The sequence below is a fragment of the Cottoperca gobio genome, chromosome 4 (genome assembly GCF_900634415.1).
Source record: "Cottoperca gobio chromosome 4, fCotGob3.1, whole genome shotgun sequence".
NCBI lineage: Eukaryota > Metazoa > Chordata > Actinopteri > Perciformes > Bovichtidae > Cottoperca > Cottoperca gobio.
The window spans coordinates 9,462,697-9,588,094 of record NC_041358.1 but is presented as its reverse complement, the minus strand read 5'-3'; the positions used below and the strand labels follow the sequence as shown (position 1 = coordinate 9,588,094).

General features: G+C 39.6%; 1 protein-coding gene across 1 annotated transcript; it reads left to right on the top strand.

The window, feature by feature from the left end:
• Positions 1 to 32,971: 32,971 nt before the first annotated feature.
• LOC115006945 (thiamine transporter 1-like) lies at positions 32,972 to 120,498 on the top strand. Its single transcript, XM_029429578.1, has 6 exons — positions 32,972 to 33,093; positions 108,734 to 108,956; positions 112,572 to 113,322; positions 117,898 to 118,090; positions 119,856 to 119,997; positions 120,354 to 120,498. Exons 1-6 carry the CDS (start codon positions 32,972 to 32,974, stop codon positions 120,495 to 120,497), a joined length of 1,575 nt encoding a protein of 524 aa, XP_029285438.1. The 3' UTR covers position 120,498.
• Positions 120,499 to 125,398: the final 4,900 nt, after the last annotated feature.

Genomic DNA, 125,398 nt, shown 5'->3' with positions numbered 1-125,398 from the left:
GGGTTGACACCTCAGACAGCTGTGACTAATCAAGCCAAAAGGTTTTGCATCACCACTGTTTTTATACTGTTACATACTTAATACATATGTTGTTATTAAAATATATAAACTGAGTAATAGAAAAAAGTATTCTAAGAGCTTTGAACAATTTTAGATGCACGCTGCATTCAAGATCCATTTCATCCGGGGGAAAAAAGGAAAGAAAATCAGTGGTTTGTTAATATCATTAAGAGTTAATCCGCAAGAAGCTCCGAATGACACTTTTAACCTTTCTGAAACCTTTCTGTCGTTTTCCTGGATGGCTTGGTAAGAAGTCAGCTAATCTAACCATCACAGAACTGATCTACAGAAAAAGAGCCGGTAGCTGGAGCTTTACATATATCATGTTTCTCTGGATCATTAAATACTAATTTATTCCTTTGGACATCAATCCAAGATATGAGACCTCTAAAGGACAAAATGTGTTCTCTATTGTGATATGATCGCTATATACAATTACATTTTTGTGTTTTGTACATTTGTACGTTTTGTGATTAAAGCAACAACTGACCACATTTGGCTGATTTGTAAGATATGCAGGAATGTATTTGATGTTATGTAGTAACAGGAAGATAATTTCTGCGCTTTTGGATTTGTGCTGATGGATGGCTGCTGGAGGCAGTGGGGAAGACACAGCATCAAAGCCCATTATCTCAGGTGAGTCTTAAACTGGTTTGGAGCAGTCTGTTGTAATTTGCGGGGGTTTATGTCTTACCCCGAGCCTGAAATAAAGCATCACATCCTGTGTCCCCCAAGAGCTTTGAGCTGTACACTGTATAGTATGCAGCTGCTTCACACACTCTTATTCTCTTACGACTCTCTGATCTTTAACCATTTCATATGATGAAAACGCAGAGTGCGGAAATACAGGTTCAAAGACTCAAATCGCCCAGAGTATTCCCCATCACACGCTAAGACGGCAGTAATGCTTTATGTCAGAGATGTCAGAAAAATGCAAATCTTTCCTTCCTGCTAGCATTGCACAATGAAAGGAAAGATCAAGTGGAAATAACAGGTGGAATTTGAAAGATTTCTCAACCACAAGTTATCCAACATTGTATTAACTGGCATTAAATGAAAAAAAATGCTTTTTTCCCCATAAAATCAAACCAGAATCAGCGTGATGAATTCATAATCATATAAATCTGCACTATGAAGTTGGACTTTAGTAATGAAGCACGGTGTATGCTGGGATATATTGCATCGCTCCTAACCAGGAGAGTATAGAGAATGGATTATTCGAGGGAAGAATGGAATTTGCATTTGCAATTGTCTCGCATTGACATACTGTAACACCAGCGGTTGGTTTGCGTGGAAAACATACATTTCTGCTGCTTAAATCAAATCTCACAAGCATCAATTTTTTATTCATTTATTTTCCCGCATGTGAACGAGATCGCTGTAGCATACTAATACTGTAATTACACCCTACCAGCATTCTCCAGCTTCCAACATTTAATGGAACAGAGCGTTACTCCCATCATGCACCAGAGTGTCGGGTGTTTTGCTTTTGTCATTATTTTTTCTGCATAAACTGAATCACTATTCAGTTTATAATTATCCATGCATTTCAAAAATAAAAACCAACATCTGTGCGTAATCGTTTACTCAATGGCTCTATGTAACTCAGAGCTAGCAATGTGATATGTGAGGGGGAAACAATGAGGAAAACTTGAATCGGATTTCTTCAAGCTGAGGCAGCCATCTTAATTCCTCCATTATTACAAAGAAGAAGTCGAAGTGCAAGACCAGTGTAGACAACAGGTCTTAAAAAAATGGGACATTTAAGTATTTATGCAAGTTGTAATGTGACATTAAGCTCAGCACATGCGGTAACTAAAACAAAGTAATTCCCATTAGAGTGTCTTTTGAGTCGGTTATTATAAAGCCAATGTGTTTTGTGTTACAAAAAAATTAAAAAGATAAGATTACCTTTTTGCTGCTTTGGTGATAAGGACCGTTTCCGACTTCTTATACCGATCATCTGACACTCAGACAGGAGCTTACTGATGGCAGATCTGTGATTATTTGGGACAGGGCTTAATGATGTGATGTTTCTGTCTGTGCTTTGTGGAGTTAGATCTTGGCCTTTAGATGAAAACAGTAATCAGAACCATTTAGCTCTACAGCCAATACACAGTCCATCTATTTTATTTTAATTAAAATAAATTTAATTCAAAGCAAATTCTGGTTAATGAGGCTTTAATATGTGAAAAGATTTTTCTATGACTGTTCAAGGTTTTATTACCAAGGGTGCAAGGTTTTATTAAATTTATTTAATTAATATTAGATTTATTAAAGCGCTTGTCTTCTCAAAGACATAACCATGACACAGACAAAGTATGCCCATAAAGAAATTACATAATGTCCCTATCATTACATATACCATCAAATCATTAAGTTCAAATACATAAAAACATATCAATGACAGACAAATGATGCCATTCCAAATATGACCTTAGAGCTAAACTAATCCCAAGATCACCTGAAATGACCTTGTGCAGCTCCACTCCAGATGAGTGAGCAATTAAAGTATCTTTTCAGCTTAACTTCAAGAGGATGGCAGAGCCGTGGTGGAATTTAATGAGAAAAGTTTGTGTTTTATGTCGTGGTAAAAGCATGGTGCTTCCAAGGTTCTGGTCTTTTCGAATGTGTTCATTTCAATCAACTCACTAGCTTAAAAGCATTGAAAGCAATACAAATATATTTTTAATTGATCAAATATGAATGCAAGATTCTATCGCTGAAAACTAAGTTTCATAGTGTTTAAATGTCCATGGCTCAGTTTAAATGCACCTCTTTTGCAAATAAAAACCAAGAAATGACTCACTTTGGTTTTCAGAAACCAAGATGGCGACGGCCAAAACATCGGCTTAAAAATTGAAGTTAAACCAATGGGTGACGTCATGGTGACCACACCCACCTCTTATATACAGTCTATGACGTTTCAGGCTCGACTTCGCTGAAGCTGAGTTTGGGTATACACATCGAAAATAAAATATATAAATAAATACAGAAGCACATCATTGAGAACAAGGTGGAAAAAAGACAAACAAAAGCTTCATGTCCTTCCGAATATAACTATCATATGTATTGTCCATGAGTTACAATAGATTTATTTATTCCTCAGAACAAATTAATCCACTGTTTTTCATTTTTGGAGATACAGGACTCTTCCAGTTTACAGTCATCCCTCAGCTGTTGGGTCAGAGTACTGATGAACATTAGGTTTCACACTTTAACGTAGCAAAGTATATTTGATATCAGACACCGACCTCCGTGTATAAAGTATCTGTTGCAAGTAACACCAAGCAAATATTTAGATACAGCTCAGTATAAAACAAACATCATCATAGTTCAATTCTAATGCTAAAAATTAAACAACAAAATATATTTCAACGTGTGGTATCCATGTTTTGACATGTACAGTTATAAAAAACAAATCTCTTTTGGCCTTAAAGTCGCATTTATTTTGAATATGATTGTCATTAGTTATTCGTAGCAATAATTTAAAGAATCTAACTATCTTTTGTTTTAAAAATGTTTAATTTATAGCTACTTAGTCAGGCAAGCAAAGATTTATGTCTATATCTTAGTACATCTCAAAAAGTGTTTACATTTTGTATTAAAATGATGGTAGAACCATTTGCCTCCTCAAGAGACAGATGTTCTGCGATTTGAGAGTTGAAATATTTCAGCAATCAGCATTTGTTGCTTTACTTTTATTGTTCAGCATTATGTTGTTTCTCCTCAGCATAGTCCTAGCTGCAGTTCCCCACAGAGCAATCTACACGGCTCTTTGAAAATGTAATTCATAGTTCACCACACAAACTGCAATCAGACACAATTCCCAAAGTGACCCCGAGTGTCGCAGCCCTTTCTCTAAAAGAAAGAAAACACTCATGCAAACTCATAATGCCTTAATAGTGGCACTAAAGCATAATGTGAAAGGGTGAGAGTGAAAGAGTGCCGTCTGTACAGAATGTGGTGGGTGAAGGTGATAATATTATCATCATCTCAAAGCCAGATCCTCGGAGAAAACATTCCCTCAGAGACTTGAAGTAGGCGGTGAGACACTGTGTTCTAGCCTGGCAGAGGCAGCATGTGACTTTTAGAACTCAAATGAAAGGGTAGAGAGAGAGAGAGAGAGAGAGAGAGAGCAATTCAGTTCATTTCACAATAAACGTCTGAAACATGAAGGAGTTGTGAAGGTTATTGACATGCATGTGGCCTACCTTCAGTGTACTTGAGCTGAATATTGTTTAGGGGTATAAGCTATTTTTATGCACAATGTGCTTCTTTGCTAGAGGGGGTAAGTGAATCTAATTTAGCGGCAATAAAACTAAATTAATGGACTACAAGCATCGGAGCACATAAAGAACTAATTCCATCGGAAAGTAACATTAACACAGAGAATATGTAATTGCAAAAGGGGTCTATAAAAATAGTGATTTCGTCGGCCAAATGCAAATTTGTCCCTCAATCATCTGCCAAGTTCTGTTCAAGCGTGAGGTAGGCTAAAAACTGGATCAAAGGAAAGTATATTATCCTGAATTCATCAGATTTCCGAGAAGCCCTGAAGTGAATAAAATATTTGGGATAATGGAGTGGAAAGATTAGAAAGATTTAAGGATTACCTACTGCAAATGTCCCTACAGTTACATCTATGATGTGTGTATCCTGTTCTGTTAGAAGCCTTTAAAGCTGCACCTAAGTGAAAGTTGTCGCTCGCTGTGATGGACCCACGTCAAGTTTTAACTGACTCCAAAGAACGTTTTAGCCTCTTTTAGGTCATAGCTTTGATTTTTCGTCAAACGCTTTCTTTCAGCAAACACATTTCCAGTCGCAGCAAGCAGTTTTTAGCCAACAAGCTCTGATAAATCGATCACGCCTTGCATCAAATGGCAGACGGAAGTCAGCAAGCCAATCTTGGAACCCATCTGCAAATGGTGTGACGACAATGAGCCTCTGGTAGCAGGGGGCTATAGCTCTGGTTTTCCTGTAGCCAGTGGATATCCAGGCCAAGACTTCCTTATCCGTGCGACCATCATTTGTTAAGACTCCGATTAGCAAATTGAGGTGCGTGAATAGATTTGGGGTTGAGAGACGATGTAAACGACTTGTTTTACAAGTAACCAGTTTCAAAGCTAGTTTTAGGCTGATTAAAAACTAAATCATCATCAGTCAATAGCCAGTGGTTTCCACGACTGTTCTGTTTATAGAGATTAAACAGAACAGGTGAATCAAGTCAAACAAGTAGCAATTAAATAGCCAACTAGTAAAAGGAGAGTACATATTGAACTTAAATCCATAATTTGACTGAAAACATGATGGCCTCAAAATGTCTTTTCAACTCATTGCTTTGGTTTCATAGCTGACACTTCACTGTTTTGGTTTACAGTTACTCAAATCACTCAAAAGCTCTGGCAATGCTTGTAGCACCTAGCAAAGTAGTATACTCGACGATTTAGCCACTAAAGAGCTAGATATTTGGGGAATTGGAGGAGGCCAAAAAAGAGCTAAAAGGTGAAAGAACACTGTGTGACTTCCCTCCCACTAGTTTTATCATGGCCTGGAATTGTGTATTCGGAAATAAATTGGCAGAAACTTTTTACTTTAACTTCCAAGTGCTGCAGTCTTTGTAATAATTTCTCTATATTTTTTCCTTTCGTATAAGCCATCAAATCGCTCAAGAATTTGATCCCACCTGAAATGATATTCACATTTTCTGTCTTCAAAATGTATAATGCTAGGCATGTTAAAGAATAATCTGCCATTTCACTGCATCTTTAAATATTAAAGGCCCTGTTACACATATCCGTATGGCAGAAACGTATGCTGGCGTATACGAAATATCGGCAATACGTTGGGTAAGTTGTGATCGTTCGAAGGACGCAGACGACATACGCCAGAAATACGGCCCTGTCACACAGCTCCGTATGGCAGAAACATGGCGCCGTATATGAAAAGTAGCTCAAAATTTGTCCAAATATGTCCAACTTTTCCACAGCAGTGTTGTAGCTGACGTATACATAACAAATACATAACAAATTATTATAATTTATGTCAAACCTATTGATAGCATATCATTTACTTATATAAAACGTATCAGAGCGTCTGGCCAACAGAGTTGGAAAAGTGCCATTTGGTTCACGTCATTCTGATGCTGGAGAACGGCTAGAATGTACTCTCGTCGCAGCTTCTCAGCATCCTCCATGCTCTCTGATGCTGGGTTGATGATGGGTTGATGTATTCATCAAGACGTGCTGTGAAGAACTCAGGATGAGCTACTCACAGGGACCCTATATAGCTTAACATAAGTTACGAAAAGGTTATCCACTTGTTATCAATAAGTTGGCTGTAGGGTTCACCGTCAGCCGACGTAGCCTATATCTAACGTACCTCTAACATAGGTCACGTAGGTATTTACGTACTATATTTATGTAGGTATTTACGTACTTACTTATATTTACATAGGTAAGTAGGTAGGTAGGTAGGTATTCCGTATTCACGTATGTCTAACGTAACGTAACTTACGTGTAACGTCTGCATATCTTATGAAGCACACGTCGGGTACGTCCGGTAATTTTGAACATGCTCAAAACATCAGCGTTCAACAACGCACCCCAGCGTAACACAGTGAACTCTTAACGAATACTACTTATACCTTACCTTATATCAACGTAAACCAGCGTATATGTTATGCATTCGTTGGGTGTTCGTCTGATACATTTTGTATAAGTAAGTGATACGCTATCAATAGGTTAGACATGTGTATCTATATATGTTCACTTTTCCGATCCGATGAAAAGTTGGACGTATTTGGACAAATTTTCAGATACGCCAGCATATGTTTCTGCCAAACGGATATGTGTGACAGGGCCTTAAGCTGCATATGCAACTGTAAAACAAAATGCAGACCCTTGTGTTATTATAGCTCCTTTGGATTAAAGAGAGCTGATAGCAAAGATGTCTAGAAAAACATTTATCAAACCTTTAAAATAGGTTTTGAAGCATTGATGTGAAAATTTAGCTATTTCTGCTCTGGGCTTTCAAAGCTCTGTCAGTGGGAGCAGGACGCACCACACAGCCCTTACAGTTCTTATTAGGTATCAAAGACCATTTCTCTGATCTCTTTTTATTCTTTAAAGAACAGGAAAAGGAAATGTGAAGCTTAAAAGAAAAACTACAGTAACAAAAATATACTAACCTCATTTCTTTAGAAAATGAAACATGTCCTGTTCTCTTGTCAGCCACCCTTATGAACATCACAGCTTGCCCTCTTGCCCAACCTACTTATGCATGCCAGAAAAAAAATATTTTGTGTCCATTTCTATTCCAATTGCTTATGATAGCAGGAGCGCCATGGTCTCCTCTGGGGCCGAGAAATGCTCATTTGAAAAATCGCCCAGACGTGCATGGAGGTTGCCAACCTCAATTTTTGATGCAGTAGCTCATTTTGTGTGTCTTCCTCAGGAGTCTCAGCCTTGCCCCACCGGAGGCCCAGCCACACTAGCCAGCCAATTATCTAGGCCTTTTCCTGCACCTGCCCACTGCCGCCATGTATGGATCTGCAGCTCCACTGTAGGCCAGGGAGCAATCAAAGCTGATGCCCCACTACAGCCCAACTCTGAGAGGCTGTGGTGGCATTTAATGAAAAAAAGTTCAAGTGTTTTTGGAAGTGGTAAAAGTCTGCATCGTGTTCAGAGGTTTTGGTGTTCAGAATTTGTCAGTTTCAATGAACTCACTAGCTTTAGAGCATTGAGTTCAGCGTTTTAAAACTGCTCAAAGAAAATAATTTCAATGCATCCACTGTCTTGGAATATTAGAGGAGAGTGGGGGGTCAAGCTTCATAGACTTTCTAAACACTTTTTGTAATATGTGTAGTGTTTGAATTTGAATATTCACATGCAGAAAATAATCCCTTCCTAATTTAAAATCTAACAAGTTAACTAGTCGTATGTGTTAATCTTGTAATACAGTATCTTCTAATGCTAAAGCAGCACTGCTAGTGCAATTATTGTATTAATAGCAACAATCCACTTTATCACGTGTGTTTCAGGTTTTACCTTCATCAGAGTTTAACTTTCTTTCCTAAACTGCCTGATATATATTTAGGCATATTCTAACAATGGGAAATCATGTTTTTAGGTATATGATGTTCTGGCATTTAAAAAAGAAAATCCATCGAAATATGTAACAATTTCCGCTGTCAGCTATCCCTAACCAGTAATTACCCCTCTCTTAAAACACATATTTCTTGCTTACGCTCCGCCTCTACACTCTCTCCTTCACCATATCCATCATTTGTTGTTACGAAACACTTGTATTTTTGTCAATAACGTTTTGAAACTTCCACATGTTCAGTCTGACTGCAGCTAATGGGGTGAGAAATGTGGCGGATGCTGCCTGACTTGCAGTCGCATTATTGGGCATCTATCCGTGGGATGGAACGATTTTGGAGCAATAGAGAAAACAGTCACTGTGACTTTCCAAAGATATGTTCCTTCTCCATGTAAAATTACACAACACATGCTCATATACACGGAAACACACAGTGTCAGGGCAATACATATGGGAATCAGTTAATATATCAGCAAATCTGAAATGTTTCCAAAGCCCCAAAAATCTTATGTTTCACGTTTACTGGAAGCCACTTCCTCTGCAAATCTCAATAATTCAGCACGGTAATCAAAACAAGCCAACTGATTGAGCGCTGTCCTGGATGTAAATTAGTGTAAGTCTTTTTGCTCCAGCCTCCTGAGACACAGGAGATTGAGTGTCGAGGAGATAAGAGGAACAAGTTGTCAGCGTGAGGAGATAAACTGATTGAAGTCTAGATTGGATATAAAAATGGTCTGCATAAGTAGACGCTGTCATTCCCAATCAGTTGGACCACATGAACAGGAACCCAAACATACTTTGTTTGTACACACTCCAGTCTTCTCATCACGTTCTTTTTATGCAATGTGCGATGTATTTTATCAATTCTCCTGGATAGAAGTCCGCTGACAGCCTTAATGGATGACCACAAGTCTTGGTCAGTAAAGACGACATCATATCATCACCTTTATATTTTGTCTAGGAGATTAAGATTTAACTCATTTCAGATTTTTACTCTAGTGAATCATATTGATTATGTATTTGAATAAAAATATCTAAGATTATTAGTTTTCTAATTGTGCCTTCACACAGAACAGAAATTTATGATACAATAAAGTTGATCAGACATTCATTTTAACAATAAAAACACATTTCCAAAAATAATTCCCAATCATAATCTGGGTTACAGATATCTAGTCACACCTTAAACTGAACATCATGCACTTCCTTGAAACAATGCAGATCACCATGGTATCAGCATTAAGAAACATTTTTTATAATTTTCTACATGGTCTACGTGTCAGAATACATGTAAAATGTTCCTAAAATTATTTATTTTTACAAAGTTTTCATGGAAATCAGTTTTTCATATTCTTATCATACGACAACAGAAATGTGCTGTTTTCATGAATTTGCCCCATAAACATAAAAGAAGAAAGGAAAAAAGAGAGGGATTGGAAGGAAAATAAAATAAATAAGTGGAGTTCCTGGTTCGTTCTGAAATCATTCAGCGGCTGAGCTGAACACAGACACTAAAGGACGTTCTCCTTTCCCAGTTTGTACATCCTTGATTCCTTTCCTCGCCTCCTCTCCTTGGATTTGTGCCGCCCACGGGATATCCGAGCGAAGGAGGAAGAGACTCGAAGAGAAAGCAGTCGAAGCAATGAGACATCATTCCCTCAGAGTTCTAAAGCTATCAAATAAATATGATGCCTGGCATCAGCTATACATTATTTTGTTATTTGTTTTTATGATTTCTGTCAGATGAGCATGACAGTGTTTATGACAATTTATATATCTATTTCTAATTCAATTCACAACGTTGCACACTGTGAAAAGAATGTGGGCTACGGACTGTCATACTTTATTTTTAACACACACAATATATGGTCAGGAAAAGACATGGGACATATCTTTATTAATATTTGACCACAGCCCCAATCCGTATTGTTTTGATTTCCGGCAGACTAGGCACGGGAAGTGCATTGCTGCCTCTTAAAAACAACAACACACTTGGGTTTTGCAAAAAGAAAGGATGTACGTGTTTATTTGTATATAGACCAGGGAAGTGAGATCCAATCACAAGTGGTCACTTGAGGCGCATGTGGAGACGCATTCTAATGTTGGAATTGTCGTATTTAGAGCTGTTCACTTGTGATCTGATTAAACAAGACGCATGTAAATATCACTGTTAAATTTGGTGTTAGGAGAGGAGTGCCCCAAGGTTCGATACTTGGATCGCTCTACATCAGTGGTTCTCAAACTTTTTTGAGCCAGAGCCCCTCTATCCATTGTCCTTGGGCAAAATACTGAACCTCAAATTGCTCCCGATGGCAAACGCTGTGTAAGTGTGTGTGAATGGTTATCACTACTGACGAGCTGATGTGCACCTTGTATGGTAGTGAATGGGTGAATGCTGACATGTGTTGTAAAGTGCTTTGAGTGATCGTAAAGATTGGAAAAGCACTATATAATTTGCAGTCCATTTACCATTTACATTTCAGATCATCTCAGATCAAAAGTAAAGCTAGAAATCTGGGTGTAATCTCAGGCAGCGATCTAAATTTCAAGATCCTTATTAATCATTTCAAAAACATGTCAGAACGTAAGTGTAAGTGTCTTGTATTTTCTGGCACTTTTATATTCTGCAATTGTTTTACTCTTATGTGCCATTTTTTATTTAAGGTTCAGTGTGTTGCATGTTATTATTTAAGAAATGTGCTCTATAAATAAAGTTTGATATAATTGAATCTTATTTCCAGTCGGCGAGATTACTGTAACATGCTGCTCATAGGATTATGAAAAACAAATCTCAATCGTCTGCTGCTACTCCAGACCGCAGCTGCTAGAGTTTTAACTAGGAAAAGGAACTACAACCATGTGACACATTACCTGTGCTGAGGTCGTTACACTGGTTTTTAGGCCCAGCATGGTTTGGCACCACGATATATCTCTGACATGCTTGCGAGCTATGAACCAGCTAGTCCCCTCGGGTCATCTGGATCAGGCCATCTGGTTATTCCCCGGGTCTCCACAAAAATTGGTGGAACTGCCTTTTACCTTTTATGGTCCAAGCTGCTGGAACATCCTACCCAATCATGTTAGATGTGCTCCAACACTATGGAGCACATGGAGCACTAAAGGCCCTTTTAAAACTAAACTGAAAACATTACTTTTTAGCTGTGCCTTTAAGTATTGTGGTTTGCAGTTCATAATTATTATTAATTTATGCATACTTATTTTATTGATTTTAACTTTTTTTTACTGGTCAACTGTTGGTCAACTGTTGGTCTTAATTATTTTATTTCTACCTTGTAATGGTTTCAACACACATGTATTATTCATGAGTCTGTTTTAATTGTGTTTACTTACTGTATATCATATATTCTATCTCTAAAGTATTCATATAGTGTTTGTGGCTGCAACTTCCATGATGGCTTCTGCGTTGTGCAGCACATTGTACTTCCACCTGGAATGAAATGTTCTATATAAAAAACTTTTGCTTACTGAATAAAGCAATTATTCAGTATGTTTTTTTTGGTATACAGCACAAACATTAATATTGTAACAGGGCACGGAAATACAGTTGTATACATTTTAGTTTTCTTATTTTCTGGAAAACAACTGCATGAAACCTTTAAGCGTCTACAGCTGAATGTTACGTATTTTATTTACAAACACTTGTTCTGTATAAAAGGAGTCTTTATTATAGGCTACGTTTTGTTTCACGACATATTGAGTAGTACATCCTTATGATTATGTTTCTGGCACTAAAATAAGAAGCTGTCAACGTCTCTAAACAAAATGAATTCATGCTGTTTGTCATCCAAGCCGGAGCCATTTCTCCGGGGTATTTTCCCATTTATGACTCTCTCTCTGTCTCTCTCTGTCTCTCTCTCTGTCTCTGTCTCTCTCTCTCTCTCTCTCTCTCTCTCTCTCTTTATTATATGTCCTGACTTGCGGCCACTTTCTCATCATTCCTATCTTGATATCTGCCACTGTTAATGAGTGGAGGGACTCGAGTTGCAGAGTTTGAACATTTGGATTAATGTGGGCGCTGCAGCGGGGAAGTTTGGGAATAGTGCGTGCTCTCACAGTTCATTACTGTGGATATATGACATTTTAAGGCTGTGAGACGCCTGGCTAATGATGCTCCTTGGTAAACACTGGAGACCGCCAGCCACTGCACCTGAGAATGTTCCTCTAATAGTAGGGATGTCAACATGGTGACAGGTCCACCTCCTCTGTACCCACTGTACTGCTGCATACAATTTTGTACAGCAAGTCTTACTCATTCTGTTAATTGATATCAGACACATTTTTAGAATGAATGGGGTGGACACAATAACAAGAACACCTGTTCGGCATAATAACATCCAAGTTTATAATGTCCACAGTTACGGTGTCAAAATCTGAGGTAATTGTTGAGAATAGTTTGTGGTTTTCTTTCCGTATATAAACACCTTTATGTAGCACGACTAAGTCACTTTTGTTTAGCGCCCCCTATGGACACACAGGACTGACAGAATGGGTTTCTCTTGGGTCAGCTGCTTTAAGATGTCATCATTAGGTCACCTGACTGACGTGGAGGAGGACCACAAGGGGACCAAGTTGCTCACTGTGGCCCTATTCTGAAAATGTTCTTCAGGCATCAATGCGTTTGTGCCCATAGAGCATGAACGTGAGAATTCTCTGGCTGGTTTCTCACAAATGCATTGCACAAAAATTATTTTTTTAATTGTTATTGGACCTAATTGGATCTATGACTCTTGCATTGTGTTTGTATTTTATGTTTTGCCTTTGTCTTTGATCTAGAAAGGTGCTATATTTGCTTACTTACTAAAGACTCACATTAAGATAAAACAGTAATTTTGAAGTGTTTGTAATTCTTTGTACTGATTATGAATGGGGGAAAAAAGTATTTTTGGACCAATTGGGATTGTGGCCACTACACCAAAATGACTGCTTCAAGAGAATAGTGTTTACTTAACTTTTGTGCTGAAATTTTGATCTATCACATGCAAAATATACAATTGTAAAAGTCACTAGGTCATCAAAATGACCCAGTAATATCAGTTACACAACAGTATCTAAAGTTTGCTAACATTGGCAAGCATACCACCATAAGTCATGATGCAGTCTGACAAATGTTGAGCAACGTTTTTTGCCTCTGTTTTTTGCCTCTGCGTTGGCACCACTACTGAGTCGATGGACTGGCTTCATTCAAATAAATGATGAGGCTGTGTTTTTTAATGAAGAGCGAATGTCCGTCTGCATTTTATTACTTATACATTCAACTTTTAATTTGTTCAGGTGTTAGTGTTCACCCCTTGAACACAAAGAATAGATCCATAAAAAGCTAGACAAGAAATTGTCGTGTAGATTAAGGCCTAAAAGTATTGTCATTCCCCTCAGAATAAAAGACTCATAGCTAACAGGCAAATGAAACTAACTAGTTTTGATTTGGCCTGCAAACATAAAATGTGCAATGAGGTATTTGTTGAAAGGCATTGATCACCTCAGAGGCTTGACAGCAACTTTTGTTTAAATTTGAATTAATGCCACTGTGCAAATGGAGGTCATATTTCAACTGTATCGTGTCTTGCCCCATCAGCATGGTAGCAATATTGAGTCAGCATAAAAAAATGCCTTCGGGTAACAAACCCAACCTCTCTTTTGGGAATAAGATAAGCCATCTGAACTCTTGAAGTATTTATCAAGCCTCAAATTGATAATGTCAACAGCCCGGCAGAGCCATCAGCACAACCCAACCACTTCACATGTGTAGCTGACCTAATATAACTCCAGCCTGTCTCACACAAAGGCTGGGGACAAATTATCTTTTGATTTGAAATGGACCATTTCCTTAAATACCTGTATTCCTAATGAGTCCACCCCGCCCCCTTGCCCCCCCCTGCTTTCGCACTCTGCTTGTCTTGCTATTAGTGTCCAGGGAGCTAGAAGCGAGCTGCCCGACTGCCTGAGTGATTAACTAAGGCTTGGGGCTGACAGGCTAGCCCTAATAGAAGCAGGAGAGGGATAATGTGAGGCTCTGTTAAGGCAAAGAGAACAGGAGAAAATAGTGAATGGGTTAGAAAAGAAGCAGGGAGGAGGGGGATACCGGGGAGGCAGATATGATAGACAGGAGAACAAATGGACAGGGGGAATGCGGTGTGAGTGGAGTAGAAAGAGAAGGTATAAGAGTGGAAAGTTGGTGGAGAATTGAGGATAAAAATATAGGAAAACAAAGCTGATGAGGAAACTAAAAGAGAAAAGAGTGGAGATGGAATGGAGATGAAGAGAGGATGCAGCACTAAAGTAAAGGATGATCCGGCAACACAGGGAGAAGGACTGTAAGAACGCGTGGGATGCACACAGTGGGAGAAGCAATGCACAGGACTGCAGGTGAGAGTCCCTTGTGAGATAACAGTTAAGTCTATGTAGTGATAGGGGCACAAGCTAAACTAATGATCTTGTCCAATTGAGAATAGGCCATCTGAGACTAGCTTATATCTAATGGATGGAGCAGTGGGCTGTGCAGGTGTTTCGGATAGCCTTTAGAGATGGTCTCCCTTAAGACTTCCTATGTGTAGCACATCTATTAGTATCCAGCTCGTCTGAATGATACATTTATGGGTAGTCAACTGCAATCGCTAATACAAACAGTACAATACCAATAGAGATGAAATAAGTAAACAAGAAATGAACATTACATAAATTGTATCAAACTGAAATAGAAAAAAACCCAGATAATTAAGAGAATAATAATAAATCCTAATCCAACTAAACAATAAAATAAAAGGAAACATACAAAACATCACATTGGCCGTAGACGTACATCCAAATCTCACAATCAGGTAAATCAAAGATGGTCCAAGTTCTGGGAGTTTGGGGTTAAGTTTATGGCCTTAAATATTTTCCATTCACAAAGTGAAGGTATTTTCTACATTTCTAAGCATAATCTTCCACCTGGTTAATGAGACAGATAGATAATTTCTCAGATGCTGCTCCAGTCCCCAGTTGTCTGAACCATATTGTACGTTCACTGGAGGCCAATCAGCAGACTTCCAAACACAAATGATGATAAGATCTTACCCACCATATGAGCTGTATGAAGCCAATCTGCATCTACAGTGGTAGGGGATCACACAAGATGTACCAACTAGGAGAAAATAGAACATCCTCACCAATAATACATTTAATATTTCCTTGAATGGCTGTCCAATAAGTTTACTCTTTTGGGCAGGGCCACGGAAGGTGCACCTGTGCGCCATCATACAGCACTCTGGACTGTCCCTCAGTTTATCTCTGAATAACTTTAATTTGAGTCCAGTAAATGTTATCATGTTTTCATCTGCCTCGATATTTTCTTAAAATTCCTTCAAAGTTCAGCTCCTTAGAAAATGACATATTTAAATCAGTTTCTCACCCTGCTTTAAAATTAGATGACTTAGTATCTGAGCGATTCAGAAGCATGGAGTAGTACTTTGAAGATTCATGTCCCCTTACAAATAAACTTAGAATAGAGCAGGAAGCGTTCCAGTCCGTGGGTTTTGAAGAAGTTGAGACAAATTTGTGAACTAATTGAAGATTCCTTACAAAAATGATTATGTTGTTTTAGAGTTGTGAATGACTTAACTAATTATCGCCCTCATAGAGGTCCCGCAAGACAAGGACCCAGATCTTCCAAAAAAATAGTTTCTTATCTATATCAAGCTTAGGATGCAGCCAAATATTCAAAGACAGATTCAAGAGTAGATTAAACATGAGGATTCATTGCATTTGTTGGAGTATAGTGGGAGTCTGAGCCTCCTTCAGCAGTTGTGTTAATATATAATAAATAAAGGGAAGATCCTCACATCTTGGTTTTCAATAGAAAACACATTACAGAGCCTATTAAACTGCTTAATGTTGATGAGTGCCTCAAACCAAACGCCTGATGGAATAAAAGGAGGATTGGAAGGTTTATCCCACCTTGGTCCACTGGCCTTTGCAACCAAGTTAATCCTATGGCGTTTGTTATTTCAAATAAATATATTACAGGGCCTATCAAACTGCTTAGTGTTTATGTTTTATATGCCAAGCTGAATCAAACTGACAGCTGCGGGTTGAAGTCCATGAAGCGCTGATGAGAGGGTGCAGTTTTAGAAATGATTCTCCTGTGGATACGGAGTAGACAGAGAAAACAGGTTCATTAGCACAATGGAAAGAGACAAAAAAAAGACCTGCTAGTTGTATCCGTTGGCCCACGTCATTTCTGTTTCAATGAACACGTTTCAAAACAACTGTGTCTCTCGGGGTATCTTAATTGACATCAACTATCAAGATGCAGCAATTAAAAATTTCCATTTATAACTTCAGCTTTAACATTGTCTGGGAGAATTGAGACTTTATAGTTACTGTCACACGTTTCTCATGATATGTTTGCACGTTTAAGTCACCTATATGAATCCAATTTTCATTTACAATGAGTTTCTCGGATATTTGTGTACGTATATTAGCAGTCACTTAGTTATTTTGTACAGCTGAGTGTCCTAATTCTCCATCACTTTCCTGAAATAAACCATTGCAAAAAGCCATTGGTCATGAAAAGATGAATATTACTGTGCCAGCATTTCTCTGAATCATTATGCATTAGCCGCAAATAGAGAGCATATCACATCGGTTTTTTTTTTTTCTTCTTAAAAGCCTGGAGAAATCCAAGAATTTTGGTGGCAATAACTATTGAAAAATTCTGAGGGGACAGATAAGATTCAGGATTGGAGTTGTGTGGCACATTCATTTTCTTTTCTATATGAAATCATGGTGGCAGCAATCTCCCCCTAGAAAATGCTTGGCTCTGTATTTTGTCACCTTATTAGTGTCTTCCTGTCCTGCTGCTGCTGTGGGTACTTTCCATATATGACAATCTGACAAGCTGTAGAAAGCCACTGGGCACTTTAAGATGAGGAAATGTCACTGAGGAGCGATGAGAACTATGTTGAAAAATAATAAATTCTGTACTTAGTGAAGCTTATGGGGGCATATCTTCATTTATGCTTAAATACCCCAGGCCATTGTAATTTGCATCATTATCGTGTAGGTGGATCAAGACGGTATCTACTGACTATTTGCCAGGCAAAAGGAGAAGGCTGGTTAAATTCATATTACAAGTTGCTGTGAATAAGAGAGAAAAAAGTAACATTTTTGAAAACTAATGTGCGCTCTACAATGCATTTGTCTTTTCTCTTTATTAAAGCAAAAACAGAGCCAGAAGCTTACACAGAATGTACACATTCAGTCACACACTCATACATTTCCTGTTCTGCTTTTATTAAAAATGTTATCAGCCATTCTCCTTCTTTTCTCCCCTGGAAGCATGAAACGACTTCAGAGGAAGCGCAGGAGGAAAACTCTAAAATAGAGTGATTCACCAACTGGTATGAAAATACTGCAATTTATCATTTTCTGGCATTGTTATTTTTAAGTCCTCTCAGAGTCACTGAATCACATTTAATTAACGTAATATAAACGTTAATGGCAGAAATGCAAATCACAACACTGAGCAACCATTAGTAGGAACAGATAAACAAGGACAGGCGTTGATGAAAAGGAAAAGTTTTGGAGTTGCGGCGTAACAAAGTAGAAAAGTAGCTCTTTGATTGTGGACTTTCATTTAAAGGGGTTATTTGTTGCACATAAACACACATCTAAACAGAGCCACTGTTGAAAGATGCACAATTCATAGGCAATATCACATCCATGCCTTCAACGAGGAAGACTGACATGTATGCCTTTGCACAGTGCAGCCAATTATTTCCCTCTCCAAGAGAGTACTGCTGTGCTGACTCTCAAACACTGACACATTTAGCAACAGCGTTTGAAGAATACTTTCCCCCCTTCACCTTCACACTCTCTGGAAAAAAAACAGCTACTTCAACTGTGTTCCTTTGAAATTAACTTATTTCAATCTGTATTGCATTGAGTTCTCTCAAGGTTTTATTACAAATACCTTAAAAGCTGCAATTATGATATTTATTCTTTTGCCTGTGTTGTTGCCGTTGCTGCAAAAGCCCCGAGGTGAAACGGAGAAGGTGCAGGCTGCACAGATGCAAAGTTCAGGGATCAGAGATGAAAGCTGACAAAAAGGAATCAAGCCTAAAGCCCAATCCCGCTTTTTGTTTGTGCATCACATAAACCTATTGAAGCGTGAATTCATAACCACATAAACACCCTCAAATCAACCTTTAGCACTTTTCATTGTAAACAATTTAAAACAGGGCCTGATGGGAAAAGGCATGCAGGCATCTGTCACCGTGGTGCTTCGCTACCTCTCAAGCATATTCAAAGAGGCTCTAAATCTGCCTGACTAATCATCAGAACGATGACAGTTTCTGAAAAAGCGATGATCATTCACTGGTTTTGCCTGTGTAGACGTTTTTTTTTCTGTTTTGCCTGAGGGGGACCCGGAAAGATCTGAGAAAACCTATCTCCATACCCCTTCACCTTTTAACGTATTTTTGTTCCTTGTTAATAATAATAATAATACGAACCTACTTACATTACCACACTGACATATGTAAACACATGTGCCTCATGTCTTTAGAAGAAATGGTTGCTTTTGGTGAAAACACTTTTTTTCCATGGAGTTCAAAACCATTGTGCTACTTCCAAATTACTTCTTTCTTTTTTCCATTAAGAGACTTTGAACAGCCTTTTACTGACAACTGATTGATAGAGCTACATCCACAGCACTGATTCACCTTCTTGAAAAACAAAAGCAAGGCCATGCAAGAGATGCCTATTCGACATATCCTTCAGCATAACACAATTAAGAAGGATATAAACAATGACAAGCTGTCGCTGTGCTGCCTTCATCCACCTACAACAACGCACAGCGAGATCCGCTCGATGGCTGCTTTCTTCTCACTAAATGCTGAATTTATGAGTCTTTAAATTAATACTTTAAGGAGGGTGGATTTACACCCTGCTGTGGTGACTTAAAGTGTTTTTGTTTAGCATGTCTGAACAGACATGATGACACTAAATCTTTAAGATTTGTATTAATTTGTAGAGAATTATTCCAACTTTATGAATCACACTGTAAAACTGTACAAGCGACAACAATATAAGTATGTAAGCAGTGTGTACATTGACTGATGTAGTGATGGAGGCTTTACTTTATCAGGTCTCACAAAAAAAAAAGCTTTCCAACAGCAGCAAATCATTAAGAGAACACTTCTGCTCAAGACGTAACAAAGACGAATGCTAGGAACATTAATGTCTTTCCAGGTTGTGACAATGTCAGCTTTGGTATCATAGTTCTGCCAAGACTTAGTTGATACAGGTCAGACTACACATTGAACCCTGACCAATTACATTTGAAGTCTCAACCCAGTATTCCTACTAATTACATCTATATTAAGCAATTTGGCATGTCGATTTATGTCTAATACCAACGTTTATTGCTAGTGCAGAAAATAGTGTGCCCTTTTATGAAATGAGGCGGAAAGTAAGAGTGTGGAGTTGGGGGTGGTTAAGGTGGGGGTGGTGGATGGGCAGTACAGTATAGTGCTTCAGACGTATGTAGGACACCAGTGTTCACGTCCTGTTACAGACCTGCAATGAAAGTTTGCCTTTTTGAAAATGTAACTTACAATTGTGTTTTAAGGCCCTGTCACACATATCCGTATGACAGAAACGTATGCCAGCGCATACGAAAGTTTGTCAGAGTCCAAATACATCCAACTTTTCATCGGATTGGAAAAGTGAACATATACAGATACACATGTCTAACCTATTGATATCGTATCACTTACTTATACAAAATGTATCAGACGAATGCCCAACAAATGCATAAGATATACAAAAATATGGTGTATACAAAATATCGGCAACACGCTGGTTTACGTAGATATAAGGTAAGGTATAAGTAGTATTCGTTAAGAGCTCACTGTGTTACCCTGGGGTGCAGTTGTTGAACGCTGATGTTTTGAGCATGTTGAAAATTACCGGACGTACCGGACGTGTGCTTCATAAGATATGCAGACGTTACGTGACGTTAGACATACGTGAATACGGAATACGTAGTTGAATATTTACCTACGTGCATACCTACATGAATACCTACGTGACTACGTTAGAATAACGTTAGATATAGGCTACGTCGGCTGACGGTGAGTCCTACAGCCAATTTATTGATAACGAGTGGATAACCTATTCATACCCTATGTTAAGATTATGCCTGATGACGGAGTAATTTATTAAACGTGTTTCTACAGTACAGCTAGCGTTCAGCATTCTAGCGGTTCTTCATCATCAGCATGACGTGAACCAGATGGCACTTTTCCAGCTCCGTTGTCCAGACGCTCTGATACGTTTTAAATAGGTAAGTGATAAGCTATCAATGTTTGACATGCGTATAATAATTTGTTATGTATGCGTCAGCTACAACACCGCTGTGGAAAAGTTGGACATATTTGGACTCTGACACATTTTTAGCTAATTTTCATATACGCCGGCATGTTTCTGTCATGAGCCCTCTCCCTGCCTGGTAACACCACTAATTGTTTTCAATTATGTGCCTCCCTGCTCTCTCTACTCTGTCTGATTACCTCCACCTGTCTCTGCTCTGCTCCACCCTCGTTAACCTACCAGCTGCACTGCATTTACCGCCTGCCTGCCTGCCTTCCTTCCTTCCTTCCTGCACTCTGACTCCTGATCTGTGATCCCGGACCTGTACTACTACTCTGATCTCCAGCCCCGGTAAACCCGACTTGCCTTCTGCCTTACGACTACGAGTTTTGAATATCCCTGAACTGTACTACTGCCGTGCCTCATTCGGTCCTGTTGTGTGTGTGTGTTTCAATAAATCCTTGATCTCGAAATTGCGCTCCTGGGTCCTCCTCTGTCTGTCCTGACAGAACGATCTGACCATCATGGACCCAGCGCACGCCCAGACCAGCATGCAGGTAGAGACTGAGATGTCTGCCCTACAGCGACTGGAACGCACTGAGGGAGACATCAATCGGATGACCGGCGATATCGCTTCCCTGCTCCAACTCAGCCACCAACAACAACAATTTAACCAGCAGCAACAACACATTCAACAACAGCAGCAACAGCAGCAACAACTACTAGCCCAAGCCCTGCTGCTACTCACCAATGCGGCCACTCCTGCTTTGTCTGTTCCAGTACCGTCTGCCCTACTCCATCCCGCTGTTGTGTCTTCTCCAGCTGCTTCAGGGTCCAACGCTGCAGTTCCGGCAGCACCGCCTCCAGAACCGAAGATTGGCCATCCGGAACGCTTTGACGGTGACCCGAAGGAGATCCGAGCCTTCCTGACCAGCTGCCGAGTGCAGTTCGCATTACAGCCCAGGACCTTCTCGACGGAGGGAGCCAGGGTGGGTTACGTCATTACCCATCTCACCGGCCGAGCTCGGTTGTGGGGAGCGGCAGAGTTCGACCGGCAGACCCCAGCCTGTGCCTCCTTCAGTGCCTTCGAAGAGGAGATGTTAAAGGTCTTTGACTTAGGTTCAACAACAACCGAAGCATCACAAGCACTGCTGACCACCCGCCAGGGCAATCGGACGGTGGCAGACTTCTCTATAGACTTTCGTACCCTGGCAAGTCGCAGCTCGTGGGACGCCGAGGCACTGGTGCACGCCTTCCTCCACAGCCTGGCGGACTACATTAAAGACGAGCTCGTCTCTCATGAGCAGCCCAAGACACTTGATGACGCCATTGCCCTTGCCGTTCGCATTGATCGGCGTATCCAGACCAGAAGCAGAAGAGAGAGAGGGCGCCTGAGTCAACCAGCCATCTGCATTCGGGGGGAGTCCTCCACGTTCCACCCCCCGCCTATCAAGCCCCAAAGCCAACTCAATAAACCTGAGCCCATGGAGATTGGTCGCGTCTCCCTCACCCCCGAGGAGCGACGGCGCCGTCTAGCCTCAAACCTTTGTCTCTGCTGCGGTGGCGAGGGTCATCGTGTCACCACCTGCCCGTCAAAAGCCGCAGCTCACCAGGTGTAGGGGAGATCCGGGTGAGCTCAATACATCTTCAGTCTCCCCCCATCCGAAAACCCCTGCTTCAGCTCCGCCTTCGACTTTCCGACACAACTCACACCCTGGCCGCCCTAGTGGATTCCGGAGCCGAAACAAACATAATGGACACAGAGCTCGCGCGGCAACTGGGCGTGAACCGTCAACAACTCACTCCACCCGTTCCTGCACGAGCCCTGGATGGACACCGTCTCGGCACCGTCACTCACATCACGGCCCCTGTGACAATTCTGCTGTCAGGAAACCACCAGGAGTCCATCCAGTTCCACCTCCTACCCTCACCCGGCCAACCACTCATCCTTGGATTTCCGTGGCTCCGTCTTCAAAACCCCCAACTTGACTGGGAAACAGGCACAATACGCGAGTGGGGGAGGGGCTGCCATCGGACCTGCTTAAAGGGAGCCATCTTGCCAATCGACCGGGGAGCTTCCAGCACTGCCCCCGACATATCCAATGTTCCTGCCTGTTATCACAACTTGAGAGAGGTGTTCAACAAATCCAAGGCCACGTCTCTGCCACCACACAGACCATATGACTGCGCCATCGACCTTCTGCCTGGCACCACACCCCCGAAGGGCCGTCTCTACTCGCTGTCAGCCCCAGAAAGAAAAGCCATGGAGGACTACATAAACGACTCACTGGCCACCGGCATAATCCGTCCATCATCTTCCCCCGCGGGAGCGGGATTCTTCTTTGTCGGAAAAAAGGATGGCTCTCTCCGTCCGTGCATCGATTACCGGGGCTTGAACGACATTACAGTCAAGAATCGTTATCCTCTACCCCTACGCTCCTCTGCCTTTGAACTGCTGCAAGGGGCCACAGTGTTCACCAAGCTAGACCTGCGGAATGCCTACCATCTGGTGCGGATGAGAGAGGGTGACGGGTGGAAGACTGCGTTCAACACTCCAACAGGACACTACGAATATCTCGTCATACCGTTCGGTCTCACCAATGCCCCAGGAGTGTTCCAGGCGCTGGTAAACGACATCCTCAGAGACATGCTCAAGAAGTTTGTTTTCGTTTAACTTGACGACATTTTGATCTTTTCAAAGACTCAGACAGAACACACTCACCATGTCCAGTTGGTTCTACGCCGGTTGCTGGAGAACTCTCTCTTCGTGACGGCAGAGAAGTGCGAGTTCCACGCCAAGTCTGTCTCATTCCTGGGTTATGTGGTGACCGAAGGCAGCGTTCAAATGGATCCTGCAAAGGTGTCTGCTGTGATGTCGTGGCCGGCTCCAGAGACCCTGTAAAAAACTGCAGCAGTTCCTGGGGTTCGCCGACTTTTATAGGAGATTCATCCGGGGTTACAGCACAGTGGCAGCACCACTCACTGCGCTGTCCACTGAAACAAGCCGTTTCAGTGGACAGCAGCTGCTGACAAAGCCTTCAAGACCCTCAAAGCTCGTTTCACCTCAGGCCCTATTCTCCAAATGCCTGACGCTGAACGGCAGTTTGTGGTGGAGGTGGATGCTTCGGATGTAGGAGTTGGAGCGGTGCTTTCCCAATGGGCAGCAGAGGATGGCAAGATGCACCCCTGTGCCTTTTACTCCCGTAGACTGACTCCAGCAGAATGCAACTACGACATCGGCAACCGCGAGCTACTGGCCGTCAAGCTCGCCCTCGAGGAGTGGCGCCACTGGTTGGAGGGGTCTAAAGTTCCGTTTGTGGTCTGGACAGACCATAAAAACCTGGAGTATATCCAGACAGCCAGGAGGCTGAACTCCCGCCAGCGTCGGTGGTCATTATTCTTCACCCGTTTTAAGTTCACGCTCTCCTACCGTCCTGGCTCCCGCAATATCAAGCCCGACGCATTCTCCAGGATGTTTCAGAAGGATGAGGCATCCAATGAGGAGCCGACAACCATCCTCCCAAGCCCCTGTGTTGTTGCTGCCTTGACCTGGGACATTGAGGAGCAGGTCAGAGAAGCCATCCGGAACCAGCCGAGCCCCAGTGCATGCCCCTCTAACCGTCTCTTTGTCTCAGGTGATTCAGTGGGGGCACGACTCTCGCCTCTCGTCCATGGTCTGCACAGGGATATTGTGTCAGACCGAGGCCCTCAATTCTCTGCGGCCTTCTGGAAGGAATTCTGCAACCTTCTCAGGGCCACCGCCAGTCTGTCATCGGGATTCCACCCACAGTCGAATGGTCAAACGGAGCGCATGAACCAGGAGCTGGAGAAGGCACTGAGGTGTGTGACCTCACGCAACCCCCGTGCTTGGGCCCAACATTTTCTCTGGGTAGAATATGCCCACAACTCACTCACCAGTTCTGCCACCGGACTCTCCCCCTTTCAATGTGTTTATGGATATCAACCACCTCTGTTTACCAGTCAGGAGGGAGATGCTACCTATCCCTCTGCGCTCGCCTATGCCCACCGCTGCCGCCGCACATGGGTCCAGGCTTGCGCCACACTCCTGAAGTCCAGTGCAAGCTATGCTATCGGAGCCAACCGGAGGAGGACCCCAGCACCAGTTTACCATGTGGGACAGAAGGTCTGGTTGTCTGCTCGAGATATACCACTGCGGGTGGAGTCGCGGAAACTGGCGCCTCGCTTCATTGGACCCTTTCCCATACAGAGGGTCATCAACCCTACTGCGGTCCGACTACTGCTACCCAAGACCATGAAGGTACATCCCACCTTCCACGTCTCCAAGCTCAGACCTGTACATGAGAGCCCACTGGTCCCAGCAGCACCACCGCCTCCTCCTCCGCGCTTCCTCGACGGTGGCCCCGTCTACACGGTCCGGCGACTGCTCCGCTCTCGACGAAGGGGTAGGGGCATCCAATATCTGGTGGACTGGGAGGGTTATGGTCCTGAAGAGAGGGCTTGGGTTCCCGCTGGAAGAATTGTGGATCTGGCCCTCATCACTGAATTCCATCGCCAACACCCTGACCAGCCATCTCTCCGACGGGGTCGGCGCAGGGCTTCTTGCCATGTAGATCCACTTCCAGGCCCTGCTGCCCCTGCTCCGGTGTCTAATCCTGGTGTCTAATCTCCCTGCCTGGTAACACCACTAATTGTTTTCAATTATGTGCCTCCCTGCTCTCTCTACTCTGTCTGATTACCTCCACCTGTCTCTGCTCTGCTCTGCTCTGCTCCACCCTCGTTAACCTACCAGCTGCACTGCATTTACCACTCATCATGCCCTGTATAGAAAGCCCTGTTTTTCAGTCCACACTTGTCAGATCGTCTGCAAGCCTGCATCGGAACCCTGCCTGCCTGCCTGCCTGCCTGTCTGCTTTCAACTCTGACTCCTGATCTGTGATCCCGGACCTGTCACTACTACTCTGATCTCCAGCCCCGGTAAACCCGACTTGCCTTCTGCCTTACGACTACGAGTTTTGAATATCCCTGAACTGTACTACTGCCGTGGCTCATTCGGTCCTGTTGTGTGTGTGTGTGTGTGTGTTTCAATAAATCCTTGATCTCGAAATTGCGCTCCTGGGTCCTCGTCTGTCTGTCCTGACAGTTGCCATACGGAACTGTGTATGTCTGGCGTGTTTGGCGTATCGTCTGCGTCCTTCAAACGATCACAACTTACCCTTAATTTATATCAACCTATTGCCGATATTTCGTAAGCGCCGGCATACGTTTCTGTCATACGGATATGTGTGACAGGGCCTTTAGATGCCGAACAGTAACCATAGTTGATTTGTTGACATCCTAGAGAACAAAGGAAAATGTTCATTCCATGCAAAAGAGATTAGGTAAGAGGCCCCATAGAAATACTTGTTTTCTGTCAACAAACATGGCGTTCGAAGTAGCATGTCATGTCAAACTTGGCGAGAGAAGCTGTCCTAAACACATAATTGGTCATCCTTTCAAAACAACATGATTCACAGAATAACACTACAAGTTGTTGTGGCTGGCCACCCCATGGCTATTTGGTCATTTTTTTGGCTGATACTGTGTCCTCTGACCTCCACTTGAGGAGGTTGAGCACATAATGTAAGTTCTAATATCCAGCCAGTGGCTGCCAGTCTGTCAGAAAATAGATTTTGAAATGCAGCTACTAAATTATTAAACACTAAAAGGGTCACCCAGCAATGCTTGCTGGATGTTCCCAAAATGAAATCCAAGTAGCAGTAGCTTTTGTCTACAACGCTGCACAGATCTGCACTAAATGTACAAACGATATAACACTTGTCTCAACAACTTTTAACTTGGAACTCAAAGCTAAAACATATTTGGTTGTCATTGATCCTTCGCTATTTTAATTTCTTGACTTCGTTTGTTTTTTTCCATTACTCATTATTTTAATTCATTTCATGCCATTCATTCTGTTGTTCTAGTGTTAATCTAAAATGCATCTATATTACCCTGTATATAAAATGTGTAAAAGCTTCCCTTTACCTTCCTAGGTTTCATAAGTTCATAGTATCATGTGACCTCAAGGTCCTTCAGCATGAGTGACTACAACTGACAAAGGGTATGCAATCAGAAGAAACACTTATATTATCTACCCTCTCAGGGTCACCGTCACCTTACATTAAACACTCAAGATTGCAAGCGTTCTACTGCGTATCAGCAGCAGCACACCTCTACCTACTGGTGCCAAGGACAGCATACAGGACAGGGTTAATAGGGTTCAGGTGCTACTCCTTTGGTGGGTCAAGCTGATACCTGTGGTCTTGTGGACAATGAACCCCACAAGTTGTCATGAGAGCAAACATCTCAAGAACATGACAATGTAACGTAAGTCATGCGGGTGTTCAATCTACCAGCTCGCATACAAATGTTGTATTCTTAAGATTTCTGGAAGGATCTAATATTGTTTATGGTCTGGTTAAATACATTTTGTGTGACTGTTAAAATGTTTGTTAAAAAAGGGGGAGAACAAGGGGAAATGTTTAAGTTGACCTGTAAATTAAGCTGTGTATCACTTCAGCCATAAATACTTTAATCATAAGTCTGAGTTAAAGGAAAAGTGTTTTAAAATGTGTACTGCTATTATTTGTTGAGATCTTGGAACGTCGTGACATTGCCTAAATGGGTCCAATGATCAGACTATACGAGAAGTTTTAAACAAAACCCTGACTTAGTCAAACTGATTTTGAAGAGAAAATGAAGGCAAACAATTAAATGATTCCACAAACTCAGTTGGAAACAACTACCACATTTTACAGACTGACTTTCTGGTTCAACGTTGACGTATGTTGTTGCACCCATCCAGCATTCTTTGTTTAGGATGTCCCTCTTTCATCTACGCCAAATGAATACAGCCAGATGACTGAAATATACCCTCCTGCATATGATAATTTCAGTTTGCCAAGGCCGTGTCACCAAGCCGAGGTTGAGGTCTTGCTGCTATTTAGGAAAAAAGCATTTTTAAAGCAGTTTACACTCCATTAACAATTTTTCAAGCTTTGAGGTATTAATGTTAGAAATGTGTGGTATAGATCCAGTCGTCCTTGGTGTTATTTATCAACCTTTCTAACCCAATCCATGCTGTTTATGCATCACCTACATTAGCTATCAGCAGAACAACCAGAGCAACGCTAACTGTGGAAGCTCTGTTGAAAGAGGAGGCAAAGAAGGCGAAGAGGGAAAGTGATTCAAAAATGTTCTTTCTATAATGCTAGATCTTTAAGTAACAAAACCTTCCTACTTATTATTATTACAGGGTGTTTTACTCTTCCTTTATGATAGTAATAAGATCGAGTTTCTAGTTTAAATTGGGATGCTTACAGTCGTTTCGTGCTTTGGACAGAAGCGTTAGCCAGGTTGCTAGCGGTAGCCAGGATAATAGCAATATACAGTATGAACAAGAAGACCGATCTTCTTGTTTAAATGAAAATCAACGGACAGAAAATATATTTGTTATATATATTATGTTTGTTTGGAGACAAATGCAGTGTATGCAGGAAAACGATCCGACAGCTGCGCTAACAATAACACACTTAGAAAATCTAGGGGTAAAGGAGAGGTTATCTGTTTCCCCTTTAATGATTATCAATACAGACTTCAGAGCATATCTATGATTGAGGGATTGCCTCCATGTGACTCTCAACATGGAATGCTGATGTTAGCATGTATATCAAAGCACCACTGTGCCTGCTGTAAGTACAGCCTCACAGAGCTGCGCACATAGCTGTAGCCTTGTTCTGGTTTTGCTTCCGGGCAGCCAGATCTCATCTCTGAAACATCACGGAGAATAAAAGCATCACATAGAAACAGGCTTTTTTAGATAAAATGTAATATAGCTATAGGCTTCAGGATACAAAGGCACTGACTTGGTCCTTGAACATTATTATCAGTGAGGGAGAACACAATGATGTGCTAGACATCACTGGAATGAGGGAGTTAAACATAAAACAGATGCTCCGTCACATCAATAACCACTTATGCTCATGGAACGTGCTTCTGACCATAGATACTCATTTGAAAATATCAGTTGTTCTACTGTTTGACTTTAGCCAAGTAATTTTCACTGACGACAAAACATTATTTAGGTCAACTGTCAGCACTACCTTGACCCCACACACACACACACACACAGACACACACTATCCTCTTTGCGACAGGAAGGAATTATCATTTTTGGAAAAGATTTAATTTTGAGAAAAACTGAGCATCAACAAAGTTACCACTAGCATAATAAACATGCCATATCAATTCACACACGCTTTTTTAAACATTTAAATATGATTGAGAGACATTTAAATATTTAATTAACTTAATTTATAAATGAACCAGCACTGAACATAGTGTCAACCGTGGTTAATATATGAATTTGTCAGGACTACAATAGTTCAGATGATCATTTTGGTATGAATGAGGAACATGCTAGATTAGCTTTAGTTTAATTTAAGAGTAATAAGCAATTTTTCTAGCACTTAAGCAAAATGTAGTATGATATAGTTCGCTCTCAGTAAACCTGTTTCACATCATTTCCACCTTTTCCTTCTGCCCAGTACAAATGCCTCTCCTACCTATTCATACCAAGTCATATTAGAGCACAGAGCAAGCCAATCACTCACAACTGTACTGCAGTGACCCATTATCAGGCAAGGAGAATGACTTGAAGAGCAGCACAGATTATTTCATGAGACTGCACAGTCCACTCACCTTTAACTAATGACTTGGAAGTAATGGCCTCCAACAATTTTATATTTTCCATTGACAGTCCATATTATAGCCGGCAGCATTATAGAGAAACTAGGCTGTGATAGGGATAGGAAGAGACGGATAGAGAGAAGTCATTTGCAATATAAAGTTGTTTAGTTGGAAACTTAATGATGTCCAGATTATCTGTCATTAACTATCAACATAAAATAAATTTCCCTATAGTATCAGCATGGTTTAAGTTTTTCATCACTATGTTTAAGAAACTAAAAGCACTTGGTAAAGGTTAGGGAAAGATCGCAGTGCTGGCTTGCCTTGAAGACTGAATATACTGACTTTCTTCAATATTCAACCAAAAGATACTGTTCTCACCAGAAACATGACAGAATTGGCCACTTGCTCAGGCCTGTAAAGGTATATTCGGATAGACTGATTTTAGGACTTACCTCATGTTCTTTTTGTTATGTTCCTCCAGTCTCTCCTTTTTTCTTACATCTCTGTATGTCCATAAAGTGGATTCATGAAGTTGCAGAATCCTTGTACATTTTTCAAGTTGAAACATTTTCAGATTGCACGGACACGTCTTTACCCCAATCTGAGCCCCTCGGAGCAAATTTGCATTTGTTTGCCAGCAGCTTTCCATTTACTTTGTATGCGATTGCACACATCTACATTTTGCTTCATGAAGAATTCGGATGAAGAATCAAGCATATGAATTTGACCCCAGAGGACATTGATTGCATTACATGTCCTACATTGGTTTCTTTTTACCATGACCCCAATCTTTACCAAACCATAACAAAACCACAAGTTAAAGTGCTTGTATAAATCTCCATTGAAGTGATAATTAGATATGGTGATGGAGTATGTGTTATGACTGGGAGAAGAGGTGGACCCAAATGCAGAACGCCAGATGAGATTTAACAAAAGGAGAGCTTTATTTAACAAAGCTAATGGAATACAAAACAAAGTAAATCAAATCAAATCAAATGTATTTGTATAGCGCAATATCACAAATTATAGATTTGTCTCAGTGTGCTTTACAGACTGTACAGGTTACGACACCCTCTGTTGTTAGAACCTCGCATCGCACAAGGAAAAACTTCCTAAAAGAAACCCCATAATTAAAGGGGGAAGAATGGAAGAAACCTCAGGGAGAGCAACTGAGGAAGAACCCTCTCCCAGGATGGACAGACGTGCAATAGATGTTGTGTGTACAGGATAAACAACATAGTACAAATACAACATTTGACAGAAAATGATGTTGTGTTGAAAAAGAGAAAGTTTGGATGAATCCAGGAAAATGTCAAAAAGGCTTCCTGGTGTCCAGCAGGACCAGGGCAGCAGGCGCAGCCACGATTCCTGATCCTGACGTAAACTTTATCAGTGGCAACCTGCCACATGAGACACAGAAACTCCGGGGATGATACACCGGATGATGAGTTAGTAACATACATTTACATAAATGCATACAGATAGAGAGGGAGAAGAAGAGAGGGAGGGGAGGAGAAAGGAAGAGAAGGAAGAGAGCAGGGAGGTCCCCCCCGGCAGTCTAAGCCTATAGCAGCATAACTAGGGGCTGATCCAGGGCAAACCTGAGCAAGCCCTAACTATAAGCTTTATCAAAAAGGAAAGTCTTTAGCCTACTCTTAAATGTGGAGAGGGTGTCTGCCTCCCGAACACAAACTGGAAGCTGGTTCCACTGGAGAGGAGCTTGATAGCTGAAGGCTCTGGCTCCCATTGTACTCTTAGAGACTCTAGGAACTGCAAGTAACCCTGCAGTCTGGGAGTGCAATGCTCTAGTTGGTTTATAAGGTACTATGAGATCTTTAAGATATGCTGGAGCCTGACCATTAATTTATTGCTTTGTAAGTCGGGAGAAGGATTTTGAATTCTATTCTGTATTTTACCGGGAGCCAGTGCAGAGCAGCTAATACAGGAGTAATATGATCGCGTTTCCTTGTTCTTGTCAATACATGTGCCGCTGCATTTTGGATCAACTGAAGAGTCTTAATTGACTTTTTGGGACAACCTGATAACAATGAGTTGCAGTAATCCAGCCTTGAAGTAACAAATGCATGAACCAGTTTTTCTGCATCATTTTGAGACAGGATGTGTCTTATTTTTGCAATGTTACGTAAATGAAAGAAGGCAGTCCTTGAGATTTGTTTTATGTGGGAGTTAAGAGACAGATCCTGATCAAAGATGACGCCAAGATTCTTTACAGTGGTGCTGGAGGCCAAATTAATGCCATCCAGAGCTTCTATGTCATTAGAAAATGCGTTTCAGAGGCGCTTAGGGCCAAGTATAATAACTTCAGTTTTGTCTGTGTTTAACATCAAAAAGTTGCTAGACATCCACGTTTTTATGTCCTTAAGGCATGCTTGAAGTTTAGCTAATTGATTGGTTTCATCGGGTTTAATTGATAGATATAATTGGGTATTATCCGCATAACAATGAAAGTTTTTAGAGTGGTTCCTTATAATATTGCCCAAAGGAAGCATATATAAGATGAATAGAATCGGTCCAAGTACAGAACCCTGCGGAACTCCAAAACTGACTTTGGCTGTCATGGAGGATTTATCGTTAACACATACAAATTGAGATCGCTCGGATAAATAGGACTTGAACCAGCTCAGTGCGGTTCCTTTTATGCCAACACAATGTTCCAGTCTCTGTAGTAGAATGTCATGATCAACAGTGTCGAAAGCAGCACTGAGGTCTAACAAGACAAGAACAGAGACAAGTCCTTTGTCTGATGCCAATAGAAGGTCATTTGTAACTTTCACCAGTGCCGTCTCTGTGCTTTGATGAACTCTAAATCCAGATTGAAAAACCTCAAATAAACTATTATTACGTAAAAAATCACATAACTGTTTTGCGACTGCTTTCTCAAGGATCTTAGCGAGAAAGGGAAGGTTAGATATCGATTTATAGTTGGCTAAAACCTCTGGATCAAGACTAGGGTTTTTAATAAGTGGTTTTATTACAGCTACTTTAAAGGATTGTGGTACGTAGCCAGATAATGGAGACAGGTTGATCATATTTAATAACGAGGTGTTAATTAAGGGTAAAACTTCTTCTAGTTTAGTTTAGTTGGAATCGTGTCTAAAAGACAGGTTGATGGCTTAGACGATGAGATTGTTGAAGTTAGTTGGTTAAAGTTGATTGGAGTAAAACAGTCTAGATATATTTCAGGAGTTACTAATGTTTTTAAAATTCCGAAGGTTGAAGTTAAGTCATAACCAATTGAGGGCAGGAGGAGATTAATTTTGTCTCTAATAATTATAATTTTATCGTTAAAGAAGCTCATGAAGTCGTCACTACTGAGAGATATAGGAATAGAAGGCTCTGTAGTTTATTGTTTTAACAAGTAAAACAATAAACCAACAGCGGAAACAGGGGGCTGTTGCGGCCCGGCAGCGGAAACAGGGGGCTGTCGCAGCCCAACAGCGGAAACAGGGGGCTGTCGCAGCCCAACAGCGGAAACAGGGGGCTGTCGCGGCCCAACAGCGGAAACAGGGGGCTGTCGCAGCCCAACACCAGAAACTGGAGGCTGTGGCGGACCAGCAGCAGAAACAGGAGGCTGTCCCGGCCCGGCAGTGGAAACAGGGGGCTGTGGCCGCCCGGCAGCGGAAACAGGGGGCTGTCGCGGCCCGGCAGCAGGAACTGGAGGCTGTGGCGCACCGGCAGCAGGAACGGTGAACTGAGAGCCGGAATGACGGTGGCTAGCATGGCCAAAACTCCTCCTCAGAGATCTGGAAGTCTTTTGCGCACAGAGGTCCTCCCTGGGCCAGGCGAGTACCCAGGAATGGGTCAGGTGCTGGAGCAGGAGGAACGGTGAGCTGGCGAGCTGACTGGAAGGCAGACCGATCTGCTAGGTCAGGGGTCGGGAACCTTTTTGGCTGGGAGAGCCATAAAAGCCAAATATTTTTTTTATGTATTTCCCTGAGAGCCATATAAATTTGAATGCAACTTTATGCGTGCATTTTTTAAGAATAACACGTCTCCGAGTACTAATAGAGGTATCAGTGTTGCATTGAACAGGAGCTCTTTTATTAAATAAACTAAACGCTTACGTTATTTATCTCATTTATGTGCACGTTTCAGTGTTTACTGCACGGGTGTCAAACTCAAGGCAATTATATCCGGCCCGTGAGAAAATGTCATATGTCCGTCATAACTGGCCCGCCGGTTTTGGTAATTAAATCAATGCATGGCACAACCACGGGAAAAGACATTTGAGGAATAATCTAAATATGTGAATGAAATGAAAGTTTTTGGAAAGCAAAGGGAAAGACACCACAGATCTCTGGGACGAAAGTGACGATGTGAGCTGGACTGTTTGTGCGACATAACGAAGCATCTCACTGTTAAACCTGCAGCTTCAGGGCAGTATGATCACGGACATGTGTGTTGCAGTGAGAGCGTTCCAAGCCGAGCTGCCTGTGGGAGACTCAGATGCAGAAGGAAACTTTGGTCACTGCGTGTTTCCAAACACTGACAAACATCTCCACCGCTGTGTTCCCGAAAGCATTCTGCTGATCAACTGAGAGCATTTGCCGACTTTGCAGCTCAGATATTTTAATTGAACTGCTCAGCAACCCGTCTGCAGTTGACTTAAATATGTTCCATATCTTTTTGCACTTTATGTGTACCCTGTTCAATAAATGTGGACCGTGTTTGGCCCTCGACGTAGTCCCAGTTTTTAATGTTGGCCCTCTGTGAATGAGTTTGAACCCCCCCCCCCCCCCCCCGGTCTACTGCTTGCTTTGCGGAGTCTCACGATGGGCGGGGCTCCGCCCCCTACACACACACACACAGCGGAGGAAAGGAGAGGGGAGAACTAAAAACAAATCCGCTGCTAAATGTTTTACTTTAAAATGGCACAGTATAATTATTTATTACTTGTTAAGTTAAAAAATGTCAGCTCAAAATTGTCTGCGAGCCATATCGCGTTATCGAAAGAGCCATATATGGCTCGGTTCCCGACCCCTGTGCTAGGTTGAGGAAATTCAACCAAGGCTTTTCAGTCACCTCCCTGCGGGCCTGTCAAAGAAGGACCTGTTGGTCCTTTCTACAGGTGGCTTCCTTCTATTCACGCATTAGACATATTAACTCGACATACAGACAAGGAAAATCCTCATCTTCAAGCAATGCTGGGTCCATTTATTGTCGGTTCGTACTGTTACGACTGAGAGAAGAGGTGGACCCAAATGCAGAACGCCAGATGAGGTTTAACAAAAGGAGAGCTTTATTTAACAAAGCTAATCGAATACAAAACAAAGTCACAAGTAAAACAAAAAAACACAAACTAGGGAAGACATGAGGTGGCACTAGGTGGCACTAGGTGACACTAGGTGACACGAGCGAACATGAGTGTAACAAGAATGACGAACCGACAAAGAACACCGAGACAGACAGGGATATATACACAGACACTAAATGAGGGAACGAGACACATCTGAGAGAGACAGGCAAACACACAGGAGGAAACTTATGAAGGTAACAAGACACACCTGGGTGAGAAAGGCAAAAACACAAGGGCAGGAAGTAATACATGACATGACACAAGGGGAAGAGAACATTTCAAAATAAAACAGGAAACGCAAATCCAGCGTTGTGACAGTATGATACATAAGTAAAGTCGATATAGTGATAGAGGCATCAGATCAGGTTGTTTTGGAACTGTTTTTTGTCTATTACTGTAGGTATGACAACATGTTGAACCAAAATAACAAACCTCACCTAACCCTTACCGGATGATTGTGTGATGCAGGACACAAAGCATAATCTTGTGTGTGCAGTGTGTTGTACACCACACTCACCTTGACCTCCTCCCTACAACTTCTCTGCAGTACAGGAATGCCACATGTTGTAAAAAACATTGCCAGAAAATAATGTAAGTATGTTTCCTGTAAAAAATTTTGCAAAAAAAAAAGCAACGTATAGGTGATTGGGAATAGACACCAAATGACCAACCCTGAGTGATGCTTTTGGGCAATGGCCAGCCGCTGAGGTAAACATTGATTCAGAATAATTAAAAAAAATAATAATCTTGCCTCTGTCAAGAAGATCTTGTGCCAGTAAATTTACATTACTGGCATCATCATCAGGCTTGAGGGTATGAAGTTATTTTGTCTACAGTATGTACTTTTTCCCTAGCATTACATTGAGAAAATGTGGTATGCTGTATGAATAAAACATGCTCACTATTTCTTAACACATTCATGCAGAGCCACAGTTCAGTACAGTGCTCTAGTACCTCTGCCTCAGGAATATAAACATACTTTTAGAGTGTGTTTCTCACTTAATGTATTTCACAGATATTTTGCTCAGATCCTCACTCTCATTGGCTCTTGCTATGTTCCAATCGTTTTTTTTCAACACTCTGTGGGAAGAATGTAAGTTCCATTTTTCATGCAGTTAAATTGCTTCGATTTTCTACACATTGTGTTTACTGTCAGTGTCTGCCGTTAAGATTTTATAAATATTCAGACATACGAGGGAAAGTTTTTAGGGGTGGAAACTTTCCTTCAGACGGAAGGAAAGACATATTTGGATCTGTTATTCAACTCAAAATTACAAGGTCAAATGCTGCACTAAGACTGTTACTTAAAGCTGCACTAATCAATATTTTTATATTAGCAATGGATTAAATGACTGTGTAATGTGAAAGATGTCGCTCATAGTAATGAACACAGAGACTTTACAACTAACTCTGCAGTTCCCTTCAGCTCTACAGCAGGGTTGCCAACTCTCACGTGTCTGGTGTGAGATACTTGCTGCGTTTCTATTTGGATACTTCCCTTAGAGCACTGCCATGTCGTACACTCTGAACACTTGTGTAGTGCATGAATTTCAACTAGGTAGTGTTGTCTCGAATCACTTGAGCGCTATGTTAGCTAGCTAGCCAACAAACTGCTCAATTAACCCAACAAAATTAATGATAGCTTCTTTCTGACATCAGTATCAGTAGTGAAAATGTTTTACTGCTTCTATTTGTACAGTGCTGTGTTTAACTCAGCAACAACAACAACGGCTGCTAGTCCTGCCACTAGCCAAGAAGGCGATTGTTGAGGGTGGGAAGTGTCCAGCGTTCCACACTCGTACACATGAGTGTACCATCAAGGGAATTACAGTACACTGCATTTTGCCATACTTCTCGGTGTGAACGCACTTATGCACTCAATAGCAAGACACAGCAACACACTTTTACTCTCACGCCACCATTGCACATTTGCACCAGATCATTCAGAGAACACAGAAAGAAGGAGACTGCAAACAGAAGGACAGGCAGGAACTAAGTAAAAGTCTGCTGCTGCCGCAAATAGTAGAGAAGACTCAAAATAGGCTGTATTGCTGTATAAGATATACTGTATTTGGGCACCTAGTATGTTTGTGACACCCACCTAGTATTTAATTGTATGCTTTTTTTACTACCTCTAGCCAAATATGTGAGACTTTAGTATGGAAACACTGTAATGGCTAATAAATTGTAGCGTGCGGTCTCTTGGTCTCATTGTTACGTCATTCCTGCACAACTTCTAAGTGGGTATTAATGATTTATTAATTGCAAACTGTTATGAATAAAGATTGTTTTTGTAATTCATCAGCTTCCATATGTTTCACTTAATTGACCAGTGTGGGAGTCTTCCTCTGCTTTCTTTAAGAACAAGAGTTATGTTATCCGTCATTGTGAGAAAAGTATCTGTATTACATACAATGTATCTGACAAAATGATAATTTAGTGTCTTTCAGCTCATCATTTTGGTTTCAAGACTTTATTGTTTTTGGTATTGAGTTGTAGAGACCAAACCAGTATATATAGCTCTGTATGTATGTCAGTATGTATAGCGAATAAATAAAGTATATAATATATTTATCAGGGGGCCAGAAATGACTTGAAATTAATGACACTTGCCATGTATTACAAGCAAAATGTACTTACATATAAAAATGTAAAATAGATTCCATTTATTAGCTTAGCTTTAGGTGGCTAAGATGGAGCTAAATGTAATTATTTTTTATACTGTTGGTCAGCTTAAATTATGTTTTGTATGCAGCAACTTAATTTAGAAATAAACTAGTTGTAAGCTACTTGAGCTTCAAATGAATTTAGTGAGAGTGAAATAAAATACCACAATTGCTTTTAAACCATACTCTAAGAATAAAGCAGATGTAGAAAGAAAGAGAGGGCCGATTGACGAAATGTAATACATGTTTAATCACTCGTAAAGGCAGGCTCTGAACACGGTTTACCATTTCCATCATGATTTACCTTGCACAAGAAGATTAAGAGGCCTTCTCAGTTACCTCAAATTGGTCCTGCGGGGTCTAATTATTGCACAGAATTTACTGTTCTGAAATATGTTTTCTTTTAACTTTTCTTTTTGAAGATCTGTTGTCTTGTCTCTGGAAAGTTTTGCATACAACAAAGATTTATTTTTATTTTCTAATTTGTCGTTCTTGTTCTTGCATTATTTACAGAATGTATATGAGTCCCCATCTGATTATTTATTTTATTTATGAGCTGGAGTAATATATCTCTTTTGTTTAACTGGGGCAGAGGAGACCACTTCTAACACCAACGTGTTTCATCTGCTTCTCTAAAGCAAGTGGTTTATGTTTTTAACACTGAGTAGAAAGTAGCAGAGTAAGCTTAAAGAAAAAAAAACTTAATTGCTTTTTAGAAAGTGTTTGCCAACAATAAGTCAATTTCTCATTTCAGATGGGGAATAAACTGAGAGGACCATTATTTAGAAGACAGATGAGAAGGTACGTTGATAAATGGGAGTGAAACAAGGAAAAAAAGCACATTATAAAAGCACATTATAGCTATTTTACTTGTCTGTCATGTGTTTGACAGCTATAAAAAGGGGGAAATGGTGTTTTCTATTTTTGAAGCCAAAACATTTCCATAAATTAAATTTAGTTATTATCACTGGGTACATTTGAGCAAAGTGGTATGGCGGTCATACATTTCAAGACAACAGAAATCATTTACACTCACACAAATATTCCAAGGCTGTGAATACAGACTACAGAAGCACATTTTAAGACTTTAAAGATTTAAGAATAACCAAAAGAAATGCAGTTACATCATTTTCTGTGAAGCCATTATATTTGTTCTCACATGTTCCTTTAGTCACAGTGTAATATTAGCCTTTCAATATTCATAAGAGCCTTCTGCCAGTGTCCTCGTCAGCTAAAGAAAGCACAGCTGACGGTGAGTGCACAACCGACTGCAAATAATTCATAATGAGTTTTTACTACAATAATCTTATTGTAGTAAAAACTCATTATGAATTATTTCACCATAGATTTTCTCTACTAATGTCACAGTATTTTCCGTGTCCATCTGCCCTCAGTCCTTTTGTTAAAACTTGACTGAGTTGTTGACTTTCTTTTCTTTTCTTTTTTTTCCTCCTGTGTTCCTGTACCGCCTTTCCCACCTTCGCCCATCTAAACACCTGCTCTGAACCAGCCTTGTTAGTCCTTCCCTACCTTCCAGAGTTCTTCCCATTCAATCAGCTCCCTGCATATTCTCCTGCTTAATCCACTCATTCCCCTCACCTGAGCTGCACTTCATTCTCTCATCAGAATAGTTTGTATTTAAAGGGCCTACGAAATGATAAACATAAAATTCTACTGATGATAGTAAATGTTATTTGTGGTGTAAAAGTATGTGTTGTTTATGACACTATGCCCGCAGTATTTAATAAATCACGATTTAGTATGTCGACAACCAATGTTGACATCGCCGCTACTGGAAACAGCCGATGCCGTGTTCTGACATCACAAGTAGAACACAGTCCACCAGTTGAATACACAGACAGCACGGCAGACGTGGCGATGTCGGACTCTGGACAGAATCAAGTGACAGTGAGTCGTCAATAGACTCGTTGCACTTTGAAGAAGAGGAGTTTATTGAAGAGGATGCCGGTGTCGTGGATTTAGATCATGCGGGCGAGTTTAACGTGGTGGAAACAGACCATCTCGAGACACAGTATTCAAGATGGAGACACAGACGGGAGCAAACATGCGGATGATGGTGACGGTGATCCTGGATTTGGCGGAGATCCTCTGTGGCAACAGAACACAGACAGGTAATATATACATTTGACTATAGTTCATAGAACTTCCCAATATATAGTAAATACATCATAATAAAACGTAACATTATCCTCAATCGTAAATAGATCACAAGCTATCCTATATCGAGTTGATAGCTTGGTTTCCTTGAATTGTTATGAACCCGACTAGTTGTCCGCACATTGCTCGATAGCTAAATATTAAATTATTTCTCAACTTAGAAACATCGACGTCTGTAAATCTTGATAACTTGATTATTTCTCGAAGTTTCTGCGGTTGAGGTTCTATCGTTGTGTCTGATGTTAAACATCATATATTACGAGCTGTATATAAAGCATTAGCTATTAGCTAACAACCAGACCGGAGGACAGCGCTGTTTTATAAAGTATAGTCTGCCTACTGACCGTCTTACGGCTGCCTATAGTAGCCGGAACCCTTACCACATTTTCATGGAAGTTACGATGTCGTAACTTTACGAGAATTACGTGAAACGGGTAAACAGTTGCTACTAGATAGATCCGACCTCCGTACGACCATAACAGGCTGGTGAGCTGCTTACGAGCCTGTTTTCAAACACAGGCATATAAATAGTATGAAATTAAGATGACGTTAATATTGGTCTTTTTTCGGGATATTGCATATTGTGTACATGTCCTTACCACTCTTCTTTTGTACATTTAGGTGTACATGTGAAAACTGTACAATTATGGAAGCAATTGAAGAGCTGCTGTCAAGAAAAGGATGTCATGGAGGAATTTAATGAATATGAGGGACATGGTGCAAACATAACCTGCATAACAGATCACCCAGGATTCAAATCAAAGTGTCTGGATGTTTGGGTGTTGCAGACTACCAAAGGTATTCGAAGAGGGACAGACAACAAGCAGGTGATCAGCCACGTAATGAGTAAGTTACTTGTGTGCACAAATGTGTAGAGCTCAGAAACTTTGATGTATTTATGGGAAGTCAAATGGTCACTCTGGAAAGTTACAGAATACATAGATAAATAAGCAAATAAGGTTGAAGTGATTACCATTGACATGTATTATCTTGTATTTTACTGCCAGCTAGTGAGATTTTGTTTGGGAATACTTGGTAAGAGTCACATAATGCCATCATGTGCCATTCAAAAGATCTGTGCTACGTTTCCATCTCACAACTACACGTCGTTGAAGTATCAGCACTTCATTAGAGTCAATAACAAAACACAATGTCAGTTCAGTGATTGAATCTGCTTCTATACAGCACACATACCTGTCAACCCTAACGTTTTTCCCGGGATTATCCCGTATTTTTCCTTCTATCTTGTTTTCCTCCCGTTTAAATATTTTCCCGTAATTATCCCGTATTTTTAACATTTCAACACAAAAAAATTTAAAAGTGTACAGTGGCCTCCGATAGAGCAGGTGGCAGTATTATCACATGAGCTAAAAAACATCATCCGCCAGAAAACAAAGGAACAATAACACAGGAGAAGACGAAAAGAGATGGATGAGTCACAGTGAATGGGAGATAGATGGAGAAGCAGTTGTACCTTCCAAAAAAGTTAAAACTTTATGCAAGTACCAGGCCAAATGAGAGGAGACCTTCCCTTATTTAATAAAAAGCAGAGTCGGGCAAACTCATGCTCAAAAAGTGTACCATTCAGATGTTAGCATCGCACACAGCGGAAAAAAGCGATGTTCGCCAGCATGAAGAATCATCCAAGCACAAGCACGCCAAGAGGCACAAAAGCATTCACTGTCAATGACTTCATTTGTGACAAGAACTGTGTCGGAGGCAGACCAAGTGACCAAAGCTGAGGGAAAGATGTCGATGTTTTGCATCAAAAATAATGTAGCCTTCAGCTTCTGCGATGATTTCAGTCACAGTGTAGCGGACATGTTTCCTGACTCTGCCATCGCAAGGAAGTACTCGTCGGGGGGAAACAAAAGCCACACAACTCATCAATCATCAAATAAATTGATGATATTAACTAATAAATAAAATACATACAATTTATAAACATGTCTGTACAAGTAAAACATACTTTAAATAAACATGTATTTCCTGAATGTATATACCTGTCCCTTATGTGTTGACATTTACATTACATGGGTAAAATATGAGCGGAGTCCGCCAAAAAATGTCCTTTATTTTGAAATTCCAATGTTGACAGGTATGACAGCACAACAGCATCCCCCTGTTTGGTTCTTCCACTGACTGCTGAATGGATCTGGGACTTCGAAAGGTTCCTCATCAACATTGTTTTGGCACAAAGCATTGAGCCTCGGTCAAGAGTTCAGTAACATACTCAGCAAAAAAGATGTTTTATAATCAAGAATTATATATAATATATATGTTTGTGTATATGTATGTATATATATATATATATATATATATATATATAATTTATTAATTATTAATTATGATGTTGACCTTTGGAACAACCAACATGGATTGGAGCTTGCAGTCCAGCTGACCTGACGCGTGGTCGAGCCTGCATGGACTTGTGGTGTGTCCGTGAAGGGGATCCGTCTGCACAGCAATTTCATTCTGACATGTCTGAAATGTACAAAACACAACTTTACTAATAAATCTTTCAAACCAGCTTGAAATTGTATTGCATGTTTATACATGTCTGTGTAAAGATAATATCTAATAACATTCATAATAAAATATGTGGTTGAAGTGATTGAGAGAGCAATGATATCAAATTAAACAAATATATGAATTATGTACATGCATGTGGTGATTGTATTTTTAACACGTCATGTGCAGGTCTACTGGTAATACAACTGTTATGTACAGATGACGTACAGTCTGTATACTTACTGGTGTACACACAGCATCCTCCCCAGTGTGGATGTCCAATAGATGGTCGCTGATCATACAGGTATCCTCAGTTCTGTCAGTGGCTTCATTCACCAATGTTTCAATACCTCTGTAATAATAGGGTGATAGTTAAAAGTTAAATAGACTCACGCTTTTACTCAAACTACAGAATAAAATGGGGAAGCCTGTTATAAACATTGAATCTATACTTAATTGAGCTAATGAAGTGTAATTAGCTAAAGTTATTAATACTACAAACATAACACACAGATATTGGCTAGGGCCTGGGGTAAGTAGGTCCTAGACCGATTATGACTTTATGCTTGTAACAATAAATAAATTAAACAGTAGCACGGCTTACCTTCGCTCTCTCCCTTTTGGTGAATGCATTTCGTCGTCTCTTTGAAACACGATCTCTCAAAGTGCTGCCCACAAATCGTCGGTTTCATCGATGCACTTGTCTTGTCCATAAACACGACATTTTATTATCTTTTGGCCACACAAAGCTAGATTTGGAGACGGCCCCACATCCCCATACAACACATCGCTTCACAATTATCCTTGACGATCGATTGTTGTCTATTCTTTCTCATGATAATTGACATCATTCCACTTCAACGCAGACGAACACTGGCGGCGGCTGTATTCTACTTGTGACGTCATCGCCCGAACATTGCCGAAGTGGATGTTCCCGACGCAGCGACCAATTGTTGTTAGCGGAAGTCATTTTTATGCTGTTGTGATCATGATTTATTAAGAATACATCAATAATAAAAATATATATGGCACATTTCACAATAGGAATGCAACCTCTATCCCGGACGACATATAATTCCGTTGGCTCTTTAAGTCCTGGTGTTCTAATCACTCTTTGTTCTATGATTATCACTTGACTTTTGCCCGTACAAACTGTGCCTGTTGCCTTCAATCACCTGCATTTGGTTCAAGTGATCCACTCTACATAGGACATAGTCAGTAGTAAAAGATCCACTCAGATTTTTTACAAAAGTAGCAATACCACAATGAATAGAACATCTGTGCATGTTAAAGCAATGCAGTCAAAATACACTTATCAATATTTTAAAGCACAACGTCCCAAATTACTTCATGTAATGTGAAAGGGGTTGCTTGGAGTGAAACCCCATAGAGACGTATCACTAGATTCTATTTCCATCTGTTCTGTGTCTTTCAACTTATTGTTAGATATTTCTCTCTGGAGTTGGTGGAGACCTGACCAGAGGTTAGCAAGAGTGTATATTGAACTTTCATGTATATCAGGTGACCAGAAACAACTCCAAATTAATTCTTAAGTTGCCCTGTGTCTGTTGGATATGTAAATAAGCAACTGCTAACAAGTCATTATATGTCAATGTTGTTTTTACAGCTTATTGTACAGCCCCCATGTTACCAAAACAATCAATTAATACTGCTATAGAGTATGGAAAGTTGCAGTATTCATAATACAGAATAACTCCTTTCAGAGAGTTTGCAACCAACGTAGTTGAGTTTGACAAAGAAACCCTAAACAACGATTCTGGGAAGCTTTGTTTGAATTTAAGTGTTCTGAACATACAGTATGGACAGGCAGACGAGAAGTGTTTTCAGAAGTTTCTTTGGACATTTTGATATCATTTCATTGTGAAATTGGGTCGCTATTGAAATCCATTATACCTGCAATGAATCCCGACTATAAAGCTATACACTTTCCAGAGACACCTTTTAAGTCTACAGGGGTTGAGTGTTTGAAGATTGTATTCCTTTAATCTGCAAAACTCAATAGAAGATATAGCTGTCAAATAATTGTAGCATAGTAAAAACAGGCTTATTTCCCCCTTCAAGTAAAAGTATAAGTTGGCAAAATAATAGAATTAATAGAACAATTGAGTAAGTGTATTGAGTCAAATCGGTGCAAAACTCTCTCTGAGCAGCTGCCCACACTGCAGCCATGTTTAAACTGACTGTGACATATAATTCTGGGCTTTGCCATCACTGTTGTATTGCACTTTATTTTCTCATATCACAATTAATGGGCTAAAACAACTTAGGCACGTGGAGACACGTTTGTCAACTCAGTGAGCAACATAAATTAAACGGCATCCTCATCTAAATGACCAAAAAAGTCATTTATTGCTGCGGCTCCTCCGGAGCTCCCTTCAGGAGATCTGATATGACAGGAAAATGAAAGCTCTGACAGCGTGTCTGTACTTATTTGCTGTGTTGTAGTGCATCTTATGATGATAAAATCCTGGAAAGGGCCTAAATTGAAGAAAAGTAATTAATTTTGCTTTTCTAGTTGATGAAGCATCATACTTCATCAAGGTCATCCAGCTGATGGCTGATGAAATTGATCTGAAGGCAATAACATCTTTCCTTCTGAAAAGAAACAAGCCACTCAAAATCAAGCTCATACACTATGCAAATGCTACACATTAGGTATATGGCAATTCAAGTATATCAGGGAGGCAGAGGCAAAGCCGCATAACAATAAAAATGATATCTTCATTGTTTCATGTTGAAACATATTAGTTATTAATGTGTTTGTACTTGTCGGGTTGGCTACTTAGGAGTCCGCTATTGAATTCACATCAGCTATGCTACACAGAATTATAGAATGGGTCAACTTTGCATAATTAGTAACCCAGGTGGAAGTTGTGAAAGATCAAGCACATAAAAAGAGTTGCTCATAGTAAATTAGTCATTGTGCTTTCACGGATCACTTATGTACTGCGTTCTAGAGAAATAAAAAAAACGAAAGACCAACAAAACAGCATTGGAGTTTTAGTCAGTCTATAAAACATTTATACTAAACCTCTTAAAGCAACATAGCCCAATGTAAGAACCGGTACTTCCGTGATTTAGCGCCCCTTCAGTCTCAGAGTGAAATTCCCTTATAGACCCCTGTCGTAAATATGGACAGCTGTACAGCTAAAAGTGCATTTGTTGTAATTAGGTTAACTATTAATGATAAGAAAAAAGTCTAAAGCTCCTGTGCTAGCGGTGTAAACACCCCCCTGTGCTCTGAGCTCCCAGTCCTATCAGCACGGCCAACTGAACTAACAGCCAATTAGCTGACAGCAGCTACAGTTAGCAGCAGTTAGCAGTTAGCGTTACTTGAGAAATAAAGCTTTCTGTCCATCAGGAAAATACGTAAATCACAGAGTGTGAGCAGACAGAGCAAACACAAAAATATTTTCATTATACAATATGATCCAGTTTCACCAAAATCAACTTAGTACCATAAAGTCTTACGCTGTTATGGCTCATCAAACTTACATAGTGCAAAAATACGCCTATGGAGCCCAGAGTGAGACTGACAGAGACACCATTCTTCCTATTACTAGTCAGTGTAGCATCAAAATGATTTTCTGTTATTTCAAGGGAAAGTAGTTACATAATGTTGTTTTAACCATTGAACCTCAGTACGAAGTGACAAACGTTTAGTTAGATGCTCATTTGGGCGTGCTCTCTTGTATCTCAATAAAAAAATGCAATGTACTAGTGTAATTATACAAATATTGTAAGTTAGCTTATTAGCATAGCTGACCTTCTAGGTTCAAAGTAGCCTGTACCTACAGTTTCTAGATAAGCTAATTAACTGCCCTGCTCATACCTTCCACAATCACTGGATTCAGTAGCTGTAAGTTTAGCGTTCTATGCACTCAAATCATTTCTTTCATTATAACGAGTGATATAAAAAATATTTATCACTGTCTGATCAAAGGACAGGTAGATATTCTAGAATGTCGTTATTGTCTACAAATCCTATTAAAAGGTCAAAACAAACAATGCGTTATTACAGTCTCTCAATACTTTCCTTCTTTTGCACCCAGCGAAAACAACTCAGTTCTGTTGCCCGCTTGCCTGGCACCGATTCTGGCACGACACCGGCACAGCTACACGACAGCACAAACCTCACATCCCCTATCCCTTCTCCCAGCTGTCCAAAGCTCCTGTGCTAGCAGGATAACAGCTAACTAGCTAACATCAGCTCCTGTTACAGTTAAACAAGTAAAGCTTTCTGTCTATAAGGAAACTCCGTAAATCACCAAGAGTCGAGGCAGAACAGACAGAGGACATCAGAGGGAAAACTAGAAAAAATGTTCTCCATAAAATATGATCTATTATGACTATCTCCAGTGGTGGATTAATCCACATTTGGTACTCTACTGAGTATTTAGGGCAGCAGGGTGGTGTATGTGGGATTGAATCAAAAATAAACTCCAGGCTCACTTATGTGTTTTTATAGTTTTTTGGACAACAATGGGGCTCTAGGCACCCTGTGGAGTTTTTGACATGACCTTAAAATTGTTTTTTTCCCACATTAATTTGGATATAGTGTGCAGTGCAAATGTACTAAAGCCTCTGCCATTTGTGATATTTGTGATAACATGATTTCCTCTGAAGCATCCCAGGTGTTTTACAGATCACAGGCTGGCTTTATACGCTGGCAGCCAAACAGCGGGCTTAAACACCAGATGGAGAAAGAACTAGATAAAGAGATTGAGATAAAACACGAGAAAGAGAGAGAATGTTCTCTGCCTACAAGTGGGCTAGAATTATTTTCAAATGTAACAATTTTGAAGGCTGTTTTGAAAGTCCAGTACACATAAAAGTTAATACTCAGTCAGAATTATAGGGGTTACATAAAAACCCCATTGAAGGAGCAACCTTTTAGCACATAAAGTACATATATTTGGCCGTGCTCACAGCTTTGTTTCTTATCATTAATCCCTCTCTTGTTGGTTCAAACCATGACAAGGATTTCCATTTATCTGCTCTTCCTGCATTGATGTGATCAAGAAGTATTTTGGGCTGGATTTGCAGTATTGGAATTGAAAGTCTCTGCATGACACAATAACTGAAATAATACTGACCGAAGGGAACCTAAAACTGTACAAATGCAACATTTCATGTTGTCAAGCATCACATTTGTGTAATTGAAACAGAATAAGAACTCTCCATCACAGAAAACTCTGTGCATTTAATCCTATTTTGACAGACAGCATAATGTTTATTCTCAAAGTCATTGCTTGTTAATGGAATCCAGGATGTTATATGGAGCATTGGCCATTTCTCCAAATGTCTATATCCTGTATGAGAAAAGAGGAAAGAGGAAAGAAGAAAGACATGTCAAGTGATTTGTGTCTGTTTGAAAGTCCCTAGACGGTAGAGCTGTACTGTTGAAGAGCCTGTAAAACACCTCCCAGCTAGAGAAATCTGTCTCCAGAGGATACACATGCAAAAACCCTGTCAGCATGTGAGCTAGAAGAAAGCAAAAGCCAACCTTACTTTAAAACTTTTTTTTTTTATAAGAGAGTGGCTGAACGCAACAAAAGAAAGTGCTGACAAAGGTGAAGCGCTGAAATGTGTTTGCTCCTGTCTTGTGCTGTGTTTTAAAACACATGGGAATTTATGAGTGAGTGCAGACATTCATTTTGTGTTCTTTTCTTCACTCCAATGCTCATCTCCGAGCCCACTGGATGTAGTCATGATGAAAGCATGACGCATGAAACTAATATGCAGAATGTTTCCTCTTGTGTTTGAGCACTGTTGATGCAAATCAGCACTAATGATCAGTCAAGACTGTATGCTTGAATTTGATCATTGCAACTTTTCTTGCACAAGCTGAAAGTCTGTTTTCCTTTTGAAAATTCAAAGAACATAATCCAGTGGAGCAGACCTTAAAACAATTGAAGCTGCAATGCCCCGAACATGGTTTGGGGCCACTGATCGTCTTGGATCCACAATTCAAACATTGTGGCGTGGAAACTACAATAGAAATTGCATAGAAGAACCTAACCTAAGTTTAGGTTATGAAAAGTCTCTGTTCATGGGTCATTAACAGCTTGTAATGAAAATCGGCTAAAGGATGACAAACATCAGGTGCCAGGATACCTTGACTTGAGGTCTTAAACTGAGGCAAATTACCCGACATCAGAATTCTCAATGCCTTTCAGTATCTTTTTACAGCATGTGACCTTTTCAAGAGCAATGAAAAGGGCCTCTGCTTTTACATGTATGGTCACTGAGCTGTCAGCTCCATGTAACAAGCACATGCCAGATCATGTCAGTATGATGGATTACAGACTTCAGGGAACGGGCTGGTCTCACTACTAAAAGAATGATGGAATTGTGTATATTTCATTCATACATTTCATACATGCAGTAATTACCAACCATTCCTGAGTCGTTTAGGAAAAAGGTCAGAGCATCATGGGATTTGTGCAGGAAATGGCTACAGGCACATCCTGTAATTAAGATTACATTTGAAATGAACAGCTATTTATTTATGAATGCCACCATAAAGTGAGCAGAATTCTTATAATATGACATGTTTTGTGAGTTGTCTGAAGTGCTCGATGTTGTTAAGGTTAACAAGGCTAATGATTTAGCGGGGCGTGGAGATTTTGTTTTCTAAATATTGAGCTCCCATCTTCTGCATTTAAATCACTCGTGACCATGTAGACATTACTAAGAGGTAATAACATTGCAACATTCTATTGGATAAAACTAATTTACACACAAATATCAACATAAATTAGCATACATATTTTCTATAGATGTAAATTGTTATTCCATTGCAATACGTTATGTGTTGATTCTTGTGATCATAGATCTGTTGGCTGGTCACAGAGTAGTAACATGGATCCTTGCCTCAGGTGATGATTCTGGCCTTGTAGACAACACTGTTTCCGTGAAACATTTAGCGCTTTGTGGATGTTTTGCTATGAAAAGGAATATGTTTAAATATGAGTACTGCATACTTTTGCATGATTTCCTAAAAGAAGCCAGACTCAACACATTAGCGTTATTTTCCCATCAGGAATCTGTAATTTGACAGACGCCTGACTGACATCAAGGTTTATTCAGGCACATGCAGATTAGTTCACAAGAATGAACACTGAACATCAATACATCACTACATCTTTGCCGGGTGTGAAGCTGCATCAGCTTATAATTAAATTTGTTTCAGTTGCTCTCAAAATGGCTTATATCAGGTAAAAAGAAGTTGGATGTAGGTGTGTAACAAAACATGATAAAAAATGTTTTATTGTACATAAAGTTAATCTATATAATAGCACCAATGAATAAGGTTGTTAGCACCTATCATGTGAAAAAGAATGACAAGTTTCAAACTCTTCAGCAATCAGCTGGCTTGCATTTACAATTGTTAATGCTTGCAGCAGCAGAAAAGATTTACTTGACAGTGTGATCAATATTTTTCTAAGAATGGAAAGTTAGCAGAGGGTTTCTGTGCCAAGGATATATCAGCAGTGACTGACGTTCTTAAAGTGGTTGTTCATCAAAGGATGTCAACATGGATTATTTTATTTCTTTTGTAAATGTAAACAAGGCACAAGCAAACACATTGTCCCCTACAAATCATGCTCTCCATTAGTGACAATATGTCTTGCTGTATTGACCTGTGATTTAAGCATCCCCTGTAGACCCATTTTGAAAATGGCATTATACACTAGCCAAATGCACCATTTCATATATAAGCAATACTTAAAACTTATGTGCATAAAAATGTCACTTATATTTGCAACTAAGTGTGGGCAACACAAGGCCAAGGTAAAATAACAAGCTGATTTTTTTGGTAAAAAAGATATTACTCAGTAGCATTAGCCACTAACTTAGGCTATCAACAGACACGGTAACAAACACTCAACCTGGTAAAGGTTAACCTGAATGTTAGTAGTGTAATTAAAGTTAGTTACTAATGTTGACACGTACAACTTTAGGTTAAATCACAGCTATACTAGATATTTCATTTTATAACAATATATTTCAATGTGACAATTGAAAAAGGGTCAATTGTTGCAATAAACCTCCGGAGAATTAGCAGCTTGAATCTCCCTCTGCGTTACGGAAGCTTTATTGAGTTTCAGCTCATTGTTTCGCCGTCCAGCCCACAACTTATCTGTGTAGATAAGGAAATGTTTGCTAGCGAGTTCGCCATATCAAATTAAATGTGATAATACTGTTTGTCAGTGTTGTGTTTACAACTTTTTTACACTGACCCCAAATGACAAACTAAAAACAAACTAATAAACTAATGCAGATTAAAGCTGAGACTTGTTGTGGTTAAAGTTAGAAGCCAATATTGTTAACCCTGTATCAATTTACTTTAAAAATAGCTTTGTTATAGCCACAGTTAGCTGCTTAGTCAGCACCAATACCCATAGCAACAGGGTCCTGGCAGGTAGAGGAGTAAGATGTCATTATATGTATCTGTTCAACAATCAAAATGACCTGTCTCTCTATCTGTATTCAGACTTGCGACCAGATGTGGGCACAGTTTATGCCAAGTCAGGTAAATCAGTAAATTGTTGTTTTTCCAACCTAATGTCTTATGATGCCTAATGAGTTCCTCCGGATGCTTCAGTTGCTTTAAATCAATCTTATAAATTGCCCTTTAGGCATGCATGTGAGTGAGTTTGTAGATTTGTGTTGTTGTGATAGACCTGTCCAGGAAGTATCTTGCTTTCTGCCTTACATGTTTGTATTAACCCACAGGGATTCTGAGGGTAGAAATGAGCTGTCAGCCCCTATTGAACCATATTCCTTCAATTTTCTGTACATTGTGTGTATACCACGTCACCTTCAGGTAGTCATCAAGTACGACTCACACAACATACTACACAGGAAAGCTTCATTATGTTTTACCTACAGACGTAGAAACCAACCAGCACTCTTGTGTTGGAATATTAATGCCCCCCGGGTTTGCTGTGTATAAATTAGTTTGTGGTAATTTGATTTAACACAAATGTATTTGGCAAGGTGCATGTAACCATGTAAACACAATATAAACTGAACTGACAACCTTTCTCTCTACAAGACAGGCATTCATATAAATGCAGATGTCCCCTAAAACCACCTTTGAGTTTTATATTATTTAATCTATTTCCAAACAAATTTGTATCACATTACCACATACTGATTGATAAACAGTAGATATATGGCTTTAGCCCTGAGGGTCCGTGGCTCCATGGAACTCTCTCTTGTCGATAATCCGGCCTGATGTCCTAAGAATTCAAATTAATCGTATCATTATGAATAAGCATTGTCATGCCATTACTGGGTTTACAAGGTTATTTTAATCTAAAATGCTCTAAAAAGTCTCTAATCCACTTTCATGTATCTTGAAATGACATCAAGTCAACTTTAATTAGTTTGACACATTTCATATAAAAGGAACATCAGGGTGATTTTATTTAAAGAAATAAAAGTCAAGTATTTGTATAGGGCAACATCAAAGGCTAACAGTTTCTAACCCAGCCCAACCTTTCAAATACCCTTTATTATTTTCAATGTGATATATTTAAAAATGCTTAAGCTGTGTAGTTGCATAAGGTACATCTGAGGGAAAAATGCTTTATTTTTGAATAGTGCCACTATCACAATTATATTTTAATAGCAATAACAGGAGTATTTCATGAGGTATTTCAAATTCCAAAAAGGTATCCTGCAATTCTTGTTATGGCTACTTCAGCCCATACCAACGTCTTCACAGGGCATGTGTTCGAACAGCTAAACACAATCTGTCTAGATTTATAAGCAGCACAACAGCAATGATTTTAAAAAGAACTGGAAATATGAGGGTGAAGAGATGAATTCAAACAACAAAAGGGGGACCAGGAACCCTTGATTAAAAAAATAATAAAAAGATAGCGTGAATGGATAGGAGCTTTTCTTCTCAAAAAGAAAATCTAAACTTTGAAGTTGAGTCATTCACTCATGATATATACAAATCAGGTATAATTGTATTTGATGATGCCAGCTGTACATCATTATAAAAATGAGAATATTAAGATTATATCAGTTTTATTTGTGTCAGGCAAATGATGATTAAAAACAAGATGTGAACACTAATGCACTGCAAAGACAAGACAGATTAAGGAGATGAGCAACTCACTGAAACTGATGTCGTGTCAACAGATTTACGGGAGGGGGAATGTTGCTAATTTACTATCTGACACATCTGAAGTGATATTTGGTCCTATTTCCTGGAGAACCTTTAGCTTGTCAACTAGATGACATTGTCATGCATCAACTGAGGCTGCAGTTTGAAGAAGCTGAGCTAATTATCACATTTGTCAACTTCTACAAACATAGCGCTCATTACTTGAGACACGGCATATGGTGGTGATGAAGCTAACAGCAGAACTTCTTCACATGATGTAAGTATCACCATAAAACTTCTCAGGTTCAGTCTTCCGGATGATTTCCCATTTCAAGGATTCATCAAGGAGCATACAGGGATGAATGAAAAATAATGTCTGTTCTGTAAGTGACACATCTCCTTAAAATAGCCACCGAAATCTTGCAGGAACATTGTTCTACAACACCTGGTTTGAATTGTTGTTTGTTGTTGTAAAAGCTCTAATTAAAGTTAATGTAGTACCACAGAAATAGAATGAGGGTGGGCAGGACATTCTCGCTCAAATCATGGTGGTCAGAGTGGCGGACATTTCTATGTGTACCGTTTCTATTGCAAAGACCTACAACCACTGTAGGGGGCTAATTTAAGTATAAAGCGACTTCAGTCAAGTCGCATACTCACTGAGGTGAGGTTTCACGGTAAGGACCAAACAATCAGTGGAGAGGTAAGAGTTTCGTTAACGTTCGGTAACGCAGCAGGAAACACAGATGATGTTACAGATGTTATAATGAATGTGATTATAGGCCCAGTCTACATGATGAGCATCAACAAGAGACGGAGAAAAGAAAAAACTCTGACTTAGTGTGGACAGAGAACTCAAACTGGTGAATGTGACACACTTTATGACCTCACTGACATGTGTTATCACTATAACAGCTAACAACAATCTAGTCAAATGACCATGACAAACAGTTCAATGTCCGTTCAATGTACTCTCATTCTATTTCTATGTGTAGTACTGATCAGGCTAATATATGTCTTACAAGAAGTGACAGAGAGTCTAGAGAAGACACAGGTGGATGCACTTATCTCTTTTTTAACTGTGTCTGTTGTCCTGTTTCAGGTTTCTGGTTGGGTGGAGCTGAGTGCGATTATTGAACTAGAACAGCTGGCCACTTTTATAGATATAGAGACTCTGTCTTCCTTGTGTTCCTTTGGCATGTTTGGCTTCTTTATAGTTGTATTTATCACAATTTCACGAAGATTGGTGTGCTTTTAACTTTTAAATTTAAATAAAAATACCTTTCTTTTTCGTAACCCTTGCATGTGTTTCTTCTTGAATTGGGTCATAACACTAAGACAGTAATTGGTGACTGAAAATGGTAATTAGGAACGTGGGGAGCGCTTTGTTCTAATTTAACAGCTTTCATAGATATCCAATGATGTAGTTTGAGAATGGGTTGCCTGTGTTTGTGGGGATGTCAGTGACTTGAGATTTGCGTTTTGCTGCTATTTCCGTGGGAGGCAGATGTTGGGGTTTATTTCTTTTGGTGGTGCTATTAGATGAGGGAATCACTGTGTGTCTTTGCAGCTTTTCTCTTGGGTTGCAAAGCAAGTCTAATCTACGCAGGGTTGGCATCTCGCTGGCCGCTTTCCCACACCAGCACATAAAACCAGGGTTGAGTTGACTGGTTAGGTAGATGGAGGGGAAGTTTGAATTAGGAAGTTGCTGGTAAGAATGACTAAAAACTTCTCGTATAAACTCAAAAGTCAAGCTTGCATACATGTTTTAAGTGTAAATAAAAGGAAAATCCCACATACAGAAAGAAGGAAGGAGCTACTGTAAAATACTGTTGTGGGATAGAAGCATAAATCTAGACCATCAAGCCAATATACATTTTTATGGCTGTAAAAACAGCAGAGAAATAGGTAATTTATTTACAACAGATTAAATCAATATCTTTTTATTTTTTATTCATTACTTACTCTAGGGATACAATTTAATTATTTGCTTTATGGTATTTGTTCTACTTTGCTTTGCTGTTGTATGAAAACTAGATGTGGGGGTTATGAGAAGTTAAAACAGGATCAGGAAGAAGTTGATTGGTAGATAAAAAGAGAAAAATGTGTTTGTGGCCAAACAAATTGATATATCAAAACTTAACTTAACAGAATCCAAAAGTTACAAATTCCTCACACTGCTCATTCCAATCTATTTCCCAAACTGCCAATGTCCTGTCGTCTTTTTGTTTGAACAAACTTAACTGCTGGACTCCTATGGCTGCAGGGGCTACTCGAAAGAATTACAGCAACTTTATGGCTCCAGAACAATTGAAGAACTCAACCAGTGACGACCATGAAAGATGATACTTACAGCAGTATATTTCTTCCAGACATTATAAGGGTGATGATGAATGAAGAGGGACACTGGACAGGGAGCCTTGTCAAGGTATAGATGCCTGAACCCGCCTAGCCTTCAGGGCCAGAAGAGACACATGGGAGTCCATTCTTCTATTCGAAAGATCGAGAGACACTCACCTCTCTCTAACCTCTGTTGTCAAGCTGAAGAAGTGGGGGGCTAACCCTCGAGAGAAAGAGTTTATGATTTTGATGAAATGCTTGCAAACGGCTGCTCTTTTCCAATATGGCTGCCATTATTATGTTTTGAGGGCATGAAAGGCTGCGTAGTTGTTTGACATTCGCCAAAATGTATAAACCTTTAATGGACTTTTTCCATCAAAATAAAAGACTCTGAATCATCCACATCCTCATTTTACATTTATATCATGACAAAGTCTTAAATCAGTTGTGACCCCATGTCTCTGAAAGGCCACTTACTAGACCTCAATGCCAAAAAATGTCTGGAATGACTCATTGTCTGAACATTAAAGTTTTACGGGTAATTGCTAAATTTAAAGGGTTCCTTCTACGGTTTCATTAAAAAGCCATTAAAGCGGATATAGGAAGCAAAACATGGGAGTTGAGGTTAATTTCCATGGGGATTCAAAGACAATCTCTCTTTGCAGCAGAAGTCATTCACTCATGTTGTAATGCCAGTTGGTAAAGGTCGATGTAGAAAGGCTCGGGGACGCCCAGTGCCAGAAAAAGAAAGATTAAGATCCAGGGTATTGATAAACTATCACTGACAATACAAACAACCTGCTGGGATCTTGTGAGATGTTTTCACTAACTGAAGACTATTTCACCATCCACAAGGGATGGCAGAGTTTAATTATAGCAAACAATGTGATAGTTGTGTGTCACGGAGATATCTACTGTTCTATCCTTTTTTCTTTGACATGTAAGAGGGCAAGAGAGCCATTGTTGTTTTAAATTCTCTCCTCCTAATCAGTGTGTAACAGCTATACTGTATTGTCAACTAATCTTGGTCTGTGTTCACCCTGAAGAATAAAATGACAATAAGTAGCCGTGTGTGTTTGTCAGTATAAAGATAGTGCTTCTCCCCAGTAAGATAAAAACAGTTAGGGGTGTAACGACACATTCGGCTCACAGTTGGATTTGATTTGTATAAGGTTTGGATACAGACGATATTTTGTCTCAAAATAAACTATATTTTCTTTTTCTTTCTATATCTTGTCAGTATAAATGCCACACTATTTCCAAAAGATGTTTTTAATTTATTTTCAAGATTCAAAAGTAAACTCCATAAATTCCACAGAAAATGGTCAGTTTAATAGTCGAGGCGATTGCTACTCATCTGGTATTATTTCCTCTGTGGCTCTGGAGAGAGCTTTCTGGAGTCTGAGAAAATAGTCCTTGATGATGTCATCGGGGGTTTATCTCGCCTTGGGCCTGGAGACCACACATCATAACAGAAAGCCTGTGTTACAAACTGGAAGCAAGATGGTAAATCATTTGTTATCACAAATTCCCCAGTGTTTTGAAAATAAAGCCAAATGGTGGTTTGAGAACGATATAGTGATTTTTGTTGTCAACTCATTTTATTCATCTAGTCCTCAGTCAGCATATTTACCCTTAGACCTTCAGTATGTATAAGGAAAAACCCTCAAAAACTTTAACAGGGGAATAAAAGGAAGAAACCTCATGAATAACAATAGAGAATCTCAACCAGCAAGATGTCGAGCAACTCTCAGGTGTTACCAAAATAATGTGAGCAAGACCACACAACCTTCTCTCTACAAAGGCCTGGAAAGAGAACGGACTACACATAACAACAGATGCAGAACTCAAGGAAACTATTCACACAGGGAGAAGAGACAATAGGTGAGGCTGTCTACTGCAGGATGAAGATACAGTTATAAGACGCCTGGAATAAGGCACTGACAGCGAAAAGAGAGAAAGAGACAGCTAATGGTCCGGCACAGTAATGCCTTGATACTGAAAAGAGAAGACAAGGGAGGAGAAAACAGAGAGGGAGGGAGAGGAGGAGAAAAAGAGTTGTCATATACCACTTTTACATGTACTTATATATTCAACTTCAACTTTATTGTCCCTGAGGGGAAATTCGTCTTGCTGCCAGGTAAAACACAGAACACACAAAAACGTAGGCACACAGACCAGGAACAAAAAGAATAATACAATACATGAGTGAGAAATAATGTAAATATTATAAACTGCCTAGTGTCTACACATTTTTATATTACACTAGCTAGCCTCTACTCACTTATTTGTTATGTGACAAGTTAGAAATTCTTTATTAATAATAACCAAGTGAGATGCAGCAACAACAATAATAAAATGTAAGCACAATCAGACAAAACATGTTGTTATAATAATAATAATAATTAGACGATACAAAGGTGTGTATATGTGCTAAAACAAACAACAAAAAACAAACAAAAGAAATCAATATAAAATAATAAGACATACATAATGAGGAGATTATATGTTATGATTGTTGGTTGCTATGCAACTGCCTGTCTGATAGGTGTAATGCTCGTTATCTTAAATGGATGCACTTGTGCTTCTATGCTACTGAATTGCTGTCTATACTGCATAATTATGACCCTGATGAAGGTTAAGAAAGCTTTTTCAGCTGCAAATTAAGTGACTTCTCATCATTGAGTTCAACCCTTAAGCAGAAAAACAACCATATATATTACATTTGAGGATGATCATGTTGCCTCATTCTCTCTACCCCCATCTCAATCCCACATTCCTGGTCCTTGGTCTTGCATGTATTCTCTTCTGTCCCAGAAGTACAGTTGGCCCCTCACAGTCCAAACATGTATTTGCAAGAACAACTTCATTACGCTCCTGTTAGCATGACAACACATAAATCACAGTGAAGTTTGGCAAACGTTCCTAACACAAATGCCTGTGCACAAAGACAAAGACACGTACCACCGCCAGCATGCAACAACTGTGGCAGTGGGGGAGAGCTGTGCTTCTAAAGCTGGCTTGGCTGTAATATAAAGGGGGGGGGGGTGAATTCTTGGGTCAGCTCTTTATGTCTTTGGGGACAATCAGGAGAGCAACAAAGCAGATTGCTGCGGACAATTTGATCATCTGCTCTTGGGCATGGGCTCTCTGACTGATTAGGCTGAAATAGGCTTTTCCCGGGAGGCCTCAGTCCTCATTGAACAAGAGAGGTGGGGAAGGTAATTATATCTTGGGCCAACCCCAAATCGCTTACCATTAGTCTGTTTCCAATACGTAGCCGCAATATCCCCGATATGTTGCTCGCGGCCCCCACCCTGGGCCATGTTGATATGCTGTTGCTGTTAACTGTGTCCTAATTTATTAGGGCTTTAATTGTGTGTTGCCGTGTTGGCTTTGGCTCGGGCTCACAAAAAACATCAGCCCGTTGTTTGTTTAAATAGAAAGACGGAGCCAAGAGGGATTCTTCTCATTCTCCCCATTGAAATCTCTGTCCTTGTTTCCAGACCCACACCTGTCACTCACAACTTGTCCAAATGTGTCTTGCTTTTGTACTTGCATACTTTATAGAAACATACAAAGAAAATATTTCTCTAAATCCAGGGAAATTAACTGTAAAAATCATTAATGAAACTTAGATAAAATGAAGAAAAGCAGACTCAAGGCCAATCTACAGCTTTCTTTGTCAAAGACACAATGATATTGCAGGGGAGACTGGCCAATCAGAGAGGCTGCAGCACAAATGAGGTCGAGGAAGCTCGGCTCCAGGTGTCGCACAAAATCCCAGGTTGTGTTCCTAACGGCCTCCTGGGGGTGGAAGCATACATATACACAGGCCCACACATATATGTACACACATGCTTTATCTTTCTCTTTCACACACACACACACACACACACACACACACACACACACACACACACACACACACACACACACACACACACACTCACAAAGTGTTGCTCCCCACTGAAAGAGAGACACCTGCTTTCCCAGGGCAGTTGACCTGCATGACAACAGGGTGTTGACTGAAACTCATCAGCTCAGCCAACCAGAAACACCATGCTCTCAGGGCAGCAGTGCATGTTGGTACTTGGGAGGATTGGCTTTATTCATTTATTCAATTGGCTACCTTGTAGCCTCAGCACGGGATGACATTTGCGGAAGTGATTGGCCTGAGAGCTGACCACAATGAGCCTGGTCAGTTTGTTTTATTCTGGGGTTTTTTCGCTTTGTTTTCTTTTAATGAATAGTTTGACATTTTGGGAAATACTCTTATTAGCTTTCTTGATGATTGTTCAATGAGAAGATGTCCAGTGAATGTATGGATACAGCTAGCAGCGTGTTTGCTTAGCTTAGTATAAAGACTGTAGACAGTGGGCAACAGGTGCGCCTCCGTATAATACACTGACGCGACGCGACACATCTGCAATGTCATGTCACCAACAGAGCCATGCGGGCCTCGTGCAGCTCATTTCTCTATGCGAGGCTACGTTGCACTACAACAGGTAAAAACTACATAGAACTGTGTAAAAAATGTTTGTTTAAAAATGATTTAAATAAATTCCTCATTGTAGAAGGAATGCAATGCAGCTGAGCAACATTGTGAGTGTTTTTACATTTTCACATTAAAATAAATGAATCGAATCAATGTGTATCCAATGATCCTGAACTTAAAACGATCCAGTTAATTAATTCAGTACCAGTTAATATAGCCTAGGCTTTCAAATCCTGCATAACCAACTACATTATCACTTAACTCAATATGCACATAGTGAAGCTGGTCCGCAACCACACGCTGCAGAGACAGAGTCTGTAGCAGTTACAAAAGCCCGCTCCACCCGGCCTACGTGACCCCCTGTACTTAGTTTGTGTAATCTATGCAAAAACAAGTCTTTAAATAATAACAAGTTGTTTACATGGGGTTTTGTACAAGACTATTTAGTCTTTATGCTAAGCTAACCAACTGCTATCCGTAGCCTTATATTTACTGGACAAATATGACAGTGGTAACAATCATCTCATCGAACTCCCATCAAGAAAAGCAAAGTGTGTTTCCTAAAATATATCCATTTATATACAAATTCAGTTATTCATTTATTTAGATTATTTCAATGAGTTTTATTAAATGTTGTATTTGTGTAATTGTGTTTACCAGCCTGTTTCTACATTCAAATAATCACAAAGAGAGATTATAATATATTATATATTATATAATATCAAAAAGTCAGACCTTATTCAATTAAAGACTGGAAGATACTGAGTTCCCTCTTCCTCTGCAGTAACACATGCCACATCACATTCAATTTGATTGAGGGACACTGAGTTAATGGCAGAACAGCGAAACACAGGTGATACTGTAGTTGTGTGTCCCTTGTCTTCTGGCAGTAGAAGTATGTTGGAGCGCAGACTGACAGCTCCCGCACTGTAGAGAGATATAACTCATCCAGTATTGATGAGTCGGGCTCTGCACTGCTCCAATGCAGAATGCCAGAATCCTGAAGTGAAGAAATATTCTAAAGTGGGACACAGCATATTTCTATCCTGTATACGCTCTTCTTTCTTTCTTTCTCTCTACGCTTGTGTTTCTAACCTTGAAAGTATCCTCCCAAGAAACAGATAGTAAGAAGCATTTTTTTCACATTCCCCCTCAGTCAATTTCTCACCAAAGCTCCCCCTCATGTAATTGCTTTCAAATTGTCAGCACAGAAAGCATGAAAGATCCTCCCTCCTTCCACTCTCCCAACCTTTGCTTTAAGCCTGACAACCATCTGATGACTGCTCAACAGCGGAAGCTATCAATAATTGAAGCTGTGAACGCTTTGGGGATGTTGGTTTTTGCAGTTGAGATGACATGATTTTTTTGTTTCTTTTTCAGTCAAATTGAGTAAAATAAGCTTGTTTATTGTCCCACTTTTATCTGACACCATTACAGTAAGACAGCGTGTATTACTACATACATCTTTTTGGAGACCTGCAAAGTATCGAGGGTATGTCTGATCAAATAAACTCTGCACGCTCCCTGTGCCAACTCCCTCTCAAGAGAATGGCAGGCGTTTTTTTGAGTAGTGTGGGTTCTATATAAATACTGAATGAAGGATCTTACTCATCTGCGTCAATAAAAATTCAGCTGAAAAATAATTATAAATAGATAAGATTCTGTTTTTCTCTCTGACAGATGATTTGTAGTTTAATTCCAATTACAAGCATTTATTTTGGCTCAGCTGGCGCGTGTATGTTTGCAACTGTTTAGTTTTTAAGGTGCATCTGTAAATGCCAGTTTTGTGTATGACTGCGTCTTCCTGGATGCCCATGAGTGTGTGTGTGTGTGTGTGTGTGTGTGTGTGTGTGTGTGTGTGTGTGTGTGTGTGTGTGTGTGTGTGTGTGTGTGTGTGTGTGTGTGTGTGTGTGTGTGTGTGTGTGTGTGTTGCAGATGTACAGACTACAGCAGGTGTCCTTGTGGTCTGAGTGCATTATTCAGGATCAGTGAGCAGGTGCAGCCTCAGTCTCATTTTCCAGCCCCAGTTGCACTTTAACAACACTGATGCTCTTAACTTGAAGGAATCAAAAACCTGGCAATTCAGTGTGTTGCTCAGCAATGCTGTATTTTTGTGTTTATTTTCACGCACTCAATCTCCTCTCTGCAAGTGTGGGCTAAAATGTTGCAAGACAGTCCCAGAAAAATAGCAGCCAAAGTCGAGTAGTAGGTGAGCTGTGGTAAGTGATTTGTGTTAGTGTAATGTGTAACAAATACACTCAATGAAACCACCCATAATAATACAAGTGATTTTAATCTGCGTAAAGTGTTGCTAAGATACAAATAATTATTTTGGCCCTGTCCTCCGTCAATGACGTGATCAAGAGAAACACACAATGATGTCGGCCTTTTGCAAGCGTTACTATGGCAACCATGGCAAACTGGAGCCCAAGAGCAGCCAGGTGAATGACAGGTGGTAAGTGCACATACTGCATGCAGTGTGTGTGTGTGTGTGTGTGTGTGTGTGTGTGTGTGTGTGTGTGTGTGTGTGTGTGTGTGTGTGTGTGTGTGTGTGTGTGTGACTGCAGGTGTCAGGTGTGTCAGCTTGTAACAGTGGAAAGCTTTTACCGAACTGGTCTCCGTGGGGGCAGATCTGCGCATACACTTAAGTTTTAAAACCGCGATAAATGAAAAGTCATCTAATCATTTCCCCTGAAAGAATTTGTAATTGCGTCGGGCTCAGCTATGGCATAGCAGCTTTTGTTAAAAACCTCTGAGTGCGAATTCCATGAATTCTTATACCTCCAGAGATGTGAGTAGATATCATTTGTTCTTGGCTAAGACGAGCGCACAGGGGCTCAACAGGCTTTATAAATGATAATATTGTCATGCATCAGTGCCATAAGATTGCAGTAGTTTTGGTTCATTACAGGGTTGTTAAGGTGCAGTGGTGCCCCAATCACTCTACGTATGAGTAGATATGTAATCAGAGAATGAATACTTTATTTCATGCTAGATTTAAGCAGGCTGTTCAGCTCATTTTAAAAAGTCGTGCACAGTTGCATCTCTTTTTGTGCTTTGGTTTTTGTTTAATTTTTAAGATTCATCGTTGCTCAGTCAATCAAAAAGCAATCATGCATATTCAGAGCCAACAAACAGGCCTAGGCAGGGGGACATCAGTAGACGTTATTACTTTCAACACAGAGTTTATTTCCCATAACACCCAATAATACACTGTGGGAAGCTGCTTTGATATAGATTTTCACAGATATTCCCTATAGCGGAGGTTTTATTTCTGACTTCCACAAATAACCCTGCTATGCAACGCAATAAATAAGACTGTCTGCGGCCGTTACCTTCAGGAAAATACATTAAAGGAAAGGGTACCGGTGATAGAGAACGCATGCTCATTATCATAATGAAGCTCAACACAAAATGTCACCATTCTGTGACAACCCAAACCTCCCGCTTTTTGATATAGCGTCTTTTCATCCTGTTCTTTTTAGTTCTGACACTGCTGTGGAGGATAGCAGTGTGAGAACTTTCAGCGAGCGTGTTTTTGACGTGAGAATTTTCTATCTCATTTGTCACTCTGAAGGGAAAGAGACACATCGAAATTGAGTATAGCACACGCGTGAGATAAACCCATCTTATAGGATAAATATGCTCATTTTATTTCACACAGGATGTCAGTGGTGGCAGATCTGTTTAGAAGCATGTATCTCATTTTGGACACTACAGGGTAGTCGAGTGAGGGCAGTGAGGAGAAAGAATATACTGCATGTTGCAGAGTCATGCAGTGCTTTGGGCTGTGGCAGCTGACACGAGAAGTCCAGTCTATTGGAGCGATGGATGTGAGCGGTGTAACTGAATGTGACCTGGAGTACGCAACCTTTAAACCTGTCCAGAGAGGATCAGAGAGCAGGTAGCTCTGCAGACACATTATCGCCTACCACGAAGCAGATGGAGGTAAACTCAGTCTCATCAGAAACTATCCTTTACAAGGCAGATGTGCAATCGGGGGGAAAGGGAACAACATGTAAACATTGAATTAAATTAAATGTATTCACCACTGGCTTTTTCATTTTACAACATGCATATATATCATTAGACCCTCTAAGGTAGAAAACTATTGCCAGTGTTATCCTCATATAAACCAGATCAAAATGATGTATCTGTGTTTTATCAGGGGTCTTGGACGTGGACGATGTGGCATCATTCACCCTGTCGACAGGATACAGTGAATGTTGGTTGGTTGAGTTATTGTAGAAAGCAAAACTGTTTAGTAAGGAGTTGTAAGGAAGCAGAGTGGAAGCAATGAGTCTTCTTTTTAGGTTTGATGGTTAAAGTTAGGCATTGACCTCGAATGGTTAAGGGCAGGCCGTTGGGCAGGGTGTCTCGCAAGAGTTTTCATAGAGTTTTTTGCAAATCAAAGGTCACAACCCTCTTTTTAATTACTTTATTCCTACTGTAAGGGGTTACATTTTGAAGTAAGCCTTTAAAGTGCAGTTTCCTATTCCATTAACGCTATGTTAGTTGACATTTTGTTTTTTAGTATGTTTTTTTTATTTCCGTTTTGCATTTCATATTAGCTTGACACAGGGGTTTGTGGTTTGGGGAGAAGGGTAGTTTATGCCAGAAGAGCAAGAATATGCACTCCACATACTGCAAAGTTGTTTTATTTATATATAGTATGCTCCTCAGCTGGATTTGAAATGTTGGCCACGGGTACACATACATTCAGAATTGCCAAGGGCTTTGTTGAGAGTTGGAAGAGTGTGTGAGCCCTATGGCTTTGCTGTGAGGGTATTACTTCAGTGCTGTATACAGCCCAGGGCTAAGCTAGCTGGTGCTGGTCAGTAAATACAAATAGCAGACAGACCATCGGGTCTAATTTTATATTCATACATGTTCAATTAGGAAGATGTGACATGTGGGTATGGTGGATTTGGATATCATGTGACTGGTTTGGACAATACTCAACACTGTTAAGCCACATGAACAACAATTCCACAGAACATGTCTTATTATCTTCGCAAATGAGAAGTGTCTTTGTTAAAATGAACTCAATTAACAATTTGTAACTTCTTTGTTAAACTGTCATACTTTTTTTTTTTTTTAAAGCTACAAATTGTTAATGGGGTTCATTTTAATAAAGAAACCTGTAATTGGTGAATCATTTGCCAAACTAGTACGAAAAGAGCAATTCTCACACTTGTTAATCCATTTACAACTCAGCAGCAAGTTTCTTTTGGTTGTCATTCCAATTTGGTGCACTGCCACATGATTTAGGAGCTTCAAATGCTTTTTGAGTGATAGAAGAGATGATGCAATGTTCTATTTTTTCTGTTCAGTGTCAGTTGGCGGCATCCTCACAAAGCACATTTTGTAATCCATCGCTCCATCAGTGCTATCCACTCTGATGGAAAGCAAGTGCCAAAAAGGATAAGGTCATACTTCTAGACAAATTGTCTCACTCTATCAACATAAGAAAACAACTTCCAAGCATACAGCTGTGCACATGGGGAGCTCCTAATCCTCCTCTCTCTCACCCACAGGGAGTGCGTTCTGGACTGCTGCGCTCCGACTCCGAGGGATAAAGAGATGAAATTTATCGGGGGAGGGTGTATATTCCAGACAGTGCAGAGTCAGGACATCATCCTGTTACAGCAGCAAGCACAATAACTTTATGCTGACAAAAACTATCACCTCTTCCACTCATAACCCCCCACAAGGTCAGGAAAGGTTCTCTGTCTCTCGTTATCTCCATGACTGCTTTGACCAATGCCACAGCTCTGGCCCGTATCCTTATGAAACGTTTTCCTCTTTGAGGCTCAAGTCATCATGGCATTGTCAGCTTAATAAGTATTATGGCCTGTCAAAGTGACAGTGCAACGGTTTGCAGTGACGGGGAATTTGCCCTTACATTGTGGACTTGAGTGGCTTTTAGGTTTTGTTAGCCTGTGCTCGTTCTAATCTACACAAGACACTTGTGGTGTACTCAGAAAGGCAATAGTATTAAATTCCCAGAGAAAAAAAACAAATGTCACACTGCACTTGGAGAACATTGCAAAAGAATTCAGCAAGATGGGCTTGTTGAAAGCAGCCTAGGGCTTATGTGAGACACAATGTAGTCAGTGAATATATGCAATGAAATAACCTTTGTTGTTACTCTAGTGCTCTGTCGACCTTGGGAAGTGTGTGCTGCCAATCTGTGTTGAAGTTACCGTGGCCATTGTCTTTCCCTGGGATACGCCACAACTGCCTTCTTAGCTGTCAGAGAAGATCGAGGTTCCAAGTCACTTTAGGTCATTATGAATCATAAATTAAGAAACAGTGAGCCAGGCCACCATGTTAGTTATCTCATTACCATTCACTTGTCTTCCTTAGTTATCTTATTAAGATTCACTTGTCTTTCTTAGCATACAATTACCATAATTGGTGTTTACATTTGTATTTAACATACTTCAAAAAGTTGCAGAACGTTCTGAAAGGTGGAATTTCTGAATCAAATATAAATGTGTGGTACAAACAAAAGAAACTTTAGAGGTAGATTTCTACTTTCATGTAAATCTAAACTGAATTGATTTTCAAGGTCTCTTGCAAGATTCAAACAGTGAAACATGGATAAAGAGAGAACAAAAAACATGTGTCCTTGGTTAAAAGTTTTAAATTCTAAAGCGACGCTGAAGTACTTAAACTGCTTGTATTTTATTCCATTTAAATAGTGAAAAGTACTTTCAAATAAAGTGTGTACTTGGGGTCTTTTCACACTTGAAAGTCTGATCTAAGGTTTGTGTTTTTGTTCCATTGTAAACATTTGTTTGGGTTAGTTTTGGTTTCGCATTGGAATTATGTGATCGCACTAATGAACTATATCACATATCTACATCCTGTCATCATCACCTACGTGAACTGGCTACAGGCTAGAAAAAAACCATCTCCCGGTTATGTAATGTGTTTTCGTCTTGTTTTATTTTAGTGATAAAACCAGTGAGATATGTAACCTGCTTATACTTTTCATTTGTAAGAAGAAGAATTCAAAGTAACTTATTCTCGCTTTAGGTTGCTAACGAGAAACACCCCACTTTTGCTTATAGTTGTCCATATAACGCTTTATAGTGAAGCTATGTTTTAGCCAAATTTCTAGGTATTTCTAAGATTGAAGTAACATTTCAGTACTATTACTTGTATGAATAACAAGTAGGGAAATAGTGGAATTATCGCGGAATTATCAATAATGTATTCTTAATAAGTGAAAACGAGTCAAAAGCATCTCCCATTGTCTTTACAGCAGAAGCGGACCAGGTACTGAATCATGTGTCAAGCGGCAGAATTTCCACTGTTACAAAATGTCATAAAGAAAAAATGGTCGGAAAATCATCATGGTTCAAAAAATATTTTTCTTTCATTTAATTCCCCTTGCAATCATTTATGTGTCATCCTCTTTCCTTTTTTTCTATCCCTGCATGGTTCCCATCCGTTCTCACAGCTTCTTAGAGCACTGCTCTAATGGCTTTTTGGAAGAGTGAAAAAGGACATTGTCTTCGCTACTTCTCTCTAGAGTTTTGCTCAGTACTAATAAATCCCCTGGCAGGGGTTGTTTATAATGTCCTTCTGATGCAACTTTCATAATGGGGCAATTTTAGAGTGAGTATGTTCCCAATCTCACAGCTCGCCTACTCTGCAATCCTGATTCCTCCTCTGTACTAATTTACCAGACTAAAATCTAATGGAGTATGCCAGTGAGGTAAATCAAGCAACATTATTTTTATCTTGCTGCTATTACACTGTGGCAGATGTATAATGATCCATTATAAAGACACATTCTGTATTTGCATTACAGGTAGACACAATTAGCACAGCAGTGTCTGCAGGACTGGATGTTTCAGAGATATAGAAACAATGGGCCCTTTGGCAGAAACAAAGGAAAAGAAAAGTAACAGAAATGTGCTCTCTGTGTCTTTGTGGCTGGCCATGTCATTGGTGAGTAAAATCAATGATAACAATGTGACCCTGTGAAGTCCTCTCCTTATGCAATGATTGAGCCGTCGGAAATAATGATCAAAACAAACTTTAAAGTCCTTCTAGAAATAACTTTTGCCACAAACAGAAAGCATTCGTGCATACCCTGCACAGCAGACAAAAGAGAGGCACATTTCAGTATCTTCATCCATATGCATAGCATGGTATGATATCCAGCTGATAGCTATGTTTTCCTTGAGTTATTTCAGTGATCCGTCTCTGCCTCTGGTATGATAATCTATTTTTTAATCCTTATGTAAATCACTGTCACCCCTTCTGAGCGTCAAAATAAATGCTTTGGAGCACCACAGTAGAAACACACACAAACTATCAGGTATGCTACAAGCAAATTTAGGGCATTAATCACAAAGGACAAAAGGACACCTGGTCATTTACGCAGTGTCACGCAATCACGGGCAACACTGGAGAGTCTGTCGGTTCTCCAAGGTCATCCCTCCTTGAGCCGACATTGGTCATTTTGTTGTTTCTGTGAGGCTGTGAAAGGTGGTGAACTTTGGTTCTCCACACATCTAACAAAAGAGGATTGCAACCAAGACCTCTTTGTGATGTGCATAGCCTACGTGTGTGTTTAAAGGGGCTGCTGGCCTGGAGAGATTCTTTTGTTGCTCTCTGAGGTGCTTCTATAATCTCTACCCTTTCGTAATGTGACAGATTTATTAAAATGGCACTGCCTGCTTTTATGACATCCATTATCAAAGCTAATCCAATCATGTCCACGTCTGAAATTTACAATATTTTACAACCGGCCATTGAAAGACAGATCCTCATGTTATCGATAGCCAGCACAGCTGCACAGCCTCTTCAGCCGGCATAAATATACTCTAAATTTGATTTATATTTATTTTCTGCCTCTAAATGCTGCAGACACAGTGTTAGTGAAATATTCAAGGGCATCTGATTGTCATTACAGCACCATCAAACTTTGAATCATAGCACAACACCTAATGGCTTATTACAGGAGCGTATGCTAAATTAAACATTACTGCATCAATAAATGTTGCATGGCATTAACCTGACAGTGCTTCATAAATATTGTGCATTTTCCACATACCCTCCCTTCACCCCGACGTCCACTGTTACCTTCACTCTTACATGCACAATAGCATCCATTAATAACTCAAAGCATGTTCTCATCCGGTTTGTCCTAATGCACTGTAATGACATAAATGAACATTTAATAATTTTCAATTCCCTAAATTATCTTTCAGGTGTTTTAATTAGCAAGCACTTTGCAACACTGCTCACCTTCAGCAGATGGGTGCTCATGTCAGCCAATTTGAGCAACAAGCAGTTAGATATTAGCAATCCTATTTTCATCTCCCAAAACTCTTAATTCCTCCACTCAACCCCATCTCACTTACTGGGTTGTTCACAGAGGGTTTGGATTACAGGTGGTGAAGGGCTTACTCAGGATGTGGTGCCAATTTCTAAGCTTAAGTGGCACTCCTTGAAAGGTTAAAACATCAAAAGAAATATTCCCCAAATGGATTTAATGCTTCTGCAGACCAAAGTTTGAAATGACACCATGTCAATGATATTACATAATGACATTGCAACCATACAACAATGAGTATTGATTAGAGCACAACTTAAAATAACATTTACCACATGGATTTACCTACGACGTAAATTACAAATATGATCAAATATGGCAAAAGTCCATTCTCAAGAATTGGTGACTCCAGTATACCTTCTATTGTGTTTACTAGGAAACAATGTAGACAAAGCTCTCACTTTTACTCCCTTTTGGATTATGTTGTTTATGTATTGGTATTATGTATCACTTATACTACTGCTAATGTAGCTACAGAAGCACTGCCATTACAATTCATGCTATACATTACTGCTGCAAATAATGTAGTAATAAGCTTCATATTGGACAATTCTGCAGCTCACGCTTAACATCCAACGCCAATGCAGGAAGTAGTGTGCCCGTTTTGTAGCAAGACAGAAAGTGAGGATGTGGAGGTCAGGACTGTACAATGCACTTTCAGTTGTTGTTAACTTTTACTAAAACTGTAAACATAATCTTGCTCTAAACGGAACCTAGTGTTTTAGTTGCCTAACTGTAACCATATTATTACCATATTTATTCTTCAAAACCGTTGTTTATTACACAACATAACCACAGCATCGTTGTTGTGCACAAATAAATCATTTTTGAAACGTTGGTCTTGAACATTAAAAAAAAAAGCCATTTAACTTAACCCAAGGTTTTTTGTAGAATTGTTGAATATCAATGATCTTGTTTGGCACTGGTGTCTATTAGTGCATTATAATTACTGAGCAAGTATGAGCAGATCATACACTGTTTATGATACTAATACTGATACTAAAATATAACTCTTTCATATATCCACAATGGTCTATGATCTAAGCGTGCCATTAGGCCCTATTTTTCATTTCACTAAATATGTCTATATTTGTCTTTTCTCACAGGTTTGAAGTGGTTGGGGCTCAGTAAGAAAAGAGTGGTGTCACATCTCAATCAAAAGGTAGCAATATTTTAATCAAAATCCAATGACAGTTGTGTGGTTGTGTGTTTGTCAATCAAATCTCTTCAAACCACACACACACACATTCCTGATTAAGCAGGTTAGCTGAACTTAACAGTGTCCTTAATAATTAAGGAGGTTTTTGTTCTACCCTTTGATTGTTGCTTATTTAGTCATGAATATGTGATATTATTGAGATTAAATTGCTGCTCAGAACCAGTTTTTTCGGGGTTTTAATTAAGAGTCTTGAGGTTATGAATTTAATCAGTATGATCCCTTATTCTGAACACATGAGCTTGATTGCAATTTCTTTTATCTGGTCTGTCCTCCTCATTTAAATCTAGTTGTTCAGTAAATTTCTCTGCACCCTTCTCCACCTGTCCAGCAGTCGCTCTGTGTGATCAGATCATTAACCGACTCTCTTCCTGCCTGAACACATGAAGGAATGACATTAGCAAGAAGCTAGCGTTTAGCTGCCTAGAGCACATCACTACAGTCACATCAGTAACGATCGTCCCCAATTCCAAGATTTTCTGTAATCACATGCCACAATCTATCTTTAAATTCCGCATCTCTGAGTGTTTAAAAAATTCTTTAAAGGATGTTGACCGAACTCTAACCTTAAAATTGAACCTGTTCCGAAACTTTAATGACGGCAAAGTGCTTTGGAGTCAGGGGGAAGTGATTGATGCAATGTGAGGTTGTATTTTAATTATTTTTTATACGGACTTGCTACGCAAAAGCCTTTACTTAGTAGGTTACACTAAATAAGGAGCAATGATGTAATCTGTCTTTCATAATAAAAACATTTGATACTTGAATAATAATTTTTTGAACCGTTACTGTACTCAGAATTGCAAATACAAATCAAACCTAACTTTAAACAAGAACTCTCCTCATTCTATAATTATATACTAAATATTTTTGATATTCTTTTATTTATATCCTTTCCCTTAGCCTTTCCTTCATCATAGCAACACACGACAACATACATAACCTTGTTTTCTTACTAACTGGCCTGTATTCACTGTTCTCGTCTCCCTCATGTTGTTCTGTTAGTGTTTTGTCTTGCAATAAATAAATAAAAAAAGGAAAACTGTCAATTACATGGGGCCATGACAGCTGCTCAGGCATTTGTCCAGTACCCTGAAGCCCTGCCACCACTCTAACTGACTTTTGAGCCCAGGCCAGAAACATTCGCCAGTCTGGAGACAAGCAACCCACTAGTGCTCATTATGTGGAGACTACTGTGTGCTTGGGTGGCCATGACAGTCCTCCAGCCCCCATGGTCTGTGTGAGCTCAGGTCATGACTGTGAATTAGGGGGCACTGCTGTCCTGCAAGCTATAACTGCACTGCAGTCATCATTGTCAACATACTGTCCGCTCAAATTTGTCAAACCCTTATTGACCAGTTGGCTCGGAAGGGACAGACATTTCTTTGCTTAATTGCTCCATCAAGCAAGGCATGGGAAGGCAAACTGACACAGACAGTGTCACTTCTTACATACTGTGAAACTGTAATAATGCAAGGCTTGAAAACATGTCTGAAATTCTCCCAACCTTTCTGAGTGCTGAATAATTTTTTGACTAGGTTTTTAGTTCCTGCGCTGACATTTTAGGATGAAATCCAGCCTGTAGCAAAATTATATAATAGCAATAGCACCCATGAGGCAGTTCACTATAAGATGATGGGCATGCCGGCGATGCTGAGGTACAGCTGAGCAGTGTCAGCAGCACTGAAGTGCCCATAATCACAACAAAGAACATTCTCAAATGTATTACTGCTTTCATGTAAGAGCTAGAAATAAATGTTGGCCTATAGCCGATACATTCATAAAAATGATAAGGAAATGACGCTACGTCCCCCACAAAGAATTACAACTCATAAAGCATCAGGGATTTATGGGTCTACACGTTTGCAATGGAAGACTGGCGCAGGTCAATATCATTGGCCAATATTAGAGTTACTTTTACACAGTATCAGTTTTTCCTCATGCAAATAACTTTTGGCAGACTTAATGCAACGCAGATTGTGTTTTGTACCAACAAATTGTTAAGTGTCAGAATTTGTTTTCCCAACATAATTTTCTCCATGGCAACCACAGCATGATGAAGGTATTTATGGTTACGTTGGAGGCACTTAAATAAAAACCTTGGTCTTATTGTGTTTGTTTGTTAATAACTGTGTTGTATTAAAGTTAATTAATCAATTCAAATTCAGTATCATTTCTTTGTCACCATCGAAGGGGTCAGTCCGTCAGTAAGTTTAGGACGTGTGTGGGGGAGAGAAAATCAAAGCACCACTATCTTTTTTCTCTTTAAGCGTGTCAGCCTCAAACCTTCTATACTGGCTCCAGTTAGAACGTGTCTTAATCACTTATATAGCGGCTTACCAGAAAAAACTAACTTCACCTTGATTATTATATTATCAGGAACTTGGTCAATCGTTCTTGATCTCTGTCGTGAGGTGATACTGTGACATTGTCTTTTTTCATTAACAGATGTTCTAGATCAAACTTATCAGCTAAATGTATCATACAGTAGGGAACAGCTCTAATCTCCCAGAATCTTAATCCAATTTACTTGTGTTCAAAACACGATTAAAAGGAAGTTAAATATGCATAATATATGCTTAGCTGAAGATAACAGAAGGCTTGATGAGCAAAGCATGTTCTTGCCATATCTGTCATCGTTTGTGATGGTGAATGATAATAGTAACAATAAAAGTTGTTACTTGATGTAATCCCTACGATGATTGACTGTAAATAACCTTCTTTTTTTACTGTTAATATTAATCTTTAGATGTGACTGTATAACCCTGTGCTTTATGTTGTGTTTTAGTACTTTAGGGGCCAGTCAAGAGAGGATTTGAGAGTCATTATTTTTTTCTGATCAATGCAGAATTTTTTGTTCTATAATGTTGTCCCATCATGTTATACATATATCTCCGCAACGTATAGTTGTTTATAGGATAATCGCTCCGATGAACAACAGTATGTCTGTCAAGATGAATTAATTTCAATATAGGCAAGAAGCCTGCACCACTCGCCATTTGCAATGCTCCTAACAATCCCTTCTCGTTAAATATCAAGGTTAACCTAAAGTTGTATGTTAGCGTGCATTTTCAACCCACAGCCTGAGCGTAACGCCTCATCTTAAGGCAGGTTAGACCTGCACCTTTGCAAATAGGGGAAGAAGAAGAGCATCTTACCAAGGCCTTGCATAGTTTATTCAGAGCTCTTCTTTTGTGCCCCCTTTCTCTCCCTACCAGTCATGTGCTCATGTGTTGATTCTCATCAAGGACACGATGAAAAGATGGAAGGTTGTTTTTTTCCCTTGTTGACAACATATTCTTTGTGCAGAGCTTGTCCCACCAATTTTATTCTAAATAGGGATCCTTCGACCTTCTGCACTTTTCAATCTGATGCAAAGAAATGCATTGCTTCTTTTATAGGAAATATTGGGAAAACATGGTTCCAGAATACCACGGAGGAATGCTTGCAATAGGGAACTAATATTTATTGAGTCTTTATAGAACACACAGCTGCTTATAACAATAAAAAAAAGTTGGGGGAGGGGAGCAATTACTTGCAATGCCCTTGCTTTCAGTTGTCTTCAAATACGTGGGACTCATTTTTACAGCCGATGGCTGGAAATAGTCTTATTAACATCCCATGTGGGAATGGCAATTTCATGTGTGATGTTCAAGCTGTGCTTCAACTGCTCTCCCTCCATTTTGAAACCAGGAACTACGGAGTCGGTTTTTGCATAATTGCTTGAAAGCAGAGGTACTAGACTGTTTTAAAGTAGACGCTGACTACATTGCTTTGCCCTCTGTCTGTTTTCAGGTCAATGCAGCAGAATGGGAGGCAGCAAAGCCAAGAAGCGGCAGAAGACTTTTGAGACGCAGCCTGTGTTTGAGTGTCTTCCCGTAGAGAGGCATCCAGAGGCACCAGGTTGATTGTTTGTTTTTTGCCACTTTTGACTGAGACCCTGGTGTGTTGTGCCAGCCAGCTGTGCAGCCACCTCCAGTAAAATATGCAATCATCAGCCATGTCTCTGCCCCCCCGAGCCCTCATTTGATGGTAGCCTTTTAATGAGGAACACGCCAAACGACTTACACCCGTTGCGTCCTTGCCGCTAACCTTTATGCAGAATAGATGAACTTGTGACATACAGTGCGACTGGGGGACGCAAAGACACAAGGCATTCTGGGATGTGTACTCCCTTATGAGGAGTGTTAAAACGCCAAAGGGGTTGGGTCTCGTTGGACATGGACAGAAGGCATAGCAGGTGCAGAAAGCAAACCTTTTGACCAGTCAGCACCCCTGTCGTCCTCCCATCATCCCTCTCAACCTTTCCTCTCACTTTCGGAGCCTTTTTCTATCTTTCTCCTCTGCAGTTCTTCATCTCCTTCTACATATAGCTGTAGAAATCTCATTTAGCATGCATTAAAGTTCTGCAGATAAGCTTGAACACATTGAGTGACAAGGACAGATTGCCACCTATTGGTAATAAGCGGTCATTGGTGGCAAAACGGTAAATGTAAAGGTGACATCATTCCTAACAAACTTGAGCTCGCTTAAAGGCATCCGTAAGGCTGTGTGTGTATGTGTGCACAGATTTAAGTACAATTACATTTGTTTTAGGCTACTTGCTGTTGCTGTTTCTAATTCAAAAACTCAGCTGCGAGCACACAAAACACAAATTAGCAAAACAAATCATCCCTCTCCAAATTGATCTTTTTGTTTAAGCAAAACAGACAGACAGCATTGCTCACAACTCGCTGAAATGTCATTATATTTCCATATTAAAATTCTGCTCTCCTGCAGTACCTCTCTCTTCTCTTCTTACACTTTGAAAAAGTATAGAAATTAAAAACTTAACAGCTCTCCATTTAGCCGTCCCATTTCTCATGGGGCCCTTGAACTAATCTGAAGCCTTGTTGGATTTTTCTACCCTGGAGGAGTGTGTCATTGGACTCTCATTTGAATAATATTACAGTGGATAAAGTAGTGCCATTATGAGCAAAGAGAGCCTTAATAGCACACCACAATCAAATCACAACATTGCAGGAGACCACAGTTGGCACCGCGGCGCCTGGACTCATTTAACAGGCCTCTTAAGTCGGCTCCTCTCCAACTTGCCCGCCGTAAACCTGCTAAGCCGGTCCGTTCCGCAAACCCTTACTTCCACACATAGTTGTGTTTCGCTATTTTGCCATTTCAGTTGGTGAACTCACAACACAATGTCACCCCAGTTCCTTTTACACTTTTAATCCTGTCTCACCAAAGTCATTTACTACAAACAGCTACAGAGCAGGACTCATCCTGCTCTTACTGTATGTGACTCTGCAATCTATTCTTTACAATCGATTTCCTACATTGAATAACCATTTCAGGAAAGTGAGTACATTGTGCAAAGTCCATTTGGTAGCTGTTATAGAGTATTTCATTCCGTTCATATGATTTTCACCTGATAGGGTAGATAGTCTTCATGTGATCATATCGCATAAAGATCACAGCTGCTAAAGGGACCTTGTGGTGAGGTTGTTTTCTCAATAGCTATGTTTCTAAAATGAAGATTGACCTTTGAACTTGAGCTTTTAAAAAGTGGAGTCTGTGTTTCTAAACCATTAAATTGTTGGACAAATCCAGCACATTTCTCCTCACGGTCCACTAGCTGTCTGTTGTGTGTGTGTGTGCTGAAAAATAATACGGTGCTCATTTTACAGCCCTGGTTCTGTAAATGAGGACCACTCGGGCTACACTGAATGTTGTTTTTTCACATTCGGCTTTTAGGTTTTAGATGCTTTGAATCTCTCTTGATAAAAGTGCTCGCCTCCCTTTGTGTGTGTGAAAATGTTGTTGTTGAAAGGCTAAACACCAACAAATACGGATTAAAGTGCAACATTTTGTTCGATAAAAACATGTTATGAATTTTGGAAAGGATTACATCTATCTTTTTTTAACACATTTTGACTTTTGGACTGAGACAATTACAGAGACGAGGACGTGCAGCGTGTGTTTGTGTGGGAGAGTGGGGGGGGGGAGAAGAGAAGGAGGAAGGTGGGCTATTAGATGCAATATTTCTAAGACTTTGTGACCATATAGTGTTTTTCTGGCTGAAGAGATTGTAAGCAGAGTGGCTTACTGGAGAGATTTTCAAGCAGAAGCGTTCAGAGCGGCCGCACAAAAATATCTGAGCGCTGTGAAAAAAAAGCTCTATATGGACATGCAGCCTAAGTTATTAATAATAATAATTTGAATGTCAACGTTATGAATGAAGCTCAAAAGCTAAACCATTTTTTAGCCACGAGCCACACAACATTATGCCAGTGTTCCAAAGTCTATGGATGTATAAAGAGAAAGGCAGTATGAGTGAGAGGGACGATAAATCTTCAGGGGGGGGGGACTCGAGGCTCTGGGTGTTGAGCCCAAATATCAACACTCTTTCCCCAGAATCTCAGACTCCACCTTTCAAGTCAAAATGGACGACAAGCCCTTCAAGTGCTCAGGAAAAATGAAAATGTATAATTTTCTTCTCAATTGCTGCTTCCAAGGGTCCTCAGGTCTAACGTTGGTGTTTTGAGAGTAGAGCGGTTTGTCATTAATGCTCATCCTGGCTACATGTCGAAGCGTCTTGAGTAAGGCACTAAACCTGAAATGACTCTTAAAATGTGTAAAGGACAATTGTAAGTCTCTTTGGATGCAGCTATTTGGCAGATTAATGTAATGTCATGTTATATAAAAGTGAAAGATATGAGTACTTTCCACCACAACTAGATGGTTAATATGGGAAATATGCATCAGTTGCCCTCTTCTAAATAGCCTCACATCTGACATGAAGATAAATTGCTGTAAAATGATCCCCGGAGTGCTGTCACACTTTCAGGAATATACATAGTTCCTAGAAATGAGAAAGAGACTGAAAGCTAGACAGACAGAGGGAGGGAGAAAAATGTCAAGGCTACGTGCAGCACACACTCCAAACAATAGAGCCACAAGAGGCAATATGCAGGACAGATTCAGACACCAGTTTGAAACGGCATTAACAGCTTGAATGTCTCGTCTATCCAAATTTTGCATCAGACTGTGGCAGATTTAAAGCATGTGCATGTGAATGTGACCACATTGGAGGTCCCTTTTGTAGCACTGAACTTTCAAACTAGAAATATGATTAATTTTGTGTTAAGAGCTCCTTGTATATAGTTTTTAATTGGTTGCAGGGGACCTGCTAAAACTACAACTTGTCATATTTACAAAAAAACGAAATATTTAGTGAGCTTTAGGAAGGCGGATTTTGTTACCTTCAGATAGAGCCAGGCTAGCTGTTTCCCTCTGTTTCCAACCTTTATGCTAGGCTAAGCTACACTAACCGCCTCCTGCCTCTAGCTTCATATTTGACAGTGGTATTGATATTCTCCAAGCAAATAAGCATATACTTTTGCAATTATTTCTACGGAGCTACTACATGGTACACGAGCTGTGGTTGCTAGGAGATGTGTGAAACATGTGTAAAGCCTGTACAACTATTATAAGAGGGGGATAGTGTGAGAGGCTGGGGTTGGTGTTGGCTGAATGGAATCCATCCTTCATTAGCGTCTATCCCATGCTCGCTCACTAGATGCACTTATCTTTGGTATTTAATAGTAAATAGATAAAAAAAGTTATGCAAGTTGGCCTGTGGGAAATTGGTGTCACTCTGTCAAATTATCCGCTGCTTTGTGAATCTGAATAGAGTAATTTGTGGTTGATCACTTCTGCCAGCAGGTTTGTTCCTTGCATAATTTCCTCCCTTCTTAGGATACTACGCCAGAGTCATTTGACATTTCTGGGTCACATCTTGCTGCCGAGGCATTTATAAGGGTTCAGTGGTAAATTGATACATGAAAATGGCATGTTTCTATTCGCAACATAATAGCACCATGCTTCCCTGGCTGGAATGAGGGCGCAATGTTTTGAATTCAGCATCACATTCTGGAGGAAATATACCACGATGCCCCAAGGCAGTATCACCTATTCTCTTCTCTTTTTTGGTGTAATTTCTTACTCCTCTTCTAAAATACACAGAGACAAAACAAGCAACAGTGAAGCCTGCCTTTGCTTTATTAAAAATGAAGACAAGACTTCATCTCAAAGACTGCCAGTCAAAGTTATCCACTGCACAACAGAGATGCCACACGGATACACAAACACCTAAAGGCGTATTTCCTTTGCTGTTATGCTGAGTATTTAAGGGTTCATGTTCAAATTATCTCAATATTACAGATATTTGCAGGGAACTTGGATGCAAACTGAACAGATGAGATGCAGTTGATGGGAAAGGCAGAGCAAGAAGTCGAAGAGAAAATGGGAAAGGTCAATCTGTCTTCAAATTGCTCTTTCAGTCTCCACAGCGGCAGGTAATTTAAATTGCCATTGAAATATTTCATTGTAAGGAATGAAACAGTACAGTACAGTAAAAGCCTTTTTGTGAGGGTCAAAACAGATCTACCTGAGAGACCTTTACTCAGCGAGTTGCTGTGTATGTAATATAAAATCAGAGTTGTGTGAGCTGGCTACTTGCAAGACTGCAGTCTTTATTTTCCTCAATAGAAGAAACAAAGCAGAACATTACCATTTCAGACAAACTGGGCCAGCAGTAGCCCAAAGGTTAGACAAAGTGTTTGTTTTACCACAAGACTGTCATTTCAATTGCCATGATTGGCTGGGAAAAGTCTGGGCCATTGGAGAACAATTGTCCAAGGCATTTAATAAATAAATCGTTGTTGTAAACATGTACAGTAAGACCCAGATAAGACAAAAGGCTGTAGAAGAAGTGAACATAGTCACCGTGATGTCTCCCCTTGGTTTGCGTACTTCAGTTTTGAAGCCTCAAGATTTGCATTTTGGCCGTTGTCATCTAGATTTTTGGCCGTCGCCATCTTATTTCCTCGGAATCAGAATTGACACAGAGCGTGGACAACTGAACGCTGAACAAGATATTTCAAGCCGACCAAAATATTACAATTAACTTTCACGAGCTGAAAATAAACTGTGAAAGGGTTAAAGTTCTAAAATGAAAAAAAGGACAACAGCCAAACTGGACAACGCCGTGATAGCAACCTATGAATCTTAATCATCTATTTTACTCTAAATGGGAACATTATTTACAAAACGAAAAAAGTTTAAGCCACTTTTGCATGGGCTTCACTTTTCAGGCACGGAGTTTGACTTTCTCATGTTATAAAAACAGAAATGTAAAAGTGTTATGTTATAGAATTTTTTGGAAATGGCTGAACATTGTGAATGCACACTATGGGAATATTAACCTCAAGAGGATATTCTTACTGTCTTGCCACTGCCCTCCCAATGCATAGAGAAAGAGACCAAACGGTGAAGACATCCTGACTAATACGAATACCCTGTACTCCCAGACTCAACTCACTTCCAGACAATGTTGCAGATGCAATGGCTTACAGGACTGTGGTAAATTATTCCTTGTCACATGACCACCCTGCTATTAACAGAGCAAAGTGAGGAAAGGTGAGCATTGCTCCTGTATCATATTTAGTGGTTTGGTCAAGGGAAAGCTAATTAAAGATGGTGACATAGCCGTTATTGATACAGATACCAAAGTTTAAAGATGCAACACTGGCCAACTGTTTGACTCCACCTCTGTTCATAAACATAAAAGAAGCAGTCTGTCATAGAGAAGTATGAGATCATACAGAAAGTAAGCTCAACATCGAATTGTGGCAGTAATGCACCATAAAATATTGCCTAGAAGATGAAAATGCTGGCGTGCTGCATTCAAACTTTAACATCTTACTATGTCATTGTCAGCACACTTATTAATTCAACACTATCCTGTTTTGATTCATAAACACAAAGTGCTGACAAAGGTAGAAATCCAGGCTTATTCTTGACTAGCAGCTCCTTCAAAATAAAGGCCTTTGAAACATTGTAAATAACACAGGGATGTTCTAAGTTACTATGGATGTGCAGTCTCTGTAAACATAAGCAATCATATTGCTAATTTTCTATATGAAACTACTAGAAACATACAGCAGAAAAATGCAGTGCCACCACATCTTGCCCTTGAAAGTTTAGATCATTTGCAGCGACTCGAGTGTAAATAATAATAAATTGTTACAGGTGGTGCAAGTAACTGCACAACAAACATACAAGTCAATTGTGATGTACATTTTTTGCTGAGGGCATGCATACTGTTGCAGACAGTTGAGATTAAACAAAATAGAGGAAATAGCAAATTCAGATGAAGCTTAACATTATGTTTTGCCTCGGGGGCTATATTACTGATGTTGAAAAGGTTGATCCGTCAATATGTATAATAACAAAAGTGAATTAACACGCAGCTGAAGGTCCCCTCCATGGTGTTCATTTTGCAGGAGCCCAGAGCGTCGAGTCAGGTTGTCAAGTACATTCGGCTCAACTGATCATCATAAACTGGTGACTGGAGTCTGTCAGTCTCTTCTCTTCCCCATTTGTGCATAAAGTCATGCATTGTTTAACTTTAACATCATTTATTTTCCATTTCAGTTAGACAAATAAGGAACTTTTCAGTTATACCTTGTGTGTGGTGTTGAGACAAACCTGTCTGTTTTGTCACAAAAGCACACGTGGTTTGTATTACAGTTGAGTTTTGAGTTTTGAGTGTTGCAAAATTCTGAAATGCCTCCCGGATCTGGTCCCACGTGCTGAACAATGTTTACGTTTAAGCAAGCAGTGTTAAGGCCGGGTGGTTTGTTAAATTTCATGATACACATCTAAATATCCCATGCTTTTAATTACTAAAACTTTCATGCTTGTTGAATTACTAAAACTTTCAAATTAATTAGTTTTTTTCTTTTTTTCAGAAAGCACGTTCAATCTCAGCATCTCTCCCCATGACACTGTATGCATACATTGGTTTGCTTAAACTGAAAATAAGTTAGTCAGGCACTGTTGCTACAGCTAATGAAATATTCATTATTCTGAAGTTGCCACATTCTTTTATTTCAATGTCATATCTGAATGTTCCAAAATTGTCAGCATTTCTTAAAATAAATGTGTGTATGAAAAAGGGTTACAATGCTAATCAAATTTTGAGAACTACTCCATCACCTAATAATGACTTAATGGGGGATAAATATGTTTGGCACGATCAGTCCATGTATGATTTTATTCATTTATTTCACACCATCTGGCTACTATTAATCTGGACAAGCAATCAACAGAATTTTGTATTAAAACATTAATATGTGTAAATCACTTTAATTTAGATGAGCACATCTCACTCAAAATGAAACTGTTGGAGTGTGAATGATCAGCATGTTAATTTGATGGCTTTTGAAAGTCTGGAATTTAAAATAATCAGAATATTAACTTTATGAAAGAAACTCAATTTTGGTGATTACAAATCAGGCAAACTTGCACAGAAGTATTCTTTTCTTCTTCCCCGTTTCCTTTCAAGAGCCACTTTTTATGTATTTCTTCCAAATACTATTTTAAGTTTAATTTATTTCCACTTCCGTCTCACATCACAAAATGAAATTAAAGTGTTTAAGTCAAAGGGAAGTATCTGTGTTACGTGTGAATCTGTGTGATACGAGTCAAAGTATTTTCCAGCTTTCTCTATGTGCAGTGCTCAGACTGAATGGACCAGACTAAGAGACTAAGGGTAGTTTCAGAAAGAAAACCATCTTGCACTGTATCCTGTTTCCTTGAAAGAACTTTGTAATTTGGTGATAAGGGAAATTAGGGAAAATAGAGAACGTTCTGGGACAGTTTGTTTGAGAGTAGCAAGGTGTGTTGACTTTAAAAGCAGTTGTTGGTTTCCTGAGGAATCTGACCTTGAAATAATTGCTCCGTTTACCCACAAGTAGACAGCTGACCTGCTGCTAAACTGACTAAAACATGTTATAGCTCAGCATTTAATTGTAATAATGAGTTGTACATTTACCAATTAATCACTTTCCCCATTTGACCTATAATTAATGGCAATAAAACATTTTTAGAAAATGATTAGGATTTTAAGATGTGCCATCACATGTACTCAACCATTTCCTGTTTGCTTAATCGACGGTTTAGATAACTGCATTTTCAAAGTAGCTTTCCAAATATGTGTAACCGAAACTATTTTCTTTTTGACTGCTGTGTGTATGTTGGCAGTACCATCTAGGATCCACAAAGTGGGTTGAATTGAGGTATTAAAAGAACTCAAACCCTCAGGAGGTATGAGTTCAAACAGGAAGCTGGGCCACGCTGGACCCGTTTCTAATATAGTGGCCATATATAATTGCTGTTGAGCGTCATTTCAAGCGTACTTCCTGGGAGCGTCTTTATCGGGTGAATCGACTTGGGCAGCGTTGCTTTTACTTTACACAAAAGTGGTGAAGAATTATTGCAACTCGTGCAGCTCTATCTCTTGTCAGATCTATAAATAGTATCTCCTGACAAATTGAGGTTGCCCTTATCAGAAAAATGAGATTTCACAGCTTTGAGGGTGAGATGTGAAGTGACACATCAAAGGACTTTTGGGCTCGGTTGAGCTGGGCGGGGGTTTGATGGCAAAAGGGGAAGCATGTCTCGTGCAGAAAAAGGAGATATCGATGAATATGGAGCCATGGATGCACCGCTTGCCATCATATAGTGACAAGTGGTGATAAAAGAAATGTGAAAAATTGTCAAGAGGTGGCAAGCGAAGCAAAGTTTAATTTTAGAGCATAAATTACAATACATTAATGTTACCAGTCAGATATTTTATCAGCTGCCATTTATGTTATAAATTATGAATAAGCCTGCTTATCAGTTATCAGTTCATATAACATTTTCTGTGTTACTCAAAATACTGCCGTCTACTCTACATTTATAGAATATAGCATCCATTAATTATATTGCTGATTTTTTCACTTAATCAATAATTGGGCCAAGTGATGTGGTACAAAGCAGGCAGAGAGAATAACGTACTTGTTTTTAACTGTTTAACTAGGACGTGACTCAGCCCAGTAAGATGATAACTCAGCAATCCTGCTTCACGAGGCGACTCTTTCTAGTGTTAACAGATTGATGACATCTGTCAACTTCCAGGTTGTGGTGACAATTATGTCACTCTTGAGCCTGTCATCATATTCCTCTCCACCCACTGAAAAGGTTGCAAAGTTCAAAACTCCCACTCTTTATAGCGAATGTCAATTATCCAGTTTGGCATATACAGACTGCAGGCCTCCTTGTGGTCTCCTACTAGAAACGTTGTCCTAAATTCCAACCCCTTCAGCTGTTTTTTACACAACTGTGCGGCAACCACCCTGTAAGAGTGTTGGCCAAAGAAGCAAAATGTTTTTATGTGCGTTCAAATAGGCAAAATTGACCTCTCCTCATTGAAATGAACGGAGGTGGGAAGTTGCTGTGCAAATGTGTAAAGTCCCTTTAAAAAAATTTAACTAGGGTTTGAAAAGTAAAACAAAATAACATTTTGAGTTTACCATGGTCTAATTGTGTTGTCAAGTATTTGAAATTGAAATTGTGCCATGGTCATAACCAAAGTCTGGGGGAATTATCTTTTGGGGAAAATATGAATGTCTGTACAACGTTTTGTGGCAATCAAATACAAAATAGACTTGTTTTGTCTGGGTGCGTTTTGTGACTCATTCATAGAACAATGTTTCCACAGAAATCTTTTACCCTATGCATAAAACCTGTTATCTTCTGCTCCATTCGACGTAGACAGATAAGAGTTGGAAGTCTATACCCATGTCAACAGAGGTCCAGTATATCTCTGCTCTGCTCTATTCACAGTGGCCGGTGGCTATAGCCTCTCTCTGCTGATAGTGGAACAATCTTTAGCCTTCATCTCTCTCCGACTCCGTTGGCCAATCCACCAACTGTATTAAAAACTGCTCAAGCAAAAATATCCACCAAGGAAGCAGTTGCCAGTAGCCTTAAGCATAGGAGATGTGTGTTTGTACCAGCATGTACAGTAAAGCACACATGTCTGGGAAGTTTGCAATTCACAGAATAAAGATAAAAATGTTCTATATTTCTTATATGTTGCTCTGAATTATGTATGAAGGAAGGCACCATCACTGATAACATGCATGTACAGAGATACTACAAGGGCTGTGTCATCTAGCTAATACTTTCAAATAAGCTTGGTTAGCTAATTAGCACTTTAATGAAATAAGAACCCTGTGGGGGGGGGGGGGTGTTGGCCCACTCCAAACGACTAATGAGAACATACAGCGGGACAAGATTTCTGTGGAATACGTACATGGGTTTGCAATCAAAGGCTTCATGTAGGAGGGGTTCACATGCTTGGCTGCTAACTATGTGCTCACAGTAATCTACAGTACAGCATTAGGTACGCATTCTCATTTTAACCTTGGATTACATTCACTGCCAATGGTTTTCGTAGAATATTCATGCATTGACATTGTATAATGCATTTATATTGCTCACACTTTCAGCTAGAAACACTTATGTTACTAAGTAGAGTGCTTCCCCACTTCACTATCTTTGGTGCCAGTGAACATGTTAAACCAGAGGGAGAAAGAAAAGCACAGTGCGGGAGGAACCTGCAGAAACTTTAGCTTAATGTATCTGTAAACATCAGCGCATTGTGGTGCGATATGCACTTTTAAAAGCAGCTAGTTCCGGTCTGCTGGTCGGACTGAACCATGTGATTGTGTTACTTTTCAACTAGATTACTTTTAAACTAAAAACATGGACGTTAATCTTAGCTCTACAGAGCTGTTGTAGCTCAGAAATCCCTCCTAGCTTAGTTGTTAAACAGAGATATCAAGCAAAGCCAGTACAAATAATGACTCCATGAATCCAGTGATTTGGTTAGTACAGTAGCTGAGAGATGGATGGTTCCACCGTGTGATCCAATCCTCTAAACTTTCAATTTTAGAATGATTTTGAATATAAGGATACCTGGGTACTTATAATGATCTTTCCTTTCATCCTGTCGCATTGCTGTCACAGCTATATTTTCCCTGTCTGAAGTCTTTGTCAGGCACATGCATACATGCACAAAGCCAATCAGAAACTGTGCTATGCATAGGCAAGACCAATAAATTAACTTTCTCCACAACCAATCCTGTGTCCCAATTACCAAACTCAAGTTTCTTGTTTGCATGACATTTCAGAAATCATGTTACTTCCGCAAAGCACACTGTAATCTGGTTACGCTAGTGCATGTAAACAGTGACTGTTTTTGGACTTTGCTCCATCGCCCTCAAAATCTAATCACTCCTCAAGCTAATACCGCACCGTGTGGATAAGGCCTACTGAATCAGAGAGTTGTTAGCTGTCAACTCTGTGACGCTCGTAAAATATTGACAGTGTTGTTTTTAGATCCCATGCCTTGAGGATTTTAGGGTTGAGAAACATGAGAGTTCTCAGCATCAGACCGGCTTGCTCACAAACACACACTTTAGTTTTGTGTCATTATCAATGCTCAGTCGCTACTGCTGTAATGTCGGGATGGGCTTCAATTCAGACATTAAAATGCATAGAGTCACTAAATGATCGGCGAGGTAGATAATGTGCTGTAGAGTCATTGATGCTCAGTGCAATCAAAAAGACATGGACTCAAGCCAGACAGGCAGGCAGCTAAAGCTGATCCGAATCTTCTTAGACCTCATTGAAACGGACAGATTAATAATTGCAGGATAAAATGGACTGGCACTACTGTATAAAAGATCTGAATATTACAGCAGAGGTAACAAAATATCCCCTGTCTCTGCTCTTCTGCTCAACTCCAAACTAGTGTCTCCCTCATAACTGGCTTCATTAGCAGCCGGTGAGAAACAACATTAGTGATGTCCCTTCCCTCTAACACTAATAAACGTTTACCACGTCTGGATTGACAATACTCTCCCTGTCTTTCTCATCGTCTTACAGTATTTTACATTGAAGCCTCAAAGGGGGTCACTTTGTCTGATCCCCATGAATGGCCATTTCACGCCCACCTCACATTACTAGAAACTGTGGTGCTGCCGTAAACTTACGGCCAAATTCATCATAGTTATGATTCTGTGACAGGGTCGTCTCCCCTGCCTTGGATGCAGGGCTTATAAAGACTGCCTTGCTGCCAGAAGGCCTCCTATTATGGAGCCTGTAATTGGCGGTGAGGAGAATGTCTCTGTCTTGTGAATGGATGACCAATGAGACGCGAGCGTGGTCCCTAGGGCAGGCAGGTACCTATTAAGAGCTCCTTTCCAGTTCGATGCCTTATTGTCATTGTTATACACGTCAAACCTTTACACACTATTATTATTTCCCCCTGCCAGTGCCTCTGCTATGGACTAGTAAACTATAACTCCTAAATTATCTGGCACAACTTGGTAAAGTTTTTTCTGCTGTTGGATGTTTGATCGCCCGATTGGCTATATCGCTTTTCCTGTGAGACAATGGTCGTCGAAATTGCCCATGTCCTAAAAAACATCAGTGTCAAATGGCGATAATTAAATAACAGACTCTCTCCGCCATGGATAATTCACCTCACCAATCATTTTGTCCATGCACGCCACCTCTATCCGCACAGACTGTACTCGGCAGCAGACGTTTGGCTTTCTGAGGCACAACAGCTCAAAGAACATTAAACACAATTCTATGTAATATTTACAAGGGTTGGTATTTTCAATCAGTCTTTATACTCTGCATGAACTTTTCATTACCATGCAGCATGCAGTGCAGAGGTAGAGGGTAAGGAGGGTAAATACTCTGTCTTCATGTCAACATTATCTATGCACCTTTTAGGCAGTGCTGGAAGCTGCTTTTGTTTAATAAAGGGCTGATTAATGAAGGGAGCAACAGAAGGCAAAAGGAAGATAGAGACGGAGAGAAAGAAAGAGAAACTCTCGAGAGCCTCAGCCATCATCAACCCCCTGCATACACATGGATATGTGTAAGGTCCCTGTCTGCTTTTGTCTGAATTAAAGCCTGTTTTTCCCATCTGTTTTTTTCTGACAGGAGCAGGGAACAGCTCAGCTTTGCATAATGCAGCCACACCTAGGTTTTCTTTCTTCCTGAAAAAGCATCAAAGGAACCTGGAGCTTTGAGAAATGCTTTTTAATCAGAGGATATGTGAATGGAGCTCTGTATAGGGCCAGTCATCTGTATCAATTCAATACGGTTTATACCCATTAGATCAAAGTCGAGTATTCACTGCAAGACTACCTCAGACAACTCCTTAAGATGTTTGTTTTTTTTAAAGTTCTCTTTAAGCTCACTAATTAATAACACACTTAACTGCCAACATCAGTGCGCTCTGAAGTGAAAGTGAGAATCACTGTACTCCAAGAATAACTAACTGTACCTTTTCAGCCCCTGTCTTCACAGCTTGTGCGCATGTTGTCCCAAATATTGGAAGCTATATTCATCTAAATATCCTAATCAGATTTTGTCATTCATTTGCAGCTGTTTAAAACCCCAAATTCCCTTCCTTACACAACTGTAATACATTTAGCATGTTTTTGGTACTGTTTTGGTACCAATACACCTATCATTGATCCAGACAGAATATCCACTGCTGAAACTGGTGCATTCAGTTGAATCTTGCACCTCAAAAATGACAGATAGCCGTGCTCAGCTCCCTTCCAGTTTGCAGTTTATCAGCCCATAATTTCACACTGTTTTCTATAGCCAGCTAATTACCCTGTAATTATTAAAATATTGGATCTGTGCTTAAAATGCTTACCAAAATATGATACATGGATGGCACTGTGAGTCCAAACCGTGGAGGCCATTACCACCGTTTCACACCGCTAAAGACACAATGTACAGAAGACAAAACAAGACAGTACAAAGAATATACATCTTCTTACATCTGTGATATAAATAGAAGGGGTTGAGTGGCTTGTCCTCTCACCAGAGGAAAGAGTAGGTTTTGTGTGCACATCAATGTGTGTTTGTGTACAGGTTATAAGGAATGGGAACTTCTAAGTTAAACAATTAAAGGCTGTCCATGTGAGGGCAGCGTCTGGAGACAGAGAGGTCGGGCACATTTGACAGCCTTATCACAGTCTTAGTGTGTGTGTGTGTGTGTGTGTGTGTGTGTGTGTGTGTGTGTGTGTGTGTGTGTGTGTGTGTGTGTGAGTGTGTGTGTGTGTGTGTGTGTGTGTGTGTGTGTGTGTGTGTGTGTGTGTGTGTGTGTGCACATGTGTAGGTGTGTAAAATAAGTGCTTTACTGGTTGTCTTGGCAACCCCTTCCTTTCCCTCACCCGAGAGCAAGGAATCAATTATTCATTACATTGTGTTATTGCACATAATCGGACTGCTGTCTGCTCTTTTCATATACATGCATCTGAAAGCATGACTAAATTGTTCATGACTAAACCTGCGTTTCTATGGGAACTCTTTGTGCATCTTCAGTGATCAAGCTCGCCAGATGCAACTGTGAATGTACACATCCTGCTAATCAATAACGCTTTATGAGGCAGTTGAAGTGGCTATGACATTTAGTGAGAAGAGTCATGGATCATTTATAAATGGTAAATACAAATGGGATATTAATGATTTAAGATTATGATGTGTGCATGTTTGTTTTCCGTGTCCCATGTGTTGCCTTCTGGGAGTGAGAAAGCACACGCAGAAAAGGAATGAAAGAGTCAGAGCAATAACAACGACAGTCCCATACTGAGTCTCGGTTTCAAACTGTTTATTTTTTAAGTCATGATCATGTGTGCATGGACACAGTAAGTGTGTATGTTTGTATTCTATGTGTGAGTACATGCTTTTATATGCTTTGAATTTTGCAGTGAACGTGGCCATGCGTCGGCACAAACACAAATATTGATGCCAGCGCTGATTGCAATTCAGCTTTGGTATGGACAATGGGGGATCGCAGATTCCTTCTCACCCCAAATTAACATAACATGTAAGCACAAACAAATAACTATTTGATTCCTCACAGTGGGATCACGCTCTCTCGATCAAACTGTTTGCAGCCCTGCGATAACGGGACTGTCATTGCTCCACTGAAGAGTAATTTATTTATTTAAAAAAAAAGTGTTGTGGACTATTAAGTGTTTCTTATGGCCTGCTTTCTTTGGCTCTGCAGCTGAGATAAATGGATAAGAAGTAGACTATCTCTGTCTCAAGTCAGCCTGCATGAAGATCCATTCACTGTTGGACAGCTATTATTTATGAGCGCTCCCACATTCTTAAATTCACTGGATGCAGCCTCTTAGTCTTGGTAGTCCAGTAGATAACACAATCTGCTGTACCTGCCTTGAGTATGTGCAGTCACTTGTAAATGGCAAAGTGAGTGCATAATCTTAGTAATAAGGCAGTCATGGTTCTGTAATTAAATAGATGTCAACACAGGTTTCACCTATGTAATTATTACACTAAAATAAATCCTTACAGATCTGGAATGATTTGTAAAAACTGATTTGTTATTTGCTTGAATAAATATAAATGTGTATTTATTAGCTCCTTAGCTGATGAAGTTATGCATGGTTGTCATGTAAATGTAGATGTTAAAATGTCCATTTTTATTGAGCACCAGAGCCGGCTCTAGACCTATGGGGGCTCTAATCAAATGTTCTGCCCCTCTGGCTTTTGTGTATTCTCACTATATATATAACATCTCTTGTTTTCTTTAGTAAGACCTGATGAAAAACAATACCTAACCAACTATTAAGACTAAATATAATTATATCTACTATGTTTTATGTCTAAAACATAAATATGATGCAACCACTCTTGACTGAGCTGAATTGCAGTGCAGGACACAATAGACGCTGAGGAACTCAGTGCTGAATAAAAAGACTGATGTGTAAGTGCGTGCGTGTATGTGCTCGTGTCTCTCTTTGGGAGAAGCCAATCACTGAGGAATACATTGTTAAAGAGTGAATTAGTTGAAAGTATGTTATTGACTAAAGATGCTTACAATGATGGTGATAATAAGATACTTTTAAAAGGAAATGTGTTTGGTACAACTCACACATCCCCTTTTCATGTATATGAACGAGTAGCTCCAATGCTTTCATGACTTTTGGGAATCTCTGGAAAGCTCTGAATTTCCATGGATAGCTCTCTCTAATTAATATCTTCCTCTTCTCCAAGGGTGAGTGTTTCTCCGAGCTGGGCGCATTGATCTCTGAGTGTCTCTTCATCAAGTTGCTGGAAGTTCAGAAGCATTCAGAATTTATCTATTACTTCCCCCATTGAATCGAAGACCGGATGCTACAGTCCACCACAACATTGAAAAATTCTGTTTCCAGTCTCTTCATTGCAGTCATAACTATATAAGTCAGCTGCCTTATTCGTAAAGTGCGTCTTTGTGACGCACGTTATGCTTTCGCGGTGTTTTGCAGTAGCCTGAGAATCTATGAACCCAGTTGTCTCCAGAGATGCTTTGGATGTCATACCAGACAGCTGTAAAGATCTGGAATCTCAATGATACAATTTCTTCTACCAAGGACTGGGCCTGGATACTTATCAATCAAAGGGGATGTCTCTAGACTGTTCAGAATCAGTGTGGATAATCCAAGCCCAGTTGATTTTATGGGCTATTAGGAACCTCAAGAAAGTCAAGACACCAAATGTATCTGCATTGTTAGCTTCTTGGGTGACACCAAAGATGGAGGTAAAGGTAGAGATGGAGGTTGATAAACCTACTATGAAATAATACATAAATAATAAATTAAATTGACTGAATTGAAATTACTTGTGTTCTTGGCATCAAATCTCATTGATCTTATTATGCAGAACAATTTGCATCTGCTTTTAAGAAGTGACTTTAGATAAGATGTCTTTCCAACACTTACAGCTTTGGAGATGGCTCCATAATGTTTTTCCAGAATCAGTCTTTAAATACAGCTATTAAACATGAGCAATAAACAGAGCACTACAACAAGTGGGAGATGTATCTCTATAGGTATAATTAAAACTTACTGGAATTGTCAGAATCTTGGGTGACACCAGAGATGAACCTGCTAAGATATGAAGAAATGATAATCATTGACTTAATTTTTAAACCCTCTTTACCAACAGTAGGAGCTGTGTGCATTGGCACCGGTGACCCTTTTCCAACCTTGTAGCCCACTTTAATAGTGCTCCTGAAAAGGGTATGGGAAGAGTAAATTATTTATGTTAGCCCTTTTGTGCAGATGCCACACTGGACCTATTTCTGCCGAAATGTGTATTGTTCTGCTGAATGCTTTATAACACCAGATGTGAACATGTCAACACCATTGATAATGTTAGATAGATAATGAATAGCTTATGGCTAGAGTTGTAATTATAGATGATGATTTCAATTGAAAAAGACACATGTACATCTATTTAATTTAATAATTTACTTAAATAATACTATACTAGCCCTGTTATGAACTGGTGACATGTCCAGGTTGTACCGAACCTCTCGTCCATTGACGGCTGATATTGACATCCAGTTGAGCCTTTTATGTTATAGATCATAGATGGATTGCTATACTAACGGTAGAATACAAATACTCTACCAATTGTATCCAATTTGTGAACGGTGTGATGCTAATTGTATTAGCATGTTAGCAGCTGTTGCATAGTTAATACAAGACTAATGTAAGATGCTAATGCTCTCCTCTGGTTTAATGCGGATTATCAAGAGACAGGGATCAGAAAATGAAGCGGTCCTATAGGCTTATGTATGATCTTGCCTCTTCTCTTCTCTTCTTTTTTCTTTTGTAGTGTCTAGACAAATATTGTCAGTCATCGTATTACGATGATCATAATTTCCCCCCTCTTTGTTTAGGGTTCCCTGTGCTGGCCAAGGGGCTCTTTACCACCACAAAGTACGTTTATTGGCTTGGTCGGTTGAGCACTTTATGGACTTGACCTCGCAAATAGCAGTTTACAAAACAACTTAACACAAGGTCCATTCAGCTGTTCCATCATATTCTATCATATCCTCATACTGCATGATGCACATCAGCAGAGGATTTTGTCAGGCTTTTTGTCTAAATACAGGTAAAGTGTCAACTTTTGTTTTAATAATATTGTAGTTAGAGAAAAAGTAGAGTTGATTTTAGCTTCCAAAATGTATTATAATTAAAAGGTGACATTTGATCCTCAAACATGTTATTGAACAAAAAGAAAACATGACAAGTAGCAAGGTGTTTAAAATGTAATAAATGCCTTATTACCCAATAATATTGAACAACCTTACTAGAACCGGAGATGAGTCTACCGTCTAGTTCTCCAGTCAGGTATATTTCCTGCAGCACTTAAAACAGCTGTCATTAAACAACTTATGAAGAAAAGCAACCTTGAAGGCAACAGTAATTGCTAACTATTGGCCCATCTCCAAGTTCTTACTTGAAAAAACAGTTTATTCTCAATTGAATAACTATCTACATCAAACAGCTTTCTAGATAGTTTTCAATCAGATTTTCAATCTCACCATAGCACAGAAATAGCAGTCATCAAAGTTGTGAATGATCTGCATAAAAATACACTCTCTTATAAACTATCTGTTCATGTGCTCCTGGATCTCAGGGCAGCTTTTGCCGCTGTTGACACCAGCATCTACCGGAGAGGTTAGAACAAATGTGACGGCCTATCCGGAACAATTCTTGACTGGTTTAAAACATACAGTACCTACAGGAGAGGCAGTTCTTTGTGTCCATTAGATAATTTGCTTCGGACAGAGAGGGTGTTATGTGTGGAGTGCCCGAAGGTTTGATTATTGGACCACTACTATTTAATCTCTACATACTCCCACTCGCACATGTTATACAGAAACACAAAATAAATTACCATAATTATCAGATGATTCACAACTGTTCGTATTCCTCTCACCTGATGATCTAGATACCTTAAATTGCCTATCTTATTGTATTAATTATGTTAATATATGGATGTCAGACAATGTTGTGCCATTGAACAAGGACAAATGCTGCAAAGGAATAGATTAAAAGACATACAAATCATCTCAGATCTCTGTCTCTGGAGAGCAAAAATTAAGGTGGAAATCTGGGTGTAATCATAGGTAGTGATCTAAATTTCAAGAGCCATATTAATCATCTCACATTATCAGCATTTTACCATCTCAAAATCATGTCAACTTTCTATCAAAATCTGACTCTGAGAAAGGAATCAATGCATTTATATAATGGTATATTCACCCGCCTCCCAAAATCATGCAGTGACTTCAGCTAATTCAAAATGCAGCTGCATATTTTCTTAACGGAACTAGAAGTATAAGCACATTACACCTGATAATGGATTTCTGCATTCACTCCCCATCAAAACACCATTTAAAAATCTAAATTGCCTTGAACCGTAGTACATGAAAAACATGAAAAAGTGCTGACTCTAGAGCAGGAGAGGCTGTCTTCTGTATTTGTGCACCAAGTAGATGGAATGCCCTGAGAGCGGCCCCAACACTGAACACGTTTAAAAGCAGGTTCAAAACATTGTGGTTCAAACGATCTATGGCAAACTTCTTAACGTATGTGGATGTGTATGTGAACTTGATTGTGTGAGCGTGTCTTTTTGTTGAGTTGAATTAAATGTAATGTTCTTAAGGCCTAATGTGAGCAAATCTCTGCAGTCAGAGAACTTTAACAAATAAAATGATCAACATATTTTATCACCTATGAGTGTAAGGTTTATGTGTCCACAAACTTACAGGATGTTCAGCCATCTACCAGAACTGGGTGTTATTTTAAACAATACTCTATTATATTTGTAGCTGTGTACCCATATTATTTTATTAAATAAATAAATGAGCATTTTTGTTATTCGCGTGAGAACATTTAGGCACAAAAATAAGCATTCATATTAAAAACTAATTAAAAATGCAAACCACAAACACCCATAAATACCCATACCATTGGTAAATCACAAAGACACAATACAGTAATGAATAATGAATTCTGAAACAGGATAATTTAAGAAATCATAGAATGAAAAATCCACTACCTGTTCTGAAATACCTAGCCAGCTTCCCCAGCAATCAGCGTAATGCACCAGACAGTGTGTTCTTAACAATTTAGCCCTTGGGACATTCAGTCTGAACTAAAATAAAGCCAGGTTCTTTGACCCTGTGATCCTACGCTAGTGAAACAGGACCTGGGGGGAATCTGAGAGATGCTGGACTTGCTGAGCTAAAGCGCGGCCTGTGGCCAGTCAGGCTTAGAGATGGGTCGAGGGAAGGTCACATACACCTCCGAGAGCAGACAAGACAACAATGTTCAACCCGGGCCCCGTCCATGTTTGACTTGACCAAATAACAGCAGATGAACATAAACAAGATGGATGTCAACATGATCCCAACTGCCCAGGAGAGGTATGTCTGCAGGCCAACCAAAACTAAACTAAACAAACCCAAACAGAGCGTTTGAGATTTTATCAGCTGCTTCTCTGTGGCCTCGCGTTTAATTTGTTCGCACACGGCTTTCTCCTATTTGCTTGCTGGGTTTGCTGCCCACTGTGCCATCAGGATGTCGCTCATAGAGAGAGAGAGAGAGAGAGAGAGAGAGAGAGAGAGAGAGAGAGAGAGAGAGAGAGAGAGAGAGAGAGAGACAGAGAGAGAGACAGAGACAGAGCAATTCCAGTGTGACTGGTGTGAAAATAGGGAGTTTAACTAGAGGGGGTTGAAGAAAATGGCTTGTTTTGTCCTGTCTCGTTTGCTCTGGCTGAGGCGGGCACACACTTGGCCTCTCTGGCCTGACCGATCACATAAATACACACACACAAAGAGCTTGCCGTTGCCGGGGTGTAGGCCCGCTGCCTGTTGTCATTTTTTGGTAGAGTCAATTGCTGCCCGTGGATGGTCACACATCACGATGCAGCCTAAAGTGGGGGATTGTTTGAGTGTCACAGAGAAGGAAAGAAAAACAGCCCAGTGCACATTTGAGAGATAGGCCCTCAGGAGGGGGTGAAGTTCAACCCCAACCTAAAGTAAGCAAATATTACCCCCAAAATATGAGGACACACAAAAGTATTAATAACACCAAAAAATGGACACTTTAACTTGCAGGAAAACTGAATTTTATATGTAACCTCAGAACACAAAAACATTAAATATTTAGTAAAAGCATGTAGACTGTGTTTACTGATGCTTTTCTCTGCTCTTTTACTTCTATTTAGGGTTTACTTACCTATTTCTATATAATCAACAATGCAACTGTGGCTAAATAATCACTAGTAGCTAACCACATAATGATCCCCAAAGCACATTACAGTTATACTTAAACACCTTTTTTCTGAATTTCCTTTGGCTGCTGGGCCAGCAAATCTCTTTTCAAAATGTATAAATGATAATACATATACATTGCAAATACAATTAAAAGACTACAAATGTAATTTTCATTGCCAAGATGAAACCATTTAATCATCATTTAAACATAAAAAATAACACTGTCTAAATAGTAATCTATGTAATATAGTCCATGCAGCCAATTATGTAACTGTATGTTACATAGTGTATGTTAAGTATAGTGAAGCCCAGCTGGCTAGCACTATTACTTTTGCAAATGATCCTCGCAGTGCGCATCACCGGCCCCTATCCCTATTTCAAGGTGTATTTATGATTGATCTTAAAACCATATCAGGAATTATATACTATATAAATGTTAGATCAATATACGACACAGGTAACAATTGAACCACTATGGGCACTGGCTCAACTTCAACTTTATTGCAAAGTTCTATACTGGTTTACAACACCGCTGCAGGCATATACATCATGTTTGAAAGAAGAGAAATTGAATGCAAGAGTGAGGGAGTCTATGATATGCTCCACAAGACTTTTGGCTACGAGGGACTGACGGGTGAAGGAAAGCCAGGGAGTTCAGAGTCTGCAAAGTTAGCTAACTGGCAGATAAGATAGGATGGCACGGATACGAAGGTTGGAAGCCTGAGGGTGCACAATGTCAAAAGGGGGAAGCAGAAACCTACTGAGCACCAGGGGCCGTTAGACACTCATATTTAATCAGAGCATCTGTCTTGCAAGGCTATAAAACTTTATGCAAGCACTTCTAATTTCATGAATGCATTCATTAATACAGGAACCAAAGAGAGTGCACTCTGTTGAGAAAATATCAAATGTCTGCCCTTGGCGATGGATGTATGAGGGAAAAATCATTGTTATTAAACTTCTCATCATAATTAATTGTATAATATCTTCGGAAAATAACTACAGTATTGATATTGTATGGTTAGGCTTGGAAACCTAAAGATAGGCAACTAAAAACGAGTTAAGTGCATACCTTAAGGTTAGGGCAAAAAAATGTTTTATTAAGGTTGCCCTTAAATGTTCAACATATCCACAGAAGGATTTCCTTTAAGTTGTGAGGAAACACTTCTACAATACAGTGTTTGCACTTAAGTACTTAAGGATTCCCTTATGCGTTGCTAGAACATCCTTAGTAACCATTTTTATTTCGAAAATATTAACAGCTGTTATAGTTATTGTGAACATTGTAGCCTTAGCGTTACGTTGCCGCTAGCTAGCTAGCCAAACGTTACCTAGGAGGTTTTATGCAACACAAATAAAAGAAACCTTTAATTAATTAATTTAAGTTTAAAACCTCAAGGTAGATTATGTAAATGGGCATTGGTGTTTTTAATTCTTAAGGTTAAAGTAATTTCATGTAGTTCAGTGCAAAGACTTGTGATCACTGACTATGCAGTGTTGCCAACTCAGGAAGGAAAGTCGCTATTGGCTGTCCTAAAAGTCGCTAGAAGTAGCTAAATGACATCATCGCCTAATTTGCATAATTCTTTATTTGCATGTAATTGTAATGGACGCTGTAAGAGAGAGGATTAACGTAGTGGGAGAGATACACCCTAAATATATTTAGAACTACATGTTATCTTTTCTTCTGTTGATTCTTGTTTTTGTATTTTTTTATTTTGCCACACTTTTTTACAGTCAACCTTTGTACTCATTAATGGCATCTTGCTTTGGGTGGGACTGTTATAAAGTTTTGCCTTTTGAGTATGTTTTGGAGTTGTCGTGTGTTTTTTTATAGCGCAAAGTTTGGCGTAGAAATCAGCTTTACAATACAGCAGTATGCCCGTGTATCATCTCCAATAAACGGCTTCAACCAGCCTTTGAATTGAGGGTTTAATTCCCACTCCTTTCTGTATTTTTGAATATAGTTTTGACATGACGAGCTAGCGAGATGCTTATGTCACAGAGAGGCACACACACAGTGGACGAGGTGAGTAAGTGACTGAGGCTGTGTGAGTCAAATTCTTTATTTATTTTAGTGAGACAGTAAAGAAACATTTACATTTACATCCCGCTCTGTAAGGGCGGGATCAGCAGCGGCTTTGCGAATGCGCGATTCATTTGCAGTCTAGATGTGGGAGAGAGTGGGTCTCCTCTCTGCTTTGACTGCAGCTGGGACTGCTGCACGGGGATATTGAATGAATCATGAATCAAACTACCGTGACTGTGAGGTACCGCTTTTTATTTTTGATTCTTATGAAAGTTCAGGCGGACAGCAGTAGATTTACAAGATGACATCACATGACAAAAAGTTACAAACTGTGGAGGTTGCTTCACCTCAGTTAGCTAAAATCCACACCAGGTAATTGCAGCCGCATGAGTGTGAATGTAATTCAGTTAGCTCGGTCAGGTGCAATTTCCTCTCTTTTATAGCTTACTTGTCTCTCTCTCTCTCTCTCTCTCTCTCTCTCTCTCTCTCTCTCTCTCTCTCTCTCTCTCACACTCACAAATTCTCACTCCAAACGTATCTCCACATTCCATTGAGCACACACTAATTCACTTAAGGCTGACAAATCTTACAGCCATATGCAGTGCAAACAGTCAGCTCAGTTTAGTTCATTTGACCAACGCTGCGTCAGCTCCCCATATGAGTTCATCAGTTCACCACTCCGAGGGAGCCAAACCTCCCCTGTGTATTGTGCATGTCCTCATAGACCTAATTGAAACTGAAAATGTTATGTTCCACTCCGGTGCTCTTCTAATAGGCCGACTCTCAGTAACCAGGCTTGTGAGGCAATTACAAACCAGAGCCGAGATGAGTCGAGATGGATCTTAAAGTGGGGGCTGGGCACGGTGGGTGTGGGTGTGGGTGACTGTGTATGTTTAAACTGAGGGTCCCGGCCAGCTGAGAGCGGTGTTGAAAAGAGGTGAAGCCTAACTGACTAACTAATTATAGATGTCTTTTTTGGCTTTGCCTTTATGCTTCACACTGTTCTGTCTGGATGAGGGAACAGAGCCCTGGCAGATCAAACGAGATGCTCTGCTTCGTTGGCTCAGCTTTAAGGCTTCCAATCAGAAACAACTGGGCGCCAAGTGAGAGCAGCCAAGGTGGCATCCTTATTCAACGCTTTAAGGGGATGGAATTTGGGGTGCTTACACGCTGGCAGTTATATGTGAATCTGGGAGAGGTTCGCATAAGACACTTATTTAATTCTCCACACAACTACTTCCATCAATTTGCGTGCACAAACCTTTAGACATTATGCTACACAGGGATTTGTACGAACAAATTATTTTCAAACACTGCCAGAGTGTTTCATAGAGGAAGTTAGCTTTGTTTCAGTTGGTTATTCACTTTTGTTTGAGCAAAGGTGGCTTCACCTGTCAAAACGTAATCTCTTTTGTTGCCAACGGTGATACACAGCTGCCCTTTATTGACTAAAGGACTCGAGCAGGACACCAGATCAGAACAACAGTAACAACCTCAGAAAGCAGAGCAGAAGGTTTAAAGTAGGGGTGGAAATAAAACTCTATACTCACACAAACGGCGTCACACTTCCTATACTGCCCTCCATCCTCATGACCTGGGACAGTTCTTTTTGTATAGGGGAACATCTATTACTGTCTCTATTACTGTCTCCTGAAGCCAGAAACCAGAGAGCAGAGTTGGTACGGCCCCCGCAGGTGTGAAGCTCCACAGAGAATTAATTAGAAAAGATGGAAAAGGTGGCTGAGGAAGAGTACAGGGTATGGCTCTGTATTCTGGTTCAGAGCTGTTAGCACAGCTGAAAGTGGTGCATAAGTTCAAACCAACATTTTACAAGTTCACAAAGTTCATACCCACTTCCTCTCTTTTCCAAAGGAGCATATCAGTGTTGACAGCAGCACAGATGCTCATGTTCACAAGTCAAGAAGTCTCAGAGACGTGGCATAAAGTGAATTGTGATTTCCTTTAATTGAGCTCTGCAGGTATATCTACACACACAGTAAACTGTGCCTTCGTATCTCTTCTCCGTCTGAAAGGAAGCAGGCGAGGAGATACACTGTCAACTTCTGTGTTGCGCTTCTAAATCGCGCGTCAAAATCGTATACCCTTCCAATGTTCATGTGCCGTTATTTGTTGATTTTCCCCATTTCTAACAAGCTTGTAGCCTATAACTTTGACTGGTCCTGGCCCTTAACGGCATTCAACATTTCAGAGGACCCATTGTGCTGTTGAGTTTGTACTTGGTCACATTGACCCGGAAACACATTTTGAGTTGTCTGCACTGTTGGAAAGAGGACATTCTTAGCTTAACTGATATTGATATTGTTTTTGTTCTCCAAATATTAAGCAAAATGCATCACATTACGCCAAGAGAAAAAGTCTCATGGCGTCCATCAAAGTTTGAAGTCAAGTTTTAGGTTTTTATGAATCATAAAATTAATAATAAAGCACATGAAGCACAAACACACACACACATACACACACACTTTTATCACTTGCACACATCAATATATTCAACAAAAGCACTCACATACATGTGCACACCCATAACCATATGCATGCCCGTTCTCACGCCCATCAATATAGAAATGTAATGAGAAGTCTACCTTGTGCATATATATTGTGTCATGTTTAAACACATGCTTATATATATAGCTATAGATACATATATACTACACAATATCCAAATAGGAAAATATCTGAAGTTTTAGCTGCCTATCTCTGAAGGTTTTAGATCATTAAAAATAGCCAAGGCACAGAGCCAAAGGCAGTCCGGAACACAGGCTGTATACACATGCAATTTTAGGTGTACAAAAACACTGCCTTTAATTAACAATAACAATTTCCCTTCCCTGGGGATAATTGTTAGGTGAAAAATATTAGCCACAGTTATTTTTAAGAGGGGGCTCCAGGCTTGATATTATGGGGGCACTATCCCCTGTTGCCCCCCCCCTTAGGACTGCCTTTGGATTAGCTATGATTCATGTCCCAGTTTGAAATCTTTTTTGGTTTATAACAAAGCTTAACAAATATTGTTAGCTGATCAGGCTGTCCCTCCTTATAATGTTGAATAGTCAACAGCTTATTGTTCACGGGAATCCATTGACCCTATTGATTAGATTAGATAACTCATGTATAAACTAGTAGCATAGAGGACGAGGATTGGGTGGAAGAAAGTTGGTGAGTGTATGTGTGTGTGTATTTCAAGAGTTAACACCCACAACACACACCGCCTATTGTCATGCCTCTGTTACGTAAGTTTCAAAGCTGTATTTACCCCAAAACCCCAAACTGACCATTAAATTAGATATTGACACAAAACGAGATTTTGATATAAATCCACGTGTGGTACTGAGCCGTTGCGACATCCAACAGATTTTGATAGAGCACGTCACATTTAGCCAAGCTTGCTTAACGACTGATTCTGTCTAGATATTACTTTTAATTAATGGTGTTTCAACACCTGCTGAATTATTCTAAGCACACTCAGTATTTCCTTTGTCTCACATTATAAAAAGCATCAGCTGCCCCTTTTTCATGGGTCGAGTTGCGCTAATGGCAAATGACCAGACTGCCAATACTCACAGTAAAAAGTGAGTGCAAAGATACATGAGTACTCCATACATAACATTGGGATTTAAATCATGATATAAAGTAGTAGACTGAGTCCCAGTGTAAGACAGTACTCAAATATATACTTATATGGGGACATTATTTAATAGCAAATAGGGGCTATGATTCAACAACATATTTTCTTTATCTGTGTCAAATGTTGAGTGCTGACTGCAGTTCACAGAGAATTAATTGACTGCAGCCTGTAAGATAGATGATCAACCCTGTGACATTGCGCACAGCAAGGCCATTGTTTTCAATTCACTTTTCTTCCCTGTTTTTTCCACCAGGTTTTGCCAGGAAGAGAGCTTTGACCTACAAATGCAGTGAACCCCAATGACATTCTGACATGGAAGCTATGACGTGTCAATTTGAGTGTGTAGAAAGTTCATTTTATGCTCAGAATTCCTCGGGTAACTGTCCAATCCTACCAAGTATTAGGTATTTGTCCTACTCTCTTGAGTAAATCACAGGAGCATGACAAAGCATCTGAGACATAAAGGGGATTCTAGGTTAGAGAACAAAATAAAAAAAATGTTATGGATGGCAATGCTGGTCGGTGGGTCAGTAGGTTGGTCAGTCTGTCCACTTTTCACTACACTCATGGTCCAGAGAGGATCCATACACTACATCCTTAATCAAATAATGACACAAAGTAGTAGACAGAGTCATGGGGTGACATAGTGCTCATATGAATCACAGATGTGGCTAAGCAACAGCTAACTATGTCAGCCCCCCAGCTGGTTAACTGCCTGTGTGACGGTATTGAAGTGATATTACAAACTATTTTTAGTTCACACAGATATTGCACCAATCAACAGACTTTGTAAATTATAACCAAATATTGACTCCTCAGGGAACACTAATGTAGGCAGTGCCATCAGTGCAGAACAATCCTTGTTTTGACTCGTGTGTATGGTCAAAATTGTAATGACCAAACACTGGGATATATAATAGTATATTTAAATCTTCTTTTTGCAAGTTTGAAGTTACTAATGTATTCTTTAGTAGCAAAGGGGCGCTGTGATTTAACAACATAATTTCTTTCTGTGTCAAATGTTGAGTACTGACTACAGTTTACACATAATTACTTGACTGTTTGCTATTTTCAAATGGCCAATAATGCAGCACTAATTTATAATGAGGCAATGTCATTAAGAGAGAGCACCAACATGAGGGTAACTTGATCGGCAAGGTCATTGAGAAAGTAGGATTTTGGCACACCACCTCTCTCAGATGAACATATTAACATACAATATGCCAGTTTGACCTTAAAGTGAATTCCGTCCTTTCATTACAATAATTAATGGCAAAATCCATTGTGGAGTGCAACTTTTTGTCAGTTGCCTTAAATGCACTGTTGATTATTTTCCCTGGACTTTTCTTCCTCTTTCTATTTAAACGTTGTTTCATTAACATATAAGGCTTAATGGGAATGGCTGCACATTGCACTGCTCTGGGAACACTGCCTATAGCTTTAAATTAACAATCAGTTTCTAAAGATTTGTTTGGTATTTACATAATAAGCTCACAAACCGATTGATTTGCCTCATCTATCTGTCTGTCTGTCCGTCCCTCTGTTCAACGGTCCGTTCGTCCTAAATGTTTGCTTTTTCAACCAATTATGTAAATTACCGTGATTCAAATCCTGCCTGAGTTTTTACAGCTCTTAGATATCTGCTCTAACAATGTGCTCTAAGTACCATTTCTGGTTGGAATGTGAGCCTAAAATAGAGAGTCTTACAAAAGGCAGCACTGTTAAGTATATGATTAGTTGATTGCGGAAAGAAGCAGCCTGAATGATCTGGATAAGAGCTGTCAGACGACAGGCAGAGTGGTTCTCGGAACTAAAAATGCCGCAGAAAAAACCCACCCTTCTACACCGAATAACTGTTCAGCTAATCTCCTCCTTCTTATACTCCTCTACCTCCTTCTCCTTCTCCTTCTCCTCCTCCTCCTCCTCCTCCTCCTCCTCCTCCTCCTCCTCCTCCTGTTAACATTACCCCCACAAATCTGGATCTATTACTTTGAGCAATATGCAGAGGGAGTAAAGGGGAGAAATTAAGGTGGAAAGACAGAAACAGAAAGACTGGTGGTTAAGAGAAAGGGGTACTAGTAAAGCAATACTGGAAGTATAAAATATTGCTTACACACACATGCACGCATGGTTGCACACATGCACACACCAACACAGGGAGCTCATGAAAAGGCATTCACAGCTGTCTATTCACAGCTAGCCTGAGCAGCCATTAGGAATGGGAACTAGACAGAGAGAAAAAAGTGGGAGAAAAAAAGGTTCTGGATATTGAATTCAAGCAAAAGAGGACAACTCTGACAAGATGTGGAGAGGGAGCTGATATGTCAGCTTTTATTTCTTTCCTCCTCCTGCAGCTCTCTCTGTCAGAGCAGGGCTCGTCTGCAAAGAGGGGAGCCCAGTGAGGGGGACATTAGCTCTCCAGCACTCACCAGAAGCCGCTGACACTCATCAGTCCTCACTCAAGAGCCCTCCAGCTATGGCATGGCATCATCTTAGAAATGACCTTCATTGATTAGGGCCAAAGACCTCCCATCCTTTCCAAACAAGCCCTAATGAGTTTTAATGCATGGCGTCTAGTAGATATGTTCTAACTGGCGTAAATATTGCCATATTGAGTCGTTTTTTTCAATTAATTTATCTGTTTAGGACTTATTTAAGTGGTATTAAGTCATCTGTGACCTCTGTAGGACCAAAAGGTAATTGTTTCAAGAACTCCAGAACGCTTCACTTCCTACAGTGTCCGGCCGTCTCGCTGTATCCTCTAGAACTTTGGTAGTCTGTAGATTATTTTCAAGCTGTGACATTGCGCACAGCAAGGCCATTATTTTCAACAAACTTTTCTTCTTTTCCAACAAGTTTTGAGGGCAAACTTTAACTAAAGTGAGCTCTGACCCCCAAATGCACTCTACCCAAAACACATTCTGGCATTGAAAAGTTATGACGTCAATTTCACTGTAGAGAAGAATTAAGAAAGTGAATTTTATACTTCTCTGAATTTCTGGAGTAACTATCCAATCCTACCGATTACCAGGTACTTGTCTTACTGTCTTGGTTAACTCACACAAGCATGACACAACATATCAGACAGAAGAGGGATTCTAGTTTAGAGAAAAAAAATAGAATCTGGTCTCGTTGGTCGGTCGGTCAGTCCACTACTACTGTTCACTAGGTTTATGGTACAGAGAGGATGACACCTAGGATACTGACTTTGGTTATTCCCTGACTTTTCCTCTTGCCCCATAATGAGGTTGACATTTTTTGCTTTCTTGTGTGTTGAATGGATTGATATCTTTACTCTAGTGCCATCATCAGGTCCAATAATTTAGTTTATTATTATTATTGACATTCCCTTCAGCCTCAGCTGGCCGTTATGTTTAGTGCTAATTAGCGAATATTAGCATATTATCCCACTAAACTAAGATGATGAGCATGGCAACCATTGTTAGCATTGCTTTTGTGAGCATGTTAGCATGCTGACATTAGCATCTAGCACAAAGTACCACAAGTACAGCCTCACAGACCTGCTAGCATGGCTGTAACCTCTTACACCCATAACTGGCTACACCAGGCGTGAGAGCAACATGAAAATAGGCCAGTCTTATATTTACAGTCTTTAGCTATGCATAGTCTTTTTACACGGAAATATGTCATAAAGTGTCTTTATTTTGTTATTAAACTACTGGTATACAGGAAATGGCTTCCAAAAAAGAAAATATTTGAACATTTGTTGTGATTACCTTTCCTGATAGTTTGGACTTGTGTGCTGTACAAAGTGTGTCCTTGGCTTTGGACCACTCCGCCTTAGCTGCAACGATAATGAGTAGAATTACCAGGTGGTAAACAAAATTATTGAATGGGCAGGATTCTGGTAAAAACGAAATTCACTGAGTGAGTTGAGTTCTGAAAGTAAGAAATTCCAGCTAATGCTATCCTCCCTGCCACACACACCTGGAGATAGTACTGCCATTTTGTGCAATGGGGCAGAAAAAACCCTCCTTGTTTCCCCTTTTAAATGTCACAGGGCTGGGTTCAGCGCTGACAGTCATAGGTCCACTTGGCTCAAATGTGAAGTGTTGATCGGAAGCAGCTCCTTGTGGGCATTACAGTGCCTTTGACGTATCGCTATTCAGTGACATTTGAATCCCACAAGTTTAGTTTTTTAGTTTTTTTTACCTTATTCATTGGAGTTGATTCCTACTGGCATTGCAACATAATGTTGCCATAATTCTTGATTTGTTTGGCTATGCACAGTAAGTTGTTAGGGGTATGGCAGTGTTTCCAGTGATAACCGAGATCATCTATTTGTGCATGTTGTATCTCTGTTATTCAGCAAAGCTGCCAAAGACAGAGCAATACTAGAATGCATGATGAGAAAGGTTATTTTTCATTTTTCATCTGACTGACAGGTAGAGTGAAAACCCCTGTGACAAATTGGTTCTACTGTAGAATTCATATTTTTCTGGTTTTGATTATAGTAGCAATCTCATGATGTCCCGAGGTGTCCATCATATTGTACATTCTGGTCAGAGTTGAGAGGATAAAGCATGTTTTTCCATATTATTGTAGGTGAATACTTTATCCTGTGAAATGCTGGATATTTACAATATTCCTCATTGTCAGGCTATGTTACCCCATGGTTGAGTGAACAAAAATGTCAAAGGGGCTTAGCTGCAAGCCAAACACGCAGCTTTTTATATGTTTTGTGGACCAAGTTATATCTTCACCAAAAGCACGTCAAGAGATCATAGCGGCTGTCAGATACAGCTATGATCTACTGACTGTTACTGCTTGTACTTCCAGCGCTATTACTAATTCTGCTACTTCTATTGCCATGGTATAGAAACATTAAAAAGCCTACTGATAATTCAAAACATGTGGAGACAAAATATTCAGCAATCAAGCCCGCCTTTCTATAGAAGCGCTCATCATCCAATTAGACAGGAAGCGGCAGATGGCCGCACGGCAGGGACAGCTGGTTTTGAGGTTTTCACTGCTTGTCTGTCCATCAGCGTGTCAATCATGTGCTGCTCTTCCTGAAGCTCTCACAAGTTTGAGGCTGAGACTGTCAAAATTGTCAGGAATGTGTCACGAGCACCCTGGATGACTGGGATGAAGAGTGATGCCAAGGGTGTTTGATGAAGCAAGAGCTCCATCTAGTGTTACAGGCTTTTGTTCTTTATTACCAGCTTTTAGGGCTTCTGGCCCAAAGGCTTCCTTAAAAACTTCAGATGGATGATGAGAGTGTGATGTTTTAACACTCTGTTCGAAATCTTGCCACCAGACTGCACTCAAAATAATCTGTTAGTGCAGTAAAGATTTCGATGTTTACCAATTAAATCCAGTGGAATTAAATGCACTCTTAAATAACTTGATTAATAAACCCCTTGCTTGTAGGCAACTTATTATATCACAGCTGTAATGTGTCTCTAAGAATTTTATTTGGTAGAATGCAATGCGGTCTTCAGTGTGTCAATATATTCAGTAGCTGACCTGGGTTTAACACATTCGTATAATTTACGACAACATATAACTTGGCTTTTGGGTAATTGCAAATGTATCAGGTAGTTTGCAACACTGAAGTACAATATCACTTAGGCTGTTACTGTTTTATTACATATACAAACTCTAATCTTTAATCTTAACACATTTCATTACTGTATTTTAGTTTATTTTACACTCACTTGGTAGATATTTTTTAATAGATTACTTTGGAAATGTCGTAGGGATCAACCAACCCACAACCATCATGATCCAGCCATGAATGGGCAAATTACACAATTTAGTCTTGTTGATAACTATATCAAAGTGCCATTGTTCAATTTAAGTGTTACCATGAGTAAATTTTAAGTATTTTAAAGAAAAAAGAGTGTGTAATTGGTTTTTGATTATTGTGTTTGTCTTTATTGTCTAAACCAGAAACGTGCTTCAGCCACCTTATTATCCGACTCATTGTCCAGTGAAATAAACAAGAGCCATAATGGAGGGGGGGAAGAAAACAGGGGGGGGAAAACAGACCGAATACCCACGTCTTATCAGCTTGACGCAATGGGAGTTCTGTATTGCAGCCATACCACTGCATACATATGCTTATCTGAGCCTCACAAACACCTCAATATACACCAACCCCTTCTCCACCCCACCCCTAACACACACTCGCTGTTTGTTTCAAAGTCAGGCTCCTGACTGCTGCAGCCTCATATGATTTGCCAGCTAGGAAAGGGAAAAAAGGAGATTGTCAGAAGATGTGTTTGGCCTGTGAAGCGTTGGGAATCAATGCATCCGGTCTGCCTTTGAACGTTCACCATGTCAGATCCTGCAATTCAGGAGTGATGTCGAACAAAGGATAAATAGGTTAATTGAATTATTAAGCGAGGGCATGGACAGGAAATCGAATAGTCCAGGTGCAAAGCAGTTGAGAACAAAATAAAACATTTCCCTTTGACAAAGGTGAGATTTTGAAAAGAAAAAGTATTTCTTGTAAAACATGGTCTAATGTTTTTGGAAATGGTTGCGCTAAACTCAAAATAAATTCTTATTCACACAGCAGGGTCAACCAGGCATCAAGCTTACTTTACAGTGTCTATCTGAGCCCATGTACACCCCAAACTCTTTTTAATAAAGATTTTTTTCCTGAGCCAGTGCTGGCGAGTCACAGGAATATGGTGCCATGAGACTTTAGATGTCCTTCACCATGCTGGGCTCCATTTGTCCCTACTGCGCACAGCAGGACATTTCAGACAGTTACCTGCCATTGCCTCCTACGGTCTCCTCTCTGTCCAAGCTATCATAAAGCTGTCAAACACTATCTGTACCCATGCATTTAAAGGCGGAAAGGAAAGGGAAATGAAAGAGATAGATACCTTTGATCATCACCTCCGTCCCAGCATAGACTGGAGAAGATTACAGAGAAAAATAGAAAATGAGTTAATCTGGCTCCTCAAAATGAGAATGAGGTCCATCTCTGTCTGCTGTAAATTAATAGGAATAAGACTGCAGGTCAGAGATGATTAAGAGCGTAATGAGTCCAGAGAGTAGGATGAGGATGTAAGACCTGTGATCTTGGCAAAGCATCCTGCAATTGTGTTGGGTTAATCTTATTTTTATGTCTGGATTTTTTTTGTCATAATATATTTTACTTTATTTAATAAGCTTATTTCAATATGGGAAACCTAAGAGGAGGAAGTGCAGGGAGAGTAGTACTGCTAGGACTGATGCTACTTCTGCAGGCATAGCTATTAATAATAACTAACACTACTCGTGTTATTATTTCTGATTCATGAAGACAGGGTTGCCTATCCCGTGATCTTGTGTCATTAGCTTCAAGTTGAACTAAAGATGTTAAAAACCACAGCAAAAAAAATCAATACTAGTACAAAACTACTGAATGAAAACAAAGGTATGCTGGTGCCTTATAGATGAAAGGGATCTGACTCTATTACTGTTTCTACAATATGCACTGATAAAAGAATAAAATGTTAGTAACATAACAATTTTACATTGTCAGTGTAAAGGTCAATTGTGTGTTTCTATATCTGCACCCCCCTCCAGCCATAGTCACTGAACATCACATACTGTAAATCTGACAACATTAAACCAGAAGTGCCAAAAATATGAATATGAATAATATTTTCCTTGCCGGTGACCTTGATGTTGAGAATTAAGTCGTGGAGATGGTCTGACAGTTTGAGCTGAGGCAGAGCTTTCTGTTGACACCCCACTGGTGAGTCATAATTCGCCGTCGGATATTTTAAATTACAGACTACAATAATTCTCATCTTGGGAATGATTGCCTTGCTTATTTCTTTCCCTTAGTATTAAGAATTTACTGCCAAGCCAGACTGCAAACTCCAAAACTGACTTTAAAGTTATGAACTTGTTATTTATGACAGTCACAAAGACAAAATGCTGTACGTTAAAATAATCTGATGAGATGACCTACTCTGGAAAATTGAAATTTGGGTACATTTAATTTAGAGCTAAGCAATATTTGTGGATGTGTCCAAGTATATTCATAACTCTTGCAGCCTGAAGAAGGTGCATTAAGTGTTTTGTAAAATGTGTTTTTATTATTTATAATGGCAAAGCAGTTTTGATACATTAAATGCATCACTCACATTGTTTTGGAATATGTTGGCTAATGGTGGTGGTGTGTTAACCTGCACTGAGACACACACTCAAAGCATATTCATCTGCTTGACTTCTACCCCTTCCTCAATATCTGCAGGAATGAGGGTGTTTTGTATAAAGACAGAGAAGGAGACAGTATTTATTATAACTTGCTGAAGCCCCAGGGGCTCACCGCCTCATATTTCATCTTAATGTATCTTCACTCACAGGCTCCCATTCTTTTCATGTCTTGCAGTAGCCAGGAAAACTTCACAGGAGAGAAACAACTAATGGCAAAGCAGGTGACTCGGTGTTCACAGTCAGTCTCACCTTGGCCTTATCTGGGGCTTCCATATCTCAACAGATTAAACTGCCTGAATTAGACTGTGCTCTCGCCGGACGCAGCAAGACGTCCCTGGGGAGCCGGAGAGGAACGATGGGTTTTTGCTGGAGCGGGGAGTGTGGTAACAGGCCTTGCTGGGCAGGCCATTATATGCCCTGCCATGCTGGTTGGGTGGGCCCCACTGTGCCGCTCTGCATCTATGGTTTCTGCTCCATGATGAGGCCTATAGAACCCTATATGACAGAGTTTCTCACGGGAACTTACAAGAACCTCACCACTGAGCAGGTGAGATACTGAGCTATGAAATGAGATATGGGACTTCTGTACATTGATGAAAGCCTTCAGTTATTATATTTGCTCAGTGTTGTTGGTGATAGATGATGTAAATTAATGCAAACAAAGTTATGAATATGTAAGATGATCTGTATATACATTTCAATACAATTTGATACCATGATCCATGCCATTACAATGAAATAATACTTTGTTTATCACTTCAGTCACAATAGCTATCTGCTATGCTTCAGAAAAATGCCGCTAAACAACTGTGTAAGATTGTTTTTACAAGTACCCTTCAATGCTATGGCCATTGGCATTTCTGCCTTTCCTTTAGTCCTTCTTTTGAGCCGAAGCACAAATGTCTTAAGCCCCAAGCCCCGTGCCACAACATGAACAAAGCAATTTTGCCAAAATATAGATGTAATCCTTCATTTAGTTGCTGTTTCGTTTAAATTATATATAATACTAATACATTTTTAGTATAACATTAATACATTTTTTCAACCTAGTTTTACTAAACATTGTATGAATAACACGATGATTTCTTAAGTCATTCTGCATGTTATCACAAAGCATTGTTTTGTTCTTCGCTTGTTATTTCTCACAAAAAAGTGTTCCGGACGTCAAGTGACTTATAAAAAGTATAAAAGAATAAAGAGTGAGCTAGCCCTTGTAGGGAGGTGGACAGGGTGGATGGATGGGTCAAACAAACACACACTTCCGCAGGAGACTGCTGTGAAATTAAAAGTCAGCCATTGACTTATTTGCAGTGACAACTGAACTTACTTACGTAACCTAATTGACGTAACAAATGTACTTATTTCAACCCAAACCATGATCTTTTCCTAAACCTTACCAAATTGTTTTGTTTCCTTAACAAAAGTATTTTCAACTTTCGTTAACAACATGTTTACAACTGCGACAATGTGTCCGCATTGGGAAAAGGGGCCCCCAAACTTTTTCTGCAGGGCCCCCCTTTTGTAGATAAGACTATTTTTGAGCCCTCCTGGGAGCTCTGTCACAAACGTGTCCATGTAATGGTAGCAGGGTGTAACATCCCGTCATGTGTGTTAATGTATTTATGTTATGTTTCATGTTTAGTTTAGAGTCTATGTTTAGTCTTGTCTCATTGTTCACTTGTTAAGTTACAGTCACTCGTGTCTCGTCTCGTCATGCACTGTCTGTCGTTGCACTTCTTGTTTTATTTTGTAATTACCTTACCTCGTTTCAGAGCACTTCCTGTCTGTAAGGTTTCCCGCCTGTTTGATTGTTGCCACCTGTTTCCCATTACCTCGTGTGTGTGTGTGTGTGTGTGTGTGTGTGTGTGTGTGTGGGTATATATAGTCCTTGTCTCCCTTTGTCCTGTGCCAGTTCGTCTTGTGTTTTTACCACCAAGAGAGCTAGTGTTTTGTACCAAGTAGTCATCATAGAATTTTTCCTTTAGTTTAGTTCATGTTTTTTCCTCATATGAGTTGTACTTTAAAACGATCTTGAGTAAAGACCTTTTTACTTTTGAAACCTTGTCTTGAGTTGTTGCTTTTGAGTCCCACCTATTGTGTCACGTTCATAACACAGGGCTCAAGCCTTGCCGTGCCCCCACTGCAATAGCTCTGCGCCCCCCACTTTGGGAAGCACTGTTATGTTGAGATAACTTTGTTTTTTTTTTCCTTTCTGTTTGAACAAGCCTCCTCACAGGAGTTGGATCATCCAATCAGCTTGTTTTGATGCTCAGAACAGGTGTGTGCATCAGCTCCATGGTTACTCATTACACACAGCTCTGTGTAAACCCACAGAGGCGTTTGCATGCATCTTCATTGAGATTCGGAGCGCCATAATCTAAGCCTCGTTCTTAATGGGGTTACAATTGTTAAATTTACTGTGAAATTGTTAAAGGGGGGCAGGAGAGGAAAGATCAAGTTACTACAAGTATGTAATTTATTCTCTGGGGACTATGAACACCCACATAAAAATGCATTGTCATTCATTACAGGATTTTACCATTACGATTTATTACAAGATACTTTTTCACAAAATGTTTGTTAAAGGGAAAGTTTGATCTGAAGGTGGCACTAAACAAGGGTTCAGAAGGTCACTAAAATAATAAGGATTCCTCTGGCGACCAAGAAGATACGAGTAAAATGTCATAGCAATCGTTGTCAAGATATATTATTCAGACAAATAGATGGACTCACTGACTAACCGACATCACTACCATCATCCGTCCGTCCCGATGGGCATATGCGTGAAATACTTGAGGTTGTTCCCATTTGAAGTAAAGCAATCACATGTAGTGTAAATCATTTAACATTTCATCCTAGAGGAAGGATTCATATTGTAATATTTATTACTTCTCTTATATTATTCATCAACATGTTATTTTCTCTCCATACATGAAAGAATAATGTACAGCCGGAGCAAACTGATCTGACTCACATCAGCAGAGCTGTCCTGTTTGCACAAGTGAATTCAAAGCTTTTGGTGCAGACTGAGAACAGGAGAGCCTCTACAGTATCACGCCTCACATGGTGGCATTAAGAAGGAACCAGATGAGGTCCTTCACAACTCTGCAATGACATCACTTTGTGATGCACAAGGCAGGATGGGAGCCACTTTGTTCACACAAATTATGGCACGTAGATGCAAGGTGTAGTTATTTCATGCTCAAGCGTGTATGTTGCAAATTAACTTTTGAAACTCCTGAGTGGCTTTTGAGATTTTAAATGAACGAAGTTAACTAAGTTTGTGAACAAAGTGCAGAACCCACTCATCCAATTTCCTGTTCCTACCATAACAACAAAGTACATTTGATTGAAGAGACACTAAAATATGCTGAAGTATATGTTGTTGTTGTTTCAAAACTACTACCTACCTGATGTAATACTCATGTTCCTGTTTTCACTCAAGGAGCTCTTGATGTGCATTTAGACTGAACACTTAACGCACATTTCTGCCTTGCTTTTTCACAGAATGACTACTGAAGTTTTTTTACAGTCCATTTGTATTTGCCACAAACAGACAATGCCTTCACTGTACGGACTTAAGCTGTAGCTGTTAGCTAGCTAGACCCTTACTGATCTCCAAACGTACCTGGTAGTCCGTCTATTTTGTTATTTTGTTCTTATTGTAAATCTTTTGCTTAAATTCAAAGATTGTACGGATGCTGCTCTATTTCAAAGGACATTGCATAATAATTGTAAAAATTAAATTTTCTGATTAGTAAGGGCAAAACTAAGAAACTAGGAAACTTTAGAAACTAAGAAAATGAAAAGAGGACAATATAAAACCAGTAATTCAAGAATATTTTAGAACACTTAGAAGTAAAAGTTGTGCCACTGCCATTAAACCTATTATTTCAGTCAAGTTCCACTCTTGCCTTAATGGGAACAGCAATGTTTGTGTTTATTTGCGTAATATTCAAATGCATAATTTTGTCAAATTAAGAGCCTCATTCGAGCTGCTTCCTGTTCCATCATGTAAAATAGTAATTTTTCATTGATAATGAAAAGAGGTGGAACTGCATCTGGTGTGGTGCTTTAATTGTGTCTCACACACACTCTCGCAGCATTAAGGAATAATTTTCTTAAAAAATAATTAGGTCTCTGTCTGCCTTCCTCCATCCAGGTGACTAGACAGGTGTTTCCTGTGTGGACTTACTCCAGCCTGGTGCTCCTTATCCCAGTCCTCCTGGTGACAGACTTCCTCAGGTACAAGCCTGTGATCATCCTCCAGGGGCTCAGCTATGTCACAACGTTTCTGCTGGTATTGGTTGGCTCGGGGGTCCATTCTGCTCAGTTGGCCTTCTTCAGCTACAGCATTGCGATGGCAGCAGATGTGGCCTATTTCTCCTACATTTACAGCATGGTGCAGCCCAGCTACTATCAGAGAGTGACCAGTTATGTCAAAGGGGCAGTACTGCTGGGTTACTCTGTGGGCGCTCTACTGGGTCAACTGCTATTGTCTTTTGCTGGTGTGTCCTTGTATTGCTTAGCTGTGGTAACTCTCATCTCTGTCTCCGTAGCACTGATAACCTCCTTTTTCCTGCCAATGCCTCGGACTAGTTTATTTATTAAGGGTATATATTCTGCACAACAGGGAAGCTCAGGTGAAGACAATTACGACTCCGAAAGCCAAGACGTGTGGGTGAGGAGCGTGACTGCTGCAAAGCATGTTGGGAGGATGTTCAAAAGGCTTGCATTGGACTGTAGGAAATGTTATTCCTCTGTGGCTGTACTCTTCTTCTGCATATGGTCAGCTACAGGGAGATGCGGCTTTTATCAGGTTACAGGGTACGTGCAGATCCTCTGGGTATATATCCAACCCCACAACTTCACAACCTTCAATGGAGGGGTGGACGGTATCAGCACATTGTCAGGTAACTAATGAGCCATTATTACACATATAACAGTCTCCGCTGGTTGCCTGGAAACCTAACGGTGATAAGAAAAACTTCAGGAAGTTAATTCTGCTTGCAAAGAAATAGCCCAGCGTGTAACTCTCGGAAAAGTCGTTTTTACTCTTCGTATTTCATTAAAGCTTATATCTGTTATAAACATTCCGCTGCAAAGAAATAATGGAAGAAATTGACAGAAAGAAAACACAATCCCTTTGTATTATCAGTATTTCGCAACCCCCAAAGTATGGCGGACAATAGGAGCAGCATTAATTAGACTATTTAATCGCCCAGATGGGTATAGCAGCTGCTGCCATCCAGCCAGTACACTTTTATTGATTATAGTACTGATACATTCCTGTATTCCCCAGAAGCCAAAGGCAATTACTCTGTGTAAACCACATCCAGCTGTATGCCTTTCACTTGTAAATGCTTCTGCCCAACATGCAGTAAAGCTGCAGGGCCCTGCGCCTGATATTTCCCCAAAGATTCCTCTTGTACTCTCCTCTGTTCCACACTTAGAAAAACATCCCTAAGGGAAAAAACCTGGTGGAGACCGATAAGGAAAATATGAATATGGATTACCAGCATGATAAAATATGGCAGAAAAGAACAACATAATTTACTATTTTCATATTCAGATTATTAATGACTGTATGTCCTGGAGCTTGAAAACAGAATTTTTTTTAGAAGCTCATTAGGATAAAGATAAAACAAATTGTGTATGCAGAAAAAACTGAGTTATGTTCAGTTACATTGTTTTGTACAGTATGATTTTCAAGGAGTTTCAAGTTAATGGGGACCTCGACCCATCCTCATGGTTTCAATGGTTTCAAGCAATAATTACAAATAATTTACACTTCAAACATATATTCGAGTCAAAGGATAAAGTATTCATGGCATAGTTTTATTGAGGACATTCCCTTCCCCCGGTCAGGGATGTCCAAGGTTTTCCATTTCATTTGGCATCAAACTTCATACTGAATATATTCCCGTTTAGATTCAGGCCACAAACTGGAGCTCAAAGCGTGGAAATTAAAATTGTGCTCCCGCACATGCAACACACATACAGTATGATGTTATCTAATCAGCATGAAAAGCCAAAAGCCACAGCGTGAGGTCACATACAGTATACAGGACTGTCTCAGAAAATTTGAATATTGTGATAAAGTTCTTTATTTTCTGTAATGCAATTAAAAAAACAAAAATGTCATACATTCTGGATTCATTACAAATCAACTGAAATATTGCAAGCCTTTTATTATTTTAATATTGCTGATTATGGCATACAGCTTAAGAAAACTCAAATATCCTATCTCTAAATATTAGAATATCATGAAAAAGTATACTAGTAGGGTGTTCAACGAATCACTTGAATCGTCTAATTAACTCGAAACACCTGCAAGGGTTTCCTGAGCCTTGAAAAACACTCAGCTTGGTTCAGTAAACTAAATCACAAGTATGGGGAAGACTGCTGATCTGACTGCTGTCCAGAGGACCATCATTGACACCCTCCATCAGGAGGGTAAGACACAAAAAGAAATGTCTCAAAGAGCAAGCTGTTCACAGAGTGCAGTTTCAAAGCACATCCACAAAAAGTCTGACTTGGGCTATGGAAAAGAAGCACTGGACAGTTGCAGAGTGGTCCAAAGTCCTCTTTTCAGACGAAAGCAAGTTTTGTATTTCATTTGGAAGTCAAGGCGCCAGAGTCTGGAGGAAGGCTGGAGAGGAGCAAAATCCAAGTTGCTTGAAATCCAGTGTGAAGTTCCCACAGTCAGCGATGGTTTGGGGAGCCATGTCAGCTGCTGGTGTTGGTCCACTGTGTTTCATCAAGCCCAGAGTAAATGCAGCTGTGTACCAAGAGATTTTAGAGCACTACATGCTTCCGTCTGCTGAAAAGCTCTATGGAGATGAGGAATTCATTTTCCAGCATGATCTGGCACCTGCCCACAGTGCCAAAACCACCAGTAACTGGTGTACTGACCATGGCATTACTGTCCTCGATTGGCCTGCCAATTCCCCTGACCTGAACCCCATAGAGAATATGTGGGGTATTGTGAAGAAGAAGCTGAAAGACACCAGACCCAACAATGCTAATGAGCTAAAGGCCGCTATTGAAGCATCCTGGGCATCCATAACACCTCAGCAATGCCACAGGCTGATTGCCTCCATGCCACGCCGCATTGATGCAGTAATCCGTGCAAAAGGATTCCCAACCAAGTACTGAGTGCATTAATGGACATTTTCAAATGTTTGATTTTGTTTTGCTGTTATAAATCTTTTTTTTTTACTTGGTCTGAGGAACTATTCTAATTTTTTGAGATAGGATTTTTGAGTTTTCTTAAGCTGTAAGCCATAATCAGCAATATTAAAATAATAAAAGGCTTGCAATATTTCAGTTGATTTGTAATGAATCCAGAATGCATGACATTTTTGCTTTTTTTAATTGCATTACAGAAAATAAAGAACTTTATCACAATATTCTAATTTTCTGAGACAGTTCTGTATATGCTCATGTTTGCCACACACATTACAAAATGTTTCATAAGCAGTGTGATCTGCATGCTTCTTGTGTTTAAACCTTTAAAACTACAATCCCAGTGAAATAAATAAACATTGATTTGATGCAGTAGAGTCATAGTTTGACGCATAGGAGTATACCCAGTGTGTTAAACAGTGACGCCAAGGGGTCTTGACCAAGAGTCATAATTTAGAAAAGAGAACGGGTTTATACTAGTGCCTAAAAGTCATGCTCAAAAGTCTATGGTTGGCTATGTTGCTCGGTCTGTGCACCTTTAATATTTAAACAACTGTTTCATGGACTGCTATGGAATTTGGTATATGCATGGTTCCCAGTAGATGAATCCTAATGTCTAGTTATCCTGTAACTCTCAAGATCTCATTAAGTTTATCTTGCTGTCGCCTATAAAGTTGGTTAAATTATACATTAAGTACAAACACTTATCCAATTAAACTGAGATATTTGCATTTGGCACAAACACCTGCTGTGTGAACATACTGTAGAGCACATCTGCATTATTGATCCCTCTCTATGAAGCTGTACAACTGGCTCCTGCTGACCCCGTTAAGCCTCCAGTTGACACTGTTGTGGAAACTGCTGTAATTATTCAGTCCCCATTTGAACCCCCTCCCCCCTAACGTCTAAACAGAGCCAGGGATTGATTAAGTATATCTTAAATACACACAGGCCCGGGTGGTGTCCATGTTGGACTATTAGCACGGATTGAACACAAATGGACAAGGGCTCAAAGGAAATGTACACATTTAAATGAATGAAGCAATTAAACCCAGCCTCTTTATATTCCAGTAGATAAAGAGATCAGGGTGAATGGATCCTTGTCTCTGGGGACTTAGGGTTACCCCTATTTACACTTACCTCACTGAATGCAATGTCGGTTTAGTTTAGAGCGAGGGGGCAAAACCAGAGGTACTTTTAAAGGATCAAAGGAGTAAGAAAAAAGGGAGACAAGCGTTCTAAAATAACCAATGATCCAAAATCTGGAGTCTCCAACTTTACATCCATCCACAGGGATAACATTCACATGACTCCCTCACATGTGGTGAGAGGAGCGCTGTAATGTATCAGGGCAGCACTGTGCCACCCTGTGGCTGGAATGAGAAGTGTTACTTTTCAAAATGATTGCTGGGTTCATGTTGGACATCAGTATCAGAGAGTAGTTTTTTATATATATATATATATAATGTGTTTTCCTGCTACTATTTATTGTCACAGGTTCATGTATTGATGATAAAAATCTCTCTTTAAAAGTGACTCTGAGACTAATTAATAAACAAGTTGCAAGGTGAAACAGCATTTCAGTGATGAATTAATGGCTTTTACAAGTGTTTTCTCGCAGACAACATGTAGCAAAACACAAAATGTGCAACAAAATAAAAAAACCTATACAATCCAAAATTAATATTTATAACACACATAATACATATAATACAACAACCGTATAAGGGGTATTTGTATATTATCTTTCTTCCTAAATCAAATAATATAGTGTCTGAGGCTCTTTCTCCATTGCAAGTTCATATTAAGCCACTTATCTATATATAGTGTTACCGTCCTTTTCTGTATTTTGCAGTTCATTCAGGTTTTCTGTTTTAGAACCTTTTGACCTTTTAGGCCCTTTTTTCAAATCTAAATCATGATGGATAAGCCTCCATTACCTTGTACTTACTAAATTGTCTTTGTGTGTGATGTTGTTGTTAACTGATACTCGTATGTCATGTTTCTGTTTGTGTTGGTGTGGCAGTTTAATTTCCTTAATTCTGAAGTTTTGTGGTGAATTTCAGAATTTCTATCAAAATAGTGTTTTTGAAAAGGATCATGGAGAGAGATTGGTTTTTAATCTGATTGTAATAGTGAAAATGGCTCACAAGGAACATGGAATGGAAAAAGTTTGATCCATAATTAGATATCAGCTAAACAGTTCGTTTGGTGGTCTCTGATGTCTCTCTTTACCATGTGTTGCTATTCCTGCATCCTCCACAGTGATGGACTGACTCAGTGATCGTGTTCTCCTTTAGGAGCTGCTGCCACTGTTGCTGTGGGACACTTGTCTCTGGAGTGGTCTGTGTGGGGGGAACTGGTCCTGGGGGGTTCTACGTTCCTGATCGCTGGGGCTATATTCCTAATGGATGTGACTGACAACATCTGGATCAGCTACACGTGCTTCTTCCTCTTCAAAACAATTTACATGCAGCTCTCCACCATCTGCACGTAAGAATGTATTATGGATATATTTGTTTTACATAATCAAGTGAATGGGTTGTAGGATATGTATATTTTTTCTCTCAATAGTGTTACTTATTTAAATATTATTAGTCTCCTGTAGCGGACATCTGGTCAATATTTATTTACAAAAAGTACAAGATTTGGTAATGATAAAATAGTACATTTTCTTTGCAATCCTTTCTAATTTAATGAATATTGGAATTTTAAAACCCTGATCTACTGACTGCCTCTCTTCCACCTCATCTCCTGTCGGCTCTGTTTTCTAAAGTAAAGAGAATAAAAAAGAGGGGAAGCAAGTCCCACTGTCCCGCGCCAAGGAAGTGGGTTAACATGTGTGTTTTGAAAGGTTTAGAATCAGCAAACAGTTCTAAAATCTTAATATAATATAATATAGTTAATATAATAAAATAAAAAACAGAAACAATATGTCTTCGTAAATTTGACCATTTAACGCTTTTAATGCTATAAAATGTGTTTGCTGCATTTGGCACCGTTTTGAAAAAAAGACAGGAGCTATGCTCTGTTGGCCATACGCCATGTGTGTTACATCACTGGCCCTAGATGTGCCTTTAGTATATTATATTAGGACTCAAATAAGTTTCAATAAAAGCCTCAGTGTCATGTCCCCCACAGAGGACAGACACTTGCCAGGTCTTAGTAGGAGACCACAGTTGAACAATCCACAAATACTGTAAACACATGTATAAAGCTACTGTGTATGATTTAAATATATGATGCCATAAGGATGTTTAGTGTTTTTAACAAGTCTAGATGTTCCTTGTGAGCCATTACGGCTGTTGTGGTCCTGTGATAAGTTGAGAGTATTCTTCTATTCATATTTAATGTTGTTGTAGCTCAGTTAATGACAGAATCACTTTACTGACCACTGGTCTAGTTTTTTATTTGCACTTTCATGGGTAATTTGGGCCCCAGCAGTGCTTAAAGTTAAAGTAATTATTCCAGTTGTTTTCAACCTGGGTTATTGTCCTTCATTTTCTTATCGTAATACATGCCCTCATGGTCCCCAGGGGGTGCAACTGCATGACCTTTTCCTCTAGTGCCTTCATGATGAAGATACCCTTGTCCCCAGAGGATGAATCCTAATGACTTTGGTGATCCGTTGACTTCTCTTATTGCTCCACCAGAAGGTCAACATTTGTACTTGTCCAGTACAATAACTCATATGTTCCTGCCCAGGGACCGCAGTTCAACAGTCCTGTTGTGCTCCTCTTATATATACTAATGAACTTAATAAAACAATTATAATAGATGGATTGGCACCAAATTTAGTCCGGAAATGAATTTTTTGCTGACTTAACTTTTGTTGACATTTTAGTTTTTAGGGTGTAATGTCTATTTTGGATTAATTGACAGGAAACAAACGAAAAAGTGGTTATTAGGTCAAAATATATTTTAGTCGATCACCAAATGGACTCCGTGTTTAATGCTTGTTAACAAACATTAGCATGTTAACATTCTAAACTAAAATGGTGAATATGGTTCATATGAACTGCTAGCTAAACATCAAGACGTTATCATTGTGCGTGTAATAGATAACGACTGCAGCAGTTTTCAAAATGTATCCAATTCTGATTATCTTTTTTTCATATTTGATTGTTCTTTGTTTTAGGTATTATTATATGATATGCATATATTCATTATATTCATATATTCATATATTCATATTATTATAAGTAATAATTTCATTAATCTCAGTGTATTAGCCATCTCATGTGTGTGTATATCCCAGTTTTCAGATTGCCAAGACTCTGAAAAGAGAGCGCTATGCGTTGGTATTCGGCCTCAACAGTTTTATGGGGACAGTCCTCCAGAGTGTCCTCACTGCCATCGTCATCAACACCAAGTCTCTGCAGCTCACCATCACCACGCAGGTACTACAGTACTCACACATCATGCAGTCGTAGGTCCAAGTAATTAACATGTTACACACGCTATGTTATTTCTGAATACATTGTAAGTAGAACATTGAGTAATATGATTTTTTCAAAACATGGGTAATAAATAGATTTTACAATAATTAGAAATTAGAAATACAAAGGAGAAGAAACTGGATTTAAATAAAGGCTATTGGCAGTACTAATAAAAAGCCCTTAGATCAAAATTAAGCTGTTTGAAGGGCATTCAATGAACATACAGAGGGAGATGGAATATCAGAGACAAAAGAGAATAATTGGATTAATTAGTTCATTGACCATCCACAGTGCAAGTAATCCACATGTCTTTTCAGTTCCTTATCTACGCCTCGTACTTTGCTGCCATTTCCCTGCTGTTCACAGTCAGAGGTGTGTACACTGTGCTCCACAAGCAGCGTCCCGCTGGAGGCAACCAGGCAGAGAGAACCACCAACCTGCCAGAGGCCTCACGTCTGTGAAGACACACATCTTCAATTATTACATCAGCAAAATATATATATTTTTTTTGGAGGTGCTTATATACATGTACATCAAGATATAAAATCCATCAAAAAGTGAGTGCGGTTGAGTTATTTATCAGTCTGTCATCAACAAGAAGTATATCATTGATTCTTCAGACGTGCTGTGACGGAAAAAGTAAAAATATGCAATCCCTACATGTGGCCACTTGAGGGCACTACCTGCACAATATAAAACAAGAATAACACTACATAGTAGCTCTGGTGGTTTTGGCTGAACACTGAAATGGTATACTATAATTCTGTAGATGAATGTTTGAAAGTAAATATACATAGTGTTACAGAATGAGTAACTATAACAGGTTTTGGTCATTCAAAGTTATGAATCTTATAAATCTTTCCAATATGCTGAAATCTATATTGTTTCCAATATTCTTATACATATCTGTGTTCACATATGTGTAAATATGCCTGATCACATGGGTCTAATGTTTGCTTCTTGTATTTGTGGTTAAGCAAACCTGTTGTTGCCAGGCACCATTAGTTTTTTAGGGGTAGAGCTTTGTTCAAAAAGGTTTGCTTCCGTCTGCTGTGGCTACTGATGTGTTTCTGTGTGTATAACCACATTTATTAATTATGTGTAAGTGAATGCTTGCATACATGTATTTCCAGGTAGTAAAGCTAAAGAAATAGGACTAAACATGTTCTGTAATCATCGTCCTCCTTGGAAAAGAGACCTTGTCATAATCTTTTCAGCGCTATGATTCTCAGCAGACGGTGCATAAACCTAATGCTCTAGCTCTGCATGTTTATGAGAAATGTCCGTCCCCTATTCATATAAACCATGCAACAGTCGGGCAGACAGGGGGAAAAAAATGGAAAGGACCCTCCATAAGTGGTCAGATGATGCATGTGTCACGGCTGACCTGAAATTCATAATAAGTCAGATAATTCAGGTTCCCAGGTGGATAACAGGGGCAGCTATTAGCGGAAATGAGCTGGCATATTGTATGCGTCACACATGCTAATTGATCATATCTTGGCGAAGACATGTTGCTCGGTTTTGTCTGGCATTGTCATTAAGACTCTTATTAAATGTATAGTGAAGAGCTTCTTTGCCACTCAAAACGAGGGCTGAGAAATTATAAAATATCTAATTGCACCAATATCAGGTTTGAGTCATTTCAGCCTGATGGTTTTGTTTAGTCAATAATTATATCAGCTAACAAATGCATTGAATATTTGTTTCCTGCTCGTGTTATTGCAGGTCATCTGCTCGTTAAAATGAAGTGAAAACAGGTGTGTATCTGGTTGAAGGAAGAGTCAATTAGTTTTAGGGCGAGATTACATTGCGGTAAAAATTTATGCATTTATGTGTTTGCTCAAACATTTTGGTTTCAGCAATAATAAGCACATTATTTAAATATCTATTTTGTTTTTTAATGTGTATTCTTTTATTTGTATGATTGTTCCTGTTTAACTCACCCCTGTGTTTACCTGAGCAGATAGTACGTTCCATGTTCAGGTGAGTGAAAATATCCGTCAGTGTTGGTGGTGTCTTAACGCGTCTTATTTTTAGCAATGCTAGCGGCATGGCTATGGGGACGGCAATGTTGGTCGGTCCACACTGAAATATCTAAACAATCACTAGATGGATTGCTATGACATTTTGTACAGACATGTATGCTCCCGTGATCGTGATCAAGCAATTGTTATCACTTTGATCCCTTTACTTTTCATCTACCGCTGCCATTAGGTCAACATTTCCATTCATCAAATAATTTTCCGTAATAAAACTCTGTACTCACCTCTACTTAGCAAATGCTAACATGCTAAACTAAGATTGGGAAAATTGTAAATGTTATAACATCAGTATGTTAGCCATGTCACTGTGAGCATGACTGTAGACTTTTAGTCCTTCCTTTTTTGTCTATTGTCCTATTTTTGTTTTTGTTTTTAAAACTATTCTATTTTGCAGTGACATTGCTCATGGTCCCGTTTTAAAAGTTGCTCATGCCAATTAGTGTCTACTGGCATATTACATATGGTGTAAAAACGTGCATCACCCTATTGGCTTTGTATGTGTTTATGTATATTACATGGATTACGTTTTTTTTTGTGTTTTTTTAAGAACATTTTTTATTTTATGAGCACCACAAATCAAAATATATTTACCTCCATTATATACAATTGAGATCTAGATACCACCAGTAAAATTGTTTTGATTTTTTGTGCAAACTTGGCCTTTCAGGTATTTCATATAAACAAGAGAAACCGCAGATATTTCGACTTGTCAAAGTAGGAAAAGCTCAGGTGTTACTAATAAAATTAAGAACGGGTCTGTTCTATTAAATGTCTCAGTGAGCCACAACAGTGTGAACCCAAAACTGGAGCAGCTAAAGGGATTTCAGCCGTCATTAATTTCATTATTCACTCTTGTGCTTCTCCTGCTGTGAAAGGTCAAAATGTCTTCTGTGAGAAAGGCCCATTGGGATAAAGTGTGTCCCTCTGAGAATCGATTCCTGGAACTGATTTGAAGTCCAGTTAACTAAATTTTGCAAAACTATATTCTGCCAGTACTGTCAGACAGGGGTTGGGGATAAGAAATGACAAGTCTTGAATTTGGAGTGTAGAAGGTGTAACGATTATTCTTTCCAGGAAACAGTTAACATCATTTAATTTCGAGGAATAGATGTTTATTTATGTGAATTCAAGCTTCACTTAAACATACAAAAGGCTGTGTACAGTGTATTCAGTTATGGTCATCAGTCTTTCCGCCAAAAAATCATACATCAAACAAGGAAAAGGGTTCATACAATCATCCCCTAGTATCACACTATCAGCTGTTCAGCAAATAAACAGTAGCTACACTTGCACTGTATTGCAATGGAGAAAAGAAAGCGACCTGCTTCATATTCGATTAATCGCGATGAATTAATCACAAAGCTTGTAATTTATTAGATTAATTTTTTAATCTTTGATATATAAAATATAAATAAATGTTATCAGTTCAAATTGGTATATTTTCTGTAGTATTTATGTTTGCATGCATCAAAAACATTTTAATGCTGCAATACGGTCCAGTATTGGCTAAAGAAGAAATTATCTGGTGCTGCACATACTGTCCTTCAAAGCAATTAGAAGAAAACCATGTTTATTTTCTTATGCATAAGAATAGCAGTGACAGCAGTTATCAGCATTTCTCTCATGTATGGAGTTTTGCTTTATGGCCTTCACTTCAAGGCCGTAATCACCTATTCAATATCGGAGGGACCGTTTTCATTCTACGCCTTCTCCGACCCAACCCTCCAGGGGGTTCTGGGGGAAATTCCCACCAGGAAAAATTGTTAGAAACTTAACAGCTGACCATTTTCAAGCATTTTAAAACAAATGTGTAATTAATCTTTTTGAGCTGTCACCACAATGTACCTAGCTAACAAGCTGTACAGTGTTGGCTATACTGCAAGCTTGCAAATACATATATTTACCTCAATGCCTCCTCTGCCACCATCTATCTATTCTTCTTTCACCTTGATTACAACAAAGCGAACAAAGGGAGAATATAAGAAACTATATATATATATATATATATATATATATATATATATATATATATATATATATATATATATATATATATATTTATATAGCTATGGAACCAGCTACTAATTTACACTTTTTCAGCTCAACCTCGTTTGTGTTTTTCCAAAGGAAAGCCTATGTCACTGTTACTTTTCACGGTAATTGTTATGACGTCAGAGCATAGCAAGTCAAAGCACGAATATTGGGGGTCTTGGCTTGACCAGATACTAGTGTTGTCGAGACTGTACATTTCTTGCAAAAGTTTGAAAGATAGCTCTAAGAAAGCGTGCAAGAGTTTGAGAGACAGCTGGAAGTTTGCAACAGCTGTTTACTTCTATTAGTAGAGTGTAGACCCCGCTCACTCGGAGTAGGTCTAGGATTATATAACCTATGCTTCGCCGTCTCAAACAAAACCAGTATCCGGTCTAGCCACAACCCGAAGAAGCATTCATTCTCTCTCCTCAGGGGTGTCAGTGCACTGCGCCACCATTGCGCTGGAAATTAACTTTTAAGCATATGGTAATTTTGTTCACATTTCACTTAAATTATAAATTATATCACCAAATGAAAATATATTAAATATATTTTCTTCTGAAGAAGTGTTTTAGTTCCGTGTGATCACAGGTTCTGTGTTGTAATCATGAAGGAAAAATTGGTTTGTAGAATTTAGAGTTTAAAGAAACTACTGTGCCTCCCACACAAACCTGTTATACAGCCAGCATTGTTGCTGCCACAGAGCCTTTTCTTTCACACTTGTTAAATGCTAGACTAGAGCGACTTCATTTTTTGTTATTTACTATTTTTGAACTCCACACTACATTTCCTCTTCAATATATATATTTTATACAGTGTATATATTTTATTGATTTAAAGTACATTCATATTTTAAGTACATATTAAATTGTTCTGCATTAGCACCATGACACTTTTATAAATATTTATGACCAGTAATTCAGTCACTTTGTTCCTCTGCTACAGTAAGCCAGTACAACAAAACTTCATTTGAATTGTTCATTGTGTATAGCTTGAAATGACAATAAAGTTTTGATTGATTGATTTGAAATAAAAAGCTTAAAAAATTGTTTCTTTAATGCTGTTCAGCAAAGGGACACTATCTATAAAGTCAAGTAACTTCCTTGTCTATCTATTTACAGTTACTGTACATGTATGGTCAGTAACGACAGCCAGGGCATTTCCCTTGATAGAGCTATGAGTCAACACTACTGTAACTCTACAGATGTGGTCCTTTTTATGATTTTATTGTTGTAGCTTTTTCGCTCCCACTGAGCACGGTGTGATCAACCAATGAACTGTCTTCC

Excerpts from the sequence above, each read along its gene's own strand:
- LOC115006945 (XM_029429578.1), top strand. The coding sequence starts at position 32,972 with ATGACGGTGGCTAGCATGGCCAAAACTCCTCCTCAGAGATCTGGAAGT. Across the intron at positions 118,091-119,855 it reads CAGCTCTCCACCATCTGCAC|TTTTCAGATTGCCAAGACTC; the intron begins GTAAGAATGTAT and ends TGTATATCCCAG. Across the intron at positions 119,998-120,353 it reads AGCTCACCATCACCACGCAG|TTCCTTATCTACGCCTCGTA; the intron begins GTACTACAGTAC and ends ATGTCTTTTCAG.